Here is a 144,179-nt window from a genome sequence, read left to right on the forward strand (position 1 = left end):
ACGTGGTTGATTACGTTACTATTGATCATCTGTCCATCATCGTATCAAGCCTGCCCTGACAATTTGATTGGTCCGAACAGCTCTGGTTCGAGCACAGTTACTCCACGACGGATCAAGTCCAGACCGAACTTCCCGACCTCAAATGTTGTGGGGGGGGCTAAGTTCGGAACTGTTTAGCACATTTCTAGGTTTTTCACTTTTGCTGAAACAGTCACAGATAAAAAAATAAATAAAAATTCACAACAAATCTCTAACCAGTAAGGTTACTGACTGAGTTACATGGTGAGATTGTGCAGTAGCTCAACTAATTTCAACTTCACTAGGACTATTTAACTTCATTGCTCTAAAACTGCCATTCATGTTTATCCAGTGTCATTTTATCAGCTGAGAAGCAAAATAATGAGCCATGTTGCTTGTGTGAGTAACATTACTTCCTAACACACTGGTGTGCACTGGACCAACAGGTTTATGGGGCTCTGTTTATGCATGTTTCTGACAAGTCATCAGATGTAATCACAAATGTGGTTTGTTTCTGTGTCTTCTGTTAGGGTGGTGGATGGGTGAAACATCACAGGACATTTCCCCCAGGAGTTCATGTCCCATTCTGGTTCTGCGTGTCACTGAAACGTACATTTTATAACCCCACCCACCATCTTTTCCTAAACCTAACTGTCCTGTTCTTGTGCCACATGTCAGTCACTACGTCCCGATCCAGAGCGACTAAAGTGACATCAAGAGTCCCGACGCTAAAGGAGACGTTTAGCGTGAAAAAGAAACGCCAAAGGCACATGACCTAGTGTCTGTATTCTATGTGTTGGGAGAGTGAAAATGTGTAATAAAGGGGTTGCAGAAGTGACAAGTCATCCAACATAAGTTGTGTTCTGGTTTCAGAATGATGAAGACAGTAGGAGAACAGTTTATAAAATGGCTTAAACAATAGTGCAAATAGCTGCCATAAATGGAGCATGCCCCCGATTTAGGTTAAGTTTGGTTTTCTTTGTACTAGATGTTGTTATGTCCATGTTGGGTTTCCCTCTGTGCGTAATTTGGTTTGGCCAAGCCAGTATATACATCCCCTTTCGTCTCACTCACAGTTAGGTCAGTTTTTTGAGTTCATATCTTGTTTCGTTGTTGCTATTTTTGAGTAAAGTTAGATTGTGTTGACTTCTGTTATAGGCCTAGATATTAAGTTCTTGGTTTATATATTTTATATATATATATATATATATATATATATTTTAGCATTTTTTGGGGTAAAATAAAAACCCACTTTTCAACACAAACTCCTGTTCTCCTCATTGCCTTACTGCTTGGTTTCTGACACTGGCACACCAATGAACACCTGTTTACTGGGTAAAAGTCTTGTGTTTCCCCAGGACACGATCTCAGCTCCCCCGTTTAAAAGCCCTGTGTTTTAGGACCCAAACATCCCCAACCTTCTCCCTACAACAATCTACACGCTCTTATACTGCAGCAGTCAATGTGTATGGAGTTATATTACTGTCATTAGTCAAGAGATTATTTCAATTTGAGAGCATTTCTCACTGATATTACGTTCAGATTTCTTGCTCTCACACCCAAATAGTCACTGCTCGCACTCAAAACCTTGCTCTCACACTCAAATATTCACTGCTCATGCTTGGATTTGCTCTGCTTGTGCTCAAACTTTCTGCTTGGACTCAGATATGTTGTTGTTTGGACAGATTTCCTGCTCTCAGCTTTGAACTTTCTCCTCGCACTCAGGCTGATTCTGCTCGCTTGCAAAGTTTCTGCTCTCGGATTTCTCCTGCGCGCTTGGATTTTTTTGTGTTATAACCCTGCCAAAAGTCAACAACCAATAGAATGCCAGCTGTAGTGTTGACCAATGAAATGATCCCTGCCCCGTTGAGGGTGCGTTCACTTTACGTTAGAACGTCTGTTGAGGGCGGCTGCTCTGTAACCAAGTTTATATATCCCCGCGCCGTTTATAGCTTTATTATAAGTATATGTCAACAATGTGCACAGAATGGTCGACGCATTTTCACCTGCACCCATCAGGAAACGGGAGAGGGACGTATGAAGTTATGTCCACAACTACGAGGGTGAGTAATAACATAACTTAAGCACCTAGCTAGCTAGCTAGCATAATGGCGCTAGCATATAGCCTAGCTTGATGTCCATAAACAAATAGATTTTCCTTATTGTAGAAAATGTCAGTGATCAATGATAACCAAATTTATCTCTCATTTTCCTCCTCATAGCCACTGAAAACTGTCAAAAAATCTAACCCAAAGTCAAATTATTATGGACGTTATGTGACTGATAACTGACTGATATCTGATTGATCATTGTTTAGGTACATTAAACCACGTTAAGCTTTTTCACGTTAAGAGTTAGAATGTCCCGGCTGCAGTTGAGGGAAACTGTAGCCTTCACATAATAAATATGACTATGAAATAGAACATGAAATACATAAATGAGGCAATACATATATAGGCATTAGTCATTATAGTTCAATAGCCTAAATATATATATATATATATATATATATATATACTTATATTTATTTCCGGGGACTTTGATTTATTCCGTCTATTTATATGCACGTTATATTCAAACGAAGTTTGGTTATCTCACAGACTCAGACTAAAAGCAGCAGCAAGCCTGTCTGATATCAGTGCATCATAGCATATCACTGTAAGAAAATAAAATCTGAATAAATCACGAGCGCGGCAGATTCCCAGGTCCGCTAGAGCGGGTAACGCCAGCTCTGAAGACGGACCAGAGTCAGTCAGCACCGGGGAGCTAACCGCGGGGACCGAGGTCACAGGGCTGGTGGCTAGCTGCTAGCTAGCTGCAGCAGCTAATATTAGAATATTAGACCCAGCACCGGAGGTCTGATCCCCATGATCTGATCCCAAACCGCCGGTGACTCTCTGCCAGATCAGCAAGCTTACGGTAGCAACAGAAAGTTTTCTGGGATTGGTAACGTTACAGCCGTGAACTGAAATTCTGTTCCCTCAGCTGGTTCGACTCTCTTGGGGCGAAGTTGTCTGCGGCGGGTAGAGACAGAGAGTCAGAGGGAGGCAGAGAGAGAGGGTAATAAATAAATGTGACATTATGAAATAAAATTCCTTCCAAGCATTATCAAGAGTACAGGGTTCCAAACACTGGTAGGCTACGCTGGCGCTGTTGCCTTGGAAATGACAACATCCGGTCTCTGAATATGAAAAAAACCAAGCCTTTTTTCGTTTCTATTTTCGAGTGTTTTTTTTTGTTATGAAATAGAAAATGAAAATCACAGCATATTTTAAATTTCTCCCATCCCCTTTTGACCATGAAAAGGAAAAAACGCCTTGTATTTCAATTTCAAATTTTGTATTTTAAAACGAAAATCAAATAACAATTTGTTTTGTTTTTAATACCTGTTTATGAAATGAAAATCGAATGAACGAAAAAGTACACGGACCCAGTCTGTTAAGTACAATTTCACCACTAATAAAACAGATCTAGAAATGATATGCTTTATTTGCAACTTAAATATGTTATTTTTTTAATTAATACAAAGCAAACTGAGCAGAAAAGAACAAGTATTTTTGTTTGTTTGTTTCTCTTCTTCCAGGTGTGACTGAAGTACCCCTGTTGAGCTGCATCACAGCTGCACTATGTGCATGGACCAGTGTTGTTCCAGTCAGTACTCACCTGTGTGCAGAGGACAGGAAGCAGTGGCACAAATTAAGAAGGTTGGAAAGTCTGATAATAATGTAATTGTAAAAAAAATATAATATAATAGTAAAATCATATTACATACACTTATCGTTTGTGTTTCTTGCTTAAATTCACAGGGTGCACAACCAGGCCTGGGAGAGAAAATGTCCATTCAAATCAGAAGGGTAAGGTAAGGGATAGTAATGATGTTAAAAGCTATGTACACCTAATATATTATGTGTTGATGTCTATGAATTTGTCTTTAATAGGATCAGTGGAGAGTTCCTGGATCGGTCTGCCCCCTCAAATTGCCAGAGATCTACAAGGACTTCACCCGTTTCTGCACCATCACCTGCATAATCAAAGTGATAAAAGAGAAACAAACTATTGTTTTCTCTGTTGACATGAATAGGTGCCTGTAATGTTATATTCAAAATTCAATAAATGTTGATAAGTATCAATATTTCTTAAATCATTGTAGTTTTTCAGAGCAATAAGATACAGATTATTAAAACCATGTTTATATTTGCAACAAATTAAAACCCTGATCAAGGCAAATTGTTTTTTCATTTTCCATAACATTTATAAAAAAAAACAGTACAATTAAATTAACTGACACTTGGTAAATAGCTTTAATTTACCTTGTCAAAACAGTGAGTAATTCATAACAAATTGCACAATATTTGACACAAAACCTAAAAAGTGTATGGTTCATACTATGGTGAAGCAGTACACTTTGCCTGTAGGATTTACTGTAGCAGGAACATTGGTATTGGCAAACAGATGACCCAGGTTCAGGTGAGTTTGTGAGCAGGGTTATGAATAAAGATAAGCCTAGTGTTCATAAGAGGGATGATTCAGGTATTGCAATTAAAAATTTAGAATAATTCAATTAAATAGGAGGTATATACAACTAGTAGAAGATAAATTAACTACACAAGAGCAATTAAGGTAAAGTTATGAGGTAGTGGCAAGCTAAAGTGACGTATAGTCAATAGCATGGAGTCAAGTCAACAGTGTACACCAGAATAATATATACTGTGATTACGTAATGATACTGTTGTCTGTACTAATATAACAAAACAAAAAAATAATATAGTGTATGATGCAGTATGGAGAACAACCGAGTCCCATATGAACCCAAGAGACTTTTATTACAGCTGTTTAATGATGTTCACTACAAACAAAACTTGCAGATGGTTGTAGTCTGTAGTCAGCCGTACAGTAGGTAGATCTGGACCAGATGGTTGTAGTCTGTAGTCAGCCATACAGTAGGTAGATCTGGAGCAGATGGTTGTAGTCTGTAGTCAGTCATACAGTAGGTAGATCTGGACCAGATGGTTGTAGTCTGTAGTCAGTCATACAGTAGGTAGATCTGGACCAGATGGCTGTAGTCTGTAGTCAGCCATACAGTAGGTAGATCTGGAGTAGTAGGGTGAATTCTAGCTATCATGGGTTGGTGATATGACACACACAGATCAACAGGGGTCGAGCCCCTCAGCCCCACCTGGATGAAAAGAAAGTAAAACAAAATACTTGCTTTTTCAGTTCAGTTCGCTTTGTATTAATTAAACAAATAACTGCTATTTAAGGAGCAAATAAGAAACCATATCATTTCTAGATCTGTTTTTGTTATAGTGGTGAAATTGTACTTAATGTTACAACTTTTTAAACAGACTGATATGAATCCATCATTTTCAGACTAATGTTATATGAAGGAATGAAGACTAAATTCTGATGAACAACAACAGTGATGCAAAAACTGACACAAACAATCCAGTTTCTGGTGTTCTTTCAGTTATATTACAGTTTAGGTTTTACTACTGGCTCTAACATGAAATTAGCCAAATCCCAGGAACATGGTTAACCAAACGAGGAAAAAATACAAAGTGGGGTCATCACATATACACATACAGTCCGTCATATGTCGTTCAATCTAGCTATACAATAAAGAGCATCTATTTGTTTATGGCCATCAAGCTAGGCTATATGCTAGCGCCATATGCTAGCTAGCTAGCTAGGTGCTTAAGTTATGTTATTACTCACCCTCGTAGTTGTGGACATAACTTCATACGTCCCTCTTCAAAGCTTTCTCCCGTTTCCTGATGGGTGCAGGTGAAAATGCGTCGACCATTCTGTGCACATTGTTGACATATGCTTATAATAAAGCTATAAACGGCGCGGGGATATATAAACTTGGTTACAGAGCAGCCGCCCTCAACAGACGTTCTAACGTAAAGTGAACGCACCCTCAACGGGGCAGGGATCATTTCATTGGTCAACACTACAGCTGGCATTCTATTGGTTGTTGACTTTTGGCAGGGTTATAACACAAAAAAAAAGCCAAGCGCGAGAAATCCGAGAGCAGAAACTTTGCAAGCGAGCAGAATCAGCCTGAGTGCGAGGAGAAAGTTCAAAGCTGAGAGCAGGAAATCTGTCCAAACAACAACATATCCGAGTCCAAGCAGAAAGTTTGAGCACAAGTAGAGCAAATCCAAGCATGAGCAGTGAATATTTGAGTGTGAGAGCAAGGTTTTGAGTGCGAGCAGTGACTATTTGGGTGTGAGAGCAAGAAATCTGAACGTAATATCAGTGAGAAATGCTCTCAAATTGAAATAATGCGCTCTTGACTAATGACAGTAATATAACTCCATAAATGTGGTGCTGACGTTAATAAATCGTAGCTATATGTACAAATGGTTCATTTCAACAGTCTGCTGAGGTACACAGTAAAGGCTAAAAACATATCTGTTAAAAGAATGCTTTCAAGTTCAAGAAACAGTTCAAGAAAGTCTCATATTTTGTCATTTTAAATATATAGCTCATTTGGGGCTTGGAAGTACTACAACCTGAATATCTCAAGTTTTTCTTAAAAAAAAAAAAACTGACTAACTGATGTTGAAAACGTAAAGTATTTAATGAATGTTAGAGACAGACAATAGATTGAATAAGATTTATTTGTCTCATATATTAGCTTTTATCCAAAACGAGTTACAAAAAGTGCATTCAGCCACGTGGAAACAAACCCAAAAGAGTCATGCAACTACACCAACTGAAAGTGCTACATTGAGATACAATAAAAGATTTTAAAAAAAGAGTTTTCTGTTGCTTTTTATATTGTTGGATTTTCATGTTAAACCTGACCTGGTGTATTTCAAATAATGAGGTAAACATATTACACATATTATATTTTAAACCAAAACGTAATAGTGTAGACGTAGACTAAGCAACCATGGGGTCTTCGTTCTTTGTTTTTATGTAGCTGTCTGTGTTCTTGTTTTTAATTAGTTTAACTGCGTTAAGTGACCTGACTGACAAGAAAGGTGTCCATAAATAAAACATATTATTATGCCTTCAATGCATCAATTCTGCAATACGTATTAATTTTTGTATGACCTAAAACTTTTGTCTGATTTCTTCTTTGTTTCAGGTTTCCTCGTGGGCGGTTGTGTGTCGGATTATTTAGCAGCTGATGCTTCTTTGTCTTAGGATTCGAACCTGCAAGAAATAAAAAAATGTTGATGAAAAAAAGTGATGTAACTGGCTGAGAGTCTATTTATCAATCACCACACTGATCAATAATCATCTCATCCAGTTCTTTTGCACGTTGTGCAGCTGCTCATATACATTAACTGATCAATAAAAAAAAAACAGAGTTCCATTGTTTTTATTTCAGCCATAATGTATGTGCCTAAACCTCTGGATTCTCATCTGACGCATCCCTCTCCTCTGTTATGGTGTGGTGGCCATTTCAGTAGATTTGTGGAAACACAATAAGCATGGAAACTAAATGTACACTTCCTGCATTACTGCATTACTTCAAATACTAAGTTACTCCTCTAGTAAACTAGTATTCACATGAAATAAAACAATACAATATTGAGACCATTCAGCAAGGCACTCTGGGTAACATTCAACACACAAACTGGTTGCTGTGGACTCCTCCACTTCGCCATCTAAACAAAGTGGAATAAACGTAAGTCCAAATCTACACAAAACCCGCAATCCCCCCCCCCCCCCCCCCCCATCAATTAGTAAGCTGACATCAAATGTGGCATTTAGGAAACCTTTATTGCAACCTTGGCACGGTAAGATGTCCAGATAGTGCAACAGTCATTTTTGTTTTTTGTGTCCTGCTGCTCCCATCATCAGCCAGGAAATATTTTTGTTTTTACTAAAGCAGTGCCCCCAGCAAACTCATGGGTCAGACCCATCTGGTAGCAAAGGAGTGCCGAGACTAAGAGCTACATGGAAAAATATCAAACACCAAAACAAGCCACTTTGAAATTTTGCTGTTTCATGAATACAAAAGTTTTCATGAAAAATGTTGGATGACCCTCCCCTCAATAAAGAATAAAAAGACATGACCCTATGGTCCATTCCATAAATACCAAACGGTCCCTTAGTATATAAAGTCACTCACACAACCTAGCTCCACTGCCACTTGTTGATTGATTGATTGATTGACATTAACAGAAGAACAGATGCTGATCGAGTCACAGGGGGATCATCAAGAGGACATTGTGTTATTTTAGTCAGTCAGCCTGGTCTGTCAGAGGGTCAAGAGAGTGGAACTCATTCTCAGACCATATCAGACAATTAAACACATATAAGACTTTTACCAAGCAGCTAACATAATGGATGGTAAATACAGTACAGGCCAAAAGTTTGGACACACCTTCTCATTAAATGAGTTTCCTTTGTATTTTCATGACTATTTACATTGTAGATTCTCACTGAAGGCATCAAAACTATGAATGAACACATATGGAATTATAACAAAAAAGTGTGAAATAAGTGAAAACATGTCTTATATTTTAGATTCTTCAAAGTAGCCACCCTTTGCTTTTCTATTAATAAGGGAAAAACTTCCACTAATTAACCCTGACAAAGCACACCTGTGAAGTGAAAAACATTTCAGGTGACTACCTCATGAAGCTCATTGAGAGAACACCAAGGGTTTGCAGAGTTATCAAAAAAAAGCAAAGGGTGGCTACTTTGACGAATCTAAAATATAAGACATGTTTTCAGTTATTTCACACTTTTTTGTTAAGTACATAATTCCATATGTGTTCATTCATACTTTTGATGCCTTCAGTAAGAATCTACAATGTAAATAGTCATGAAAATCAAGAAACACATTGAATGAGAAGGTGTGTCCAAACTTTTGGCCTGTACTGTACATATACATGTCAGCACTAAAACTATTTATTTATGTATTCTGTTAGTTTGCAATCTCAACATGTATGTATTTTAGGTATTTTTTTCCCCCTCTTATTGCCCTACTGCTTTTATCGCTCTCAACATTGGTATCTTTTCTAATCTTTGTACTGTCTGCTCTGTTGTTTTACTTGTAAGCCATTCTGCTTTGTTGGTTGTTTTGTTGCTAATCTTTTTGCTTCTGTGCTGTCTTGTTTTGTGCTCTGCTTCAGGTGTATTTCTTTCTTGTTTGTCTGTATTTAACAGATAAAAAATAGTGGTATAGTAATACAATAGTAATACACGTATAATGATGATTTTATTGTTCCTTTCTTAAATAAAGACTCCTACTGCTTTGCTTTCACAATATAAATAGATGGTAGGGTTAACACTATTGGACACTTACTTGTAATACTTGTTCTTGTTGTTATTTCTATGAAAAAGAAAAGCTGCTGCTGCAACTCCAAGTACAACAGCAAGAATTCCAACAGCTCCAAGTATTTTGGTCCAGATGCTCATTTCGACTGAAACACATCACAAAAAGTTAGTTTTAGTTTAGTGTAGTTAGTTTATTTTGCACGTGTGACTACATATGTTCAGTAGAATGGTTGCAGACACATTCAAACTCATTCTCATGAATGGGTCATATGATATGGTATGGAAACTCATGTATAACAGTTTGAATAACATCCCACAAAATTAGGCAACCACCGGACGGTCACGTGAGGACGGGTACAGAGCTCTGTGAGCTGTCGCTTTTGTCAGCCGCCGTTACAGTTGAGTTTAGCTGACAAAAAGTCAGCGTCATGCAGGGACGACAGGTACATTTAGACACCAAAACAACAAGATCATGGTTTGGATTCAAACATTCCTTTTGTTTTCGCCCGGGAAGAAAACTCCTCTCCCTGCTTGAAAGTCCTGTGTTTTACAGCAGCAGTCGCTGTGGTGCTGACAGTAATAAATACGTGGAATACATACGCATTACAGAGCTTTATTTTTCGTAGCTACAGTACATGTATGAATGGTTGATGAGAACAGCCTGAGAGTAAACATAAAGAACAGTTAAATGTGCTGCTAAAACACATGAACAACTTAAGGAGGAATCTTACCAATAATAGCCACATAAATCTCAGCATGAGTCCTCCGGTTGGTTTCCTCCTGTGTGACCACACAGCGACAGCAGCTGGTCTTGGTCACAGTAGTCTGGAGGGTGATGTGGTATCTGTCTCCTCTTTCAGAGACCTGCGGTTCTTTAGCAGGAAGTTTGTTTCCATCTCTGTCCTGCCACTCTACTCTAGGTTTCGGAGCAGCACCTCGGACCTCACACTGCAGCAACACTCCATCATCTGTGGCATCAATAATGTTGATGTCTGGCTCTGGAGCAACTGTGAACGAAGGATAAACAATGACTAAAAAATAGTAACAGGATTATACATTAAGGAGGTACATTGTGATGTGAATCAGTTAAAAAACTATATGAATGTGTAAAAATGACAACCGGTTGAGATAAAAAATTATTCACGGTGCAATTTTTAAACGGCCTAGGGCGTAATCTCCTTTAGATATCACTTATTTGACTTCAGACGTCACTACTAACAATGCTTCCTGGCAAAGAATCTTATACCTTTGGAAAGCCTGATTATTTCCCCTTTAAATGGTGCCACATTTGTAAGCAACATGTATTTGTGGGATAAGCAGCAGAGCTGAGTATGTGGGTTGCGCCAATGAAATATTTGCCAATTCTTCTCTTACAATGCCTTTTCTTTGTTGACTTTTGTTTGGTGTTGTTTGGTGGATTGGTTTATTGAAGTCTAAAGTAACAACATATATTGGCAATTTCCCATTTCATTCATTTAACAAACAGGAGTTTCAGTCACCCGCGGCGCTACCATTGGGCCCGGGTGGGCCTGGGCCCACCCATTTTAGGTCCGGGCCCACCCATTTTGACCCAGGCCTATAGTGAGTAGCGAGTGATTTTCATTCTAGCAGTTCATCCAATAAGCAGCCCGAGGGAAGCTTTGAGTGAAAGCTTCTCAGCCAATCAGCGGCTTCAACCCCACGTGTGGCCTCTTAAGCCCCGCCCACAGGCTGCATCATCACCAGCAAGTGATCCAATGAAATGAATGACGTTGCGTGCAAGCTTTTCAAGCAAGCTCAAAAAAAAAAAAAAAAAAAAAAAAAAAAAAAAAAGACGGTAGCTATTAGCTAATATGAAACGCAAAGCAGCTCGTTTTCATTTAAATTCAGCAAGAAACGCTCCGAGGAGCAGGAGGAGGACATTTTAAGTAACGCGGTTACAAGTGACGAGTTACCATCCTGCTCGGCCGCCCTCTCCCCATCAAGTCCTCCCGTAGTCACCCCGCATCACACCAGCAAGGCAAGTAGGGTAACAGTTAGGCTAACGTTAACGTTAGTGTCTGGCTGTCTGTATGCAGGGGGAACCTGGTTTTTTATTGGCTTATTTTAACTGGCCCATCCAGTTTTCTGGAGGCCCACCTACAATCAATATCCTGGCGCCGCTAGTGGTGTCAGTAGAGTGTGGAAGATCCAGCCTGGCACCTCCTCCTCATGCTGGTCACCAGCTTGATCACACATTGCTTTGGGATGGCATCCCATTCTTCAACTATAGCACATGTAGCAAGCCAACCAACATGGTTGTATTGGTCTCTCTGGCACGAACAGCACGCCCAAGCTGATCCCACGAGTGTTCAATGGGGTTGAGGTCAGGTCAGGCCATTCCATTGAATGAACACATATGGAATTATGTACTTAACGAAAAAGTGTGAAATAACTGAAAACATGTCTTATATTTTAGATTCCTCAAAGTAGCCATCCTTTGCTTTTTTTGATAGTACTGCAAACACTTGGCGTTCTCTCAATGAGCTTCATGAGGTAGTCACCTGAAATGTTTTTCACTTCACAGGTGTGCCTTGTCAGGGTTAATTAGGGGAATTTGTTCCCTTATTAATGGGGTTGGGACCATCAGTTGTGTTGTGAATTCATATTATGGCCAGAACCAATCAGCTAAGTAAAGAGAAACGAGTGGCCATCATTACTTTAACAAATGAAGGTCAGTCAGTCCGGAAAATTGCGAAAACTTTGAATGTGTCCCCAAGTGCAGTCGCAAAAACCATCAAGCGCTACAACGAAACTGGCTCACAATAGGACCACCCCCGGAAAGGAAGACCAAGAGTCACCTCTGCTGCTGAGGATAAGTTAATCCGAGTCACCAGCCTCAGAAATCGCAGTTAACAGCAGCTCAGATTAGAGACCAGATGAATGCCACACAGAGTTCTAGCAGCAGACACATCTCTAGAACTGTTAAGAGGAGACTGCGCGAATCAGGCCTTCATGGTCAAATAGTTGCTAGGAAACCACTGCTAAGGAGAGGCCACAAGCAGAAGAAGGGCCAAGAAACACAAGGAATGGACATTAGACCAGTGGAAATCTGTGCTTTGTTCGGATGAGTCCAAATTTGAGATCTTTGGTTCCAAATTTGAGATCTTTTTTTGGTTTTTGGCCTATATATATATATATATATATATATATGATATGTGATATTTTGTGATAACATTCAGAATTTTCTCTGTCAGTACAATGTCTTCCTCTGATGTAGAAGTACACTATAGGTCAGTAGTGAGCTATACAGTGGAGTTGCATATTAAGTGGTTTGGGGTCCTTCTGTAAGTAATTGTGGGGTACTGTTTGGTTTTGGAGAATTCTACAAGCAGCACTACAACAGGCCAAGCAATCAGCCCATTCCAAACATTTTCAACGGGCACTGCACTAGTTATGAAAACACTAAATGAGGGGAAATATTTTTTAAAAGGACGCTGTTCATCCATGTCTCCAGGAGACATTGGAAAAGTATAGACACAGTTAGTGTTTTCTATTCAAGATTAGATACAAGATGACGCTAACAATGGTCGCCACAGTGATTCGGTGCTCATTGTGTTGTCTTGTTTTTGTTGAAAATACAGATTTGATGAGAGATGAGATCATGAACATCAGGGAAACAACACCAGCAGATTTATTTCCCATTTTTCTTGCATCTTCCATGAGTTTAATTGACATTCTGGTAAAAGGTGCCTTAACCGTGGCCCATGAAGTGAATCACAGGAGAAGGAGACGGGGTTGAAGGGCCGGTGTGCTTGTACATTTTCTCAAGATTTCAGACTCCACTACCTGGGATATTCCTCTCCATTGTGTGTTCACTGTGCAATAAACTGGACGAACTTCAGCTACTGTTGAGGAAAAACAGTGACTTTTTACATCTGCCATTTTGTGCTTCACAGAGACGTAGCTCTGTGATTCTATACCCGACTCAGCGCTACAGCTGGCTGGATTTCAGCTGTTCAGAGAGGACCAAATCAAAAATTTGAGGTATCTGTTTTACACTACAAGTGGCTGGTATAATGATCTTAACTGATCTTTTCTGGTCGGTGTTTACATTCCCCTGTAGGCCATGCAGGAAGCACAGCGCATGCTTGCTGATCAGATACTGTGAACGGAATAACCCAGATTCCCTGGTTATTGTCCTCAGTGACTTCATCAAAGGGAATATCAGTCATGAACTCCTCAAATACAGACAGAGTTTATTAAATGTCCAACCAGAGAGAATACTGTATATTGGATCACTATTACACATTACACAACAGTCAGGAATGCTTATCATACAGTCAACCACGCTGCACTGGGAAACTTAGACCATGCCATGGTCCACCTGATTCCCTCATACAGGCAGAAATAAAACTTTCTAAACCTGTTGTGAGGACATCTGAGAAGTGGATCAGTAAAGCTGTAGCAGATCTTCAGGCGTGTTTGGACTGTACAGACTGGGATGTTTTCAGAACTGCTAACAACATCTTGGACACAGAGGCACACAGAGGCTGTGAAATCACACACACCTCCTCCATCCTTACACCCCACCCTGAAACCTGCAGTTCTCAGACGCTGGCCTGTACTCCATTCCCCACACCAGACTCTATACCTTTGGAGACAGAGCCTTCAGTTTTGCAGCCCCACCCCTCTGGAACATCCCCCCCCCCCACCCTGCAGATATCCAAAATGCTACATCCCTGGACATTTTTAAAAAACACCACCTGTTTACCACAGCCTAAAACCTCCTTTAGCTTAGCCACAGTGATTATGTAAGGTGTCTTTGTGTTTCTTGAAAGGCGCTATATAAATAAAAGTTGACAACAATGACAAGCCCTGGTTTTAGGGAGGTCACGAGAACTGGTACTTCGTTACCAAGTTGGTAAATTCTGAAAATGTGATGGACACTCGTTTTTCTACAGTATTGTAGGTACCGAGGTACGCAATTCTTCCAGACCAGACAGGGGCAGTATACATCTACAAGAGTTCTAGTTTGTCGCTAAATGTTGGAGAAAAACAAAAAAAAGCAGACCTGTGCAGAAACACAGAGCATGTTGCTCACTGACGGCTTGACCCGACCGCAGTCAACCTCTGGATTTACCGTACATCTACAGCATCTTTCACGGCTTCACCAGGAACTCCCAAATGTAAAATAAATCAGTTTCTTCTCTGCCATTGTCTGTCACAGCCACACATAGCTACAATAGCTACTGACATTAGCTAACTTTAGCGCTTGTTTAGATGGACCACTATAACGTTAAGTTACCCGTGTGAAATATGAAAAACAACAACGGCAGAGAGAAACAGATGAAACTACACATGCTTGCTGTCTGGGAGTTCCAGGTAAACTCATGGAAGATGTTACCGTACGCTGGCTGTGTGGTGATGCTAGGCTTCATTCACCAGCTCCAGTCCTGCTGCCACACCTCACCACCCCCGTAGGTGTGGGGGCCTCGTCACTGCCCCCCCACACACTACAACAACCCTCAACATCCTGGTGGGGATAAGTCCACCTACAGGTGGGAAAGTGACCAGCTGTTGACCTGGTGCAGTAAGAATAACCTGGGGCTAAATGCTCTAAAGACAGTGGAGACGGTTGTGGGCTTAGGGTGACTCCACAGTCAACCCTGTGAGTCCTTTCGCTTCCTGGGATCCATCATCTCCCAGGACCGAGATACTGAACATCAGCTCCCTCATCAAAGAAGCCTAGCAGAGGATGTACTTCCTGTGGAAACTGTACACAGTCTTAAATTACTTAAACAGATATTTTGTATATTTTTGTGTCTGTACTTTTAGTACATTCTTTATTCTTATTAATGTTAATGCTTTTCTGTGTATGTATGCACCAATCATCAAGGCAAATTACATGAAGGGCAACTACTAGCAATAAATTCCTTTCTGATTTGAACTTTTGCTACCGGTTCATCAAATCTCTCTGTAAGTGATGCCAACGATATCGCTCTACACTGTCATTGTCATTATAGTTGTGGTGTGGACTCCATCCACTTGAGTTAGAATGATTTTTAAAACTATAGATTTATAGTTAACGCTATATTTATCGTTCTTGGTGTGGACGGTCCTTTACAGTGTACTTCTACATCAGAGGAAGACATTGTCCTACAACATTTACCTGACAAAGAACTTTCTGGGGTCCTCCCCAGAAAATTTTGAGCATTAAACACTTAATTTCCTGCATTCTGGTGAATTTTTATGCACCTATTTCTACCTTTTTCTGAATCAATATGCTGGAAATATCTTTATGTAAAGGGAAACAGATTACAATCCAAATATAAAAACATAATGGAAAATATTGCAGTAAGGCTCTCAGGCATTCTGTATTGCTTTCAACTATGTATTCTCCTTTGGAAGAATAAATAGTTGAAAGAAAAACCAAAGCACAAATAAAACATAAGAATATAATGAATCATGCTTCAATGTAATTTTTCCCATTACAGTCCCTTTGTCGTTGTAATTCTCCTTTATTGTCATATAACGCGCTGTATCTAAACGCCCTTGGTCGGGACGATTGGCGTCCCTTTTGACGCAGTTATGTTAAGGAAAAGCTTGTGGGTGGGCTTACGTTTCCGTGACGCGGGAATAACGGGACTGTTAAAGACACATGCGGGACACGAACTAGAGGTGTTTTTTAATCCAACCTCACTGTTACTCCACTCCATACCTCAGACCATTTTCATCTCTTACTCTCTCCCACTCTCCCAAGCTCACAACCATATCTCAAGACACCATACCTGTCCTCTGGCGGCATGTACTCTATCTACCCTCCCTCCATCTGACTCTTTCTTACTCATGCCTCCCAATGCTGCCACAGACACTCTTCTCTCTACTCTATCCTCCTCTCTTGACTCTCTCTGCCCTTTTACTTCACGACAGGCTCGCAAGTCCTCCCCAGCGCCATGGTTATCTGACTCAGTACGTGCTGAAAGATCAACTATACGTGCAGCGGAAAGGAAATGGTGGAAATCTAAACACCCGGATGATCTCCTTCGCTGCCTCTATTTCTGCAGCAAAACGCTTTTTCTATCAAACCAAAATTAAATCCTCTTTCTCAAACCCCTAAAAACATTTTTCCATCTTCTCTAACCTCCTAGATTCCCCCAGTCCACCTCCTCCCTCCTACTGACCCACTTTGTCAACTACTTTGTAAAAAAGATAGATGACATACGCTCTTCATTCTCCACCACTCCTTCTGAAATCATCTTACCATCCATCACATCCAGTAGTCTTTCCTCTTTCACCCCTCTATCTCCAAATCAAATTCTTACTTTGATTACCTCTGCCTGCCCGACCACCTGCCCCCTGGATCCTATCCCTTCTCACCTTCTCCAGTCCATTGCTCCTGACCTCCTTCCTTTCCCCACCCATCTCATTAACATCTCCTTGTCAACTGGCTATTTCCCCGATGCCCTCAAAGAGGCAAAAGTGACCCCACTACTCAAAAAACCAACACTCGACTCTGATGTAAATAACTATAAACCAGTCTCCCTTCTTCCATTTCTATCTAAAACTCTTGAGCTTGCCATTTATAATCAACTCTCTACCTATTTCCATCAGAACAACCTTCTTGATCCCCACCAGTCTGGCTTGAAGGCTGGTCACTCAACAGAAACTGCACTCCTTGCTGTCACTGAGAAACTTCACATCGCTAGAACGACCTCTCTCTCTTCCATCATCATCCTTCTGGATCTTTCTGCTGCCTTCAACACAGTGAACCACCAGATCCTCATTTCGACACTCCGGAATCTGGGTGTCTCAGGCTCTGCGCTCTCATTGCTCACATCTTACCTGTCAGACCGAACCTACCGGGTAACTTGTAGAGGATCTAGCTCAGAGCCTTGTCCACTCAAAACTGGGGTTCCTCAGGGATCAGTCCTGGGTCCCCTACTCTTTTCTCTGTACACCAACTCTCTTGGTTCTGTCATTCACTCGCACGGCTTTTCTTATCACAGCTATGCAGATGACACCCAACTAATTCTCTCCTTTCCTGAGTCTGAAACTCAAGTAGCAGCACGTATCTCAGCCTGTCTGACTGACATCTCTTCTTGGATGTCCACACATCATCTGAAACTCAACCTCGACAAGACTGAGCTCCTTTTCCTTCCAGGGAAGGGCTCTCCTACCCAAGACCTGACTATAACAATAGACAACACTGTGGTAGTCCCAACCCAGACTGCTAGAAACCTGGGTGTGACACTTGATGACCAACTCTCCTTCACTGCTAACATTGCTGCAATCACCCGATTGTGTAGATACATGCTGCATAACATCAGAAGGATACGTCCCCTTCTAACGCAGAAGGCGGCTCAGGTTCTGGTTCAGGCTCTAGTCATCTCACGTCTATACTACTGCAACTCCCTCCTGATTGGCCTGCCTGCATGTGCCATCCGACCCCTGCAGCTCATTCAGAATGCAGCAGCTCGGCTTGTCTTCAACCTCCCCAAGTTCTCCCACACTACACCGCTCCTCCGCTCTCTTCACTGGTTACCAGTTGCGGCCCGCATCTGCTTCAAGACACTAGTACTTACATACAGGGCCACGAACGGATCAGCCCCAGCTTACATCCGGGACATGGTCAAACCATACACCCCAACCCGCCCACTTCGCTCTGCATCAGCCAAACTGCTTGCTGCCCCCTCACAGCGAGGGACAACTAATCACTCAACAAAATCCCGACTGTTCACTGTCCTGGCTCCCAAATGGTGGAACGAGCTCCCCATCGACATCAGGATGGCCGAAAGCCTACACATCTTCCGCCGAAGGCTAAAAACACATCTCTTCCAACTACACCTCGGATAAAATTAAAAAAAAAAAAAAAAAAAACTTGCACTTACTCCTGTCTAGAGTTTGAACCTTCAGAGTTGAAAACACTTAATTGTAAGTGGCTTTGGATAAAAGCGTCAGCTAAATGACATGTAATGTGATGTAATGTGTTGAACGGACATGGACGATGCTGCATCAATAATCGACCAGGCCATAATCGATTATTTCTGTTTATAATTTATTGTAGGCCTAACAACATTTCTGTTTACATATTATGGTATGCTTTTCACATTCAAGAAGTGCCATGTGCTCAGTGCTGTATTTTTATTTATCCAATGTATTTATTATTAGAGCGCTGCAGAATGTTTTGTTTTTTAAGTTTGAAAAGCTATGAATTAAATACGGTTTTAATAGAAAAATGTATTTGACGTATCGTGATGAATCGAGATATTGAATCGAATTACTGACATGATTCATTCATTCAAACCTTTATTTAACCAGGATACAAAACTCCTTGAGATTACAAATCTCTTTTACAAGAGTGTCCTGGCAAGTGGCAGCAGCGTGGTTTCAAATAAATACAAAGACAATAACAAGTAAAAACATAGACACACTTTCATTCATCATATTCAAACAACAATATCATCATAAAAAAAAATGTGGGTCCTAAATCGATTTAAAAACAATGACAGACAGACTGCCTTTTTGCAAGGTCCTTTAAAAAGCCTTTAAAAGAATAAAGTGAGACCAACTCCTTCAACTGTACTTCATTCTGAAGCTGATTCCATGCAGATGGTGCTGCAAAATTAAAAGCCTTTTTGCCAAAGTCAGTGCCACTGACAATAAAAACAGATCCTGTGAACGCAAGTGATATGTCCCTGCAGACCTCGGGAGGATGTAAGCGTTCAGATAAGGAGGAAGTAGTCCTAGTACTGCTTTATAAATAAAAAGATGCCAGTGCATCCAACGCCTAATTGAGAGGGAGAACCACTCGACCCGAGAGTACAGCAAACAATGATGAGTATAAGATTTTAAATTTATGATGAATCTTAAAGGAACACGCCGACTTATTGGGAATTTAGCTTATTCACCGTAACCCCCAGAGTAAGACAAGTCGATACATACCCTTCTCATCTCCGTGCGTGCTGTAACTCTGTCTGACGGCTCCAGCATTAGCTTAGCCTAGCACAGATCCTGCAGGTAACTGGTTCCAACTAGCCTACTGCTCCAAATTGTGACAAAAGTGACAAAATAACGCCAACATGTTCCTATTTACATGTTGTGATTTGTATAGTCACAGCGTGTACAAAAAACAAGGTAACATGAGACAGCCGTCTTCTAACAGCAAACAAACTGGGAACTATATTCTCAGACAGGCTTGCTGCGAGCATATCTCTCCGCCCAAGTTCTATATTCTTCCGTCTGAGAATATAGTTCCCGGTTTGTTTACAGTTAGAAGACGGCTGTGTCTCATGTTACGTTGTTTTTTGTACACGCTGTGACTCTACAAATCACAACATGTAAATAGGAACATGTTGGAGTTATTTTGTCACTTATTGGGAGCAGTAGGATTACTGGAACCATTCACCTGATGTTCTGTGCTGGCCTGATGCCGCTGGAGCCGTCAGACAGCATTACAGCACGCACGGAGATGAGAAGGGTATGTATGGACTTGTCTAACTCTGGGGGTTATGATGAATAAGCTAAATTCCCAATAAGTCGGCATGTTCCTTTAAGGCTCCATGAAACACCTAACTTCAACTTCAACCAATCCTTGGACATGCTATGTAAAAGACAGTGATTGATAAATGGTAATGTCCAAGTATTTGTAATGTGACACTTCTTCAATTTCTGTACCTATAAGTGTACAAATGGTTGGGACATTGTTTTTAGATGATTTTCCCCTATTGAAAGTCATGACTTTAGTTTTTTTAGAGTTTCGAACCAATTTTAAAGTAGCCAGATTATGTTGCAAGATGTTAATGATAATCATAATGGAATGGAATCGGGAGATCAGTGAAGATTCACAGCTCTAACACGATCCCCGGTCTCCTGGGTGAAAGTCCTGTGTTTGAAACACTCTTGCAAAAACTATACACTAATTTATAAAAAACATATTTTATTACCATTTGACTTTCATATGACTTAATTCAGTTTGAACCAGTTACACACTGATTTTGCTAACCTAAACACTTTGGCAATTCTACTTCTAAGTGATTAGAGTACTGTAAATGAAGTACACAGAGAAAGTGCAAATATACAATAAGTTCACCAAACACTACGCAAGACCAATGCTGCAGACTGAGGAAAATATAATGTATATCTCTCCATATACCCAAATCAGTCAACATGTCGATATGGAGAATCAACAACAAAACATGTCCCAGTTTTCATGCTACTACAGTAGTGTGTGTAGCGTAAACCCTCGCGTGAATATGGCCCCCCTTCCTCCTTGTTGTTCTCGACCTTCAATCCTCAAATGTCACAGGGAGGGTTATCAAAAGTGCTGATATTGTGCATACAATGAGCAGCTGATTACTGTAACTGTAGACAGATTTTCTTTTACCTGTTTCCTTGTCAAAATGTCCTTGTGACAGATGCCACTGTATATCTACTGAGATTTGGCTGACTCTTAGTCCAGCCTCCCTCAGCGTCAATCTGTGGGTCACAACATGGTCCACTAGTGTTGTACAACTTTCATTTCATAAATGTGGTCCTCTTCTTCTTCGAGCATATTCTCCAGCTTCAGGTCTTCCTCTCCCTCTTCCTCTACCTCCACCTCGGCCTCTACCTCTGGCTTGGCCTCTTCCTCTTTCTCTACCTCCTTCTCCTCCTCTGTGGATTCCCACTCTCACTCTCAGTATTCTTCTGACTCCCTCCATTTGGGTTGAAGACAGGTGAACTTACCATTTTACACAATGCTTAAACCTGATTGGTGTGTCTACAATTAAGCAATCTGGTGGCTGTGTTTAACCAATTGGTTCGTGGGTGTGTTCATTTGAAAGCCTTTGCTTTGAAATTGCAAGGAAATGACATCATGATACATTTCTGTGTCAAATGCATACAAGTGTGTTTAGGGTGTGCTTATAGTTGTGCAAATCTAGGCTAGTGTTTTTCTCCTTGAGTGAAAGGTTTTGCTAATTGTGGGAAAGTTTTAATTTTAGTGTTTAAGCAATTGAAAAAAACTGTAAGCAATCATGTGTTTGTACACCTGATGGCTGTGTTTCTCAGATTGGCTCATAGGTGTGGTTTGACAGTCAGTGCTTTGGAATTGCTTTGGAAGGAAGTGCCATCATGGTATACTTTATATTATACTGTGTCTAATGTATACAAGTGTGTTTAGTGTTTTAAAAATCACTGTGTGTATTGTTTAGCAAAAAGCGTGAGGGTGACATTGGGCTTGTAGTGGTGCACATCTGGGCCAAATGTTTTGCTCCTTGAGTGTAAGGTTTTGATAATTGTGTAATACTTTTGATTTCAGTGTGTAAGCAATCGGCAAAAACTGTATGTCATATGAAATGTGTGTATTTTATATGGTAACAAACATGTTTTATAGTATAGTATAGTTTTTGCAAGAGTGTTTCATTTTGCAAAGAGTCTGAGGTGTTCTGCTGATTGTCTGTAGTATTTTGAAAAACTGGTCCCTGTTTTCAACATAGTGCTTAAGCAGTCGAAAAAAAAACAAAAAAACCTGTAACGAGTGTAATATTCAATATAGTCTTTTAAACAAATAATTTATAATTTCTCAAATTAGTTGAGCTAACTCTGTAGGTACATGTAGGCCTATACCTCTGATTGGGAATCACTGCAGTAGATTAGAACCAATCCAGTCATTTTTTGCCAAAAAGTGATTGCAGCTTCTACCTGGTCACTGTTGTTTCTGCCTCAAAAATGAATGAGGCTTATATCTGACAGATTATAGCCCCCCAGTAGTTTTTCTGTTGAAATGTCCTTAGGAGGGGCAATTTAAAAAAGAAAAAGTTGTGTCTGCGTAAAAATTAGTTTTTACACAATTTACTTGTTGAATTGATCTTTTAAAAGGGCATTTCAACCAGTCAAAAGTTCTGGGTGGGCTATAGGCTAATATAGTTTTCAAAGTGAGCTTTGGAATTGAAAAACTGGTCGATACAGTTTACAGGCTGCGACCGCTCCCACAGACGGCAATCAAGTTATAGTTATAGTCAAATTATGACATACTTTAAAAAGCACAGAGGTCACCTGTGAGGAATAGATCAATAACTTGTGCTGTTAATGGTTACATGTGTTACTGACGCTAAGATTAGTATAGTCCATAGGGCATGCTCTTGATCCTTAAAATTGACACAACACCGTCTGTCTGTCTGTCATAATAATAATAATAATAATATCTACAAAGTTAGTCATTCTTACCGTTTTCATCACAAAGTGTTATCCCGGTCAAACCCAGAAGACACAAACACAGCAGATCCAGAAGAAGCTTCATAGTTGTCCATTAATTATTGTAAAAATAAGGAGCTCTTACAAATCAGTGCACACAGTTTACTTTCATTTACCTACCTCTATGTGTCCCTCCCAGTGACTGTATCAGTAGTACTGAATGTTCCTTCATGTTTCCGCCCAGCAGCAGCAGGGAGACACGGAGCTCTGTCTCCATCTTGTGTCGTGTTACTGGAGTTACACCAGTCTTATCATCGGTCCTGTGTCTTGTAGACGGATAAAGACTTCAAAGATGAATTTCCAGGGTCGGATAAATTGGTTTAAATTGAAAAAACGGATTATCCGGTTTTTCATTTCAAACCAAAATGAAAAATCGAAACAATGACCTCCGTTTTCCCGTTTTATTTTATGTCCATAAAAACAAAAATGAACTGGAAAACTCGTTTTTAATCCGTGTATCATTCGTTCATTCCCCTGCTGCAGCCATACAGTCTTAGCTTCTTCTGAATGGAGTTCAGTGGTTAAATCTGACAGAAGAAAAAGGGATTTTATGAAAAAACTGAGAATGAAATCTCTATATTTGAAAACAATAAAAACAATAATTTAAATAGAAAAAGTGATTTTATGGGGAACAAATGGAAATAAAATCATGATATTCAGAAAATGAAAAAATAATTAAAGAAGGAAAATTTTCATGGATGTGTGTGTGTGTGTGTGTGTGTGTGTGTGTGTGTGTGTGTGTGTGTGTGTGTGTAGACCATGTAGCCAGTAATAGTTAATAGCCTAGATATTCATGTAGACCTTCTTCTATCAGTATGTCCAACAGTTTCCTATCACAATTAAAATTCCTATCAGGAAGCCTTTGGGAAAGTCTTTTTCTCCATCCTCACGCTTGAACAGCCAAAACGCTGATGTCTGTGGCAGAGGAGCCCTTTAGTGATTATAGCTACTGAGTCGCAACGCAGAACCTCTGTTGGGTTTTAGTTTGTTTTTTCAGACTAATTACGAGAATCTTGGGCTACTTTTGTTTGTGTTCAAATTAACTGGGGAAAACTCTTCACACTCCTCAAACATTATAAACCATTTCAGTTGTATTCTTTTCACAACATGTAGGGTTATAGCTGACATCACCGCAATTTAAACAACAATGTCATGTTCATAAGTTAAAAAAAAAATTGGAAATATTGCATACCTTTCTCTGTGATTGTCATCTTCGGTTGCGTTGAGTTTGTCTCTGTCAAACTTTTGAGGCATGCCAATAGTTATTATAGTGTTAAATGTGAGAGTGCCGTTGTGTGTCTGGTGTCATCAGTCTGACATGAAGAAGTCTCTTCAGCGCTGCCGAGGTAGGTCTGGCAACACAACACTGCAGGACAGTCTTCAGGTGAGTTCTGAATGGGCTAATACAACCTTTTTTTCTTTGGTTGGAGAAAGGCAATTTATAATCCAATACCAGCTGTGTTCAATCTGAGACAATTTAACAGCAACACAAAAAAAAACCATACAAAGCTTTTTTTAAATAACACAAGCCCAATTATGTTGTGTGTCACGGCGGGTGTGCGCAGGGAAACGAGGGAATTAAAGACCTGAATGTAAACGGAAAGGATTAAAAAAATAAATAAAGCTCAGGGGGATGAGTAGGCCTAAATCCAAACAGTCCAAACTAAAGCTGTCCACAAGAGGAGCAGGAAAAGTGAATGTGCAGGCAACTGCAGAGGAAAGTGGGAACACAGGAGGGGCAGTCAGGTAAGGAAAGTCTGAGGCCATCTGGTGGATGGATGGAGAATGGCAGTGAGAGGGCAATAGAATGTTCCTGTAGTACCAGAGACTAGTAGTCTATTTAGAGTTTAAAAGGTTTATTCCACCCAAATTCTACTTTCTGTCAAAGTACTTTTAAAGGTTTAATAATCATCTATACTTTTTTTATTGTACACAGTACAATTTACACAGGCCTGAAACACACACAGATGCTCAGGTCCTATACATGCACAAATTAAACCAGCAAACCTTTGGCTCTCAACCCAACTCCCTACAGACTGAGCTACTGCCATCCACTACCTATTTATTCATATCACCCAAATACTACTTTTGTCCAAGTTCTAAAGTTTTAAAGCTGTTTTTTTTAAAAGCTAGGGTCCTAGAAATGTGGTTTTAGGATTGCAGTCCTGAAAGTGCAGCCTCCGGTACTGCAGCTTTGTGGCTGGAGAGGAGGGATAGAGACAGACTGTGCAAATGTTTATCAAGTGTGCTTAAATATATTCAATGTATTTCTTTTGCAGGTGAAACAAATAAAAACAAAACAATGAAATAAATATTGTGTTGTTATTAGGCTCCAGTGACAAGTGATGCTGGTCTTTGGTCAGTTTGTTATCTACAGTATCTACAGATGTGATCTACAATATGAAGATGACTTTTCCTCAAGCAGGCCAATCATCATGGACATCAAAGGGTCTGTCACCGTTGACTTATTTAGCCTAAACTTAAATCTCAATTAATGTATTTTCTGTAGACTGCCTAAACCTCCAGCAGATGGTATTGCTGACTGGAACCATTCATGTTTACAACAATGAAGATAATAAAAACTAAATATTACCTCACTAATAACAGCCTAGCTGGCCATGTGTTATTGTTACATGCAACCAAACCTTTTTATAAATGGTTTATACCATTTTAAGACAGGAGAAAGAATCATACAAATCTCATCTAAAACTAAACTGCTAAGGTAGATTCATATCAGGTAGTAGGTGGATGTCCCACATCACTTAAACACAGCATATGCTGTTAGAACTCAATAGAAACTTGAAATGTAGACTTTTTTTACAAGATGGTCAAGATATTCACATTTTGTTAAATCAGATGAGCTATAGGATTGCTTATTGGTAAACCAATCACAGAATCAGCCATAATGTAAAACTGATTTGGGCTGAAAGAGTGTTATTATTACTGCCATCAAATCAAGAGGTCACTCTTGTCGAAAAAGGAACTGTGTTTTTCTAAAGATTCCAACTTCCTCTAGGGGCTGAACCCGGGCTGAACGTGGACAAGAGAGTTTACACTTGTCTGTGTCTTTGGCTGAAAGCAGAAAGCTGACTGCAGTTTGGGCTAGACGTTGGCCAGCTATACTGTAAATGCTGCTGCAGCACACATGCTGAAAGCTGTCTGCAGCTGATAGTCAGAGCAGGTGGCTGAGGTGGCTGGGCTAACTCAACTCATACTCACCACACACAAGGACAACACACACAAGGAGTGTATTATATGAGTAATTAGTGGCTTTAGATAGACGATTTCCTCTGGCAACAGTACAAAAGCCAATGGATGCTGACTCTTGTCACTCTGTCAAATGTTTTATCTAATGTTAACTTTTCCTCTGATTGCATTCCTGCAGATCAACTCTGAATAAGAGACAATCTTTTTTTTCAATTTCTAGTCCTGTGGTGTGCAAGATTTTAGACATTATTACTCAAGTACAAATTTGCAATATTGATCCTGAACTCAGAACACATATCACTTCACATCACATATGTTTTTTTTTTTTAAATCCAAGGCATCTAAATAGGGACACAAGGAAAATTATTACCCTCCGACCAATGAGACGATAATAAAAAAGAAAGGGATCCAGAGAGTGATACGTTTCCTAATAAACTAATCGTTTTAACTTTCTGGTCCTCCATGTACATTTTACATTCTTTAGCTTCGATTTGATATTAACCCAGCATCCAAGAGTGGAACAAATTTAAAGTCATAATTTTAAAAGAAAAATAAAGCATCTCTCTGCTGGTGAGTGGTGTCATGTCGCCCTCTAGTGGACACCAGCAGTAACTACAAGCAGAGCGCCAGAAAACAAACAATAATAATAATATTCATAATGCAGTTCAGTGGTTAAATTTGACAGAAGATAAAGGGATTTTATGAACAAATAACAATAAAATAGTAACATTCAAAGGAACATAGTGAGTGTAGAAAACGTGATTTCATGAAAAGAAAGAATAAAATATTAAAATTCAGAAAATAAAAAAATGTAATTTAAAAACAGAAAGTAATTATGAGAAAATCACGAATAAAATTGTAATATGCAGAAAATATTATTTTTTTTAAATGTGATTAAAAAGTTGTAATAATGTAATACAATTTCAAAAACCAAAAAGCATCTCTCTGCTGGTGAGTGGTGTCATGGCGCCCTCTGGTGGAAACCAGCAGGAACTACAAGCAGAGCAACAGAAAAATAATACATGCATTAAAACATGTTTACAGTTTTTATTATATTAATTTGAATATTTGAATCTTAAATACTGACCCCACTTTTTACATTGGTATTTATTTCATATCGGATATCGGATATCGTGTTTCAAAATAAATACATACAATTTAATTAAATTTACTTTAAAAAATGTCGTCAGTGTATGAGATAAAAACATTCAAACATTTCAATTAAAATAATAAAAACTGTAAACATGTTTTAATGTGTGTATTTGTTTTCTGGCGCTCTGCTTGTAGTTCCTCCTGGTGTCCACCAGAGGGCGCCATGACACCACTCACCAGCAGAGAGATGCTTCCTCTGAATGCAGCTCAGTGGTTACATTTGACAGAAGAAATGGGGATTTATGAAAAATATAACTATAAAATCGCAATATTCAGAAGATAAACGTGATTTTATGAAAAGAAAAAATTCTTAAAATAAAACTTAATTCAAGAAGAAGAAGTTATGATAAAATTTAGAATAAAATCGTAATATTCAGAAACAAGAGGGGATTTATGAGCAGAGCGCCAGAAAACTAACACAAATTACAACATGTTTACAGTTTTTATTGCAGTAATTGGAATGGTTTTATCTTATAAACTGACCCCAATTTATAAATTGAATTTTATAAAATGTTATGTTTGTATTGTGTAATACTATATTTCTTTATTTTAATAATTTTTATTTTTTTACCATATATATTATTTAAAATAATCCTTAATTGTATCTCCTGCTGATGTCCACCAGAGGGCGCCGCAAAACCACCCACCAGCAGAGAGCTGCTTTTTGATTGCATTATTATTATTGCACAACTTTTTTTTTCTCCATAAAATCTCTGTCTTAAAAAATATAAACATGTTAATAGAGATCGAGGACTTTGAATATGACCAGTAAACTGAGACGTATTATTTCCCCTGTATGTTCAGAGACAAATTCACCATTAGTAGCCTAAAGTAACATTGAGTAACCGAAGCTAACGGCTAACAGCTAACTGTCTGCTTCTGTGTTGTGGAACTTACAACAAGTCGGACAAATTATTCAATGAAGTTATATTTCTAATCAACCTCCTTTAGACTAGACGTCTTGGTCATTGTCAATTTCCCAATTCTACCGTATACATAAAGTTAGTTTGATATGTCATGTTTCCACACAGGTGGACTTCACACAATACTGCATTCAAAGATCCTGTCACTTTAAGGTTAGTCCTCTTCAGTGACTCCTCTATGTGCAAAACAAAATATAAAATATTTACAATCAAACATCAACAATGACAATAGTGATGAATTCGGCATGGATGTGCTCTTCATTTGTATTGATCAATAAAGTTATTACGTCATGTTTTTATACAAAAGTTGCCAGACATTGTAATTTATTCATTTAATCAAAGACAATGCACCATTTTACAGTAACCTTGTATGAGAACAAGGAGAGATGCATTGTACCAGGTTGTAGCACAAGTGCTATTTTCCGCCCGTAGTCTCCTCCACATCAAGACAAGGGTATTACATTTCATCTCTTTTTCCAAAGTATTTTCTTTAAAATAAAAACACTTTAATAATAATAAAATATTTTATACTTTTCGGTTACTGCTACTACCTTACTTATCAACCTGTGGGCTAAGAGTCATTCTTCCTTCTGTATTCTCAATCCATTTCAAAATCCTTCTTGGAGTACGCATACTTATGACAATATTATCCACCTTCATCAGCAGCAGCAGAATCTCACCATATCTTCAGTCAAACAGGAGTTTCATGTTCTAACAAGATAAATTATCACATTATAACATGAAAAGTATCATGTTACGTTATAATGTGATAAATATAAGCAGAAAATGTTCTTGTTATAACTTGACAAGTCTGTATGTTGTAAAAACATGAAAATATCTTGTTATAACGTGAAAAACATCAATTTATTACAATGAACTTTACAGGTAATAACGTGATAATGACGTTTTTCTTTTTCTCCCGTGACAGCACTACCCTTCAGTACCCAATCAGCTGAGACGTGTCTGTAAACTCGTGGTAATAAAAAGGCAGAGCGGCTCGCACACACAACACGATGTTCAACTCAGCCCCGTTTCAGTTTAAAAAAACATGTTGCATGTTTTGTCGGGGCTGAATGTGGCCCAGGTCCACAACAACAGCACTTCCTGAAAACATGTCTGTGATTTATTGATAGGGTCTCGAAATACAAATAATGTGATATATTAATATATGTGTGTAGAATCCTAACTGAGGACTGCTGTATGACTGCTAGAATGGGATAATGCCTTGCATTAAGTATTTAAAAAAAAAAACTTTCTTATGTATGTAATATGTACTTTATTTTATTTGTATTGATTGATGTATGTACCTTAATGTATTGTCAATAGAGCCTTGCTGCTTTGTATATTTGTTTTTGAGAAATGCAAAATCAATATTCCTACGAGCAGTTGTAATGTAATAAATTATTCTAAATGGTTAAAAAAAAAAACACTTCCTTGTTTCTAACTCACATGTAGCTGAACTAACCAATCAGACGCTAGCAGAACTTAGACTGTGGTTATAATGTGAGGAAAACCACAGAGATGGATTCATAACTGCGGATATAAATAATTAAACATGTAAATATGTCAATACAACCCAGTCTCACGTCAGTTCGTGATGGCATTACGAAATTAAATCTATTAGAACGTGATACCATTACGTAATTGTGAAGCTTTACGTGTAGGGGTCACGTTTTTTATACTAATGTATTTCAATGAGAAGCATCTTACGTAATCCCAGCACGAAACTTTCTGCCACTCGGCTGCAGCAGAGAAGCTGGATATATATATTATTGGTATTTTTGGCCCAATAATCGCTGTTTTAATCAACATTTATTCACCAGATCTTATCACGGTTTATATGTATTTCTTTTAATGTTATTATTTTGGTCTATTTCGGCCAGGGAAGCTGGATTGCTTTGTTGTTTATTGATATTTTTAAAACTATAACGCTACATCTTTCAACATGTATTTAGCTGTTATCACGGTATGCATTTCTTTATTTTAATAATATTATTTCGGTCTTATTACCGGTGAAATATTACAGTAAATAAGACAGAACAGTAAGCTACGATATGAGCCGAGCTGGGCGCATTCATAGCCGATGTCCCACAATGCAATGCGGGCATTCATTCTCAGAATCAGACGGCGATCAGCGGGGCTATAACCATAGACATATATTATGTCTATGGCTATAACGCCAGTATCGCTTCAATGTACGTAAGGGATAATGTAGAGCGTTGTTATAGCGACTACAACAACGACGGGGTGATCAGGACCCCGACGCCAATCTTCTTCTAGCGGATCGATTGATAGCTCTCCTCCGGAGGGAACAGAACTGCGTCCATGGCAACGCTCTGCTATGCATGGCAACGGTGTGTAATACTTAGCAACGGTCTGTTATCAAGAAAATAACAGACCGCATTCTACATTAGAATATAAGCAAGCCATGTAATAAATATATATAATCAGTAGTTTTGTCACCAGCAACAACACGTTGTTTTGTTCCAGTAAGTTATGCATCGTAAAAACGTTTAAAAGAAATCAGCTGAAGACTCCGGAAGTGACGTCGTAATTACCGCTCGGCGGATATAAAAGATACAAATACATAATATTCGTAATATTGATGTTTTTTCTAACGTTGTATTTGAGGAGTTAAACAATAAAGATATTAATAATAATAAAATACAGCTTCATGTATTTGTCTCATGTATTGTGTATTGTACATAGGGTTGGGCACCGAAACCCAAACAATACCCAACCCTAATTGTAATAAGTAATAAAGTTTTTATTGCAATAACAGCTTACCAATCATTGCTTCACACAGTCGAAGCTTACTAAAAGGGCGCTTGCTCTGCCTCCCTTTAAAACTAAAATTTGACCAGAGGTCATTTTTGCCCACACGGCGGAGCATTCTTCTGACGGCTGCATTCAGGTTTGCTCCGCCGAGTGAGCGCAGGTACATAGTCTGAAAGATATGAAGAGATCATTGTTAGCTGCCACCGCCCTGTTGTACGCCATCATCAGCCCAGTTGTGGGCACAATGATGAAGATGACTATATATGTATATAGTCAAAATGCATACCTTTGGAGAAAAGTATACCTTTTATACAATATACCTTTTATATTTCCCAGCCCTATAGTTCAATATGTGTGTGTTTATGAAATTGAATTGGTCACCATTTTTTGTTTTTTTGACTTGTCCTCAAGCTCCTTCTCCAATGTCTCCAGGTCCTCCAGGGTCTCGCAGGGACGGTCAATGATGTCCTCTGACTCACTCACAGGTGGCATATTTTGTTTTTGGTAATTTAGAATTTGTTGCTGTTGTTCAATAATTTGGTCCAATTTCATTAATACTTTCATCTGAAAGTCTAAACAAATAAGGAATGTATCACAATTTTATAAAGAAATAAAGAACTTGTGTACATGTTTATGTAAATACTATCTTAATGAAGCATATGCAATTAAAGGAACATTCCACCTTTTGGGAAATTGGCTAGGAGGTCTTCTAGATGAATTTAAATAACACTGGGGCACACTGCAAATAGGGTAATTTCCCAAAAAAGGTGGCATGTTCCCTAAAGACAGCTGACTGACTGACTGAGTATACCACAGTATTAAGACTTACTGTCATTTGCCACCTGTGTTGTATTGCGCTCAGCTTCAAATGAGAAAAGAAGACATATTTGTAATTGATGTTACAAATATTGAGACATTAATAAATGATATGGAAATGTATTAGTAATAATAATAACAACAATAATAATATACTGTTTTGTGACACCAATACAATAGTTGGGACAGGAAGGTGATAAAAGGAACAGTCATCCACAACTGGGAATGATCATCAAAATCTCAACAAAACAACTTTTGTGTAATATTTTTGTATATTCATAGCCTGTAATGTATTTTTTTTAAATTGGACTTACTAAGCACCATTCTCTCTGGCGTAGTATGTGAATTGCCTGTTGTAAAACAGAACTATTAGTGATTTCAATATTATTGAATTTTGGAATATTGGTTTGTTTGTTTGTTTTAACAGGATTATTTCACAACACTTTGCTTACCATTTGAAGGACCCGCCAAAGGAGATAGACCAGTCACTGCAATTTCAAGAAATGCATGCTTGTGAAATGCAGTTTTAACACTTAATATTCTTTTTTGTAATTTCAATATGTGTGTATTTTACTTACTCTGCACAAGGGTGTTTGTGAAGGACACAAGAGACCCTGGAGACTCTGGGCTTCCCAGCCCACTTTGTTTTGGGCCTAAAAACATGTCTTGCGAGTAGAGCTCATCTAGTGATCCAAAAAAAGGGAGACTCCATCAGCAAAGGTATGAGTACAGAAAAACAGCAGAACATTTAAGGGTTTCGTTTATGCCTTACCTGGAGTCTCTGAATCACTCTCATGGTTCACAACTGTTTTAGTGTTGTACTGAATTTTTTTAGTTAATAGAAGTTGTTTAGAAATAAATGGTAGTTTCCCCCTTAGAATTGTACTTACATTCTGGAGGAATTGGGAGGGTTTTGGTTGGGGCTGGCTCTGTTCCTTTTTTCTTTTTTTTTTGGGAAATTTCATCTGCAAAGTTAAGAAAAATTAGCTTGTTACCATCAAGAACAGTAGATCTGATAAAGTGGGTCTTCAAGGGTGATTTTGAGGTGGTTAGGTCAGAGCGGTCACGGTTCTAGAGGGAAGGGGCAGCAATGGATACTTACCGTCGGAGGACTCGCTATTGTAGCGAATTTCTGCCTCACTTTCTATGTTTGAGGTGAAAGTGGCCTCTTTTGCCTTCTCAGCCGCCCTGCTGTATGAATCTTAAAGGACAAAATGTGGGAAATCTTTCATGCAGTTTAGTAGCCTAATATGTTAAGTACAATATGTTTTGCCTCCATATAACCAGGTTTGCAATTCTTCAGCCTTAACACATGACTGATGTCTGCCATTAGTTGTTTTTATGTATTTTTTAATATATTTGTTTTACCTGTCCTAAGCCATATTTTTTTAAGAGGGAATTTCCTCCACCTCTCTTTGTCCTGCAGGACAGCCTTCATAACCTTTTTTGTGACCTCCTTGTGGGTCCAGTACGAAAATATTCCCTGAAAAGTAAAACATAAGTAAACATGTATTGCAGAAAACACAATTTTATCCAGGCATTAACATTAAAAGTACCTTTTTTCCCTCTCAACCCAGGTGCTGGGAACAGCAGCCATTGCACCATCCAGGAATTCTACAACCGTATATTTTTTATCAGTCATTTCTACAAAGGAAAGGAAGGAAAGGTAAGCATGATAAAGTAGAGTGTTATATTGCGTTGTTGAGCATGATGGCCCGTTCAATTGAAAGCCCACTCACCATGTCAAGGTACAGGCAGACATAAACTATACATTACACAAGGACATAGAAATGTCAGGGTTATTGACTGTTTCAGGTTAAATTCAGCATTAGGTTGGGTTAGATTGAACAAAACGATGTGAAAGAACATTACCGACAATGACACTGTCCTGTACACTGTCGTTTGACTCCATGACTGTCCTGTATACTGTCCTGTGACTCCATGACTGTCCTGTACACTGTCGTTTGACTCCATGACTGTCCTGTATACTGTCCTGTGACTCCATGACTGTCCTGTACACTGTCGTTTGACTCCATGACTGTCCTGTATACTGCCATGTGACTCCATGACTGTCCTGTACACTGTCGTTTGACTCCATGACTGTCCTGTACACTGTCGTTTGACTCCATGACTGTCCTGTACACTGTCGTTTGACTCCATGATTGTCCTGTATACTGCCATGTGACTCCATGACTGTCCTGTACACTGTCGTTTGACTCCATGACTGTCCTGTAAAATGTTTTATTCTTGGTCATATTTATAACTGATGTTCTTCTCATGCATATGCAGCTGCACAATCAGTAAGCAGAGGCAGGGTCCATCACAGGGGAAGCTGAGCCAGGGAGCCAAGCTGAGAAAGTAAGGACACACACACACACACAAATCTCTATTTTATGGGACTACATTGTAGTTTTTGAGTATAGTGGGGTGTGGTAACCAGTTCATGAGATGGAAATCTTTGTTCAATAACGGTACATGGATAAAGGACATTGGTGAAATGTTAAATGTGTGTATGATCTGTTTTCTTCACAGGCCCTTCAGCACCACCTTCCCTGTGTACACTGCAAATTGGCGTAGCTCTGTGGCTTTCCATCTGTCGATATCCTCCAGCTTTCGAGGTTTTCTGGCAAAGCAACTGGGCATTGACTTCCTCAATGACAACAACCTCTCGCTTACCTCATTTATTTGACCAGCTGACATGCGTATCCTCTGTGGTCCCTTTATCCAGACTTGTAGGAGTTTCTTCATGACTCATAAGCAGACTGGTCATTATATACATACACTTCTCTGATCACACTTGTCACAGCCATGATAACCTGTGTATTGTTTGATGCACTTCAATAACTTCTCTGGGGTAAAGCTGCAGCTGTTTTGTGAGTGTGTCCTTGAAATCAAAATGTATGTATTGCTGTAAGGCTGTCAGACGGTTCCAGTGGCATCAGGCCAGCACAGAACATGCAGGTGAATGGTTCCAGTAATCCTACTGCTCCCAATAAGTGACAAAATAACACCAACATGTTCCTATTTACATGTTGTGATTTGTATAGTCACAGCGTGTACAAAGAACAAGGTCACGACACGCAGCCATCTTCTAACCGTAAACAAACCGGGAACTATATTCTCAGGCGGAAGAATATAGTACTTGGGCGGAGTGATTTGCTTTGCAGCAAGCCTGTTTGAGAATATAGTTCTCAGTTTGATAAGGTTAGAAGATGGCTGTGTCTCATGTTACGTTGTTTTTTGTACACGCTGTGACTCTACAAATCACAACATGTAAATAGGAACATGTTGGTGTTATTTTGTCACAATTGGGAGCAGTAGGATTACTGGAACCATTCACCTGCATGTTCTGTGCTAGGCTAAGCTACCGGTGGAGCCATTAGACAGCTTTACAGCACGCACGGAGATACAGAAATAAAATTAAACTAATACATTTAAAAAATCCTTTTGTAAACCTAAGTGTCAGTGTCTCTATTCTTGTTTTCATAGTAGAATGAAGCACACAGAGAAGCAGTCACCATCAGCTAGTCTGTATTACAGCTTTTTTCTTTCCTCCCCACAATTGATTTAGCTTCTTCAGAGTATAAATTGATCCCATGTAGCTATACACCATGCCTAGATGGTTAAAACATGTTATTTTTGTTACATGACCATTTACATCTGTGTACTTTTGGGTCAGATATCAAGAAGTGAAAACACTCTTAAAGATTATACTTGTTACTGCAAATCGCACCTAACACATGTTAGGTGCGATTGCAGTAACGATATCCGTCTTCCTGTGTGCAGAATTGCGGAAATGTGTTTATAGCTTTAATTGACAACGAAACAAGTGCATATCAGGCAGACTGCATGCCGCAGCGCATTGAGCGCTCAGAACGCAACGATGGAAGATGTTAAAAAGAAGTTGGCCTCAGGAGATTTTAAAACCACTGAAAATGAAGGAAAGTCTACTGTGTGGAAGTATTTCCACATAGTTGTCTAGGCATATGTTAATTTTATTTCAATTATATGATTGGGCCTCTTGTATGCGCCTGTGTTAACGTCGCGCTTGTTGCCCCCCAGCGCTCACTGTGCTGATACGCTCATCTGTTGACATTTCCGAGTGCCTTACAGTTATTTCCACACAAAAAAATGTAGCCTACATGTGTCATTAGTATGAGAAAAAAATGAGATTTTAACGGTATCGGGCCGGGTCGGGCTCGGACATAAATGTCTTGATGCCTGTCGGGCTCGAGCCGGGTTCGGTCACGGTTCTGTCGGACGCGGGCCGGTATCGGACAGAAAAATTCGGCCCGATCCCACCCCTATAAGGGACCCTTTATTTTATAACCTTAAGAGAACCTTTAGGGAACGTTCAGAGAAGGTTAGCTGAAGATAAAAAAAATAACCTTAAGAGAACCTTTAGGGAACGTTCCCTAAAGGTTCTTTAAAAGTTCTACAAAACTAACCTTTACAGAACCTTTAGGGAACGTTCAGAGAAGGTTAGCTGAAGGTAAAAAAAAATAACCTTAATAGAACCTTTAGGGAATGTTCGCTAAAGGTTCTTTAAAAGTTCAACAAAAACAACTTTAAGAGAACGTTCCCTAAAGGTTCCCTGAAGGTTGCAAAATATTTTACCTTCAGAGAACCTTTAGGGAACGTTCCCTAAAGGGTATGTATTTGCTGGGCAGCTTCCCTGGCCGAAATAGACCAAAATAATAACATTAAAAGAAATACATATAAACCGTGATAAGATCTGGTGAATAAATGTTGATTAAAACAGCGATTATTGGGCTAAAAATACCAATAATATCAAAGCTGTATCCAGCTTCTCTGCTGCAGCCGAGTGGCAGAAAGTTTCGTGATGTGATTACGTAAGATGCTTCTCATTGAAATACATTAGTATAAAAAACGTGACCCCAACACGTAAATCTTCACAATTACGTAATGGTATCACATTCTAATAGATTTAATTTCGTAATGCCATCACGAACTGATGTGAGACTGGGTTGGTTTATCCCACACCAATTCTCTCTTTTGCAGCAGCAGCCGCTGTCTTGCTTTTTTAACGAAATACATGTTCGAACCATAGACTGTTAATATCTATGGTTCTAACTCGCTGTTTGTGCGCATGAGTATTTCCACCGACCCGTTTGTTTGTGGTTGTTACCATGGTGAATCGTAGAATCATGGCTCCATTCATACTGCCTGAGTGAACATACTCCGAGTTGATTGAACCAACTCAAATCAGCTGTTCTGGAACCGAAAACTCTGAGTTCCCCATCTCGGGGTAAATCAACTCAGAGATCAGGGTTAGACTCAGAGTTTGTTAAACCTCCTACCTGGAACGGACCCCACCACTTCCTGTCTGTGATTTATTGATAGGGTCTCGAAATACAAATAATGTGATACATTAATATATTTGTGTGTAGAATCTTAATTGAGGACTGCTATATGACTGCTAAATTGGGATAATGCCTTGCCTTAAGTATTTAAAAAAATATATATATTATGTATGTACTATGTACTTTATTTTATTTGTATTGATTGATGTATGTACCTTAATGTATTGTCAATAGAGCCTTGCCACTTTGATTAGGTTTGTTTTTGAGAAATGCAAAATCAATATTCCTACGGGAAGTTGTAATGTTATGAATTGTTCTAAAAAAAAACACTTCCTTGTTTCTCACTCACATGTAGCTGAATTAACCAATCAGACGCTAGCAGAACTTAGACTGAGGTTATAATGTGAGGAAAACCGCAGAGATGGATTCATAACTGCTGAAATAAACATGTAGATATGTCAATAATATAATAACTGTGTAAACATAAATATACAAATAGTTAACTGTGTAAACATTTTAATACATTGTTAGTAAAAAAAACATTCTCTGCGCCATTTCAATATCAAGTACAAACAATTTGATTGGAGATTATTGTAGTTCAGTATGAAGGTCTTGGTTCAGCCAGGACTGCACTTTATTTTTAGTAACTTAGTAGCATGTATATGAATATCTAAATGGAAGTTTATTAAAAAGATGTAAACAGTGCAGTGTGTCCAAAGTGTCTTGTGTTTCAGGTGAGGGCTGGTGAAGCAAATCACTTTTTATGCAAGTTTCAACTAAAAAAACCGCAAAGAATAATGTCAATATTGACGTTTTATTTAAGATTTTGAATAGTATAATTTGAATACATTTAAATTTAAATGATAAAAGGCACTTTATTATCGATTAACAACATAGATAGTGCAAGAACACAAGTACAGAGAGGCTTTTTTCTTCGGTGTTTCTGCTTTTAAAAGATAGTGATAGAGACAGACAGGAAAGACAGGAGATGACCTGCAGCAAAGGTCCCTGTGGTGGACTCAAACCATAGTCACCGTGGTGAGGACTCTACCCGATGACCCCCCAGGGCACTTTATTCACTTTCTCACTGAGTTAGATAAGAAGATCAATACCACATCTCAGCCTTTACTATTCTTCTAAATACACAAGCAAGAAACGGTTGTCTGGAACAGGAATACTGTACAAGTCTTACAAACAGTTACACAATCAAGTAGAACTGCAAGACTAAATCAATGAGCCTATTAATTGTGATACAACACAAGTATAAAATAACTGAAAACTAAATAAATGTTTCCAGCAACACAGACATTACCAATGCCTTTCTACACTAATGTATCAAGTTCATCTGACTCTGGAGTTGAACCTGCAGGAAAAAAAGACAAAACAATATTAGAGAAATTAAATTAAAATTTCTTGATCTTTTTCAGGCTGCACAATCACAGTTTTACTGCTAACACATCATTTATTTTTGGTGACTGATCTACACAGATCTGCCCCAAGATTTATTCTTTTCTGTTTGGAAATAAAGTTCATGTTAATGCACAAACATGAACCAGAATAGCAGGTGCACTTAGAGATGCCTACTGCTTTGTGTGTGTGACTGCGTGATTAGAATAGAGTCCTACATCAAATATATTCAATCATTTTAAGACTAGAATAAAATGATCTTGAGTACATTATAACATCCTGTCGTATGAATTGAAGCAGTCCCATCTTTTCACTCTCAGCTTCACACATATGGCTGTAAAACTAGAGGCCAGAGTTCAAACACACATTAAAAACTATGTATAAATGTGGCCAATTAGCTCAGTTGGTAGAGAAGGCGCACATGTAGAGGTTTAATCATCGATGCAGAAGGTCCAGGGTTTGAATCTGACCTGTGACAGTTTTCCTCCTTGTCTTCCCCCCCTTTCATATCTCAGCTTTCCCATCAAATAAAGGCAGAAATGCCCAAAAAATCTTGAAAAAAAAAAAAAAACTATGGATAAAAGTTTACATTTTGGCTTGTTATTTTTGAAAACAAAAACAAAACATCAGGCAGCGTGCACACTCAGATTTAATCTACTACAGACTGCTGATATGTCATTAAGAAATGTGACGCAACCCTGCAGCTTCCTGCTACGTCCATCCATGCTCTGCTGGGCCACGCTACATCCTGTAACACCCTGCAGCGCCCTGATATGACATGAACTACGACGACTACCATCTGAAGTCACTGTTCCATTATTAATATGACTATTATCGCCACTGTTCATCACACCTTCAACCGGCACCTTCAGACACCCCCTACCAAGAGCCTGGGTCTGTCCCAGGTTTCTTCCTAAAAGGGAGTTTTTCCTCGCCGCTGTCGCACTGCTTGCTCTTGGGGGAATTACTGGAATTATTGGGGCTTTGTAAATTATAGAGTGATCTAGACCTACTCTATCTGTAAAGTGTCTCGAGATAACTCGTGTTATGATTTGATACTATAAATAAAATTGAATTGAAGTGAAATTGAGTTGAAACTGACACCATCGAAGAGTTCAAAGTTTTCATCATGTTTGTTGAGATGCAGCAGCTAGATAACAAGGTGGAGACCAGGCTCCAGTCCTTAAATGAGAGGACATCTTTAACTGGTTACTCAAAGTACTCACCAACAACAAGAAGCTCAATGTAGAACATTTGAGGTTTCTCAAGATGGCGATAAATAATACATCTGTATTTTCCACTGTCAGCCCTCCTTGTATTTCTGATGGTTATGGAGGCGTTGCCTTGTTTCAGTTCATCTGGAAAATGTGAGACTCGACCTTTGAACTGCTCACTCTGACCTGGACACTCGTCACTGTAAAGATCACCTTTATCATACAGGAACACCTCCTGATCATCATAAGGTTTCTTCCAGTTAAACTGTGTTGCCCGAATGTCCTTGTTGGGCGAGAGGGAAAAGGGTAAAGTAACATCACTGCCTTCTCTCACTGTGATGAGTTTTGGCTCTGAAAGACATCAACATATATTAATCAGTATGTTTACATGCAGATTCATCAGTTAGTAATTATTAAGGCAGAAAAAAATTGTAGCAGAATTATTTCACAAAGGCAGTTTTACAAGCAATTTAGTTTGTAGTTTAACTTCTCCTACATAATTATATCTGCATATTTTGAACATAACCAACATATTTGAAATATGTTTAAGTTTGTACTGCATTCATATAATTTACATACCCTTCATTATATATATTCAACAATTTTAAGAATAGAATAAAATGATCTTGAGTACATTATAACATCCTGTCGTATGAATTGAAGCAGTCCCATCTTTTCACTCTCAGCCTCTATGTCTGTAAAACTAGAGGCCAGAGTTCAAACAAACATTTAAAACTATGCATAAAAGTAAAGTTAACTTTTTGTTGGTTACTTTTGAAAACAAAACCAAAATGCAGATGCATCTCTCAGTAACATCAGGCAGTGTGCACACTCAGATTTAATCTACTACAGACTGCTGATATTTCATTAAGAAATGTGAAACTGACACCATCGATGAGTTCAAAGTTTTCATCATGTTTGTTCAGATGCAGCAGCTAGATAACAAGGTGGAGACCAGGCTCCAGTCCTTAAATGAGAGGACATCTTTAACTGGTTACTCAAAGTACTCACCAACATCAAGCTTAATGTGGAATGTTTGAGGTTTCTGAATTGATGCAAAACTACATCTGTAGACTCCACTGTCAGCCCTCCTTGTATTTCCGATGATTATGGAGGCGTTGCCTTGTTTCAGTTCATCTGGAAAATATGAGACTCGACCTTTGAACTGCTCACTCTGACCTGGACACTTCTCACTGTAAAGATCACCATTATCATACAGGAACACCTCCAGATCATCATAAGGTTTCTGGGAAACGTTCTTCCAGATAAACCGTGTTAACCGATCTGATCTAGCATCTACCCAGATTCTGAGCTCGGGGGTTTCCGGTTTCCTCCCTCACCCAAAAACTTTAAAAAACCTGAGGTCATCTGTGAGGAATATATACTATTTACTACAATAGTATTGGCCTAGTTGAGAGTGACAGATAAAGATTATTAGGAACACCTGTAGATTTCTTGTTAATGCAATTATTTAATCAACCAATCACATGGCAGCTGCTTCAATGCATTTAGGGGTGTGGTCCAGGTCTAGACAATCTCCTGAACTCCAAACTGAATGTCAGAATGGGAAAGAAAGGTGATCTAAGCAACTTTGAGCGTGGGATGGTTGTTGGTGCCAGACGGGCTGGTCTGAGTATTTCACAATCTGCTCAGTTACTGGGATTTTCACTCACAACCATTTCTAGGGTTTACAAAGAATGGTCTGAAAAAGGAAAAACATCCAGTATGCTGCAGTCCTGGGGGCGAAAATGCCTTGTTGATGCTAGAGGTCAGAGGAGAATGGGCCGACTGATTCCAGCTGATAGAAGATCAACTTTGACTGAAATAACCAGAGGTGTCAAAAGTATTCACATTCATTACTTAAGTAGAAGCACTAGCGGCGCCAGGATTTTGATTGTAGGTGGGCATCCAGAAAACTGGATGGACCAGTTAAAATAAGCCAAAAAAAACAGGTTTCCCCTGCATACAGACAACCAGACACTAACGTTAATGTTAGCCTACTTGCCTTGCTGGTGTGAGGGCGTTGCTACGGGAGGACTTGATGGGGAGAGGGCGGCCGAGCACGATGGTAACTCGTCACTTGTAACCGCGTTACTTAAAATGGCGGGAGTTTCCTCCTCCTGCTCCTCAGAGCATTTCTTGCTGAATTTAAATGAAAACAAGCTGCTTTGCTTTGCTTTGCATTTCAAATGTCATTCATTTCATTGGATCACTTGCTTGTCACAATGCAGCCTGCGGGCAGGCTTAAGAGTCCACACGTGGGGTAGAAGCCGCTGATTGGCTGAGAAGCTTTCACTCAAAGCTTTCCTCGGGCTGCTTATTGGATGAACTGCTAGAATTAAAATCACTCACTACTCACTATTGGCCTGGGTCAAAATGGGTGGGCCCGGACCTAAAATGGGTGGGCCCAGGCCCACCCGGGCCCAATGGTAGCGCCACGGGTGAGTAGAAGTATAGATACTAGGGTTTGAAAAGACTTCTGTAGAAGTATCAACTCAAGCTTTTTACTCAAGTAAAAGTATAAAAGTACTTTCAAAACTACTTAAAGTATCAAAGTAAAAATAATGCAAGGGGGAAAAAATGCCATTAAGGACAAAAGCTTAGGCCGCCCCACAGGGGCCTATAGACTAACCCACCTCCACAAAAAAAGGAAGCACCTTGTTCAATTGTATTAGTCTGTTCAAAAATATAAAATAATAAAAAGTTGATCTAAAAAAAAAAAAAAAAAAAAAGGAGCACAAGGTGACATTAAGTAACGGCTTGTGTATTGCTAAGGCGACAGGGTCAAAATTAAATTATTTATTAAAAATGTAATAACAATAACTTATAACAATAACTTATTTCAGGCTGAGTCTGTGTTGTTTTTCAGACAACGGCAGCTACAGTCTGGTGTTAGAATCCTCTCCAGTGAAATACAGACACTTTTACACCGTTTAGCTGCCAGCATTTTAACTGTGTTTACTCCAGCTACTAGCTAACGGTAGGCTAACGTTACCTGCTGTCATAGACTGTATATTATTAATTAATTCATATTTACAGTCTATGCCTGCTGTCGAGTGTACTGTTAACTAGGGCTGGGCGATATGGACCAAAAGTCATATCCCGATATATTTTGGCTGAATATCGATATACGATATATATCCCGATATTTTTTTCCGCAAAGTGAGAGCAAATGTTCAGTCAAAGCCAAAATCAAATATGACATGTCACAAGTAGTTTCATAGAGACAGTTGCAAAATCAAATAAATAATAAACCGGTTTCTTCACCTGGTTCATGATTAAATGCTCAGCTGTTCAAATAACAATAAAATGTAAACCTAAATACTGTATAACAGGAGTACCTTTTTTGAAATCAAAGCTCCATATTTGTGATTCGTTCCAAAGGTCAATTAAGCTTTTGATATTAATATAATCTACTTTGTTCAAAATGTAATGCCTCATGCCTGTAAGCCTAGGTTTATAGTCCCATTCTTCCACTTGATACTGCTTCCACTTAAGTAAACTAAAAGATGAACTATCGACTACAAAACAAAGAAACTAATTAATGTGTTAATACAAAGAATATTTATTATGATCGGTTCACAGATCTGAGTCCAAACGGAAACTTCACCCTTCTGAACTAAGAGTTTCTGCTTCAAGGTGAAGTTTAAAACAGACTGAAATGTCCAGGCTCATTCCTCCACTATTTATTTCTGTATGTATTTATGCGTTACATGTCATTTTAACGGGCACTGAGCTCCAGATCCTGCAGCTGCAGACGGTCTCTGCTGCCCGCTGTAGCTTCTCTCCGTCCGCCTGCCGCCGCAAACTTATTGGAACTTTCCGCCCGATATCGACATACAGGTCGTCCTGGACTACGTGTAAGATCCTACCGATCACCACTCTGTCTTTGGCTGGTCCGATTTGGATCAGCGGGGACCCCGCAGCAGCGAGGCAAAGCTGTGTTTTTCCCGGGAAGAGACGCTGCGGCCGGCCACGGAGCTCTCCGCCTCCGCTGCCGCCGGAGCTCAGATTGCTGGTCGAAGGCGGCATACATAATCATAAAACACATTGTCACCTGTTAAATGTTATTCATTGCTGTTTGTTCTTTTCATTTCCTCTATCAAACATAATTAAGCAGTACAAAAGTCCGGCATCTTTAGCGTTGATCTGAATGCTTCGCACCCCTGTTCCAAGATGGCAGCGGTTTTGACGTATGTTTAGAACCTCAAGGCGACATCTGTGTATATATCTATGGGAGCAAGGATCACATTTGAACTATATCGATATATGCGATATGGTCTAATTCCATATCTCATTTAAAAATATATCGATATATTTTTAATATCGATATATCGCCCAGCCCTACTGTTAACTAGCGTCCAATGCGGCGATGTTTCAGTTCCCTCTAACGTCCGTTTTCAGACCATCAGAGAGAAGCGCAGGCATCTAAGTGGCACCTAAATAAGGCACCGAAATCCGCGTTGCTATTTGGTCCGGTAGATAACGGTCGTTAAAGCACCGGTGCCGTATTAGCACCGGGTCTGTGCAGGTGAGATGGATCGCGTACAAACTAATAGGGTGTCGGAATGGTATATGTTTATTATACTTCTCATCCAACTCCAATCAAATTCACTCTATCCGGATGGTGCGATTTATCTGGATAGGTTTTTTTTTTTTGTTTTTTTTTGAACGATGACAAGCCAAAATGAAAACAAGCCAAACTGAAATAGGAGTAACGAGGCTATTTTTAAAATGTAAGGAGTAGAAAGTACAGATAATTGCGTGAAAATGTAAGGAGTAGAAGTAAAAAGTATGCTGTAAAATAATTACTCCAGTAAAGTATAGAAACCCAAAATTTCTACTTTAGTAAGGTAACTAAGTATTTGTACTTCGTTACTTGACACCTCTGCAAATAACCACAAGTTACAACCGAGGTATGCAGTAAAGCATTTGTGAAACCACAACACAAACAACCTTGAGGCGGATGGGCTACACCAGCACAAGACCCCACTGGGTACCACTCATCTCCACTAAAAATAGGAAAATGAGGCTACAATTTGCACAAGCTCACCAAAATTGGACAGTTGAAGACTGTAAAAATGTTGCCTGGTCTGATGAGTCTCAATTTCTGTTGAGACATTCAGATGGTAGAGTCAGAATTTGCCGTAAACAGAATGAGAACATGGATCCGTCATGCCTTGTTACCACTGGGCTGGTGGTGGTGGGGGTGTAATGGTGTGGGGAATTAGAGTCCGGATCAGGCCGAATTCTTCTGTCCAAGCCTGGCCCGTGTCCGACAGAGCCGTGACCGAACGCGTCCCGAGCCCGACACGCATTAAGAAATTTGTGTCCGAGCCTGACCCGAGCCCGACACAGTTAAAATCAATGCTTAATTTGTAAAGTGGGAGGTCCTGGAGCGCAGAGGGGGGGGCGGATCCAGCGACTCAAAACCGGGGTTGGAAGTAACGGAACAAAAAAATTTAAATTACACTGCCTACGTAGCTTCTCTGACTAAAAACACCTCAACAACGCTGTGTGCACATCAGGGCAATGTTTATTTTTATTTCAGAACATGCACTGCATCGGTGTGAAATGTAAAAAAATAAAATACACTGCAACAATCGTTTTCACAAGCAGCAATTATCCATCGGACTATTAAATTAAAAAACCCACCGTGGTCTCCACATTCTTGATAGGCAGAAATGGTTTTTGCTTGTTTGGGATCCGACTGGCCAGCGTATTTGAACAAGTTAACCAAACTTTGCTGTCTTTTTGAAATTTTTTCCCCTGAGTTAAATGAGGCTAAAACAGCAATCTCAACCAGCACAAGCACTTGTGTCACTAGAAGTGCAGCGCCACGCTGTTGAAGTGTCTCCCCTCCCTCCTTCCCTCTCCCCATGGGCATCAGTTTGGTTTGAAATGTGCTGGGGACAGAGACTCATCAGGAATTACATTTCCAGAAGTGCTGGGTACAATGACGCATTATTTTTTTTTCTCATTTGCGCCGGTCATATTTTGAAAGACACTGTCCTGTAGCTTACTATTGAATAAAAACATGGTTTAATGTACGTAAAAAATGATCAATGATTGTTAAATTTATCTCTAATATTTCTCCTCATAACCACTGAAAACTGTCAAAAAATCTAACCCAAAGTCCAATTAGTCGGCTATGGACGTTATCTGAAAGCGTTTCTACTTCAGTAGAGCCCAGGAAAAAGCTTAACATGGTTTAATGTACCTAAACAACGATCAATCATCATTCTCTCTCATATTGCTCATCGTAACCACTGAAAACTGTAAAAAAACAAAAATCGAACCCAAACTCCAATTATTATGGACGTTATCTGACATCTGACGCGTTTCTGCTTCACATGTTCAGCAGGGCAGCGGAGCAGCTGTGGGTTGACTCCCCACGGTTCTCATGAAAAAGCTCAACGTGGTTTAATATAGGCCTACCTAAACAACGATCAATCATCACCACATTTCTGGTTAGTTTTTTGACAGTTTTCAGTGGTTATGAAGAGCAATATGAGAGAGAAATTTGGTAATCATTGATCATTGTTTAGGTACAAGCTTTTTCCTCGCCATAGGCGCCAATGAAGAAGAAAACGCTTTGTGAGATAACTTATATAATCATTGGATTTCGGTTTTGTTCTTTTGACAGGCTTAAGTGTTAATTACAAGATATGGCCATGAGAAATTTGGGAATCATTGATCGTTGTTTAGGTACATTAAACCACGTTAAGTTTTGTGTGTGTGTGTGTCTGTGCCTGCCCTGTGGGGACAGAAATTGTTGTGGATTTTTTGTCATCTGTCGCTCAAGAATTATATGTTATGGACTTTTTTTTTAACTAAATTGAGCTTGAGGTTTTCAAAAAAAGTGGTGGATACAAAATGACTCATCACGAAATCTGGTAGGTACGCATACCCACCGTCCCCACCGAAATCGACGGCTATGGCTCTCCCCCCTCCGTCTACCCTGAAAATTCACCTCAAAACACATCGAAAATGCAAACACAAGATTTTTGTGGAACTTCAGTGGGAAATAAAGACTAACAAAACGGATAACAACATTGAACACTTTTTCATTTAGGCGATACATTTTTCCTGGTGACACAGGAGGTGCCGGATCCAATAAAAAAGGTTCCGGATCCAACGTCGTTGACGTTGAACATGTTCAGGCTCAAATTAAGCCCTGGTTAAAATCACAATTTTTTTTCCTCATACTAATGACACATGTAGGCTACGTTTTTGTGTGGAAAGCTTTTATTAAGCAACTGTAGGAAGGCATTCAGAAATGTCAACAGATGAGGCCTCAGCGCACACGGCGCAAGAAGCGCACGTTAATAAGCTGTTAAAATGTTCAATGTGTTAACCTTTCCTGATAGCTTCTTTTCCGACTGTGGTCAGAAAACACCACAGTCTCACTCCCTACTCGTCAAATGTATGATGCATGGTCAAGGACCCCTGGCGTTAAGTTTCAACGAAATAGGGGTAACCGTTGCGTTATTTTTCAACGAGGGGGTCCGTCAGACATTCATGTTAATCCCTCACTGTGGGATATCGACGAAAGAAAAAACACGCCCCCCATTAACTTGAAATCTGTGACAGTTTTTTATTGGTATTTTTAAACCAATAACCGTTGTTTTATTCACGAGATATTATCATGGTTTATATGTATTTCTTTTAATATTATTTCGGTCTATTTCGGCCAGGGAAGCTGGGTTGCTTTTTTGTTTATTTATTTTTAAAACTATAATGCTACATCTATCAACATTTATTTAGATGTTATCATGGTATTCATTTCTTTATTTTAATAATATTATTTCGGTCTTATTACCGGCGAAATATTACAGTATATGCTGTAATACAGAACATTACAATATGATCCGAGCAGGACGCATTCAAAGCCGATATCCCCCAATGCAATGCGGCTATTCATTTCAAAGAATCGGGCAGCGATCAGCGGGTCTTTAACGCCAGTATCGCTTCAATATACATATATACAGTCAGTGGTTTAGTCACCAACAACAACACGTTGCTCAGCTTTGTTCCAGTAAGTTATTTACCATAATAATGTTTAAACAAATCCGCGGAATATTCCGGAAGTGATTAAAATAGCCCCACATCATCACATACCCTTCACCATACCTAGAGATTGCCATGGTTTTATCTCGGTTAGCCTAATAGCTGGTTTGAGTTGCATTGAGAGATGATTTTATGGAAGGTACCCCATGCCAATCTCTAGGTATGGTGAAGGGTATGTGATGATGTGGGGCTATTTTAACTCCAAAGGCCAAGGGAACTTTATCAGGATGCATAGTATCCTGGATCCATGAAATAACTGGCCTTTAAAAATGCCTGCCTCTATGGGAATTTAACATAGGGGTGTATTCACTTTTTTTGCCAGCGGTTTAGACATTAATGGCTGTGTGTTGAGTTATTTTGAGGAGACAGCACATTTACACTGTTATACAAGCTGTGCACTTCATACTTCACATTGTAGCAAAGTGTAATTTCTTCAGTGTTGTCTTCAGTGTTGCCATTAAAAGATATAATGAAATATTTACTAAATTTTGTGAGAGGTGTACTCACTTTGTGAGATACAGTATATGACCTTCCTTTCAGCATCAAGGATGATGAGCACGATCGTCGGGCAGCAAAACATCAAAAAAGGCCCAAATGTTTTCCCCAGGTGCCACTGAGTTCAACTGACTCATGGTTAATTCCGGAAACAAGTTCAGACTACAGAAACTTGTAAAGGAACAGCTGAAAAGACAAGTGGGTCAGGTGCAGGGTGACATCATATACTGCGAGGGAGAAACTTAAACCAATTGTGTGCTAATGGGGACTATTTCTTCAGACATCCAGAAGCAGATACAATGCTGCTCTCTGCCTATAAGATGAGAACCAGTAAATACACTGGACCTGTTGTTCTAGACTGCAAGGACACAGATGTGTATGTCCAAGCAGTTTACTGCGATATGCTGAGAGTACAGATGTGAGCTGCGGGCATGTCAGAGTTAGCCTGGCTCTGCCCTTCTACGTACTTCCGCTCAATTTTAATTTTCCTTCAGCACTCCGTCTGGGTTTGCAGTATAGTCTTGGGTTTTCTCTGGCAAAATATTTGCCGGTCCAATCATCGAACAGAGGAAGTAGCTGAGAACGATGGCATTGAGGATGTGCGAGCGAAGCCATTCAGTCCGCTGTGGCAGCAATGCTGCCAAATATCCAGAAGTTAAAGCCAGAGCAAGAACAATCTTTGCTGAGTTTTGTTGGTGGCCATGATGTTGTGGCCCTCCTCCCCACGGGATTCGGGAAAAGTTTGATTTTTCAGCTCGCTCCGTTAGTGGTGAAGGAGTTGCCTACGGCTAATGCTAGCGATGCTAATGCTAAATATAAGCCAATAGTTGTTTTTGGTATACCCTCTTGTTGCACATGTGCATGGCATACGTCACAATCAAACGTTAGCAATTGGTTGGTTATAGCACATCCAGAGTGCCTCTGGGCAGATCCAATAGTTTTAACACTTGTCAATGGAGAATGGCCAGACTCTCTGTACAAATGAAATGTACCAGAGTCTGTTAGGACCACGCTAGGCCAGAGTTTCCAAATAGCACACAGTGAAGAATAAGTGTACAATCCGTCTCCCACCTGATGATGACTCTTTGAATCTTCATATGGAAAGAATTACCTTACATATTGCCAGTCCAATACAACCTGCAAGAGAATCCTTCTCCCATTGGTCACGGCTGGGAACTAGTGAATGGAAAGTGTCAACCAGTGCGTCACACCCTGCCCCCCTTGCCCCAGCAGCTCACGCCTCATGACTGCTCAGATGAGAGTAGCAGTGATGATGAGAGGAGTCAGTGTGGAGATTCAGGGGCCGTCCACACGGAAACGTTTTTTTGTGCAAACGCACATGTTTTGCATCGTTTGGGCCGAAGACGCACCGCCTGAAAACGCACTTTTTTGAAACCAGGTCTCAGGGTGAAAAAATCCGAAAACGGCTCTCGTTTGGCTTCGTATGGATGGTGAATACGGATCCGTATCGATGATGTCATCGCCACACCCCTCTTTTACACCCTCTCCCACAGCCGGTGAGGCACACAACTGCGGTGAAGCTAAGCGAGCATGTGCCATCTCCATGGTCAAACCAGCACACTTCATCCAAATACTGTGTCTCTGCTCCCTGACCCTTCCCTCTGGATTCTACACAAGATATATTGCTAACGTTATGTAGTCAACGTTAAACATCGCTAAAGTAGCTGACCCCTCCAGCAGCGAAGTAACGTTAACGTTAGCTGCTATGGCTATCTGTTTATAAAGTGGAAGTAGACAACTTATCAACTAGCTAGCTAATCTGTCTGCTTTTAAACTCCTTGAACGGATTATAGTACCTTTTACCACGGCTTATTGTAGAAAGGCTACTGCAAGAAAAAAGTATGGATTATTAAAAAGACATCATTCATGGATCATTGATGTTTGTTTGACTGCCGATGTTAGAGCTAGCTAACGTTAGCGCGCTAACGTTAGCTGGCTACTAGCGCGCTGCAATCTTGCAAAATAAAAAGCAATCCAACAGCACATTATACAATATAAACAAAGGCCTTTATAAAATGAGCAGTGGTGAAAGTTATTATAGTCCACAGATGTATTAAGAGAAAATGATAATCTAGAGCTAGTCATGTTATGATGGGAAGTGAAGTGACTATGCTCTTCTTCTCCGTTTTTTGGTGAATTTCTGTAGCAGAAACAGCGCCACCTATAGGCCTGGCATATGAAGTAGCGTGTTGAGTCATTTACAAGTGGATTCGTTTGGACGCAACTATTCTTGAAACGAATCCAGGGAAGACGGGTAAAAAAAAGATCGTTTTGGTACGTGTGGACGTGGCCTCAACAGATTAAGATTTAGGGCCCTATTTTAACGATCTGAAACAAAAGTATCAAAAGTGAAACGCAAGTAGCTTTGTTGGTGGATCTCGGGCACAGTTGCTATTTTACAGGCGGGATAAATGACTCTTGCGCCCGATGCAAATCTAAAATGGGTTGGTCTGAAGTAGCTAGGTGTGGTTTGGCCGTAACGTGCAATAAACCAATCAGAGCGTCATCTCACATTCCCTTTAAGAGCAGGCGTGCTTGTTCCATGGCGGATTGCTATTATGACGGTGGATTTTCCTGGCGCACGCCAGTGGGAGCTGTCCTGGATGCGGCAAAGTAATAAATGTCCATCTTGACCGGGTGGCGATGTTGCTGCGGCTTCTCGGGCGCATCTCCTCAAGTCTGGAAAGGATTGCTGCAGCTTTGGAGTGTGGGCCTCCAAACACACCACCTGCTCCTGTTGTTCCTCTTCTTCCTCCCTCCACTCCATCTCCGTCCACCCGCTCCACCAGGAGCGCATTGCCACTCCCGGACCAGATCCCGCCGGAGTGTCCAATTCCGCCATAGTTCAACATCACGTCTAACACTAACACACTAATCTCACGATACGATACGATACACGATATTCAGCTCACAATACGATATATATCACGATATTCAGCCAACGATACGATTCGATATATTTCGATACACTTACATCATTTTCTGAAAGATTTAAAGGGGACCGAGTGATTTTGGTGACATCTTGTGAGTGTTCCATTTACTTGGATTTAATTAATTGAACTGAAAACATCAATTACATAATATATGTCTCTGACTGGACAGAGAGTCTACAGCAGAGATCATCAACTACATTTTTTTTCAGAATTGTTCTAAGCACTCTGGCAGCCAGACTTTCAAATAAAGAAAATAAAATGAATTTATACCTAATACGCCTATTCTTGTTCGAAATTTTCACTTTCTTACTGAATTAATGCTACTATTTTTTATTTTTATGTATTAGTGTGAGCAAACTCCTAAAAAAACATGGAAACTCCATAATGATAACTGGCTCTTTAACTAGAAAAAGATCTCAGACTAGGAGGCAGTTCACTGAGGAGTGATGGTTAAAGTCTGTGATTATGGAAACATGGTTGTAGTATGCAGCATCCTGATTGGTGGAAAATGCTTGCAGAAAGAAACTGCTGTTGTCAGGTAAACATGTCACTGTCAAAGACGCTGAAGCGAAAAGATGAAGTGGAAAAGCCAAAAGCCCAGCTTTAATGATGAATGGACTGATAAGCAGGCTATGCACTCGTCATATAGGCCTCATTTGCAATGAAACAATGTTGTTGCAAAATAATACAACCAGCATCATCATCATCACTCGAACATAACGATCGCGTCATTCACGTGCATATAGCTCCAGATTGTCTGCTCTAGCGGAGAGTTTGGTTTGTTCAGCCAGCAGTGAGGTTTACAAGAATTTGTCAAAATTTCCAGATTCCCGGCAAACTAAGATAAACAGTTAGACTAAAAACCAACAGCTTTTGTTTTAGCTTGTTTGTAAAAATTCGCTATTTGCAGAGTAGAGCTGTGTTTACGTAAAACAGCGCGGTGGACCGAGCAGATTGAAATATCGCTTTCTATATGTTTAAACCGGTCTACACAGGTGAGTGCACTGATAAGTATTGACTTTCTACTCACGAACGTTTAATTGTAGCCTATTTTCAGAAAAGAGACCAGCGTGAGTTCATCTGCCCCAGCGGCCGTTGGTAACTCTGTATCGTTCCCAGTCAGGTGCTGCGTGTTTTAACCTTTACACACACACACACACACACACACACACATCTCGGCTCAGCTGTGTGTGTGTTTTAACGCACACACATCTCGGCTCATGCTGTGTGTGTGTTTTAGCGCCATTATTCTGCGGGCCAGACTAAAAGCTTTGGCGGCAGGCCGCCAGTTGACGTTGGCTGCTCTACAGCGACACTAGTGGCTGGCTGACCAAATCGCTCTACCTGCAACGTGATCGGGGGTAAACACGGGGGATTTGAATGGGACTTATGTACTCGCGGCATAAAAATCGATACTTTCTTGGGGGAAAAAATATTGATTTATATTGCAGAATCGATAAAATTGCTCAGCCTTACAACAAGCCACAAAGAATGCTGCGACTTTTTGAGGACTGTACTGTAAAGTGCCTCCTGATCTATCCAAACATCGGAAGCGCATTTTCAGTAATATTTTTCCTTGTAATTATGTATGATTTGCAAAAATGGGAACTGCTGAGTCCGTGTAGATGAGAGAAGCAAAGTGTATGCGCATTGTGCACACGCTACATTATGGCCAAGCATGCGCCCCTAAAATAGCATCTGAATAACGCACTACTGACTTTAGACTAGCGCCACTGACTTTAGACCAGGTTTTTCCTGGTCTGTAGCAGAATTGTTTTCTGAAACTGCAAAATAGCACCAGGGAACGTTTGCACCTGAACACGCCTCCTCTTTTCGCTGAACCGTCCCCGGGAGCACAAATACATTCCCTAATTTACCGACGTGCGTTTTTGGAGGGAAAAGTCCGCTGTGCATTGGGTGCAAAATAGGAATGATACATGCGTCGGTGTAGAAAGGCAATTGCACTGAGTGCAAGATAGGGCCCGGAGAGTCTTTAGTTAAAAAAAAAAAAAATAAGAAATAAATCATTTATTTATTATTAATTTATTTTCAATTGTTAAATTGTTTTAAATTGTTTAACATTGTTCTAGAATTGTTCGGAGAACTGAAACATAACATAATTCCAAGAAATTATTATGAAGTATGCCAAAGTAACAGGAGGTTTTATGTTATTTCCTTTTTTATGTTCATTGTATTTATGTGGGTGATTTTATTCATGTTCATTAAAGCCAACATTGCTAGTCCTGGCACTTACAGCTGCACAGTGCTGTACAGGTAAAGCTGCTTACGCATATAGCCGACGGCTGACCGTTGACAGAAAAGCCAGTCGAAATGATCAGTCTCTTCGTGTTGGTCCAAAAAGTGCCACAGAACAGACCAAAAAGACGAGACAAGACGTAATACATCTCTATAACAGCAGGTCGGAGCTAATCTGTAATGTCGCCCAAGTAATGAAAACCGGCAGCTGATTGGACGAATGCGTCACATGGGTTTGTTTTCTCCGGAAATTCAAAGCCAGACTGTCATGGCGGCCGTTCAGAATACAATCTCATATTGTACTAAAATAGTTCACCTGAAACGTGTTTCTGAAAACATTTGAAGAGAGAAATAGGCTCTCTGTGTTTGTGTGTGTGTGTGTGTGTGTGTGTGTGTGTGTGTGTGTGTGTGTGTGTGTGTGTGTGTGTATGTGCAGTTGCTGAATCGGTCTTCATTTCAGATCAACAAAGGTCAGTTTAAAAGTTACCTCAACCTGCTCCCCATTTCCGAGTGAGTCCCGACTGTCCTGCCTCCGACTGAACATGTCAGGTCGGCCAAAATTAACGCCGACAGCCCCCCCAGGACTGACGACGGCACGGGACACACCGAACAGACTCAAGTCACTGACCTTGCCAGACTGTCCAACGACCGATAATCGGCCGTATGTGTCAGCACCTTAAGACCAAAGTAATAGCATTTACGTCTTCCACGGCATTCTGCTTTGCATCCATATTTGGTCAGTTGCTGACAGCTCTCTACAATTGTTGATAGCTCTGTCCAGAAGATCTGCCATTGATCACCTTTCTTGGTCCATCCCCACTCAGAAGGACTCAGTATTTCTGGCTGGCATACAGTTGCTTGACTCCAGATTTAGCCTGCCTGGTAGGCTGAATACTTTACATGCTGCAGCAATGCTGCTTGAGTAGGAGGAATGGCTTCATATGGCCTTTGCTTTCTGGCAAACAAGTCCAACCTGGTTTCATCTACTCCTCCTGCTTCGCTGGATCTGTCATACATCATGACCACAAACTTTTCTAAAATCTTCAGGTCGCTGTCATTAGTGTTGGGTGGTATACCAATTTGTACCGTATACCGGTATTCATTTCCCATATGATATGAATTTTTTATATACCGTAATACCAATGCATTGCCGCAGAGAGCGGTACAGTCAAAGTAATCTGCGAGTGAATTGAGAACGGGACCCCTGTTAACTCACTCATGGTAGTAACTTTTATAACACAACAATTAATAACCCACAACTAACTCTCTTTAACAGGATAAAACACCATAACACACAACTATTTGTGACTTAAACTACTTCTAACACTAATAATTTTACATTTACAAATTTACACGGCCAAACAGCATGCTGGGTATCATTATAGCTGCTAGCTAGCTAGGTAGTATAATAGTCCATTAAGCTGGGAGAGGCTCCAGTTGCTACTACACATTCAAGAACCAAGAAGAAAGTTGGAGGATGAAGAAAAACTGGAGATACGCCAGAACAACGTGTGCTCAAGAGAGGAGTCGTCTGTTGTTTCCAAGTTTTTTGTTTCTGAAAAATCAGACATAATTTAGCCACTGTGGTTACCCGTCGCTCTAACCTTACTTGGTTACTCGGCCGTGCAAATGTTAAAGACATGTCACTTCAAGCATGCAGCGGAGCAACATTATGAACGCAATCCCCGCTTGACCGTTGAGAAAGACGTCCTCCTTCAGCACCTTTTTCTTCAAAGAACTGACAGAGACTCGTTCCTGATGGAAGAAGTTCATGCAGTTATTCTTGATTGGCTCATAAAGTTTGGGTTCTTCTTATTCAAGTCCTTTTATGAACTGTTGGAACCAGGTTTTGCATATCTCATAGTGCATATGAATCAATGCAACTGCACTTGGGTTTGCAATATCCTTTGTGTCTAGTGAAAACAGATCCTGGCTCTCTTCCTTGAAAGGATTGCCCATATCTTTCATGACACTGTTGCTTGTGGATTTTATCAAGAAACAACACTTGAGCTTGTTTGGTCTGCTCATGGTGGCTGGTTTGTTCTGTGCCTTCTTTGGCTCCAGATGCTGCATTATACTGCAAAACCAAGCAGCTGATTTTAGAACCAGATACCATCCACCTTCCTAGGGCTGACGGATCTTCAGTCAGACCTATTGCACCCCCACTTCCCTTTATTACAGCATTGGCCGTGTTTACATTCGCGTTGGGTAGAATATACACTGCCGTGACGATCACTACTGTTAGCTCTCTAGGTAGAAAAAAAAGGCAGACATATTATCGAGGTCAGGGGAACAGTGTTTATCTAAAATTGTCCCATTATTACACCAGTTCTCATGCATACATACATAGCCCCCCTCTTCTGCTCTTACCGAAGTCCTCAGTCCTGTCCCAGCGGAGCAGAGCGCAACCTGCTAGCTGCATGCTAGCATCGGGTATCCCCAGGTGAAGCCAGGTTTCAGTGATAATCAAAACACAACAGTCACGAACATAGCGATTTCCAGCGAGTTGTAATTGCAAGTCGTCCATTTTATGTAACAGGGATCTGGCATTGGAGAGATACAGGCTCAGCAGATGTGGCTTCTGTGGTTGTTTTCTTAGCCTTAGCATAACCAGCGGTCTTGCTATGTCGTCTAGGATGTTGTGCATATAATGAAAGACACTCGAAATAGATATCTGGTGCTAGTCACCGATGTCCAAAAGGTTCTGGCGGGTGTAGCGGATGTTCGCAGAAAACAAGCAAGAAAGAAGTACAAAACCGTGGATTGTTGTGGATAGCATGCAGCTAGCAGGTCACACTCTGCACCCTTGTGAATTGAATTACATTATTTTACATTTAGAAAGTAGGCTACATGCTTTAAAACACTTTAACTTGGAAAACATTACTCTTTTTTCAAATATCCCACAAAGTCACCTGAAATTCCTTAAAATTTCATAATTTTATGATTTACATCAACATCATTAGATCTCAACATTAGTTAACTAATGATATAAATAGTTTATGATGTTGAATATGGGCTCATTGTAATTCTTGACCATCAAAACATAGGAGTAAATATCACTTCTCGTGATTTATCATGTTTGGTTCAAGAGATATGTTATATATATATATATATATATGACAGAATTTGGTTATGGCCGAATCCAAAATGGCCACCACAGCTGTCTAGAAGCCTTCATTTATGTTGTGTGTGGTATCATTGTAATTGTTGACCATCAAAACATAGGGCTAGACATCATCCTTTACGCAATTGAATGTTTTGTTCGGGAGATATCATTCAAAATACATAATTTGGCTATGGCGGAAAGTAAAATGGCCGCCGCGGCTGACATGATGTTTTTTTGCGATGGCTAACGTACTTTTTTGAAAGAGCACTATCCACTGAGTGTTTGAATTTTGGTGCTTGTATCCACAAGTGAACGATTTCCCTAAAAAATGGCACTTATCTGCTCCACTAAATTACCATTGTGGCAGTAGTTGAAAGTTTGGATCCTTTAGTTATCCAGACCAAAACCCTAAACTCACCTACAGCATCTTTAGCTAGTGCTGTTACACAACACAAAATCCCAAGGGGTAATTTTTAGGGCCTGAGCACCGACAGCGGCGAAGGCCCTATTGAAACTGAAGGAATAATTATTTTGTTTGGTATTTGTGCTGCTGTCACTCCAAGGCACTGCGTGTGAAACAATCTTGTGCAGGTTCCACACTGAATCCACAACATATTGTATATTAAAGGTTTTTCACCAAAATATTCCCCAAAATGATGTGCATATTTTTTTTAAGTAAGTGCTTTAGTACTACCAGCAGGGTGCTTTGTATGTGTAGAGAGATTTGGGAAGCACTATAATCAATAAGAGTGAAGCTATTGACTTATTTTTCCAATATAAATATAGTATAAATAGGCTGAGCCAGCTGTCCAAAAATGTGTGTGTGTAGTATGTTGATAGGGAGGCCATAGCTGTGTGGAGTGATTTTGGAAGAGCCAGACTCAATAGCATTGACGATATTGAATTTTTCCCCAATAAAAATATATTATAAATAGGCTGAGCCAGATTTTCAAAACTTAGCGGGTGTAGTATGTTCAGAGGGAGGCCATAGATGTGTGGAGGGATTTTGGAAGAGCTAGACTCAATAGCATTGACGGTATTGACATTTTTCACAATACAAATTCATTAAAAATAGGCTGAGCCAGATTATCAAAACTTAGCGGGTGTAGTTTCAGAGGGAGACACTACATGGGTGGAGTGATTTTGGAAGAGCTAGACTCAATAGCATTGACGGTATTGAATTTTTCCCCAATAAAAATGTATTATAAATAGGCTGAGCCAGATTTTCAAAATTTTGCGGGTGTAGTAAGTTCAGAGGGAGGCCATAGATGTGTGGAGGGATTTTGGAAGAGCTAGGCTCAATGACATTGACGGTATCGAATTTTTTCCAATAATAATTCTTTAAAAATAGGCAGAGCCTGCTTTCCCAACATAAGAAGGTGTAGTATGTTGGTAAGGAGCCCACAGATGTGTGGAGTGATTTTGGAAGCACTAGGCTCAATAACAGTGAAGCTATTGCATTTTTCTACAATAAAAAATACTAAAAAAATAAACTGAGCTTGCTTTACCAACATAAGAAGGTGAAGTATGTTGTTTGGGAGGCCCCATATGTGTGGAGTAAATTTGGAAGCACTAGGCTCAGTAACAGTGAAGCTATTGGATGTTATCCCCAATAAACATTATTTAAAAATAATCTGAGCCTGCTTTCCCAACATAAGAAGGTGTAGTATGTTGGTAAGGAGCCCCCAGATGTGTGTAGTAAATTTGGAAGCACTAGGCTCAAACACTATGAAGCTATTGCATTTTTCTACAATAACAAATATAAAAAAAATAACCTGAGCCTGCTTTACCAACATAAGAAGGTGTAGTATGTTGTTTGGGAGGCCCCAGATGTGTGGAGTAAATTTGGAAGTACTAGGCTCAGTAACATTGAAGCTATTGGATGTTATCCCCAATAAAAATTATTTAAAAATACACTGAGCCTGCTTTCCGAACATAAGAAGGTGTAGTGTAGGGAGGCCCTAGATATGTGGAGTGATTTTGGAAGAGCTAGACTCAATAACATTGACGGTGTTGAATTTTTGGCAATAAAAATTCACCAAATATAGGCTGAGGCATATTTTAAAAAAATAGTCTGTGTAGTATGTTCAGATGGAGGCCATAGATGTGTGGAGTGAGGTTGGAAGAGCTAGGCTCAATAACAGTGAAGCTGTTGAATTTTATCTTTGTATCCACTTTCGGTTTTGCACTTTGCAGACGGTCCCTAGACGCTCGGCTGAAAGCACAACGTTCACAGGGATGCATCGTATTCATCCACATAAGTAGACGGTTCTTTCGGATGAAAAAGATTGTAGCTTGTTGTCTACCTTCCTACGGTTAGATAGAGCTGCCTATTGTGTAACACGTTTCATCTAATTTTTATTGAACCGCAAACACGCAAATCTGCGAATTTCTGTCTAACTTTACCGAAGTAATTTACGATATAGGGCTCTCACAAACTTTCCCCACATTTTTGTGAGGGGCACCCCGGCTAATTTTTTTCTTTAATCTTTATAGAGGACAAGTCCAGTGAGAAACGAACCTTCGCTCTCCACGGTCACGGAACTGCTATAGATGACCCAGCTAGTAGGGTGGTCAGACTAGCCACCATGCTTACAGCAGGGGTGTGACCTGTATGTAATGAACATTTAGAAGATTAACTTTCTTACCATGTCCAAGTGTTAGTCCAGACAAAGTCAGCAGGCATAATAAAATCGGCAGCTTCGGAAAGCTTAGACCAGACATGCTTCCCTGTCCAAACCGTCTCTGCCCCGACGTAACGTTAACTTTACTAACAAAACGAAGCAGCAAAAAGTGGATCTCTCCCTTTTCTCGTAATACATCCATCATCTTTCAGCCCCAGCACAGACCACACCAGGCGGTTCAGGAAGTGTGTTAAGAGAGAACACTTCAACGGGCTCTGACACTTCCGTTGCGTGAGTTGCACTTGAACGCACCTTAAGTTTGTACAGCTGACTGACAGCACATATGCTCCATCTGCGCCTGCGTATAAATGAGAAACCGAAACTGAAAACCTTTTCATTGTTTAAGCCTAATGGAGAAAGTAAATCTAGGATTGATTACTGGTTGGTAAGCGATCACTTTCTGACATATGTTAAAAAAACTCATATTTCTGAAGCACCCCTATCTGACCATTGTTTCATAGATATTATTTTAGAACTCACAGTGAGGGAAACCAGAAACAAAAGATATAGGAAGTTTAATTCTATGTTACAAAATGAGGATTATTGCATCAAAGTAAGGGAAATCATAAGAGATAATGAAAAGGATGATTCAATTGAAGATTACATTGGTAGGTGGGAATTTACTAAATTTAAAATTAGGGAATTTACAATACATTTATTGGAAGGAATTAAATAGGGAAAAAAGACAATATGAAAGTAATTTGTTGCGGGAAATTAATCAGTGTTGTCAGAATTTGGACTTAAATTATCAAGGAAAAAACAAGTTAATGGAGTTACAAATCTGGTGAGATGAGCTTTATCTTGAAAGAGCACAGAGGGCCTTTATTATGTCAAGAGCGAAATGGATCGAGGCAGGTGAAAAGAACTTCTCATATTTTAGTAGTTTACTCAATTACTAGTTCAATTATAATTGGGGTAGAAAGCAAATATTTTGGAAGTATAAATAAGGAAGTTTTCTCATTTTACTCCAAATCCTGGTGTAGAGGCTGATTATTTGATTGATAAAATTAAGAATGCTATCCCATGCATTGATGATCCTTTTAAAGATATTTGCGAGTCAGATCTGAGAATCGATGGATTCAGTTATTCTCAAAATGAAGTTGAACAACTAATTACTATCAATTGTTTTGGAATGATGTGAGAAATTTACTATTTAAAGCGTTACGGGAATGTAAAGAAAAAGTTTACAGTTTAAATACTTTGATTCCTAAATCCGGTAAAGACAAGAGAATGTTACTGTTAAAAAACATGTATCAGTCACAATGTGTAGCTTAGTAGGTGGCTGTGATGAAGTGGTACTATTCAATATGGCTGTAGATGCGAGGAAAGAAACGTGATAACTATCATTGGGTATTTCCTAAACTAAGCCAGGTAACCAGTTGTTTTAGATCAGCTCAGAACAAAATGTTACCTGGTTACTGACGTAGTTGATAAATAGGTGACAGGAAGTGATGTAATGTAGAGCTTCGGTAGCTCACTGCGTAGAGCTGCAAACTTGTTAGGGCCCGAGCGCCGACAGCCGCGAAGGCCCTATTGAAACTGAAGGAATTATTGTTTTTCCCGTCAAATGAATTGCCTTTTTGGGGGGCTTAACATATTCAAAAACTCACCAAATTTGGCGGTCGCATCAAGTCTGGTGAAAATGTACGTATTTTAAGGGTTTCGGGAATAGGCGCACAAAAATGGCTTGCTAGCGCCCCCTAGAAAGTTAAAAAGATTTAGCCCCTGCAGCGTGTTTAACTTATACTCACAGAACTTGGTACACATGTGTAACATGTCAAGATGTACAAAAAACTTAGAGCCATACCCTGAACCCAACAGGAAGTCCACCATTTTGATTTCAAAGCTCGAAATTAGTGCAATTTTGGCCATTTCCACATGTCGTACTTTAAGAAACTCCTTCTAGAGATTTCTTCCGATCAACTTCAAACTCGGTCTGTGCCATCTTAAGATGCTAAAGATGAAAAGTTGTTAAAAGAAAAACATTTCGTCATAGGGTGTGGCCGTGGCAGGGCGGCCATTTTGTGCGTTTTGCCGCCGAAACAGGAAGTGGGTGTAACTCGAGTGTACGTTGTCCAACTGGCTGGAAACTTTTCAGGATTCATAAGAGTCCAACCCTGAGGACAAATAAAGGCCGATATTTACTTAAAGTCATAGCGCCCCCTAGTGGCAACTTTACCAAACTCCTCCTGGAGATTTCATCTGATTCATCGAAGTCAACCGACTTCAAACTTGGTCTGTACCATCCCAACACCTTAAAGATGAAAAGTTAATAAAAGAAAAACTTTTCGTCAGACGGTGTGGGCGTGGCGCCATTTTGAGTGTTTAGCGATGAACAAAGAAGTTGTTGTAACTTGAGTGTACGTTGTCGTATCTGCCCGAAATTTCTCACGATTAACAAGGGTCCAGGCCTGAGGACACCTACAGGCCAAAATTTACTTTTGGTCATAGCGCCCCCCGCTGGCAACAGGAAATCTGCCTTATATGACAAACATCATGAGATTTACATGAAACTCAGAATCTGTGGTCTACATGTGATACTGAGCCGCCCCCTATAATATGACCACACCCACTTACCCAGTCCACGCCCCCTTTTATAATGGTGACACTCTTATGTGAGGTATCAATGAAGTCAGCAGAGACTTCTTATTTTATTGGTAGAGGTTTGGCCCGCCCCCTATACTTTGGCCACGCCCCCTTTCACAGCTAATGAACCGTATGACGTAGAGTCTTGTGTGAGCTATCGTTGAACTCGGCGGGGAGTTCCCTTTTCACTGTTGACGATTTGCTGTGTCAGAGTGCTGCGCAAATGCACGGTAGCAAGGAGCGGCGTCCGCTAGTAACCCCGACGCGCGCAGAGGCGCGAGGGCCCATCCATCGCTGCTCGCAACTTTAATTATCTTTTATATTTTTGTTTATTATTTATTCTTTTTAGATCTATTTTTTCTTTTTTGTAGGTGGCTGTGATGTGGTGCTTACTTAGACAAACATTTTGCGGCAGTAGATTTGGGAAACCATGAAAATCGCCAGGAATATGTTTGTGATTGTGTGACAAATCTAGTGACAGAGAAAGGCCGGCAATGGCAGCTGTTAGGTAAACACAACATACAGAAACCAGTTAGTGTGGAAACCAGTAGGGACGCAACACCGGCTTTTGGATAGCTAGCAGGCTAAGCTAGTTGGTAGCGTTTGTAATACATCCATGGTTTAATGATGGATAACGTTAGGTAATGTATAAGCTAGCATTTCAGTTTGTTTAAGGACTGACTTTTGTAACAGTGCAGTAAACAGTATATGATGTCTTGTCTGTTGTCGCGATTCCGTTTCTGTGGAGATTTGGGCTGCCTCGACTGGGTACTTGCCGAAATCAGCACATTAGCGAAGCGTGTGAGTAATTATATAGGTCAATAAAGTGTTTTTGTGTGAGTTTATAGTGTTTTTATACTAATACTTGTGTTTTTCTGCCCCACTAATGTAACAGTCAAGTCTCAAAATGATACTCCTCTGTGCTCAAGTATTAAAGGATTTGCTCGGGGATGGCATTGATGTAAGAGTTCTAACACTTTCCACATACGGTAATCACTTACGATATAATCACAATTCACTCACACTAATCAGAGCTTTCTTCTCTTTTATCTTATTATGACAAGGTTACAAAGCTAACTGCAGATGCAAAGTATTTTAAGTCTCCCACATACTGCAGATATTTTACAAAAGTTAAAGTAAAACACCACAGTTTAGAAATATATTACAAATAAAGGGCCTGCAATAGAAAAGGAGTCTTAATTAAAATCACAGTATTAAGTAGTAAATAATATGTGTAAACTGACCTTAAGTAGTTAAATCTATAAGGGCCGTTACAGAGTCAACGCATCGGTACGCATACGTGTCCACAAGGCTACGCATCGCTACGCTTCGGCCGCCATTATGCGTCGATGCGTAGCAAAATATGTCGTCCCAAGTTTTTGATACGCGACGCCCCGATTCGCACAATACTATGCGTTGTCGGTGGGGGCGACACTGCAAATATTGTACATACAAATATTTAATCAACTTAAATTCATCAAGCATAGGACTACTGAGTCACATTTTTCGGTATGTATCAACGTTGTGTGTGTGTGTGTGTGTGTGTGTGTAGCCTATGCTGTGTGCCCTCCTCAAGAGGCTGAAATAGCCTACAGCAGGAGAGAGAGATAGACACAAATGTATTTATATATTTTAAAAACCTGCTAAACCATGTTTAAGCGACCTTTTATCAATGTATTGGTCAGTGTTACCCAATCGTAAAACACTGCTGGAGGGGAAACAGCCAGCATCTGATAAAAAGAAGTCAGCCAGCTGCTCCCTGACAAGTGCCACTCTCCGTGAGGGTCTGGCACTGCCGACCCGAACACCGTGGAGGCTCTGCCGACCCAACCCCGTGGAGCACTCTGCTAGCCCCTGTTGCGTGGGCGGTGTATTGCATTTCACGAATCACCCGTGACGCTTGCGTCTGCTTGCGTCCGCTGTTTCGACTATGAAAGGGAGCGCGTCGCTCGTGTTTCTTGTTCGCGTTGCTCGCGTTGACTCTGTAAAGGCCCTAAAAGTGCATCATGTTTGAAGCTCATCATATGTTGTGTGTGTAAAATCTTTCTCTAACTAGTAACTGTAGTGGAGTAGAAAGTAGTGCAGAGTATTTGCCTCTGAAATGTAGTTAGTTGCAGTGGCGGCTTGTTGAAGGGCGCATCAAATTCCAGAAATATAAATGTGAAAATAAAAATGAAATAAAAATAAAAAATAAAATAGTTTACTCATACGATGTGACGGCTGGTAGTAAGAGCCTCAGCCTTTAATGGCTTTAATTGATGTATTTGTTTACAAACACAAGACACGTTCACAACCAAAATCCTAACTTTGTTTTGTTTTTTTGTGGAGAAGGCAATAACATTTTTATTTATGCAAGGTCCTAAATAGGCTTAGGTATTTATGTCATTATTTATTTATCCATGAATTCATACTCAAAATGTATTAATCTTCGACTTTCATGGCTAATATCTGTGAAACAGTTTGTGACCCAATGCTATCCTTAACATTCACCACCAGATGTCTTCATAGAGTACTGAAGCTTCCAGTACTCAACTATGGAGCTAGAACAGTGACAGTAACATGTGGTATTGGAAATAAAAATTGGCATTCAAACAACAAATACTGGCAGTGAAAAATGTTTAACTAAAATATAAAACACAAACATCAAAAAGTAATAATCTCACTATGCTATTATTTTATTTCACTTTGACATTTGTTTGCATTATGATAGGTTTTTCAATGTCAATCTACATTTTTTCTCGATGTCTGAAACTGTCACTGAAAAACAGTGACAGTTTTTTTTTATTTTATTTTTTTACGCTGTCAGGATTTTTACAATGACCGAGGACGAAGCTACACACGGGGCTTCACCCGCTCTTGTTAGGCAAAATGGAGTGGGCTGGCTGGATGTGATGTTAGCAATGCTTTTTTTTGCTTTCCATCCATCCATCCATCCATCTTCGTCCGCTTATCCGGTGTCGGGTCGCGGGGGGAGCAGCTCCAGCAGGGGACCCCAAACTTCCCTTTCCCGAGCAACATTAACCAGCTCCGACTGGGGGATCCCAAGGCGTTCCCAGGCCAGGTTGGAGATATAATCCCTCCACCTAGTCCTGGGTCTTCCCCGAGGCCTCCTCCCAGCTGGACGTGCCTGGAACACCTCCCTAGGGAGGCGCCCAGGGGGCATCCTTACCAGATGCCCGAACCACCTCAACTGGCTCCTTTCGACGCAAAGGAGCAGCGGCTCTCCCGAGCTCCTCACGGATGACTGAGCTTCTCACCCTATCTCTAAGGGAGACGCCAGCCACCCTCCTGAGGAAACCCATTTCGGCCGCTTGTACCCTGGATCTCGTTCTTTCGGTCATGACCCAGCCTTCATGACCATAGGTGAGGGTAGGAACGAAAACTGACTGGTAGATCGAGAGCTTTGCCTTCTGGCTAAGCTCTCTTTTCGTCACAACGGTGCGATAGATTGAATGCAATACCGCACCCGCTGCGCCGATTCTCCGACCAATCTCCCGCTCCGTTGTCCCCTCACTCGCGAACACAACCCCAAGGTACTTGAACTCCTTCACTTGGGGTAAGGACTCATTCCCTACCCGGAGAAGGCATTCCATCAGTTTCCTGCTGAGAACCATGGCCTCAGATTTAGAGGTGCTGATCCTCATCCCAACCGCTTCACACTCGGTTGCGAACCGATCCAGTGAGTGCTGAAGGTCGCAGGCCGATGAGGCCATCAGGACCACATCATCTGCAAAGAGCAGCAATGAGATCCCCAGCCCACCAAACTGCAACCCCTCCCCACCCCGACTACACCTCGATATCCTGTCCATAAATATTACAAACAGGATTGGTGACAAAGCGCAGCCCTGGCGGAGGCCAACCCTCACCTGAAACGAGTCCGACTTACTACCGAGAACCCGGACACAGCTCTCACTTTGGTCATACAGAGATTGGATGGCTCTGAGTAGAGACCCCCTCACCCCATACTCCCGCAGCACCTCCCACAGTATCTCCCGGGGGACCCGGTCATACGCCTTCTCCAAATCCACAAAACACATGTAGACCGGTTGGGCATACTCCCAGACTCCCTCCAGGATCCTTGCGAGTGAAGAGCTGGTCCGTTGTTCCACGACCAGGACGGAATCCGCATTGTTCCTCCTCAACCCGAGGTTCGACTATCGGCCGAACCCTCCTTTCCAGCACCTTGGAGTAGACTTTACCAGGGAGGCTGAGAAGTGTGATACCCCTATAATTGGCACACACCCTCTGGTCCCCCTTTTTAAAAAGGGGAACCACCACCCCAGTCTGCCACTCCTTTGGCACCGTCCCAGACTTCCACGCAATGTTGAAGAGGCGTGTCAACCAGGACAGCCCCTCCACACCCAGAGCCTTGAGCATTTCTGGACGGATCTCATCAATCCCCGGGGCTTTGCCACTGTGTAGTTGTTTGACTACATCAATACCAGACTTCCGCCTGGGAAATCGACGACAATCCCCCATCATCCTCCAGCTCTGCCTCTAACATAGAGGGCGTATTAGTCGGATTCAGGAGTTCCTCAAAGTACTCCTTCCACCGCCCTATTACCTCCTCAGTTGAGGTCAACAGTGTCCCATCCTTACTGTACACAGCTTGGATGGTTCCCCGCTTCCCCCTCCTGAGGTGGCGAACAGTTTTCCAGAAGCACTTTGGTGCCGACCGAAAGTCCTTCTCCATGTCTTCTCCAAACTTCTCCCACACCCGCTGCTTTGCCTCTTTCACGGCAGAGGCTGCAGCCCTTCGGGCCCTTCGGTACCCTGCAACTGCCTCCGGAGTCCTCTGGGATAACATATCCCGGAAAGACTCCTTCTTCAGTCGGACGGCTTCCCTGACCACCGGTGTCCACCACGGTGTTCGTGGGTTACCGCCCCTTGAGGCACCTAAGACCCTAAGACCACAGCTCCTCGCCGCAGCTTCAGCAATGGAAACTTTGAACATTGTCCACTCGGGTTCAATGCCCCCAGCCTCCACAGGGATGCACGAAAAGCTCCGCCGGAGGTGTGAGTTGAAAGTCTGTTGAACAGGGGCCTCCTCCAGACGTTCCCAATTTACCCGCACTACACGTTTGGGCTTACCAGGTCTGTCCAGAGTTTTCCCCCACCCTCTGACCCAACTCATCACCAGATGGTGATCGGTTGACAGCTCTGCCCCTCAGATACGGCCTCAGATCAGATGAAACGATTATGAAATCGATCATTGACCTTCGGCCTAGGGTGCTCTGGTACCAGGTACACTTATGAGCATCCCTATGTTCGAACATGGTGTTCGTTATAGACAATCCATGACTAGCACAGAAGTCCAACAACAAACAACCACTCTGGTTTAGATCAGGGAGGCCGTTCCTCCCTATCACGCCTCTCCAGGTGTCTCCATCATTGCCCACGTGTGCGTTGAAGTCCCCCAGCAGAACAATGGAGTCCCCCACTGGAGCCCCATGCAGGACTCCAGTCAAGGTCTCCAAGAAGGCCGAATACTCCGAACTCCTGTTTGGTGCATATGCACAAACAACAGTCAGAGTTTTCCCCCCCACAACCCGCAGGCGTAGGGAGGCGACCCTCTCGTCCACCGGGGTAAACTCCAACACAGCGGCGCTCAGCCGGGGGCTTGTGAGTATCCCCACACCCGCCCGGCGCCTCACACCCTGGGCAACTCCGGAGAAGAAAAGAGTCCAACCCCTATCCTGGCCGGGCTCCGTGGCAAACCCGGCCACCAGGCGCTCGCCGACGAGCCCGCCGTCTGGGCCTGGCTCCAGACGGGGGCCCCGGGCTTCCTCCGGGCAGGGTAACTTCACCTCTACTTAGCTTTTTCATTGGGGTTTTTGAACCATTCTTTGTCTGGCCCCTCACCTGAGACCACTTTGCCTTGGGAGACCCTACCAGGAGCACAAAGCTCCAGACAACACAGCCCTCAGGTTCACAGAGACACACAAACCTCTCCACCACGATAAGGTGATGGTTCATTTGCTTTCCCTGTCTTTTATTTCAAAGTGTCGGCACTGAGGTTTTGTGGACAACAACGGGGGTAAGAGACCTAAAACATATCTGATGCAAAATGCAAACGTCTTGATAATAGCATGAAGCTAACGTTTTTTTTGGCAGTTAGCATTGCTGAACAACTAGATAAACGCTACAGGATTGGCATTAGAAGGGTGAACGAAGAGGTGACAAAAAAATCAACACATAGGCTACTGTCCAGGATAATAGACTGTGAAATGTTGTGGAGCCTTTGAGTTGGCTTTACGTGGCCATGACGAGAGTGAGAGCTCAGATAACCCGGGATATTTTGTGGTTTGGTGGATTTTGTTGCCTCTCTTGATGGAGCTTTGAAAGAGCACCTTGACAGCGCCACTGTATTTAAGGGAACGTCAAAAACTATAAAGAACGAGCTTCTGGACTGTATGTTGTCTGTTACAAGAGAAAAAAAAATCACTGAAGTCCAGACAAGTGAAGTGAAGAAACAGCTCAGTCTCATCTACAGCAAGGAAGAGTTCAAAGCCTGCTCTGGTGCTGTGGAGCTATTCCAGCTGTTTATGGAGAATAATCTCAAAGAAGTCTTTTCCAAACTGTAACGCTCATGAAAGTTGTCATAACCACACCCATGACCACGGCTGAAGCAGAGAGGTGCTTCGCAACCTTGAAAAGAATTAAAAATATTTCTCAGAAGGACCATGACCCAGGAGAGGCTGAATGCACTGGCCATGCTGTCCATGGAAAAGAGACTTGTTACTGAGATGACTGACTTTAATCAGAGAGTCACTGAGAAATTTGCTGGCCAGAAGGAAAGGAGAGCTAAATGTATGTTCAAGTAGTTAACATGCTTTTTCGTAGTGGATTGGAGGATATAGTTATACTAAAAATAACTTTATTAGCATGTTGAACGATGTTGTAACCTCATAATGTTACCCACAAAGCATTAGCATCAACATTAGCTACTTGTCAACCAGCACATTGTAGTAACGTTAAGCTGGTATCGATATTGAACTTTCAAAATAAATAAGGTCTCTGTTGTATTATTGTGAAAAAAAGTGGGATGTAATTAATCACAAAATGATACTGTACGGCAAAAAAAGCAGTATTACGTTTTTTTCATCTTCATCATCTTGGTGCCAGTGTTCTGACGGAAGTTAGAGTAACTAGAGGGTGAAAGGTTATATGACGCCACTGACTAAAGGAAACGTCCCGTGTCTGAAAATAAAATAACAGATTTCTCTGGGTTTGACATTTGGTGGAAACACAACTCATAAAAATATATAACATAGGTATGGTCGTTGTTAGACATTTTAAAGCAGAAATGTTACATATTGTACCTTTAAAATTCGCTTGACAATTAGATGGAAACATTGCTACTGAGAGAAAGATGAGATCTGCTTATCAAACAGGTCCCCCCTGTTTAATCAGAGTTTTTGTAAAGGGTGAAAAAAGGAAACTTTTACTGAAAAATCATGGACAATATATTTCACAGGCCTACTCATTTTTTGAGAAATAATATTTTTTTTATATTCATAATAAATACATTATAAAACTGCTGCATTTCACATGCTGCATTGGAGTTTAAGAAGGACATTATGCAATGCTATAAGGCTAGCTGCCCATGTGCCATAAAGACATGATACATGCTTTTTATCAAAAAATCTTCTCTAACAAAAAACACACATTCCAAGTTAAAAAAATATTTACACACAAGTAATAAAATAATTAAGGCAACATATGTTACAAAGTGAATACAATTTTGCTGTAGATTTCATTATCAAGTCATTGATATCTGTAAGAGAGTTCTTCATTCAGAATTAAGAATAAAATCACTCTCTAGTTGACAACTTATTCAGACTTCTGAACTTTAAAAACAATTCTAGAGGAAGAGAAAATCGTATCAACCATAATTGCCTCATTTCACAAGCGTCCTTTGAGGTTTAGAATAATTGAATGAATGACATTTTGATCATGGCGTCATGTATATAACTATGGCCAGTCTGCATGGACCGACAAGACACCGTAAATCCAGACAACAAAGAGCAGAGTGCAGCGTAGACATTTCAAACATCAGAAAGTACAAAAATAGAAAATCAGCGTAAGTACTAAACTCCTAGTTTAACTACACGTTACATTACATAAACTTTATAGATTTTAATGTAAGCTGGAAAGCTGATCTGAGATCTCACAGGTCACCTGATTATTGAGACTTCGGTTCTGTTTTTCCTTTAAGCCTCAGAGCTTTAGGAACTAAATCATTTTAATAATGATATTTAAATAGAACTTTTCATGTAACAGATGTTACAAAATGCTTCACAAAACCAAAAAACTGATGAGGATCAACATATAAAAAAAAAAAAAATCAAATATCTTTAATTTGATCAGGTGTGTTTCTTTTTTCTTAATTTTTTTCTTATTATCGCTTTAACGTTTCATTCTGTTTTGAGCTTCTGTGTAGCTTCTCTCTATTCACAATTTGAGATGGAAAATACAAACTTTTGATATAATTGATTGTCTGTTACATTCAAACTGTTGCCAAATGAGTTGCTACAATTAAATAATTAAGATCAGTGGTCGAATGTAACAAAGTACAAATACTTTGTTACTGTACTTGAGTACATTTTTCACATATCTGTACTTTACTTAAGTAGAATCAATAGTCACATACTTTTGACTTTTACTTTGTTACATTTTGCAGGTATTATCTATACTTTCTACTCCACTACATTTCTACACCGTTCGGTTACGTTTTTGTGACATTTTCTGATCAGTTGTTTTCCCCAAGCCAAAACGTCTTCCTGTCCGTCACACACAGATCCTTCATCGGCTTCCAAGCCGCAGCGCCGCTGACCCTCGGTAATACAGCCTCCGGTAAAAATGAAAATGTTTGTTTTTTATTATTCCCGTTTTTAAATCACAGTTGCGATCTATTTCTCTCCACAGCGTCATTTACTTCTCCACCAGGCTGTGTAAGACGCGTTCATATCTTATTTATTTGGCTGGATCTCTTCACATCGCCTCCCCTTTTTCGCTGCTTCACACACTTTATTTGCTTACGCTCCCATGGTTAAAGGAAATAAAAATTAAAATACATCCATGAATAAAACCGATTCTAACAACATTTTTCTGTTTTATGCTGGTTAGGATAGGAACTTTTTTTGAAGCCAGGCCTTGTTTGTAGTAATGGACAGTATGGTTACTGTCGAATAAAACCAAACCGCTTTTTAAATGGTAATATGCAAATAAGATTAAGAGAATAAATCGTTATGCAAGTACTTTTACTTTTAAAACTTAAAGTACATTTAAAGTCAGGTACTTTTTACTTCTACTTAAAGCGTAACTCTCGCCAAAATGCAACATAGGGTCTTTTTGTGAATGTACCCGAGTCAAAATTTTGTTTAAAAGCATATTTAGGACGGAAGCGCCACTTTTAAGATGTACCGTATTTTTGTTTTTCGGTCAAATAGCCTTTTGAATGAGAGTAAGTATCACCACGGTCTCATTGAGAACATTGTTTGTGTACACAGAGTTTACTAAAAAGGTTTTGAACAACTCACCGTAGCTCTGGTTGTTTCCGGCCGCTACCACCTCGGCAGTCAAAACGAGTCGATATCAAAACAAGTAGCCACAGATTTAGTTTATCCCGTGTACATCGGTGTAGTTAAGGTGTAGAGCCCCTGGTGATACTTGGAGCAAAGTCTCATATTGTATCGAGCCTTCTTAGTGTTTTAAAAATAGCGAATTTGAGGCTAGCATAAAAGTGCCCCTAGCACTCCCATTCAAAAGGCCATTTGACTGAAAAACGAGAATACGGTAAATCTTAAAAGTGGCGCTTCCGTCCTAACTCTGCTTTTAAAAAAAGGTTTGCCTCGGATACATACACAAAAACACCCTAGGTTGCATTTTGGCGAGAGTTACACTTTAAGTAAATATGTCTGTGGTTATTTGTACTTTTACTTAAAGGTACTCCAAGCGATGTCACGCATTTTTTAGGCTACAATATTTTTTGTCACATACAGCAAACATCTCCTCACTATCCACTAGCTGCCTGTCCCCTGAACACACTGGAAAAAAACACGCTCTCTGTAGACAACCCACAAACGGCAACAAAAACAAACTGGCCACTGGGGGGGGTTAGTGCGCTGAAGCACAGAAGGGAGGGAACGGATGAGGAGGAGGGAGGAGCGAGCTAGTCTTGGTTTTGTTTGAAAATACTTTGAACGTCAATAAGAACTAACATCACTCAACATCACTTAGAGCACCTTTAAGTACTGAGATTCAGTACTTCCTCCACCTCTGACTGACCGCTGAAGACTATCAGCTCCACAAAACTCTCACTTTATTTCTCAGTATTTCTATGCTCAGAAGATAGTGGCGTCCGGTGACGTTTGGTAGCAGAAACCCAAGCGAAGATAATCACTTCTGAAGAGTCCATGTTACTTTAATCATCCGTGGCTGGTAGGCGGGCGCGTGATCACCGAAGCCTTGTATCAGCGACGGTTTAGTATAAAGAAGAATTCTTCATGGGGGCGACAGAAACTACGCAATATAGCTTTAAAGCTGGATTTCTGAAGCTGCTGCTTCTATTCTGTGTGCTGGCTTACCCCCCAGGCTATGCAAAACTTTCTGTCTGAAGAAGATTTATTTATTTATATTAGGACAATGCACATTAATCAACATTTCTGTAAATGCGCCAGTGTTAGCCAGTCAGCTAATTTTCAACTGTAGTCCTAGTTGCATGCATGTCTTTATGGTGGGAAGAAACCGGAGCACCCGGAGGAAACCCACGCAAGCACGGGGAGAACATGCAAACTCCACACAGAAAGGCCGGGACGACCTGGGTTTGAACCCAGAACCTTCTTGCTGTGAGGCAGAAGTGCTAACCACTGAGCCACCGTGCTGCCTAAGGAGGTGTTCCTGTATGATGGAGGCATTCATTATAACAACAGTCGCCCGGGTCAGAGTGAAGAGTTCAAAGGTCGAGTCTCTCATTTTAAAGATGAACTGAAACACGGCAACGCCTCCATAATCATCAGAAATACAAAGATATCTGACAGTGGAGTCTACACCTATGTTTTTCCCCATTTTCACACACGTCACCCACCCCAGCTCCACTAAAGTCTCTCTGTATTTCTCAGTATGGCTATGTGCGTGATCACGGAAGGCTTGTATCATGTGGACCAGTGATGCCACGTAACAGGTTACTTGTAACGCGTTACTCTAATCTGAACACTTTTTTCACGAACGAGTAATCTAACGCGTTACTATTTCCAAACCAGTAATCAGATTAAAGTTACTTATCCAAGTCACTGTGCGTTACTATTTGTCATTTTCCTTAGTAAAAATATATATTTTTGCTTTCTTCTTGCGTCACGTATGCGACAAGTCACGTTTTCAGCATGAGGACAGTTCACATGTACCACGCAGAGACACAAACGTAAACAACAATGGAGGGAGGAGAGAGATGGAAATACAGTCACTATTTAGAGTTTGTGTCCGCTAAAGACGGCAATATTAAGGTTGGTTGTACACTATGTGCTGGTGGCGACTACGTCAAATTTGAAGAACCATTTGGAGTCGCAGCACTACAGTCAAACCTACACAGCAAGTCCCAGCAGGTGGAGCGAAGCAGAGAGCAGGAGGCCCCCCACCACCCAAACAACAAAAGCTGGACTTCGGTGCAAAACCAGTAAGTGGGGGAGAGTTGAAGAAGTTGGTCGTGCAGTATGTTGTAGCGGAAATGCTGCCCTTAAACATGGCTGACTCGCTCTCTTTGGTGCCATAATAAACCAGATCCCTACTACTGGCCACGCTGAGCTGCCTCACAGTAAACCGGTTGTCATGGTTATGTTGAGGCTGTGGGGGTGTTGTCGGCAGCTGCTGCATGTAACTAATAAAGTAACTTGTAATCTAACTTTGTTACTTTTAAAATCAAGTAATCTGTAAAGTAACTAAACTACTTTTAAAATCAAGTAATCTGTAAAGTAACTAAGTTACTTTTTCAAAGTAACTGTGGCAACACTGATGTGGACGCGCCGACAGTTTTGTTGTCATTACTTAGAATTTGTCATGGGGGCGACAGAAACTACGCACTAAAGCTTTAAACATTTTGGGGATTAAGTGGCCTTCCTGAAGGATCTTCAGATGATCTGATGCCCTGGTTCCTTCTAATGAGAACCTGCAGCAAAGAAATGAATACATTTCCTAAGGTCACCTTTTATATTATACAGACATGATTTTGGTGGCCAAAACAAATAGATTTACATTTCATTCAAAGTCTGTTATAAAACGTGTATCTCAAATTAACCAATCTGATTGGTTCATAGCCGTGATAATAACCATATACCTCAGCAATTATGTCCATAATTCCATTGCACAATAAGTATCACTCCGCGTCTGATAAAAAAAAAGGTTAGACCCCACACACACACACACACACACACACACACAATTTTATTATTATTTTCAACAGGTCAGTTTAACCTGCTCCAACTGGCTGGCTTTACAGCAGTAGGGACAGTTTGTGATCGACCCAGCTGTTTTCTCGTCTCCAGTTTTAAACTCCATAGTGTAACTACACGTTACATTACATAAACATTATAGATTTTAATGTAAGCTGGAGAGCTGATCTGAGATCTGTCGGTCTCACAGGTCACCTGATCATTTAGGGAATCGGTTCTGTCCTTTTTCCTTTAAGCCTCGGAGCTTTACGAACTTAATATTTATAATAATAATGATATTTACATAGAACTTATCATGTAACAGATGAACAATCATGATTACTTACAGCGACATTATAAAATAAAAACCATGAAATGAATACGATCTTTGTAAAATCGTTGTTGATGAGTGGTGTTGACTCGTTGGTCCTTTAGGAAGATGTAAATTGTTATGTTGTTGATTTTTCTTCTATATTTAAATTATATTGTAATTAGAGCTGGGCGATATGGAGAAAATCAAATATCACAATATTTTGGACCAAATACCTCGATATTGATACTGCAACGATATTAGGGTTGACTATTGGTGCTTTCACAAAATATTTACACAATGAGATTTTAGATAAATAATCATCAGTAATGTGGATATAATGACTAAGTGAGTAAAGGCGAATAATAGAACAGTTACAACAGTCTGTTAAGTTCAGAAAATGACATCACTTTACTCTAATGCAGCCTTTGAAACCAGGAAAAGACAACACTTATGCCATATTACGATATTACGCTTTCCAAAATCTAAGACGATATCTAGTCTCATATCATGATATTGATATAATATTGATATATTGCCTAGCTCTAATTGTAATATTTATTACTTTTACATATGTCCATATTATTACATTGAATGTTTAAAACAAACAGGACTACTGTTAACGCGGTGACGATTCACAAATCAAGCTCAGGCTCGTTCACGGGAGGAGTACTCACAGTGAGGAAGGAGGCATTTCATTGGTTCTTTACTAGCGTCTGCTCTAAAGCCTGTCAACGTCCCACCAGTCATAGTTTATGGGGGTATTTTTTTAAATGTGAACAGCTGTAACACGCTGCACAAGAAACACACACACACTTCACGGCACTTCTGCGTGTGGTGTGTTTCCGCTGTTAGACAAACAACCCCATCACATTTGCGTGTATATCTACGCCGTTAAATGCGGGACGCCTGTTGGGGTTAGGAAAAAAACAATGGGAGATGGTTGCCTTTACGTGGGGACAACAGAGAATGGGAACGTGACACGCGGGACATGATCCCCGCTCTCCTGGGTGACAGTCTATGGAGCTAAATCAGGGCCAAATGTTTTGCTCCTTGAGTGTAAGGTTTTGATAATTGTGTAATACTTTTGATTTCAGTGTGTAAGCAATCAGCAAAAACTGTATGTCATATGAAATGTGTGTGTTCCATATGGTAACAAACATGTTTTATAGTATAGTATAGTTTTTGCAAGAGTGTTTCATTTTGCAAAGGGTCTGATGTGTTCTGCTGATTGTCTGTAGTATTTTGAAAAACCGGTCCCTGTTTTCAACATAGTGCTTAAGCAGTCGAAAAATAACAACCCTGTAACAGGTGTTACAGTTGACTTAATGTCAATATTCAATACAGTCTTTTAAACAAATAATTTATAATTTCTCTAATTAGTTGAGCTAACTCTGTAGGTACATGTAGGCCTATACCTCTGGTTGGGAATCACCGCAGTAGATTAGAACCAATCCAGTCATTTTTTCTGTTTGCCAAAAAGTGATTGCAGCTTCTACCTGGTCACTGAAAGGTGGTTTCTGCCTCAAAAATGAATGAGGTTTATATCTGATAGATTATAGCCCCCCAGTAGTTTTTCTGTTGAAATACCCTTAGGAGGGGCAATACAACCCATAAAAGGCACTTTTGCACTTGCACAAAAGTGTGGACCCACCATGTTTTTGAAAAGTTGTTTCTGCATAAAAATGAGTCGGTTCTTATTCATCAGGCTGATATCTGACAGATTATACCCCACCCAGAACTTTTTACTTGTTGAATTGATCTTTTAAAAGGGCATTTCAACAAGTAAAGAGTTCTGGGTGGGCTATAGGCTAATATAGTTTTCAAAGTGAGCTTTGGAATTGAAAAACTGGTCGATACAGTTTACAGGCTGCGACCGCCCCCAAAGACGGCAATCAAGTTTTTGGCACAACATCAGTTTCCAGATCAATAACCTGTGTTGTGAATGGTTACATGTGTTACTGATGCTAATAATTAGTATAGTCCATAGAGCGTGCTCTTGATCCTTAAAATTGACACAACACCAGGTTCTGTCTGTCTGTCTGTCATAATAATAATAATAATAATATCTACAAAGTTAGTCATTCTTACCGTTTTCATCACAAAGTGTTTTCCCGGTCAAACCCAGAAGACACAAACACAGCAGATCCAGAAGAAGCTTCATAGTTGTCCATTAATTATTGTAAAAATAAGGAGCTCTTACAAATCACTGCACACAGTTTACTTTCAATTACCTACCTCTATGTGTCCCTCCCAGTGACTGTATCAGTAGTACTGAATGTTCCTTCATGTTTCCGCCCAGCAGCAGCAGGGAGACACGGAGCTCTGTCTCCATCTTGTGTCGTGTTACTGGAGTTACACCAGTCTTATCATCGGTCCTGTGTCTTGTAGACGGATAAAGACTTCAAAGATGAATTTCCAGGGTCGGATAAATTGGTTTAAATTAAAAAAATGGATTATCCGTGAAAAAAACGAAAAATCTAAACAATGACCTCCGTTTTCCCGTTTTATTTTATGTCCATAAAAACAAAAATGAACTGGAAAACTCGTTTTTATTCCATGTATCATGCGTTCATTCCCATGCTGCAGCCATACAGTCTTAGCTTCTTCTGAATGGAGTTCAGTGGTTAAATCTGACAGAAGAAAAAGGGATTTTATGAAAAAATTGAGAATGAAATCTTTATATTTGAAAAAAATAAAAACAATAATTTAAATAGAAAAAGGGATTTTATGGGCAACAAATGAAAATAAAATCGTGATATTCAGAAAATGAAAAAATAATTAAAGAAGGAAAATTATTTTCATGGTTGTGTGCGTGTGTGTGTGTGTGTGTGTGTGTGTGTGTGTGTGTGTACACCATGTAGCCAGTAATAGTCAATAGCCTAGATATTCATGTAGACCTTCTTCTATCAGTATGTCCAACAGTTTACTATCACAATTAAAATGCCTATTAAAATTAAAAAGCCTTTGGGACAATCTTTAACTCCTTTTACTTGAACAGCCAAAACGCTGTCTGTGGCAGAGGAGCCCTTTAGTGACAACCCAGTTTATAACAGACACACAGACAGACGTTCCTGTAATATATGGACATAGAAAAGAAAGACACCGAAGAAATTGGACTCTAAAATCTAGAAACTATAAAGATAATTAAGTGATAAATTCCATGCACATTGTAAACATGAATGTAACTGAGTATATTCATCAGTTATTTCCAGCAAGCTAAATATAAGGTCAAAAACCATTGAGGTGTCCTCTCCCTGTTGTTTCATGAATGTACAGTAGCCTACAGCACTATATAATTACTGATCCAGTGAACTAAGTCTATAATTGCACAATTAGGATATGCTCTTAAAATTGTACAATCCTCCCAAATTATAGTCCCAGTTTACTGGACATCACACATTGTGTGCTAAGAATGCCAAATTCAATGCACATGGAAGAGGAACAAACACAATCCTTTATTGTTAAACAATACAAAAAAATGAATCTACTAAAATAATTTAAGGTGCCGTGGTCCACTATAGAAACACAGCATTTTATGTATTGCCCTTAGTAACAGACTTCATTTAAAACACATTTGAAATGTTATCAGCCTTTTCTAATTATCTCAACAACTGTGCAGTAATATATTCATCAAACTTCTAACAACAATATGTGAACAGCTGTTTTCATAAAGCAATATAACAGTAACAATGACACAATGTCACATGAATAATTCTAAAAAATAATGGTCACAACTGTAAATAATAACAGTGCTTTACTGAACAGCAATGTGCACCTGTTGTATCTTAATGCAGGCTGATAATAATAAGGTAAAACCACTGCTAAGTGAACAGAAAAGCCTTCAGGATTAATAAATCCTGGCTGTTAGCCTGGTCTGGAGCAGGCTAGCTGCACAGAATACATCTCCATAGTAATGTAGGTGCCTCTGCTTTTGTGAAACCAAGTCAAGGCTAAATTGAGCCAGGATAACTGGGAAATCACAGCTTCATCCGCTATCTAGGTTTTGTGAAACAGCCCTCTGAAAACATGCTGACCAAACAACCCAGCCAACACGTACATGTGGGCCCCATATGGGTTACAAAGGGGCTGCATGGGTACCAAGTGGGCATGGGCTTGAAATGGACAAATTGTCTGGGCACCATATGGGATATGAGCGGGCAAAGTGGCATGGGATGGAAGTAGGCGAGTTGTGTGGGCCCCATATGGGTTACCTAACATGAGCCCCACATGGAAAGCCCATGTGGGCCAACTCTAGGGGCCCCATAGAGGATATAAGTGGGCAGGGTGGGCATGAGGTGGAACTGGGTATCATTTCTTGGGCCCCATATGGTTCCTTCAACATGGGAAGCCCATGTGGGCTGACCATGTGGGCCCTGTAAGGGATAAGATTGGGCTAAGTGGGCATTGGCTGGAAGTAGGCAAGTTATGTGGACCCCATGTGGGTTCTGTAACATGTGCCCCACATGGGCTTCCCATGTGGGCCTACTATATGGGCCCCACAAGGGACCTAATTGGGCAAAATCGGCATGGGGTGGAACTTGGTAATAATATTTGGGGCCCATGTTGTTCCAGTAACATGGGCCCCACATGGTAAGCCCATGTGGGCCTACTCTATGGGCCCCACAAGGGACCTAATTGGGCAAAGTCGGCATGGGGTGGACTTTGGTAATACTATTTTGGGCCCATGTTGCTTTAGTAATTTTATTTTTTGTATTTTCTACAGTTATGCTCACCCCAAATTTGAGCATGTCCGGAGGCGGCTTGTGGTTGGACAGGCTTGTAAGGAGAGCTGGCTCTGTTGCTGGCACAGGCCTGATCAAATTGTAGACAGATTGCTGTTGAATGGTTTGAGAATTTTAGTGCTCTCTTACCTTTGACACATCTATCACACATTGCGGGGGAAAAAAAACACACAAAATAAGTAAGCAGCTGCAGTTCTGTGGGGCGGAATGGAATGGAATGGCCAGGCAGGTCTACAACAGCATATCCCTAAGCCACTGGATAGCCTATACATTTTCAAAGTAATAATTGTATTACCTTACTAAGAGAAGAATAAAAAAAAAAAAAAAAAAAAAAGAATAATATATATATAATTTATATATATATTTATTTATACATATTATATGGAAAAAAATAATATTAATAAAGTCTATTTTTTTATAATGTTTTTTTTATTATTTTTCAGGGGACAAGGTTATTGCTTTAAATTTTACTATGTTTCTTAAAAACATTTCAGAAGATCCAAGATCAGCCCCCTGTCATTTTTTGTGAATTATTAATCTGTTGTTGTTTTTGTTGTTGTTGACGACATGTGCTGGCATATTCATTGCTCCATAGTTTATGAGCAGAAACATTGTTTTTGACAAAGGCAGACGCTGGCCAGGCTTTTCAAAATTAAGAGTTTAGTTTATACGCATGCGTATTGCAACATACTGTAACGGTCACACTGCGCGCTTTTATTTTGAATGTCTACGGATCAGCGCCGAGAGCAGCAGAGTAGAGCAGCAGCAGCGGCGTTCTTTCAACACCGGTGAGTAACATACCTGTCTCTCTATTATGTAAAATTCTTGTATAAGGCCATCATTACTATCAAAGTGTTGTGAACTAAGACACTGGGGAATTTGCAAAAATGCTTGTTTGAACTCAGCTAACGCTAATGTTGAGTGTTTTAGCTAACTTAAGCTAATGTTAGTAGTTAGGCCTAATCAACCTAATTAGCCAACATAACCTTACTGGTTTTATACAGCCCCTCTCGAAATCAAAGGCAGAATAAACAATTTCGAGGTAGTACAATTTCGAGGCAGTATTTCAAACAATTTCGAATACAAAAATGCAAGCTGAATTAGCTCAGCAGCCACATCTGGCGGCTCTTTTGTTGCCTCTGCTGCTTTTTTCCTTTTAGTCTTGTGTGAATTAGTTAAAAGACATTTGGTAATATTGTATTAAACAAGCTGTGTAAGCAGTGATGACGCTAGTATTACATTACATTAATTGTTTAAACGTTTCAGCTGCAGTTGTATGATTCTAGGCTGAAAATGCTGTCTTTCTCAGTGCAAACACAAGAAGCTCCATTTTATTAATGGGATTTTGTTTGTGTACTTCATAATGTGTGTTGCGGGTCCGCTGTGGAGCAATGACAGTGTCTCCACAAAAGTTATGCAATCAACAGCGCTGCTGCAAATAATCCTCAAACGCAATACATTCACTTTTGTGTGTGTGTTTGATGTGCATGAAACAAAGTTGAGATTTACCAAACATATATTTCTTCAAAATCGCTCATTTGCTTATTCAAGTTAATATAAGATGGTGTGGTAATGGCAGTAAAATGGTCAGAAATGTTAAATTTCTCCACAAAATCGCTTTTCTCATGATTTATAGATAAGGCCATTATGAATTGGGTCACAATGGTTTGTTATTTTTGTTAAAATTGGGTCCCCGGGAAAAAGGTTTGAGAAAGAATGATATAATGGATAGTTCTGACAATTTAACTAGACTGACATCTATCAGCCATGCTGGCCCTTTGTTAAAACTAATCGTTTAGTTTAGTTCAAGTCCAGAAGCATTATTCTGCAATAGTACATCAGACCCATCAGTATCCTAGCTCTTATTTATGAGAGTGCCATTAATTAACAGCTTAATGTAGCTGCCAAGGAGTTTAATTATAGTCTTATCAGTTAATATGTGTGAATGCACCTGACATAATTACTAAGAAAAAATATGACCAATCCAAACAAAATAAGAACTCTCCCATTGTTCTATTTCTAGGCTGGCTATATAGTTTTCATCTACAAGTGTGTTAAAATTGTGAATTTAACCTGAGATTTGGTGGGTGAATGTTAACCACACCTGTGCAAAAACATGAATTATAAAAAGTGCCTCCTGTTGACTTCTCTCAACCATTGTCTTCCTGTCACATTTAGATTTGTCCAGATCACAGTTGTTTCAAACACTGTTGGAAAGTGTGCTTCTTTGCCACGTAAGTAATTTTAATGTAATAGTTTGCCATATATGCATGAAGTAGGCCTATCTGTTGGCAGTTCATGCTCACAAGATTCACTTAGGTCACCTATTTTATTTATTTTTTTCATGTCTGCATTTTACAGTTCGCACACATCTATTTTTAGTCTCAAATACGAGTGAAACACCTGCACAACAAAAGCGCATAGTGTAATTTTTTTCCTCTCATTTTCGGGGCGACAGAGTACTTTAATCCCTGCAGATGGAATGCTCTTTAACAAATGATTTTCATTAGTTGAAGAACTTCTCTGCATTTACTTACCATAAAGTTGAAAAGACACAAGTCCTTAAACTTCTTTTTCCCGTGACGGCCAAACATGTATATTCTAATGCCAGCTCGTTTGACATGTATTCAGAATGTATTCAGTTCTGATATTATTGCTTTAGCCTACAAAATAAAAAATATGTATTACATTACAGTAAATTACACAAAGGCTACAACTTCAAACGTTTAGTTGACTTTTTGGCTGAATTTTTAAATCTTTGAAGCTTATTGTCTTGGCAGTTAATGTAAGCCTTTTTTTCTCCTTTTGGCTCTCATCCATAGGTTGCCATGGTGGCAGATATAGGGGGCACAAATGTAGATGATGCAACGAGGCGAATGATGAAATACATTCTGTCAAACGAGCTGGCATTGGACTATAACATGTTTGGCCGTCACGGGAAAAAGAAGTTTAAGGACTTGTGTCTTTTCAACTTTATGGTAAGTAAATGCAGAGAAGTTCTTCAACTAATGAAAATCATTTGTTAAAGAGCATTCCATCTGCAGGGATTAAAGTATGAGAGGAAAAAAATTACAATGTGCGCTTTTGTTGTGCAGGTGTTTCACTCGTATTTGAGACTAAAAATAGATGTGTGCGAACTGTAAAATACAGACATGAAAATCACTCCCCTTTCGGCGAAATTTGCCGTTTTGAAACCAAAATAGGTGACCTACGTGAATCGTGTAGCTTTGATGAGAAATGTTTAATGGGGGAGGGGGTGTATAAGTACTCGGGCCTGGTGCCCGATTTCTGGCGTATGACTATTTTAGAAAAATAAATAAATTAAAAAGTCCACATGGGATTTGTTTTGATGTGCTGGATTTAACCATACTGTCTATGGATTTAACCAATCATCGAACTTCCACCAACCAATGAAACAAGTTCTGCCAACCAATGAAACGAGTTCTAGCAAATCAGATGCAAAGTAGGGCGGGTCTTTGCCGAAATGTTAACGCGGCTAAAATAAATGGAGGCCAAGTTTATCATACTTGGAGCATGTAGATACCATTGAGGTAGATAGAGGCAGCTTTAGTTGAGAAAGTAGTTAAAACAAATGGTGCTGGGCATGAATAGAGGACAAGAAGAAAAGGGTGGAGACGGGAAGCCGTTTAGCACTTGGTGTCTCAAACTGAGGGAGCCGGGCGCTTCTGCAGCGCATGTTTTGGACGGCAGCAGCGGTAAGACAGGGCTTGTTAGCATGCTAGTCACTAGATGCTAGTCACTAAGCTTCGGTCCGTGCTCTCTGTCATACGAGCCCGTTACCGGCAGCGACCGCTACCGTTAAGACTGCGACTGTTCCTTTACTGACCGACCGTGATACAAACAATACGTGCGTGCACGTTCATAGCGGAGCACGATTTGTAAAAGCTATGTGAAGCCCAAACTGCCTTGACAAAGCTGTCTGTTTTGGAATCAGCATGGTAGGTATTTAAACATAACGGCCATGTCCCAGAGTCTAGACAGCTAGCTATATGAAAAGATAAACAATGCAACGTTTTTAATAAATGTAAATAAAGCAGCTATATATCAACATGGACAAAATCTTGAATGTACTAATTCGTTGGTTTGATGATGACCTGGCCAAAGTAGTAAAGTTTAGTTTTCCCTATGATTCATTGTAGGATTATATTATTGCAATATGTAAATCTACATTGACTCTTAATTTAACATATGGTTGGAAGAAGTAAAAATTGATCCAAAACGTTTTAGTCTTTAAACATTATGACTTTTATTATTGTTTTGCCAGTCATATTAACTTTAATGAGTGCATATTGAAATATTACACTGTTGTTTGGCAAAAAATGCATCTCAAAATGCATCAGATTGATGCTTTAAAATCTGGAATATTTAAAATTTTCTTCCGGGGGAGCATGCCCCCCCCAGAGGGGTAATATCCTTCTCACCTTTTTCACCCCTGACCCGTTTTCATGCCTGCATAAGACTTCCAACTTTCAGACAGGTTGCTCACATCACATTTACGTCGTGTCTCTCAGTTGGAGGCTGCTCAGCCAGCACCGGAAAAGTGCTTCTAATATCCTTCGCTGGTCTCCGTCCAGAGCAACGGGTTCTGTTGGTCTATTCTTATATATACTGTCTATGAGGTGAACCTGTCTCCACTTTTGCTACGCCCACCGGCCTGTTTTCAGAAAAGTGCAGGAATACGACGTGATGCGAGTTGCGACACAGTACATGTGAGTCTCACAAGAAACGTGACACAAAAAGAGATCTATGGAAGCATTCCTACTAAACCCCGAGATGACCGTTGACCACACTGCAGTGATTTCAGTCACAGAGTGGTGAAAGTAACGGTTTCTCAGATCCTTTTTAGGCTACTTAAGCAGGGTTCAAAATTAACTTTTTCTCCCACCAGCCAAATGGCTAGTGAATGTTCAAATTTGACGAGCCACTCATAGATTACCATTGTTTTTTTGACATATGAGTGAAGCAAATCTACCGGCCACTTACATATTTTACCAGCATTTTGCTAGTAGATGGTGCTAATTTTGAACCGTATTCTTAAGTAAAAGCAGAAAAATACTGCTGTCTGAAAATACTCAATTAAGTAAACGTCCTGAATTCAAAATGTTACAAGAGTAAAAATACATTAGTATAGCAGCAAAATGTACATAAGGTAACAATTTTTCCATATAATATGTATAACAACAAGTAAAATTACTCATTGGGCAGCAGTGTTATATTATTAAAGTATATTTTATTTTTTGCTTGTGTCACTAACAAACATGAGAGATTTGAATGTTCTTCATTAGTGTTGGGCCCTTTATATATACTTTGGGTAAGTTATTAACTACTGCATCATACCATTGTATCAAAAGTTTTTTAAATAATAATACACTATTTATATAGCACATTTCAAGTGCATAGAAAATCTTAAAAAAGAAAAGGAAAGAGCAGAGAATTTAAACAAAAGAATAGAATATTAAAATATATTTTATGTCAAATCTTCATCTGAAAAGTAACTAAAGCTGTCAAATAAATGTAGTGGAGTAGAAAGTACAACATTTCCGCCTGAGATTTAGTGGAGTGGAAAAATAAAGTAACATCACATAGGAATACTCAAGTAAAGTACAAGTATCTCATAATTGTTGTTAAGTAAAGTAAGTTTAAGTAAACTTAAATTTAACCTGTAGCCTAACCTGCACAGTCTATTGTGTGCTACTGAATCAACCGGAGGACAAAGCACAGAGATGCTACCTGCTGAGGGGCAGAATAGAAATGTTATTTTTTTAAGTTGGATAGACATTGGATAGACTATATCATAATGTTAGATTCCCTCTCAGCAGTTAGTAGATGGTTTATTTTTTATAAAAGTCTTAAGCTTAATAGATTGAAAACTTTACATAAAAGCAAACTGACAATAGAAAAGCTGTTCAAAATCACTCTTTTCCTTTAAAAATGCTCTTGGTCTAAAGCAGGGGTTCTCAACCTTTTGCAAGCTGGGCCCCCCCAAAGCTGATTCATTGCAGTTGGGCCCCCCCCCAATTTCTTGGCGAAATGTCTGATAAACGTAGCCTCAAATCATCCTCGATTTGTGCACGATTGCGGTATTTTGTTTTGAGTGCGGTCATTTCTGAGAATCCTGCCTCACACAAATATGCCGACGTGAAAGGGAGGAGAATCTTCAAGGTGACGTCACAGAGTTGAGAGTATTCCTGCATCAATGCTGCCCAGAATGACGAAAGAGGGCAGGAGGTCAGTGGCATAACTAGCCAACACCGGGCCCCTAAGCAGAATTATCAAGGCGGCCCCCCCTACTACAGCACGTGATGACGGCGCAATGTCCCCGAGTAGGCTACCATGAATAGGACAGGAAAGGATCATAGAGACACAGCATGTAAGAGATGGGATGACTGACAAAATCAGGAGTAGCCTACGCGCACCACAACAACAAAAAAACACTGGTGAATGTTGACCATAACACATGAAAAAACACACAAGGGCAGTCCATACAGGATTTCACTGCCATAAAGATGCAGAAGACAGTGAACATTGCAAAAAAAGTTGACTTTTTTTTATAGTTCTTTAAAAATAAAAAGGAAACTTGTTTTGGGGAGAATAATAATTAGTACTATTAATTAATTACTCTGGGCTGAGATTTCCTAGGAACCTTAAAAGGCTCTGGATGCTGCAAATGTTGGTATAATAGGAAAATGGCTGGTGGATTTAAGACAAAAAATAATAATTTATTGAATGAATCAAATATGAACATATCTGTCACCGTCAGTGGCTTGTTGATCACATTGTTAGTTAATGTCCTATCCTGGCCACACACACACACACACACACACGCATTCATACGGTTTGATAAAGTACTTATTGGACTTTAACTTATCATTGCACTTACAATAACGAGCATAGCTGTCCTCAATTTAGCTCATCTGCGTTTTTTCCTGCATCCACCGTGTGTGATTGTGTGTGTGTGTGTGTGTGTGTGTGTGTGTGTGTGTGTGTGTGCGTGTGCGTGCGCGCGTCAGTCGCGGGGGAAATGGAGCAGCAGCCCCGCCCGCTGCAGAGAGCACACAGTACTGAAACAGCAGCCGCTTCAGTGACTATATAATGAGAAATCGTTACAGCGTACATTGATGTTAAAATGTACACACGTTGGCAGTAGAGTCTGAAATGTTTTGCGCGGTCTTTCGCTGTACGTTTTGTTGGTAAATGTGAGATGTTCGAGTCACACACACGATCGTCTTCATAACAGAAACAAGGAAATTAATTTGACCCGTTCTCACTCCCGCTTGGTCAGTGGCTGTTCTCTCATTGCTGACAGGTGCTCAGACGCTGATTGAAATCGAGAGAAGTCGTGTGATAAAGTCTGCAAGGCTGGGGAACATGTCGCTGTCCCCTCCATGCTATAAGTCAAGTTTTTGTGTGAAGGCGTCCACTCTGTCTGCACGGAGCAACATCAGAGTTTCTATGAGGAGCGGTGTGTGTCTCCTCTCTGGTCCGACTGCAGGCTGGGACTGGTGTGCGAGGCTACTGAGAGACTGACCGCCTGGGAGGGCTTTTGGACGGGGGAGGGGCTCACGGCAGCACCCGCTGCTCGTTGAGCACAGTAACTGCAGAGTGATACGTGCTTTAGAGTCTCCAAACACAAAAGTCTCCAATAACACCAGTAAAAGTCGCTAGAGTAGTTTTTGACAAAAAAGTCGCCAGGAGGATGATTTGTTTGTGTGTTATAGTCCAACCACTTGCATTTCAACATGGGGGAAATTTTGTTTCTGAGTTCTTTTTTTTCTTTTTTCTCCCATCCTGTACCCTACTCGCGCCCCCCCGGGAGAGTGTCCGCGCCCCCCCAGGGGGGCGGGCCCCACCGATTGAGAACCACTGCCGTAGACTACCTTTAAGTCATTTAGGTTTCATTCAGACCAGCAGCATGTTTTAATGTCGTGATGACCGAAACTAAAGAAGGAAAAACAAAGACAATACACTCAACATGTCATATATTCTACTATATTTGATACATTTCACGGTTCATGACTTACAATCATTATCTCCGCTCCAAGTTTGAACTCATCTAAACAGCTGACTGGAGTTGTTTTACAGCAACCTTTCTCCCGTCCCTGCACTATTCTGGGCTCTATGAAAACAAATGCACTTCCTAGTTGAGCAACTTTTCCGACACACTCTCACGTTACATGCTGTAGATCTTTTTAAATGAACACAGCAGCTACCGCGAGGCCAAATGTTAGACCTTCAGCATGTACACCCCGATGCCCTACCTGATACTGCAGACAGGTAAGAGAGAGAGAGAGAGAGAGAGAGAGAGAGAGAGAGAGAGAGAGAGAGAGATTACTACTTTTGCAATGGGAATACAATTCAAAAATTGTAAACAACAAATCATGGCTCTTACATGCATTGATCAGAGGTCAGCTAAAGACGAAAAACATCTTTTAATTGAAATCTTTAACTTTTAACAACTAACCCCTGACAGACAACAACCAGCATCTGCAGCAGTGTAGCTTGAAGCTGAAGTTCTCAAACTGGGGTCCAGGGACTCCAAAGGGTCCTTAATGGGTGTCCAGAGGGTCTCCTACAAAATAAAAGCTCATCTCACTGCAACACATTAAACACTCTGCACTGTTTACATCTTTTTAATACTAAGTCACTAAAAATAAAGTACAGTAGATACAATTTGAAAGCAACTTTGGTCATTGCTCTATATTCATCCAGGTTTAGGACTTTGGACTGGCCTTTAGACTTTTAGACAACACACTCACTTCTCCACTGTTTATCTGCATGTCCAGTATGTTGCAAACACACACACACGTTCTCCAAAACCTGGAGGAATAAATATAGAGCAGCAGAGTGGTGTCTAGATTTTTCAGGTCGGGACTGCGGTCTTACCGGGGATTTCCACTGGATGCGTAACGGCTGAGGACCGGCTCCGCTGCGTGTCTGCTGCGTGCTCCGCCGTCCGTCAATACCCACCGGGTCCGGGTCGCGAATTCACGTAGAATAGAACCACCAAACCAACAACAGTTAGTTTCCATCCAGAGGACTAGAGGGGAAACAGTTCTGTGCTGTGTTTTCAAGGTGTAGTGCAGGGAAATATGATCCGCAGGGAGCACGGTGTATTTTATTTTGAAAATTAACCGGATATTTATTCTGTTTCTGTGCTCGACTTCCTGTCGAGCACAGAAACTTTTTTAGTCTCCTGCCGTGTGCTGAATTGCTGCGGAGCTCTCCGTCGTCCGTCAAAAACAGAAGCTCTGCGTATCTGCTGCGGAGGGCTGCGGACTGACGGAACTGGGACGGAGTCGGGACGCAGACGTGGAAATACACAGATTGACTTTAATGGAAACCTAATGACTCCGTCGACGTTCCGGAGACGTTCCGCATCCAGTGGAAATTGCCGGTAGGAAACTGACCCAAGAAAGTCAAATCACTTTTATTCCTTTTACGCAAGTTTCAGCTGAAAAAACCCACGGTCACACTGTAAAGAATAATCTCAATATTTACTTTTAATTCAAGATTTTCAATAGTAAAGTTTGAATACATTTAAATTGAAATTACATAAAGGTACTATATTATCGCTTAACAAAATAAACAGTGCAAGAAAAGAGTAAGGTGTACTGTACAGACTTTGTCTTGTCATATAAAAGTAAAGATACATTGGAGCTAATAATTTATTTTTTGGCATTTCTATGACAAATGACATGCAGCAAAGGGCCCTGTGGTGGACCAAACCAAAGTCACCGTGGTGATGACTCAGCCTAAAGTAGCAGCTCTACCTGGTGACCCCCCAGGGCACTTTATTCACTTTCTTACTGAGTTAATAAGAAGATCAATACCACATCTCAGCCTTAAAAAGGACATATTATTAATTTTAATGTTTTTTTTTCATCTACAATGTTATAATGTCAGAGTTTCATGTTAAACGTGGCCAAAACTTCAAATAACAAGAAACATAAAAAAATCCCTGTGAGCTAAAACATTCAGATTTCCAACCGGTTGTGTAGCATTTGGTTTAGAAGCCTCTATTGGTGATTTAAATAATCAAAGTCCTGCTATATACTCTGTTACAGTAGCTCAAGCTTCAACTAGTGAAACAAGTACAAACGCAAAATACAAGTATGAACCTGAAAATGCTATATAAGAGTTGGCCTTTAACCATTCTTTTAAATACAGAAGCAACCAATGGTTGTTTAAAGAAAGAATAATAATAAAAAAAAATAATAAAACAAAATATAAAATGGTAAACAATATTTAAAAAATAAATAAAGTGACCTTTTTTTGCACATCATCACAGCAATTTGGTCTGACTACAAAAATACAAGACTTATAAGAGCATCATCATGTTGACTTGGTCCTCTCTGCTCTACACACCTCTGGAACAGGAATACTGTACAAGTCTTACAAACAGTTACACAATCAACTATACTGCAAGACTAAATCAATGAGCCTATTAATTATGATATAACACAAGCATAAAATAACTGAAAACTAAATAAATGTTTCCAGCAACACAGACATTATCAATGCCTTTCTATCATTAATAGATGAAGTTCAGTTCCATCCATTCCATTCATTAATGGACGATGTTCATCTGACTCTGGAGTTGAAGCTGCAATAAAAAAGACAAAACAATATTAAAGAAATTAAATGAAACTTTCTTGATCATATTCAGGCTGCACAATCACAGTTTTACCGCTAATACATCATTTATTGTTGGTGTCTGATCTACACAGATCTGCCCCAAAATGCACTCTTTTCTGTTTGGAAATAAAGTTCATGTTAATGCACAAACATGAACCAGAATAGCAGGTGCACTTAGAGACGCCTACTGCTTTGTGTGTGTCGCTGTGTGATAAGAATGAAGTCCTACATCAAATCTATTCAATCATTTTAAGACTAGAATAAAATGATCTTGAGTACATTATAACATCCTGTCGTATGAATTTAAGCAGTCCCATCTTTTCACTCTGGGCTTCACACATATGGCTGTAAAACTAGAGGCCAGAGTTCAAACTAACATTAAAAACTATGCATAAAAGTTAACTTTTGGGCTGGTTACTTTTGAAAACAAAAAACAGCAACATCAGGCAGTGTGTACACTCAGATTTAATCTACTACAGACTGCTGATATTTCATTAAGAAATGTGAAACTGACACCATCGATGAGTTCAAAGTTTTCATCATGTTTGTTGAGATGCAGCAGCTAGATAACAAGGTGGAGACCAGGCTCCAGTCCTTAAATGAGAGGACTTCTTTAACTGGTTCATCAAAGTACTCACCAACATCAAGCTTAATGTAGAATATTTGAGGTTTCTGAATGAATGGAAAACTACATTTGTATTCTCCACTGTCAGCCCTCTTCGTATTTCTGATGGTTATGGAGGCGTTGCCTTGTTCCAGTTCATCTGGAAAATATGAGACTCGACCTTTGAACTGCTCACTCTGACCTGGACACTCGTCACTGTAAACATCACCATTATCATACAGGAACACATTCCAAACATCATCAGTTTTCTGGGAAACTTTCTTCCAGAGAAACTGTGTTAACTGAATGTTCTCCTTGGTGCTGAGGGAACAGGGTAAAGTAACATCACTGCCTTCTCTCACTGTGATGACTTTTGGCTCTGGAAGATAAAAACATGTATTAATCAGTATGTTTACATGCAGAGTCATCAGTTAGTAATTATTAAGGCAGAAAAATAATTTAAGCAGAATTATTCCACAAAGGCCGTTTTACAAGCAGTTTAGTTTGTAGTCTAATTTCTCCTCTAACATAATTATATCTGCATATTTTTTTAAACATAACCAAAATATTTGAACTATTGTACTGCATTATATAATTTACATACCCTTCATTACATATATTCAATCATTTTAAGACTACAATAAAATGATCTTGAGTACATTATAACATCCTGTCGTATGAATTGAAGCAGTCCCATCTTTTCACTCTCAGCCTCTATAGCTGTAAAACTAGAGGCCAGAGTTCAAACTAACATTAAAAACTATGCATAAAAGTAAAGTTAACTTCTTGGCTCGTTACTTTCAAAAACAAAATCAAAATGCAGATGCATCTCTCAGCAACATCAGGCAGTGTGCACACTCAGATTTAATCTACTACAGACTGCTGATATTTCATTAAGAAATGTGAAACTGACACCATCGATGAGTTCAAAGTTTTCATCATGTTTGTTGAGATGCAGCAGCTAGATAACAAGGTGGAGACCAGGCTCCAGTCCTTAAATGAGAGGACTTCTTTAACTGGTTCATCAAAGTACTCACCAACATCAAGCTTAATGTAGAATATTTGAGGTTTCTGAATTGATGGAAAACTACATCTGTATTCTCCACTGTCAGCCCTCGTGGTATTTCTGATGATTATGGAGGCGTTGCCTTGTTCCAGTTCATCTGGAAAATATGAGACTCGACCTTTGAACTGCTCACTCTGACCTGGACGCTCGTCACTGTAAAGATCACCATTATCATACAGGAACACCTTCTGACCCTCATCAGCTTTCTGGGAAACTTTCTTCCAGAGAAACTGTGTTAACTGAATGTTCTCCTTGGTCCAGAGGGAACAGGGTAAAGTAACATCACTGCCTTCTCTCACTGTGATGACTTTTGGCCCTGGAAGATAAAAACATGTATTAATCAGTATGTTTACATGCAGAGTCATCAGTCAGTAATTATTAAGGCAGAAAAATAATTTAAGCAGAATTATTCCACAAAGGCCGTTTTACAAGCAGTTTAGTTTGTAGTCTAATTTCTCCTCTAACATAATTGTATCTGCATAATTTTTTAAACATAACCAAAATATTTGAACTATTGTACTGCATTATATAATTTACATACCCTTAATTACATATATTCAATAATTTTAAGACTAGAATAAAATGATCTTGAGTACATTATAATATCCTGTCATATGAATTGAAGCAGTCCCATCTTTTCACTCTCGGCTTCACACATATGGCTGTAAAACTAGAGGCCAGAGTTCAAACTAACATTAAAAACTATGCATAAAAGTAAAGTTAACTTCTTGGCTCGTTACTTTCAAAAACAAAATCAAAATGCAGATGCATCTCTCAGTAACATCAGGCAGTGTTAACACTCAGATTTAATCTACTACAGACTGCTGATATTTCATTAAGAAATGTGAAACTGACACCATCGATGAGTTCAAAGTTTTCATCATGTTTGTTGAGATGCAGCAGCTAGATAACAAGGTGGAGACCAGGCTCCAGTCCTTAAATGAGAGGACTTCTTTAACTGGTTCATCAAAGTACTCACCAACATGAAGCTTAATGTAGAATTTTTGAGGTTTCTCAATTAATGGAAACATACATCTGTATTCTCCACTGTCAGCCCTCGTGGTATTTCTGATGGTTATGGAGGCGTTGCCTTGTTCCAGTTCATCTGGAAAATGTGAGACTCGACCTTTGAACTTCCAACTTGGATGCTCATCACTGTAAAGATCATCTTTATCATACAGGAACACCATCTGATCATCATCAGTTTTACGCCAGACAAACCGTGTTGACCGAATGTCCTCCTTGGTGATGAGTGAACAGGGTAAAGTAACATCACTGCCTTCTTCCACTATGGTGACTTTTGGCCCTGGAAGATAAAAATATGTATTAATCAATATGTTTACATGCAGAGTCATCAATTAGTAATTATTAAGGCAGAGACAAAATTGTAAGCATAAGTATTCCACAAAGGCAGTTTTACCAGCAGTCTTATTTCTCCTGTAACATATTAATTTCTGCATTTTGTTAATAGATGACCAACATATTTAAGTTGTTAAATAACAGGACATCTTTAACTGTAATGAAAGTACTCACCAACAACAAGCTTAATGTGGAATTTTTTATGTTTCTGAATTAATGGAAAACTACATCTGTAGACTCCACTGTCAGGCATCGTCGTATTTCTGATGATTATGGAGGCGTTGCCTTGTTTCAGTTCATCTTCAACATGTGAGACTCGACCTTTGAACTGCTCACTCTGACCTGGCTGCTCGCCTTTATCGTACAGGAACACCTCCATCTGACTTTCATCATTCGGAGACATTTTCTTCCAGTTAAACTGTGTTGACCGAATGTCCTTGGGCCGGAAGGAACAAGGTAAAGTAACATCACTGCCTTCTTCCACTTTGATGACTTCTGGCCCTGAAAGATAAAAAAAAATGTAATAACACTTTTTTGTACATACCCTTCAGTAAATATATTCATTCATTTTAAGAAGAATAAAATGATCTTGAGTACATTATAACATCCTGTCGTATGAATTTAAGCAGTCCCATCTTTTCACTCTCGGCTTCACACGTATAGCTGTAAAACTAGAGGCCAGAGTTCAAACAAACATTTATAACTATGCATAAGAAACAAAAACAAAATGCAGATGCATCTCTCAGCAACATCAGACAGTGTGCACACTCAGATTTAATCTACTACAGACTGCTGATATTTCATTAAGAAATGTGAAACTGACACCATCGATGAGTTCAAAGTTTTCATCATGTTTGTTCAGATGCAGCATCTAGATAACAAGGTGGAGACCAGGCTCCAGTCCTTAAATGAGAGGACTTCTTTAACTGTTAGTAAAAGTACTCACCAACAACAACAAGCTTAATGTTGAACATTTGATGTTTCTGAATTAATGGAAAACGACATCTGTACTGTCCACTGTCAGCCCTCGTGGTATTTCTGATGGTTATGGAGGCGTTGCCTTGTTTCAGTTTATCTGGAAAATGTGAGACTCGACCTTTGAACTGCTCACTCTGATCTGGAAGCTCGTCACTGTAAAGATCACCTTTATCATACTGGAACACCTTCTGACCATCATCAGTTTTCTGCCAGATAAACCACATTGACCGAAGGTCCTCCTTGGGCCAGAGGGAACAGGGTAAAGTAACATCACTGCCTTCTTTCACTGTGATGACTGTTAGCCGTGGAAAATAAACACATGTATTAATCAATATGTTTACATGCAGAGTCAGTTAGTAATTATTAAGGCAGAAAAAAAAATATGAGCAGATTTAAATTCCACAAAGGCAGTTTTACCAGCAGTTTAGTTTTTTCTTCACTTTAATTATTTCGGCATATTTTTTTATGCACGACAAACATATTTTAACCGTTCAAGCTTGTAGTGTATTACATTATTTACACACCCTACATCAAATATAATGAATAATTTTAAGAATAATCAATTAAGAATAAAATCCACTACATTATAACATCCTATAACAGTTTTATTAAAGTGGCCATATTTTGCTCATTTTCAGGTTCATAACTGTATTTTAAGGTTGTACCAGAATAGGTTTACATGGTTTAATTTTCAAAAAACACCATATTTTTGTTGTACTGCACAGCTCTCTCTCACTGCTGCAGCTCCTCTTTTCACATGGTCTCTGTTTTAGCTACAGAGTGAGACCTCTTTTCATCTTCTTCTTCTGTACTCTCTTTGATTGCACTCGCACATGCTCAGTAGCTCAGATGTAGATCATGTCAGCTAGCTGGCTCCATAGACAGTAAAAGAAAACCTGTTTCTCCAACTTTGGTCAGTTACAAGGCAGGATTAGCTGGGAGACTTCTTCTAAACGAGGGCACACATGTAAGTAGTTCTTTTGTAGCTTATGGTGAACTTGTGTGTGTTGTAGCAGTGCTTTGCTATTGAGAACAAGGTAGCATGCTAGCGTTAGCCGCTTGTGGTTAGCCAGCTCGTTTCGGCTTGTGACGTCACAATCCGTGCAGATTTTGACCAGCTCACCCGGAGACTGAAGGCAGGACACATTCAGAAACCGTATCTCACTCAAAACAGCATGGATGGATTTTTTTTCAAAGTTTGTATGTGTGTGGAAGCACCAGAGACACAAAATAACACCCCAAATCATAGAAAAAGGGATTTTTTCATTATATGTGCACTTTAAAGAAAATCTGACTCGATCCTACTCTGGTGTCAATACCAACACAATGATTAATGACTGAAGATAAAACAACTGCAAGACTCTAAACATGGGATTCATATAAATAATCTGTTGTGTTGTCTGCTCATCATGAATATGTTTATACAATTCATTATTTGAACTTACCTTTATTACGATTTAATGTGATGTAACCCTTGTATACAAGCACAGCTAGAACACCAGCAACAAGAAGAAGAAGAAGAAGAAATAAACCAACAATTAATCCAATCCAAGACTCTGAAACAGAAGACAAAAAGTTAAAGACCCAGAATGTAACACAGATCATATACAGCAGATTGGACATCACAGTCTACACAAAGAGAACAACTGAAGGTTGGAATGTTCCTGAAACCTGAAATCTAAAAATCTGCAGCTAAAAACAGCGGTGGGATGAATGCATAGGCGTAATTTACCAGAACGTAGAAAATGAAGTGTGTGATATGCTCAAAATGTATTTTATTATTTTCATTACTATTTTTCAAACACTAAACGTGGTACCCGCACAAGACCAATGGACCACAACCCGAGGGGGTGAGGACCGCAGACAAATATACGCCCCCTCCGCGTTAGAAGCCTGGGTGATAGCCTCGCTCCTTGGGAGTGTTCCCTATAGCAGTGGTTCCCAACCTGGGGTCCGGGCACCCCCAGGGGGGGCGGCAAAGATCACAGGGGGGGCGCGAGTCTTTATCTGGTTTGAGGTTGAAGTAAAAAAAAATGTTTTGCACATGTTAAACAAATTATAATACCCTAGAATATCTAATGTATACAAAAGTCTGTATGAAAACTATATATTTTGTTGTATCCTCAATTTTCCTGCCCCACGGCATCACTATTTTATGAATGAAACATGCCTGAGAAACAGTGCTGATAACTCCTCTGTATCAAAAAAGAAAGAGAGGCTCTATCTCGAGAGTTACCTCAACTTCGGTTTTGGGTGGGGGGCGGGCTCAGCTTTTCTTAGACATGAGTAGGGGGGGCGCCAAGGAAAAAAGGTTGGGAACCACTGCCCTATAGTGTACAAACAGGTGCTGTGTCTGCTTTATGTCCGCCGTACATAAAACATACTGTGATAACGCACGCACCGGACACAGTGAAAAGCTTCGTCCGCGTCATTGTCATGAGGCGGGGGGAAAAAAACCCTTGAGGGAAAACAACCTCGTCTGAAAGGAATTTGTTAGAATTGTCAGTGTGAATGAGGGGTTTGGCTGTAAGGTGGCTGCGCTCCCGTCCCCTCTAATGGAGAGGCAGAACGGCGAGACTGACAGCACACATAAGTCGCTCACTCTCTTGGCTGACGTCAGGGCAAGGAGAAGGTTTTAGTGACAGCAACCTGAGAGAGGCTTGTGTCAGAGGCTCGAAAGGAGACTTCCCCAGGGCTGGGTCCCATTGGGGTGTGAGAGAGCGGGTTTCTGTCGCCTGACCCCCTTCAAAAAGCGCTTCACCAGGGCGTGCACAAAAAGCGTCCTCTCTCCATAGCCTTCATGGCAGGATGAGATGGCTGCCCCATAGGCTTTGACTGTAGACGGAGCCAAATCATTATCACCTTGCCCAGGGGAACCAAGGGTTGACAGGGTCCGGGGGTTTCCCCAATATGCCAGATCTGACTGAAGAGAAGGAGGGATGGTCAGCATTCGCCACTTGTGGCCCAGGGGAACAACCACATAACCCACGGGCATCAAGCCCAGAAGACGCATCACAGACAGCGCTGACACCGTCGCGTGTGGTGTGGTGCACGACAGCAGAGAGATCAGTGCGTCTCGCCTGGCTGACAGCCTGGCTCTCCTGACAATCAAGTTCATGTCCACGCCCAGGTAAACTATCGATTGTCCGGGGACCAGTGAGCTTTTCTGCCAGTTTATGGCGAAGCCCAGTGTTTGCAGGTGCCGCAGAACTTCCTTTTCCCGAGAGGGAGCCAGAATGAGCAAATCGTCCAAATAAAAGAGGCCTTTTCTCCACAACGGCTGAAGTGCCGTCTCCGTGCATAGGTTCTACTCCAGGGGAGGGACTGAAGGGAAGCCCGCTTCTGTGTCGCCTTGAACCCGAGTGAATGGGGTGTAGCGAGAGATGGGAGCCTTCAGTTTCCTGGGCTGGGTGAGAGCCTCCTCCACAAACAAAGGAGGGTGGCTCCTGAGCGTAAACATCCCCACTCATCCCCGCTGGAAGCTCAGCCGGGAGCGCTATGCCTCTCTGGTCTGCCGCCTTTTTGATGATCTCTGGCAGATCCAAGAAGAGAGCCTTAGCGGTGGAGGGTGGAGGCAGAGGGCAAGGCCACTGAAACGGTGCCCCTGGCCGTTCCGGCGAAGGGGGGGGCCGCAATGGGAGGGGCACAGCTAGTGACGGAAGCGTTATCCGAGGGAATCAAGCCATCGGATTCTTCCTCGTCGAAAAATCCTTCCAGGGTGTTGACAGATTCCCGTCTGTCTGCCCAGCTGCCATCCCCTTCCCCGCTAGCCTGAACCAGAAAAGCTTCCTCAGTACTGTCAGCTGTAATTTGAACTGTCCCAGCATTCAGACTCAGCACCATGGGGGCCAGAGCCTTCAGCTGCTCTGCCCCACGTCTTCCTCCTCACATTCATCAACTGGACTCTCTTCATCAATTCAAATCACAACTTAAAACGCATAACCTAGATAACTTCCACCATGTCCACTTTAATTTTATTGATTTAAATGTTTATAATTGCCACCTTAATTTTACTATATTTCTTGTACATTAAATAAGGTTTTTATTTATGTTTATTAAAGGTCCAATGTGTAGGAATTTCTCCCATCTAGCGTTGAGATCATATATCGCAATCAACTCTCTCTCGCCACGCAGTTCAAAGTACATATTACAGCTACGGTAGCCTTCATGCTTCAAAAAGCGAAGGTGTACAAAAGGCCATGTCTTTCTCTATCACTCTGCTGTCAATCAGCCGTGGTTGTTGGAGGGCATGTCGGAGAGTGGCGTAGGCACGCGCTTCACATCATGAACAGACACGCCAGCATGAAAGGAGAGAGAAAGAAAAGGAGACTGCGGAGGATAATTAACTAGTTGGGATTTGGTGTGCAGCTCCAATGTTCACTCTTGTTTTCTGATGACGCCGATCTCTTGCTCTTTTCAATATCCGTTTTCTTATTCTGGGCGAAGAAGAAGACTCCTGAAATTTGGATTTTGAATATGTGTGGTCCTCCATGTTTCCTTCTTCAAACTTTCCGCGGCCAGGAAGCTACGATACCCATTAGCAGCAGCTGTGAGTCGAAAATGCGAAAGGTGGAGCAGTATGTCCTGTATGTACTGCAGCAAACAATGTATAAGTTATTCAAGTGGTGAATATGTGGTGGTATAGACTGGTGCAGGTACCTCAGGCTACATCTACACTACTACCTTTTGGTTTAAAAACAAATATCTTTTTGCTACATTTACGCCTCACGTTTACATTCCTCGTTTTCGAGCCCCTAAAATGGAGACATTCTGCTGTCCCCGTTTTGTTTGAAAACTCCGGGGTTGCTTTGTAGTCTGGGCGGGCACAAACGGAGACCTTTGGAAAAAAACGACGTCAGTCAGTCTTTTCGTTGTCAGACGTGTTAAAATGATAAGAGATTAGTTCTGCTACTGGAACTGAAACTCACACACATTTCCACCTATAAAAAAACACATTAACACAATTTAACACAATTTAAATATTAAAATATCACAAGGAAGAATCTCACCACTGATATACACAGAGGTCTCAGCATAAATCTGATGTTGGATTTCCTCCTGTGTGGCTACACAGCGATAGGTGCCGGTCTTGGTCACAGTAGTTTGGAGGGTGATGTAGAAGCTGCCTTCTCTTTCTAAGTCCTGTGTTACTTCAGCATGAAGGATGTTTCCATCACTGTCCTGCAGCTCTACTTTAGGTTTGGGATTGCCATGAACTTCACACTGCAGCAGTGCCGAGTCTGCTGTTGCATCAAGTATTGTAACAAATGGTTTTAAAGCTGCACCTGTGAACATGAAACAGATAAACAGATTATATAAGGCAATCACAGTATTCAAATGTAAGACTGGGATGTGTTTTTCATCCCTTCCCTGCTTTAACATGTTTATAACAGTGTGAGAGAAAAGCACAGGGAGAAACAGAAAAGAACAATTTAAGCCTTAAAGTGATGGTTCGGAGTAATTTCACCCTAGGGTCCTTTGCACCATGACCTTGAGCCAAACACCCCCCCAGAAGCTTTTTTCACCTCATTACTATTTCATTACTAAATTCACTTATGATACTTTTTTATGCGAGAAATCAACTATGTAGAAATCAAATATGGGCCGTTTTACAAAATTTGATGGTTAATTACAAATTTGGTATGACTGTCGGACTTGAGAAGCTACAGAATCTGCCGTGACAGCCGGCGGCTGCCTGCCGGGTTTGCTGCCTTCACGGTCGGCCTCTCCACCTTCACAGACCTGCTGTGAGCTGGAGCTCTGTCAGGATCTCAGACACGAGCTTAGCTGCAAGCTGCGCTGTGTACTTTACAAAGAAGAACGTTTTTCAAGGATATTGAAAATGAAACACGGTCGTAAATAGAGTGTTCCAGGCTGTACAACGGAATACTGGCCCAGAGAAAGGTGTTTAGAACGAGTAGATATCAGACAATGGAGCAGGACTTGTGGATCTAAGGCAGCGGTGCAGAGGACGTGTCTGCAGGGCTTCACTCTCCACTGAATGTCCCCGCGCTGACTAGCTACAGGGTGGGTTGTGATTCCTTGGTGGAGTTTTTTTATGTCCTAACGGTAACGATATAACAACACTAGTTGTAAAGAAAGTATCAAAACTTTGCATTGGTGCGCGTCACACTGGAGGATGAAACTGTAACGAAACTGTCTATCTGGTGCTTTGTACAGTAATATTTGTTGATGAGTTTATTTGTTGGAGCAGAAATGAAGTTTGATATTTTCTCTCGGCTGTTTTAGCCGCGCTGCAGCCGCTGCTCGCACTGCTTGCGCCCGGGCATGTCTGGGCATGTCTGTACTTTTGGAAGTCTATACTTTAACAGACAGTGTGTCTGTGTGTGTAAATGTGTGTGTGTGTGTGTGTGTGTGTGTGTGTGTGTGTGTGTGTGTGTGTGTGCGTGTGTGGGGGGGGCAGCTCTGTGTCTCTCTGTGCAACCAATCAGCGTGCAGCTCATCTAAATATTCATATATACCTATGTATACCTTATATGGTAGAAAACCTCTCGTTCATTGTAAAGCCAATTCACAGGGTTGCATTAGGGAGCATAGAACAGCACCCAGGCCATTTTCAGCCCAACCAATGTTACATACCCTATTAAGAGACCTTCAGGAACAGTGTGAAATACCCTATCAGGGCTCGACATTAAGGCTTGTCCGCTTGTCCGGGACAAGAGGATTTTTTGTAGGACAAGTGGAAGAGAAATTTACTTGCCCTACTGGACAAGTTAAAACTCAAACAAAATACCATGTTACTTCACGTTAATGTGCCACTCATTTTGTCTGTTACAGAATTGAAACAAATACATATGTTAACCCACAATCCCGGGCAGCGGGTCGGCGGGCCGCTAACGTTAGACCCAGCCCGCTGTTCAGCTCATTCTCTGTAAGCGAAGCACCATGAAAGCACGGCGAGCTAGCCGGTGTTAGTTGGCTAACATGAGCTTGCTAACTCCACCTTAACGTTACCTCCTCGCCACATCGTTCACAGAAAACAAGCTGAAAACAGAAGTCACTCGTGGCGATAGCAATGTGCTTTGTGTGGATGAAGCATTATACATTATGTGCCACTCATTCCGTTTGTTACAGATTTGACTTTACCGATTTGAAACAAATACATTAACTAACGTTAGACCCAGCAGCAGCGGGTGAGCGGACCGCTGACGTTAGACCCAGCCCACTGTTCAGCTCCTTCTCTGTAAGCAATACAGCATGAAAGCACCGCGAAACCAGCAAGCCAGGCAGCCGGTGTTAGTTAGCTAACGTTAGCATTCTAACTCTGCTTTAACGTTACACCGTCCCCACATTGTTCACAGAAGACGAGCCGAATAAAGCTGTCACTCGTGGCGATAGAAGTGTGCTTTGTGCGGATGAAGCATGAAGTTAATTTGACTCTTGACGCCTCGCTGCTCCGCTACTCGCTGTAAAACCTCAGCTCTGCGACTTGCAGGATTAAATATCAGGTAATAATCAACTGTAAAATAGCTACACCTTTTAAAGGATCCCTTGGTAACTTTCTGCCGGGTAGCAAGTGAAATTGTAGAAAGAAAAAAAAACACGTTATGTCTACAAAATTATTTTAGATATAGTATAAGTTCAAGTCAATATTCAATATATTCAATATTGAATTAGTATCTCAATATATTGATTCAGTATCTCAGAATATAAACAAAGAATATCAAAGTAATGACAAACTATAAAATAATGACTTAATCTCAATATATTGGCTTAGTATTGTAATATATTGACTTAGTAACTCAACATTGTTTCAGTATCTCAATATATTGACTTAGTAACTCAGAATATTGACTAAGAATCTCAAAGCAATATGAGAACATTTAAAATATTGACTTACAATCTCAATATATTCACTCAATATCTCAATATATTGACATAGTAACTTAGAATATTGACTAGGAATCACCAGCGTGCAAAGTATAACTTTGTATTATGAGTCTGGAGATCCTTTTTTTCTTGTTGAAGGGGAAATCTATTCTTGGGACATGTTTGTTTCTACTGTTTAAACTGAATTTTATTAATGTTGATAGAGTTTGGATGCTTTCAACGGTTTGTTCAAATTCTGCATTAGCAAAACACAAAAAAATGTATAAAATGATAAATCTTTACCCGGACAAGTGACTTTTGTGCATGGACAAGTGAAATGTAAATGTACTTGTCCTTGCCTATAATCATTATATCACCCCTTTAAATTGTTCACTTTCTTGTGTGTAAAAAACATTTCCCCGGTAAAAGACAAGCGTTGTTGGTACTACAGAAGGCATGTTGGGTGGGTGAAATTAGAAAGCTAATGTAAGCCAAGGAGCAGCAGCCAAGTAGGGTTCGGTTTGGTGGAAAAAAATTCTAAGGTTTGGCAGAAACCGATCCCCGTCAAAAAGACCAATATTCAGCTGAATCCAAACGTGAACACTGGATTCGGTGCTTCCCTACTTTTAAGTCATGTCCAACACATAGAAGAATGATCTCAGCTTCATGGGTTTTCATGCTGAATGACTTATTTACAAGAAACGTCTGAGCACATCTCTGGTAAGCAGATGATCTAAAGTGATGCTTTAGCATCATTCTTTGTAGAGAAACTTAGTTTTACAGATCTGTCAATTAAATTAACTAATCAATTAGTCAACAAAATCATGAGTGTTAGATAGCGAGCGACATCATTAAGACCATAGTCTGGATCAACAGAAGTACATTTCCAGGATGAAACCTGACATCTGGCACCTGGCTCACACGCCAGATGTCAGGCTTTGGCTGTCGCCTTCCGCCCTCTGTGTGTTGCCGCTCTTTCAGGGATTGAAGAATATGTTTACGGCATTTCCTCTCTAACTGGGACGTTTTAGGACCGATTGGTGGGGTTGCTGTGGATGAAGTACACACGGAGATACACTGGTAAGACCTAATGAGGTTTAACCATGTATCAGCTAATTTAAATAGCTCACGTTACTGTATTGTGTCACCAGTTAACTTAATTTAATATGCTATGTGGCGTTTTCTTTCGTGGGGTGCAAATGTTCCACCAAAACAAGTTCCTTTCAGAAATTATTTTGCAGAGCCACATCTGATCTGTCTGACACCATCTAAAAGGCAAATCAAAACGTATGTTAGAGTGCTTGTGTGATATTATCACACTAAATCTGATTCATACGTAGACCTGACTGGTTTTGGGTTAGGGTTAGGTCGAAGTGTGCTTGAAACAAATTAGGTCGTATATAGACTGTTGAAAGTACTCACCAACAACAACAATAAGCTCAATGTTGAATATTTGAGGTGGCTGAAGACGAGGAAAATAACAGGTGTAGTCTCCACTGTCAGTCACCTTTGTATTTCTGATGATTATGGAGGCGTTGCCGTGATTCAGTTCATCTTGAAAATGAAAGACTCGACCTTTGAACTCTTCACTCTGACCTGGACGACCGTTGTTGTAATGAATGCCTGCGTCATACATGAACACCTCCTTCATACCATCATCTTTCTGAGCAACTTTCCTCCAGTCAAAGAGTTTAAACTCAATGTTCTCCTTGGTGCTGAGAGAACAGGGTAACATTGCATCAGCCCCTTCTTCCACTTTGATGACTGCTGGCTCTGAAAGATAAAATGATGATTTATCACTATGTTTACACATGTCACCAGCATTATTCCACAAGTTTTGAAAAGAGTTTAGTTAGTAATTTATCCTCCTCCACAATTATTTTTAATACATGTACTTAATTTATAGAACTATATATTTAAAATTGGATTTTATTACGTATTTTGCACGATTAAATGATCAGCCGATTAATCATTAGTTGAGTGACAGAACTATTTTGATCGTCTCAGTCATTTTAGTAAAAACATGTCATGTTTCTAGCTTCTTGAGTACTTTAACTTTTACTTTAATTACCTTTTATTTTACTTTTACTCAAGTAACATTTTCAAAGTAGGACCTGTAACAGAGGATTTTCACAGTGTGGTATTAGTACTTTTACTAAAGGATCTGAACACTGGTATGTTGTATGGATCAACTGATTCTGACTTTATGTGTGCGACACCCTCCTGATGTAAAACATTTCTTCATTTAGAGTTATAAAGAGTTTTTGAGGAAGTGGAATCACGGGAAAAAAAGATACAAATCTTCTGCAATAACAGATTTTACCCTGTCATAGTTGAATAACGACAGTTCGCTGGTTAAATAGGACATACATAGAAGCTCAAAATCCCATTGACACCCCTCTCATATTTTGAAACTGCCGCTAAAAACAGGCGAATCTCAACAAAGCTAGAAGTTGACGTAAGCATCCCAGGACCTGTACCTTTGTCATGCCCATGGATGTATTAAAGGTCCCATGGAATGAAAATTTCACTTTATGAGTTTTTCTTAACATTAATATGAGTTCCCCCAGCCTGCCTATGGTCACCCAGTGGCTAGAAATGGTGATAGGTGTAAACCGAACCCTGGGTATCCTCCTCTGACTTTGAGAAAATGAAAGCTCAGATGAGCTGTTCTGGAAGGTTACCTCCCCTTTCCCTGCTTTGGCCGCCCAGATAATTTGGCCAACCCATGAGAGGGAGACATCATGGCTTTCAAATGAGAAAAGTGGCAGTTGGTCAAGGCCACACCCCCACTCTCCACCTTGCCCCTCCCTCTCTCCTCCTCAATAGCTAAAGACACAGAAATGGCACATCCTAAGGAAAGCTCATTGTGGGACTGGCTCTAGTGACTAATTCTGCACCAAGGCTGAATTTCGGGAAAGAGACTTCAGATACAGTATTAGGGGACCACTAAGGTCTATATAAAAGAGACTTCAGATACAGTATTAGAGGACCACTAAGGTCTATATAAAAGCATCCAAAGAGCACCATGTCATCGGACCTTTAAGAGAACAGTCACGCCCCAACATTTACATAGGCTACACAACTGACCTGAGATCAGGTAGTCTTCTGAATCTAGGTCGCGCAGATCTCTGCTATTCCGACTGTGTGTCGGAGTTCAGCGGCCGGTGCTGCCTGGGTTGCTACATAGGCGCCATGCCTGTCCTCAGTCACAGACCCCGGCCTGCTGTGAGCTTGATTGAGCTCCGTCACGGCCGGCATCCCACGGTGCTCAATACCCGCGCAAACTCACCTTTTCTGGGTGACTTGACTACCAAACGCTGCTGCCCTGACAGAGCTCCAGGGCCTGCAGCTCACTGTTCTCACTCCCCTCTTCCTGCTAAATGGCTGGTGTGTGTGACTGAGAGCGGGGTCAGCAAGTTTGTTACGCTCGCAATCTCTTACCGCAGGTTCCAATTAATCTTATAATGGATATGTGTGTTGAGTTATGTAAACAAACGATTGACTATAGTTATGCCGAAAGTGTAGCTAGCTAGCCACAATCGTTTCCCATTGTATTGAATGGGACACATAGCTAGCTAGCTGCTCCTCCTAACAAGACCCCTCACGTTCATAAAAATTCAAATCAGACTGTTAGCTTTTTGTAAGACCTTGGGGTAGCTGTGATATAAGTGCCTTTACGAAATTCAAACTGTAAATATATTATAGTTATGCCGGCAGCCGGCCGCAGAGTCCCGGTAGTGCAGTACCAATGTTACATACCCCATTAGGAGACCTTAAGTAACAGTGTGAAATACCCTATATAATCATTCTATCACCCCTTTAAACGTACAATATGTAACTTTCTGCCGCTAGGGGTCTCTCAACCAAAACAATGGACGGTAAAACTGGACTTTTGATGACGTTGTGAAGTTGCGTGGAATTATGGGAGTTTTTAGTGTTAAACACTTTCGCTGCCGGTTAGAATGCATCAGTTCACGGACGAGTTTACCCATTCAAGTTTATTCATGTTACGTTTATTCATGTTATTCTAATAAAATAGCTGCAGTTTCCCCAACATAATTAAATTTTTCTTGATTAGATTTTTATTTGTAGCTGACCAGTTAGCTAGTGAGCCAGCAAGCTAACAGTAGCCAGCAGCTAAAACACAAAATATTTCACATATCAATGTCACCTTTTGGATGGTTTCAACACTGGGGAGGACGGGGTTTGTTGTAACGCTAGCAAGCAAGAGACGGGTGTGGGTGGGGATTGTCGGGGAAATCTCCGCGATAGCGAGCCAGGACGTTCGATGCCTGTTGTGCAGCAGCAGAACATCTCCCAGCTGCCTGGAATTATCTCCCCTTCACTTTTCAGTAATCTTAACCTTTCGTTTTGGGGCTTAACCCACCTTTTGTCGGGTTAATTTAGCTAAACCCAAAAACTAACGGCATGCCAAAACGAACTTTAAAATGCACCGAGGTCATCTGTGAGGAACAATCAGATCAATAACCTGTGCAGTGAAGGGTTAGGTGAAAATAACTTATTTCTCCCTCCACCTGCCTCTCAAAAGTTGAGCCCTAAACTTCTAAAGCCTGGTTCACACTACAGGAGTTTTAAAATCCTAACAGATTTTGAAATCTGGTTGCAGCACACACTTGAGGAGAATCTTTGCAGATTTTCTTCCCACAAATCTTAAACATGCTCACACTACAAGATTTGAAAATAGTGGGGCATCACACACTACAAGATATTCTTAAGATTATCTTGCCAGATTCAACACATCACGTGACGCGATCTCACGGGGAAGCGCATGTAAACAAAATGGATACTGTGTCACGGCAACTTGCTGTAGTAATACTTATCCTTTGTACCAATAAAAAACAAAAGAAAATAAAACGAGCGTTGAAGATAATATTATTCAAACAAACTACCGTATTTTCTGGACTATAAGTCGCATTTTCCTACTTTGGCTGGTACTGCTACTTATAATCAGGTGCGACTTATTATCAAAATATATATAATTTAATATGTTTTTAAATGTTAATTCATACTGAAAACATTACCGTCTACAGCCGCGAGAGGGCGCTCTAGGCTTGTACAACAATATGCTCCTCCTAAAGACAACTGAGAAAGTAAAGAGATAAACTGCAGGTAATAAAATATGCAGCCGAAAACGGTAATCGAGCAGCAGAAAGAAAGTTTGAAATGAGGGAGAAACTTGTGAGGGAGACTGGCGAAAAGGTGACTCTTACTGCAATGAAGAAATCAAAGAAAGCTAATCGGCTAATCGCGGGCTGAAAGCTAGACGGCCAGAGCTGGAGGAACGAGTCCACAGGTGGGGGCTTGAACACCGTGCTGCAGGGAGGGGCTGGTCAACGGTGTAGTTACGTCTCCACGCCCTGCTAGTTGTTCTGTGTGACTTATACTCCGGAGCGACTTATAGTCCGAAAAATACGGTATGTGCAATACATCTTTTGTTAGACCTGAATGTAGCAGATGATCACGGACCTAGATCTAATGTTTACATTTGCTAGCTAGTGCGCTAGCAACTTTGTACACTCACCCGGTAGGTCCAGATCTTTAGCGATCTCTCCCTAGCTCTTCTCTTTATCATCCCGATTATGATACTCTTTTGATGATACATTAAACAGGCACTCGTGCTGTTGCCACATCTCCACCATCCTTTCTTCCAACTCAGTTGTCCACTGGACCCGTACAACAGCTGCTTTCGCGGACATTTTCAAAAGTTTCCGTCACTTTTGTCTCCTTGCAGACCTGTCTCTCATTGGCTATTGTGGAAGTACTGACGTAATCATAGTCGTTTCACAACCGATTATAATCCTAGATATCAAACTTGTTTGATATTATCGGGGTGGCCCCGATGTGTCTGCGAGCAGATCGGGAGGTGCAAGATTCGATCTGTGAACGCCTCACATTACCAGATAATCTGCGGCGAACATCGGAACCGATCAAGTTCCTCGACAAGATTTTTTCTCAGATTCTCCGAAGGGGTAAATCGGGCATAAATCGGCCTAAAACTCCTGTAATGTGAGCCAGGCTTAAGTTAGTAGAATAATTCTTACCGTTTTCATCACAAAGTGTTTTCCCGGTCAAACACAAAAGACACAAACACAGCAGATCCAGAAGAAGCTCCATAGTTGTCCATTGACTCATTGGATCAGTTACTGTAACAAAGTCAGAGTTGGTTTTGATTTATACTTTCATTTTCATCTCACCTATATACAGGTGTCGCACCCAAGGCCTTCACAATAAAAGTGCCCAAAACACTCAAATCATTATTAATTATTGTCCCTGTCATTATTACAATTATGCTAGTACTAGCAGGAGTATAATTTTAATATCCCAAGCTTTATTATCGTCTCATGTGATATATGGTATTTCTTTTCTCCATCTTCTACTTCTACTGTTGTATCATCTCACTCAATGTGTTTCTGTCTCTGGAAAGGACTTTGTTCATGTGGCTTGGAAAGTGGAAATCTTGCATACAGTTACACTAACTACTTTCTTTTGTCTAAAATAAACTGTTGTGATGCAACAGTTTATTTGTCTTTATATGTCTTCTGAATATAAGCTATAAGCTATAAACCTACATATGTGCCAAACAGTTCACTGTCAAAAACACAAGTTTTAATGGAGACGTGAGTTTGCTGAGCCAGTTTAAAAGGTGGAACACAATGCAGATTAAAGTTGGTTTTAGGACAGCAGAGATGGCACGTTGTTGGAAATGGAAGCTAAAACAATTTATAATAATAATAAATAATAATAATTTAAATAACAACTTACCCCTAATAAACAACAACCAGCGACTGCAGCAGTGTAGCTTGAAGCTGAAGTTCTCAAACTGGGGTCCAGGGACACCAAAGTGTCCTTAAGGGGTGTTGAGGGGGTCTCCTCCAAAATAAAAGCGCAATCTCACTGCAATACGTTGAACACTTGGCACTGTTTACACACACACGCACACACACACACCCTCTTTGTATGTGTACAACACCTGGTAGAAGAAAGCTGATCTGTCGCTACACGCCCACTACAATTCCTGTTTATCTGTAAGGTAAGAACCAGACGAGGCCGGTTTAACAATGACACTGATGCATTCCGTGCAAGTCCAACCGAACCGTGTCCTGACCCATCACCACCGATACATGCAGAGCTGCTAAGTACAGTACTAGTGTATACACCTATTTTCCACCACTGCCCATTAAGCATATGCAGTATTGGAAATGTCACTGTCTTTTAAAGAGATGTAGCAATAGCTCAACACATTTTAACTTCACATATTTGTGTTTAGGAGGAAAATAACAACAGAATCAAAGTCAAGGGGCGTTTCTGACTTTTGACCTATTATTTTCAAGCTCAGAAGTCAGACAACTTCTGAGTAAATCAAGCTCAAAATCCAACATGGCTGCACCATTCATCAAGTGAAAGCTGTAGTAACATACAGTTTATTTGCTGTCTCACTAAATCAGTGGTACACACAGTCCTGCCAATCTTCTATTTGTGGACATGTTACGCTGTTTGTATTCACAAAAAAACACAGTATTGGTTGTTATCAACTAGCATTGCTGACAATGGCTAACCTGGCTAGAGCTAATGAAAACAATGACAACACGACTTGTAAATGGAATGCATTCAACTCAGGTGTGACACCATCCCCAGCCATAATCAAAACTGGTACTACTGGTCGGTGGTGTCTCTCCATAACACAACACAAGATCACACCTGTTACACAAGCAGCAATTAAGACTCAGTTCCTTTCTCACATTTTGTTCTAAAATAAGGTCCCATGGTGGTCCACCAGAAGGGAAGGGACTTTGCCTCTCTTTTATGACCTATCTGGGGTTGCTGTCTTATCGAGGGGAGTGCAGGGTTAGGTGGGGTCAGTATAAAGCTCCCACCATCAGCATCATCATCATCATCATCATTAACCTTTAGTTTATTTAGTTCTCGGATGTACAATTGAGGGCAAGCCCTCATTTTCAATGTAGCCGAGATTACACCAAATAAAATTTAGACTACAATTACACTAAAATTTAGAACAAAATACACCAAGAGTGCAACAAGTTTCAAATACAGTGACTGGAATAGAAATAAGGACTCTTATGTGAAATCAAATTAATAAAAGAAGAATCAAAATAAAATCAAGGACATTTAAGTTACTTGACAAGACAATTACACCCAGAAACAGTACCATTTAACACCATCGCTCTAAAACTACCATACATTTTATCCAGCGTCTTTTTATCAGCTGAGAAGCAAAATAATTAACTCTGTTGCTTGTGTGAGTAACAATAAATCCTGGTACTGAACACACAGGTATGCACTGGGCTAACAGGTTTATAGGGCTCTGTTTATGCATGTTTCTGATATGTCATCAGATGTTATTAGAAATGTGGTTTGTTTCCGTGTCTACTGCTCTTCTCTGGAAAGGAATCAAAGGGGTTGCGGGAATGAGTCATCCTTAAAGCGCCCATATTATGCTCATTTTCAGGTTCATAATTGTATTTTAAGGTTGTACCAGAATAGGTTTACATGGTTTAATTTTCAAAAAACACCATATTTTTGTTGTACTGCACAGCTCTCTCTCACTGCTGCAAATCCTCTTTTCACCTGGTTTCTGTTTTAGCTACAGAGTGAGACCTCTTTTCATCTTCTTCTTCACTACTATCTTTGATTAGTAGCTCAGATGTAGAGCATGTCAGCTAGCTAACTCTAGTGACAGTAAAAGAAAGGCTGTTTCTCCAACTTTGGTCAGTTACAAGGCAGGATAAGCTGGGAGACTTCTAAATGAGGGCGCACATGTAAGTAGTTCTGTTGTAGATTATGGTGAACGTGTGTGTGTTGTAGCAGTGCTTTGCTATTGAGCACGATGTAGCATGCTAGCGTTAGCATGCCAACGCTAGCATGCTACATCGTGCGAGCTAATGGTTGTGGTCAGCCAGCTCATTTCGGACTGTGACGTCACAGTCCGAGCCGATTAAGAACAGCTCACCAGGAGACTGAAGGCAGGACACATTCAGAAAACGTATCTTACTCAAAACAGCATGGATGGATTTTTTTCAAAGTGTGTGGAAGCACCAGAGACCCAAAAGAACACCCCAAATGATTTTTTCATAATATGGGCACTTTAAAGCTACATTGTGTAAGAATTTCTCCCATCTAGCGGTGAAATTGTATATGACAACCAACTGAATATTATTTTCTAGCCCCTCCCATTCCGTGCGTGTTTTAACTCCTACGGTGGCTGTATTTTACCAAGAAGGACGACTTTGTCCGTGAGTGCTCCTTCCAGTGTAATAATAGTTTTACTTATTTTGGTACCATTGCATTGCTAACATCAGCTATCAGGTTCCCAAACATATGCAAGCTAATGTTATTAAAGTATCAGTGCTTGTTATTCTTATAATATTGTTATTCTGTACATTGTATGAGATTAATAGTGTAAGGCGATGTTTACAGCGTAGGAGAGAAGCAACGTCATCACTGATGCAAGGAAGGAAGGAAAAGTATCCTAGATGTTGTTCTAGCGAAAGCACAACCATGCTATACGATGTAAAGCAACTATAAAACTTTGAATTTACACAAATAGACAGGATTACCTTTTCAGAAGAAAGCAGGCAACTTAAAATCCTTGCTCCTTATGAGCTCTTTCCATCTTGAAAAAGCCACTCCAATATTAAACTTGGTCTTGTTGCTTTGCCTGTCACGTTGTTGTTTTAATCCTCTTTTTAACTTCCTTGGCAACTCCGTTACATGTTCTCGAGGCTTTCTGCCCATTTAAAAGTCTTAATTTTTTTTTGCATCTTGTCTAAAAAGGATGTCGCCACACATTCACCTCCTCACCTACAGTAATAATTAAACAGAATCTAAAGTTGATCAAAAATCACCTCCAATAGCTCCCAAATCATGAGGAAAAAAGAGACTGTTCAGTTCTTTAATGTCCCACTTCAGCTTTATGGAAATACTAAATCTCTGACGTACCATTTAAAGATTTACCTGATGCCAACAGTCAGATCATTGGACAAATGTACAGATGAAGCCATCTTAAATTCCCCTCCCAGACAGAAGCCGGCCAGCTGCCAGCTGGTTGTGTTATGGTTTTAGTGTTTTGCTTTGCATTTTTTTCTGTTACCTGTTGGTTCATTTCTGTTGTCTGGTTCCGGTTTTGTAGGTTTCTGTTTAGTTTTCTCCCCGTTTGTTGTGTTTATCCCCTCTTGACTGTGTCCTGTGTTGTGTCACGTTTGTGTTTAGTTGTCCTCCTGTTTTCTGTCTGTGTTCCTGTTTCCTGTTTTATTTTGATAGTCTGCTTTCTGTCTTGTCATGTCTAGCTTTGTTTTCTGTTTCCCGCCTTTGTTAATTATCCTGCCCCGCCCTGATGTGCTTCACCTGTTGTCTCACCTGTGTTTGCTTTACCCATCACCTCATGTATTTAGCCTCTGTGTTCCCCTTTTCTTGTGTCAGATTGTTTTGTGTCAGTACCTGTTTTAGTTTGTAGCCATGTCCTTGTGTTTTCTCCCTGTACCTTGTGTCTGTGCCTGCGTCAGTGTTCTCCTGCCTATGTTTTTCCCGTCAGTTCCTTTTTGTGAGTTTTCCAGTCTTTGTACTGCCGCTTTTTGTTTATATTAAATCCTCCACTGCAATCGTCCTTCTGCCTGCCTACTCTCTCTGCATTTTGGGTCCTCTACTTCCCTCACCCGTAACAGGTTGCCTTCCAATCTCCAGCCTACTTCCAGTCACCCCCTCCTCCTGTATCCTGACAGAGTGTGTGTAAATCCCACTGTAACCACATCCATTCATTCAGTTGCAGGGTTTCACCATGGACAAGGAGTAGTGAGTGACCTAATCCACCATTTATTGTACATGAAATGAAGCTTTACTACACTGAAGCTATCCCCCAGAGACATGAAGCAAATCAAGTTCATTCCAAGTCAATGATGTTTATTATGCAGTAGTTATAGCTTACTGTAGTAATTGTTCTCTAGTCTCTCTAGTCTAGCTATTTTTTTAGTTAGTCTATGTAGTTATTGTAATTTAACCCTACATAAGGCCTACATTTGTTTATTTTACCTGTGCACGGTTTAAATGTTGCTCATTTCAAAGGTTAGCTATTTAAACATGTTCCTATTGGCAATTTTACATACATTATTGTCAAATTAAATGATGAAATAAAAGGATGTTTTGTCATCTTTACTATGCAACATTTAGGGGGGAATGTTTCTTGCATGTTACTCAATAAGAGTGTCCGTATCCTTTTATTTAGCTGACGGGCCAGTCGGTACGGGATCTGTTCTGCCTGTACGATCCGATATGCGCATGCTCCTAAATACGCAGTAGAAAACGTGACGGTTTCCCTACACTATTTGTATCACGCATGCGTTAAAACACTTGATGGCCAGACGGCTAAACTGGTGGCATATTTTTGTGGGCTACATTTTTACATTTTACATTTTTACGTTATTCATTATGCAGTTCACGGCGGGTCTGTTTTATAAAGATATTTAAATTAAGTACTTATTGTCACTGATCCAAAACCGCATATCAACGTCTGTGTACTACACCTTGGTGACATTGTTATTTTTGTGACATGTAGTGTGGGGATGTTGTGATGTTTTTAAATGTAGCTTACGCTATGCAATTGTTGCCAATCCAAAATAATAAAGGAGTTGTTACATGAACATACACCATTTTGGTTACATATGGAACAAATCTGAGTCTTTCTGTCACTGCAGACCTTCAATTTCCTCCACACTCCCCTAAACAGGATTATCTTCTGCGAGGGAGGGAGCGGGAATTTAAGATGGCTTCATCTGTAGTCATCATTCCTAAAAGTACAGAGTTTACAATACAGCCACTCTAAGTTTTATAGAGCAGTTATACTGGATCTTATTTCCTTGTGTCTGAGACAAAAACACCCCTTTCCTGGGTGAAAGTCTTGTGTTATCCCGGGATGTGAACTCCTCTCCACTGTTTGAAAGATCTGTGTTTTAGGAGGCAAACATCCACCCAGACCTCCTCCCTACAGCAACAGTCAATGTGCTGCTGACAGTAATAAATACGTGGAATACATGTGAATTCCAGTGCATTACTTTTCGTAGCTACAGTATATGAATAGTTAATGAGAGCAACCTGCTGAGGTACTGAGTAAAGGCCTAAAAACATATCTGTTAAAAGAAGGCTTTCAAGTTCAACAATGTCCCACATTTTGTCATTGCATGTAGCTTACTTGGAGCTCTGAAAACAAAAAAATAAATAGGTGATGAATGTTAGAGACAGACTTTAGATTACATTTATCTCATTTATTAGCTTTTATCCAAAACGACTTACAGAAAGTGCATTCAACCACGTGAATACAACCCCAAAAAGTGCGAGAGTCATGCAACTACAGTACATCAACTGAAAGTGCTACATTTAGAAACAATAAAAACTTTTTTTTAAAAGTTGCTTTATGTGACCCATGGCGTCTCCTGTTACTTCTTTCTACATTTCACTTTTCTTTCTTTAACCTTTATCTACGGCTTCCTGAGATAGATTTGTGATTTCTGATATTGGGCTATATAAATAAAATTGACTAAACTACATGTGACCTGGCACCAGATGGCAGTATATAAAAAAATGACATTTACTGAAAAAGGTCAAATGGCTCCTACAATATACAAAAATAATATAATATGCATTTACTTTGTAATTTTCTTGTTTACATTAAAATAAATTTGTTGATAATCTCCTCGAGCATGTTCTAGTTAAAAGTTATTGGTTTTCATATTGCATAAGAATAATCTTTCACAAAATTCATTACTGATCAATTACTTATATTTGTGCAATTTCATTTGCACAAATGAAATTGAAAGACTTTTTTGTGCCAATATTTATGAACAGTGTATTATGTCCGACTATTCTTGTAACTTAAAGAAACTGACGATCTGACATTCACGCCCACCTCTGCTGTGATTGGCCAGCTGTGCAGAGGTGTTTCATTTCAACTTCTCTCTCATTTGTTACGCAACTTTTAATGTGAACAACCTAGTTCGGTGTAACATTATTCCTATATTTATTATTCCCCTCTCTATGACGGAAAGGCTGAAGACTTTTGTTTGATGGTGCCTTTAAATAAAAAAAATCAAACCATTAAAATTCATTAAACAATTGCCTTGTTGCTGAAATGTGCTATGTAAATAAAGCTGCCGATTGCCACAATAGAAATAGAAGGTTAGGCTAGGGTTAGCACTATTGGAAACTTACTTGTATTACTTCTTTTTGTTATTTCTATTTTCATGTAAAAGATAAATAACTGCAAGTACAGCAAGAGTTCCAGCTCCATATAGCTCCATATAGGTCCATATGCTCGTGTTGTTGTCTGAAACACATCACAAAAAGTTTAGTTTAGTAAGTTCATTTTAAACAAGTTAAAAAAAAGTAAAACAATGTAAATGTACACTCAGAATGTAACTACATATGTTCAGTAGATTGGTTATAGACTATTAACTAATTCTCATGAATGGGTTCATATGATATTCTACAAAAATTGGAATTGGAATTGGAAATTGATTTATTTGAAACAGGGACAATGCACAAATAAACATTAAACTTGTTAAACAAGAGAATATGTCTTGGGCCAGGTTATAGCAACAATTGCTAATTTCCACCTGTAGTCCCTGGGCAGGTATGACAAATTTAAAACAAAACAAAACAATTTACAATTTTAAATAGAAATATCACAAAACTATATATAAATGACATGATGTGCATAGTAATTAAGAACAAACAGTTTAGTAAAAACAGTTGCTCACTCTCTCTTTCTCTCCCCTCCCAGCACACACACTGAAAAAATTCAGCAGCAATTTAGGCACATTAGAGTACATTCAACTCCAGATATTCATTCATACAAGGATAATAAAATGTATGCACAACAACTCGTATAATATCCTACGAAATCATGTGACTGCCGGCCGGTCATGTGACACCGGATACAGAGCTCCGTGAGTCAGTTGTTTCAGCGGCTGTTGGTGGCTAGTTGAGTTTAGCTGACAAAAAGTCAGCGTCATGCAGCGAAGGCAATTAAGTTTAAACACCAAAACGACTAGTTAAGTTTAAAAAAAAGATCATGGTTTGGAATCAAACACTCCCAGAACACACGTTTCCTGGGTGTAAATCTTTTGTTTATCCCCGGGAAGAGAACTCTGCTCCCCTCCTTGAAAGTCCTGTGTTTTACAGCAGCAGTCACTGTGGTGCTGACAGTAATAAATATGTGGAATACATACGCCTTACAGAGCTTTACTTTTTGCAGCGATAGGTCTACAAATGGTTGATGAGAACAGCCTGAGAGTAAACATAAAGAACAGTTAAATGTGCTGCTAAAACACATGAACAACTCAAGGAGGAATCTTACCAATAATAGCCACATAAATGTCAGCATGAGTCCTCCGGTTGGTTTCCTCCTGTGTGACCACACAGCGACAGCAGCTGGTCTTGGTCACAGTAGTCTGGAGGGTGATGTGGTATCTGTCTCCTCTTTCAGAGACCTGCGGGTCTTCAGCAGGAAGTTTGTTTCCATCTCTGTCCTGCCACTCTACTCTAGGTTTGGGAGCAGCACCTCGAACCTCACACTGCAGCAACACTCCATCATCTGTGGCATCAATAATGTTGATGTCTGGCTCTGGAGCAACTGGGAACACAGGATAACCAATGACTACAGAATAATTACATTTAGGCTAATTTTCTTTATAACTGTTGAATGAAAGCATTCACCAACAACAAGCTTAAGGTGGAACATTTGATGAAGACGTGGGAAATGACAGGTGTAGTCTCCACTGTCAGCCTCCTTCATATTTCTGATGATTATGGAGGCGTTGCCATGTTTCAGTTCATCTTCAAAATGTGAGACTCGACCTTTGAACTCTTCACTTTGACCTGGACGACCGTTGTTGTAATGAAAGCCTTTTTCATACATGAACACCTCCTTCAGACCATCATCTTTCTGAGCAACTTTCCTCCAGTCAAACACTTTTGACTCAATGTCCTCCTTGGTGCTGAGAGAACAGGGTAACACAACATCTGTCCCTTCTTTCACTGTAATATATTTTGGCTCTGGAAGATAAAAACATATGTATTAATCCATATGTTTATCTGCAGATTAATTCATTATTAGGGCAGAAATAAAAACATTTGAACACGTCACCAGAATCATTCTACCAGACCAGTTAAAAAAAGTAATTTGTAGTGTAACTTATAAGATTCATTAACTGTATTTTAAAATTGTAGTTTATTATGTAATTTACACAATTAGTCATAAGACCAGTAATACAGTAGTATCCAAAATTAGTACAGATAGCCATGCAAGCAACGAAACACAGCCAAGAATCACTGATTATAGCCTCTTTTTTATATATGCAAACATGCAGAGCAGCAATAAGACAAAACAACAACAATCATGATGGAGAAGAACAACCCGATCAATAAACTGTGCAGAGAAGGGTTACTTGTGTTGTTGACACTAACAATTAGGTTAGTCTCTACTGCTGATGATTCAGCTAATTACTAGTGACTGGCCCTGTCTGACTGTCTGAAGCAAGATAATAAAAAATTAATCTAGGCTACAAAGTTAGTCATTCTTACTGTTTTCATCACAAAGTCTTTTCCCGGTCAAACACAGAAGACACAAACACAGCAGATCCAGAAGAAGCTCCATAGTTGTTGTTTAATCAGGTTATAGGAACAAAGATGGAGTTGCTCTGACTAATAACAGCACACAGTTTTAGTACAGATGTAATCACTCCTCAGCTCAGCTCAGCTCCTTTCTGCCCATAGACTCTTATATAACAGTCTGTGTGTCTGCTCCAGCAGCATCTGGAAGAGTTCTCTGTGACGTGTTCCTGGAGTTACAGAAGTCTTATCATTGGTCCTGTGTCTTGTTGTGTTTATGTGTTCTTCATGTCTTTGTCTCTGCATCATTTTAATAGGTTATTAAGGACAAAGATTTAATTGCACAAGATGAATTTAGTTCAGTATGTATAGGTCTCCGTGTCCCTTTGAGATCTGTGTCCCCCTACCTGAACCAAGCCTATATATCATTTTTTATCCAAAGGTAAGATTAAGAAGACGTAAATAGCATGTTCAAAGTGTTGTCTAAGTGTTTCAGTTTTGAGGGGGGTTGAAAGTGTTAGGATAATTTACCAAATAATGACAGAATCTCTGGAATCTACTTCAAAAGCTTGTTTTACTTGCACATCAAATGTTTTACTTGTTTTACTGCACAAGCAGAGTCAGTTCACAGCACTCAGTGTAAGCACCGAAACATGACTGACTAGTGATCTCAACAGAGGCTCTTTTAAGGAGCAGGGAGTCAAGTTATACATTTCACACAATCAGTAACTTTCTTCTTCATCTCTGGTCAAGCTCGACATTTCCTCCCCATTATGCACCCTCATCGGTGCATTCTGTGCTCCTTGCAAGATGACTCAGCTTCATGATTAACACATGAAAGACTAAACTTGGTAAACTCACCCCATCTGGCTGCAATTTGATTTCACCCTGCAGCTCAGGCTGGAAAACTGTACATTTTTCCATCCTGCTTCCGTTACAAATCTGCGGGGACCAATCACAAACTAGCGTGCTATTGGCGGGTTTAACACAATGACGATAGAGAAGCGACGGCAGGCTGCTTTTTGTTTACATTCCACAAGGCGACCACCGAAGCGCAGCAACCCGTACGTCACCCAGATCGTTGGTCTGATTGGTTGAAGGACTATCCAATTACTTACAGAGTCATTTGAACTATGCCTGTTGATCACGCCTCTTGTGTAGAGAAAAAACAGAGCAGACTCCCCAGACTAATGTTCAATCTTAAAAGATTGAGCTTGGTCTGGTGATAACCAGACTAATGAAAGACAGAAATACTAAAACAGCAGTTATGAAGCAGAACAGTTTTCTAGTAAGCATAATTTTCCTATCGTGAAGTTAAATCATGGTATTCCTTTTATGCTTAAGTTTCAGCTGAAAAACAGTCACATTGCGAAGAATGATGTCAATATTAAAGCGCTCATATTATGCTCATTTTCAGGTTCATAACTGTATTTTAAGGTTGTACCAGAATAGGTTTACATGGTTTAATTTTCAAAAAACAACATATTTTTGTTGTACTGCACAGCTCTCTCTCACTGCTGCAGATCCTCTTTTCACCTGGTTTCTGTTTTAGCTACAGAGTGAGACCTCTTTTCTTCAAGAGTAATGAGCAGATGATGAGGGCAAATTCTATGGCCAGAAAGTTTCAGCAGAATAATTTGTATGATTTCTGGAAGGAAGTAAAGGTCATCAATAATAGCAAGATGCCTTTGCCATCCAGTATTGATGGGAACTCTGGGGATGAAAATGTTGTGGAGCTGTGGGGGAAACATTTTAGAGAGATTTTTAACTGTGTTGAGAGTGCTGAATATCATGTTGATGATGTCATTAATAATGATGGTGTGGTTATTAGACCTGATGAAGTATGCCATGCTATTGAGAAATTGGCAGTGAACAAAGCGTGTGGTCTTGACCAAATAACAGCTGAACACCTGAAGTATGCAAGCCATAGAATCTCAGTGTTACTTGCTATATGTTTTTCTGGATTATTAGCGCATGGCATATTACCTGACTCTATGTTACCTGTACTGTTAGTGCCAGTTATTAAGGACAAAACCTGTAAGGTATCTAGCATAGAAAACTACAGGCCAATCGCTCTGGCGAGTATACTCTCTAAAGTATTAGAAAAAAATTTATTTGATAGACTACAAGAATATATAACAACCACTGACAATCAATTTGGTTTTAAAAAGAAACATGGCACAGACTTGTGTATATGCACTGAAAGAACTTGTTTCCAAGTACAAAAGCCATGGATCAACAATGTTTTTATGTTTCCTTGATGCATCCAATGCTTTTGACCGTGTTAATCACGGTAAACTGTTTATTAAATTACGAGAGCGAGGGGTCCCACCATACCTAATACGTATCTTGCATTATTGGTACTCCCATCAAACAATGCAAGCTAGATGGGGCAAGATTACATCAGATCCTTTCCCAGTTACCAACGGGTTTAGACAAGGTGGAATATTGTTGCCTGTTCTTTTTAATCTGTATATGGATGATCTTTCTAGGACATTAGAAGTGTGTAAAACTGGTTGTATGGTGGGAGATAGGCGTATTAATCATCTGATGTATGCAGATGATTTAATTGTTATGTCTCCTTATAGTGTAGGCCTACAACAATTGCTTAGTGTCTGTTCAAACTATGGACTACAGTATGACATCAAATTCAATGCAAAAAAGAGTGTTGTAATGATTGTCAGAACTAAGGAGGACAGGAAGCTATGCTTTCCGTCTTTTTATTTGACAGGGCAAGAGCTAAACGTAGTTACTAAAACAAAATACTTGGGCCACATTATTAGGGATGATTTTTGTGATGATGATGACATACAGCGCCAGTGTTGTAAATTATATGGACAGGCAAATATGTTGGCACGTAAATTTCATATGTGTACTGAAGAAGTTAAAATGTCTCTTTTTAGAGCATACTGTACACCACTTTATACAGCTCACCTATGGTGCAGCTATAGTAAAGCAAAGATAAATAAGATAAAGGTGGCATACAATGATGCATTTAGAATTTTGTTGAAGTATCCAAGATGGACCAGTGCTAGTCATTTGTTTGTGAGGAGTAATGTTCCCAGCTTCCATGCTGTGCTGAGGAATTTTATGTAGAAATGTAGGTGCCGATTAACAGAGTCAAAGAATACAATTTTAACTGCCTTAACTAACCCTGCATTTAGTGATACCAGATTTACTTCCAAAATCTGGAAACACTGGCACACACATTTGCATATGTTCTAAGTATTGTGTATAACTATCTTTGTGTCTGTATATGTATGTATGTATGTATGTATGTAGGTATGTATGTTTTGTATGTTTTGTATGTTCCCTCTATGTACTATGTGATAGACAGTATGTATGTATGTTTTTATGTTTGAGTGTACCCTTCTGTCTGTAATATGTTGTGTGTACTTTTATATCTGGACCTTGAGTCTGTAAATAAAGTTATATTAATATTAATTAATTCTTCTTCTTCTGTACTATCTTTGATTGCACTCGCACATGCTCAGTAGCTCAGATGTAGATCGTGTCAGTTAGCTAACTCTAGAGACAGTAAAAGAGAGCCTGTTTCTCCAACTTTGGTCAGTTACAAGGCAGGATTAGCAGGGAGACTTCTAAATGAGGGCGCACATGTAAGTAGTTCTTTTGTAGATAATGGTGAACTAGCATGCTAACGCTAACGCTACGAGCTAACTGTTGTGGTCAGCCAGCTCATTTCGGACTGTGACGTCACAGTCCGAACCGATTTTGAACAGCTCACTAGGAGACTGAAGGCAGGACACATTCAGAAACCGTATCTCACTCAGAACAGCATGGATAGATTTTTTTTAGAGTTTGTGTGTGTGTGGAAGCACCAGAGACACAAAAGAACACCCCAAATCCCAGAAAAAGTGTTTTTTTCATAATATGGGCACTTTAAAGGTACTCTAAGCAATGTCACTTGTTTTTTAGACTACACATTTTTTTGTCACATACAGCAAACATCAAAAAAAATGCGGTCTCTGTAGACAGCCCAGGGTCCACAAACGCCAACAAAAACAAAGTTTCACAACAGCAGATTTTATAAATCCAGGATAACCGATAAAGTGAGGCTTGACCTAGTCTAATCCATGCATCCTGGCTTGGTGTTTCACGACGGCCAAGCCAGGCTGAGGAGGAGAGACTAGGTCGAGCCAGGCTGAGGAGGAGAGACTAGACCGAGCCAGGCTGAGGAGGAGAGACTAGGCCGAGTCAGGCTGAGGAGGAGAGACTAGGTCGAGCCAGGCTGAGGAGGAGAGACTAGGTCGAGCCAGGCTGAGGAGGAGCGACTAGGTCGAGCCAGGCTGAGGAGGAGAGACTAGGCCGAGTCAGGCTGAGGAGGAGAGACTAGGTCGAGCCAGGCTGAGGAGGAGAGACTAGGTCGAGCCAGGCTGAGGAGGAGCGACTAGGTCGAGCCAGGCTGAGGAGGAGCGACTAGGCCGAGCCAGGCTGAGGAGGAGAGACTAGGCCGAGCCAGGCTGAGGAGGAGAGACTAGGCCGAGCCAGGCTGAGGAGGAGCGACTAGGTCGAGCCAGGCTGAGGAGGTGAGACTAGGTCGAGCCAGGCTGAGGACGAGCGACTAGGTCGAGCCAGGCTGAGGAGGAGAGAGTAGGTCGAGCCAGGCTGAGGACGAGCGACTACGTCGAGCCAGGCTGAGGAGGTGAGACTAGGTCGAGCCAGGCTGAGGAGGTGACTAGGTCGAGCCAGGCTGAGGAGGAGAGACTAGGCCGAGTCAGGCTGAGGAGGAGAGACTAGGTCGAGCCAGGCTGAGGAGGAGAGACTAGGTCGAGCCAGGCTGAGGAGGAGAGACTAGGTCGAGCCAGGCTGAGGAGGAGAGACTAGGCAGTGCCAGGCTGAGGAGGAGAGACGAGGTCGAGTCAGACTGAGGAGGAGAGACTAGGTCGAGCCAGGCTGAGGAGGAGAGACTAGGCCGAGCCAGGCTGAGGAGGAGAGACTAGGCCGAGCCAGGCTGAGGAGGAGAGACTAGGTCGAGCCAGGCTGAGGAGGAGAGACTAGGCCGAGCCAGGCTGAGGAGGAGAGACTAGGTCGAGGAACACGGAACGCGCTCCAACACGGATTTGATAATGGATAAGGAGGAAAGAGGAGCGGATAGAGAGCGAAAAAGAAACGTTGGGGACGCTAGGAGTGCAGGACGGAGCACAAATAGACGGGCAGGACAGCGGAGCCGGAGCCGGAGGACAGCTGTGGATGTTGGCACAACACCAACGCGCCGATCCTCCAAACATCTCTCTCTATCCGCTCCTCTTCCCTCCTTATCCATTATCAAATCCATTATCAAAATGCAGCTCCATGTGTTGGAGCACGTTGCGTGTTCCTCCAGCATCTCTCCTGATGAGATCTGCCTCAGGTGCGCTGGGAGGAGTCTTCAGTTCTGTGCCAGGCAAACCAAAACACCACACTATATACAACATAAGAAAACTCTGGCAGCCTGGCTCCACTTTGTGACATATATACATGTAAAAAGTATAAATATAGGCTATAAAATATGAAGAAGAATTATCTCGTGGCCACAAGATACATATCTTGAGGCCTCTAGATACGATCTCGTGGCCACGAGATAGTTATAATTAATTTTTTTTGTGGGACCAGGGGGGCTCCGTATCTCTCTCCCCCGCCTGTGCCTGCTGCGCTTTGGGCGTGTGTGTGTGTGTGCGTGTGTGTGTGTGTGTGTGTGTGTGTGTGTGTGTGTGTGTGTGTGTGTGAGACAGACCTCCTGCTTACATTGGGTTCTCCGAGCAACGAGCTAGCAACCCCGGCAGACGCTAGCTGGCTGTCGCGTCACTGTATGGAGCTTCTCAACTCCGATAACTTTGAAGCAAATTGTCAATTCGGCAATGATTTTCACAAGATTGCCTATATTCGAAATCTAAACATTTCATTTCTCGCCTAAAACGTTCTCAGAAGTGAATTTAGTGATGAATAAGATGGTGAAAATTGTTAAAATTGTAGGCTACTGTTGTTGGTCTGCCAAAGAAGTCCCATTCACCTTGTTCTAAATGTGAGAGATAGCCACGCCCCCTGATTTGCATATACAAAATTGAAATAAATAGAGAATTAAATAAATAAATGTGGCATTAGGAAAATAAAAGTCTCTTCAAATAAATAAATGTGGCATTAGGAAAATAAAAGTCTCTTGAAATAAATAAATGTGGCATTAGGAAAATAAAAGTCTCTTGAAATAAATAAATGTGGCATTAGGAAAATAAAAGTCTCTTGAAATAAATAAATGTGGCATTAAGAAAATAAAAGTCTCTTGAAATAAATAAATAAGGACTTATGAAATAAAAGTCTCTTGCAATAAATAAATAGAGACTTATGAAATAAAAGTACCATGAAATCATTAAATTTATTTAATTATTTATGTATTTATTGCCTCATTTATTTATTTCATGATGTATATCAAAGGCATATTTATTCATGTATTTATGTATTTATTCATTTATTTATGTATTCATTTATTTATTTAATTGTGAATAAAACGACATTCCATATAATATATTCATCAAACTTCTAACAACAATATGAACAGCAGTCTTCATACAGCAATATAACAGTAAAAATGACTGTCACATGAGAATACGCATTGTACATACTTTATATAGAGTGAGCAGCAGCTTCTTGTGGAAGTATGATGACGTGAAACACATTATTTGAATAAAAAGAATATAACACGGCCGCTGTAACGAAACAGCGAGAGAAAGCGTAGCAGACGATCACGGACCGACTGAATGCGTAATTGTAGCCTAAATATCTACATTAACTGACCACTGCTCTGAATGGAAACCGTCATAATCCTACCATTCAATGATTAGGCTACTAATCATTTGCACAAATTAACAATTGTACTCTTTGCCTTAAAAGTAAGCAGAAGATAACTCAGGAAATTTACCATGAAGATCCATTTTCTATAACGCTAGAATATGATGCGTAAATATCTCTTTCACTCTGTTCCTCCCTCTCTCTCACTGGCTAAAATATTAATTTCCTAAGTCATATTAACTTCCAATACTCGCTTTTAATGCAAAGTGTACAGGTGTTCGTTTTTGCAAATGACAAGTGACACATTGAATGGTTTCATTTAAGAGCAGTAGTTCATAAATGTATATTTTTAGACTATCATTTAGTCGGTCCGCTATTTTCTGTCACGCTTTTTCTCTTTTTCGCGTTTTTTTATTTTTTATAGAGGACGAGTTTCCTTCTCTACATATTATATGCCTTGCTCCCTGGTATATATGGACATAGAAAATAAAGACACTGAAGAAATTGCACTGTAAAATCTAGAAACTATAAAGATAATAAAGTGATAAATTCCATGCACACTATAAACATGAAAGGAACAGAGTATATTCATCAGTTATTTCACCCCAGGCAAAATATAAGGTCAAAAACCATTGAGGTGTCCTCTCCCTGTTGTTACATGAATGTACAGTAGCCTACATCACTAGATAGTTACTGATCCAGTGAACTAAGTCTATAATTTGGGAGGATTGTACAGTTAGGATATGTTCTTAAAATTGTACAATCCTCCCAAATTATAGTCCCAGTTTACTGGACAACACAAATTGTGTGCTAAGAATGCCAAATACAATGCACATGGAAGCAGAACAAACATGATCCTTATTGTTAAAGAAAAAAATAAGAAATTATAAACTAAAATAATTTAAGGTGCATTGGGGAACTATAGAAATGTACAGCATTGTATGTATTGCCCTTAGTAACAGACTTCCTTTAAAACTCATTTGAAATTTTATCAGCCTTTTCTAATTATCTCAACAACTGCCATAATATATTCATATAACTTCTTACAACAATATGAACAGCAGTCTTCATACAGCAATATAACAGTAACAATGACAAATTTATAATTATAAAAAAAAAATAATGGTCAACAACTTTAAATAATAACAGTACTCAAATGAACAGCAATATGCACCTGTTGTATTTTAATCCAGGCTGATAACAAAAGGGTAAAACCACTGCTGAGTGAACAGAAAAGGTTCCAGGATTAAATAAATCCTGGCTGTTAGCCTGGTCAGGACCAGGCTAGCTGCACAGAATAAGTCTCCATGGTGATTTATGTGCCTCTGCTTTCGTGAAACCGAGTCAAGGCTTAATTCATCCAGGATAACCAGGAAATCCCGGTTTAATCCCTTATCTTGGTTTTGTGAAACAGGCCCCAGGTCAGGACAGGCTAGCTGTTAGCCTGGCTGTTAGCCTGGTCAGGAGCAGGCTAGCTGCACAGAAAAAATCTCCATGGTGATTTATATGCCTCCGCTTTTGTGAAACTGAGTCAAGGCTAAATTCATCCAGGATAACTGGGAAATCCTGGCTTATATCCATTATCTTGGTTTTGTGAAACAGGCCCCAGGGGCCTATTGCACAAAAGTAGAATAAAGAAATCCAGGATAAATGAAAAAGTGCAGCTTGACTTAGTGTGATCCACTCATCGCGGCTTAATCGGTTGCACGCTTGCCGAGCCAGGATAAGTAGGTGAAGCTATGTCAAGCCAGGTGTACATAGCTGGGATAAGTGCACGTTCACGGATTTCTTAAATAGACCACGGTATCGATCACAGATTTACTGATGCAGAAATTGAAAAGACGTGTGCAGCAGCAGCTTCTAATGGAAATTTACGAGGAGGTGAAACATATAATATGCAAAAAGGGAATTACGACTGTTATCAAACGGAAAAAAAAGCCCGACAGACAATAGCGGACCGACTGAATACGTATGGATTTAAAAAAATCTACTTAGTCACTCCACATTTTAATTGCTTTAATATGCTTGTTTTATGTGTTGGTTTTATTGCTGTATCTGTTTTTATGTGCTAAATGTGCTGGTTTTAGTGTAAAGTGTCTGTAAAGCACTATATAAATAAATTTTAAAAAAAATCTTGTTCCTGGGAAATTTATAAGAACTAGGCTTAATTTCAAAGCTTATTCATAATGCGAGAATATGTTTTAAAACTATATGCACAGATCTCCATAAGCTATGTCTAATTCTAAATATCTTTCTACAATAAATGTTCATACAGAACAAGCAAGACTGGACAAAAACTAGAAAAAGAAGTGACTTCAATACACGCTGTAGGCTAAGCATATCTGTAAAACAATGTACAATATTATCCATGTTTTTTTTTCTCAGTCCCAAGCTCCGAGATGACGAGTGACAGCACCAAAATAAAATGATTAAGAAGCTTTGTGGCATTCCAACACATTCTCACTCCCATTTGGTAAAAAAGGGCGTTTGATCAGGTGCCATTGTCGTCGTTATTGATGCTAAAAGTCTCTTTTAGAGTCCGCTGCACGGTGTGGGAGGATCCCCCTCCCTCCCCCCGCCCATTTCCTCCGTATCGTCCCACTTTGTACCATTACCATCTCAACAACTGCAGTAGTAGGATTTAAATCAAACTCGTGACAGCAATAGTGACAAGTAATGCATGTTAATAAAAGCAGAACATATTCAGAAGACAACGGAATAACTGTTAAACACGTTTATTTCGGATCAGAGCGTCAGCTGATTTAACACATCAGACTCCAAGATTAATCTTAGCCTGCCTGTTAGCCTGCTCTGGACCAGGCTAGCTGCAAAGAATAAATCGCCATGGTTACTTGGCTGGGTTTAATTCAACCTGCTTTTGTGCAACCAAGTCAAAGCTAAATTCATCCAGGATAACCTGAATATCCCGGCTTAATCCCTTATCCTGGTTTTGTGCAATACCCCTCCGGCCCACAAAAACATACACAAACAGTGTTCCAGCGTTTAGCTAATAACCGACAAGAAGAATTTTGGGGGGGATGATTGGGGGTGGGGGTTATTGCGCTGAAGCACGGAAGGGAGGGGGAGGAGACGGGATGAGGAGGAGGGAGGGGCGAGCTAGTCTCAGTTTGTTTGAAAATACTTTGAACGTCAACAAGAAGTAATGTCACCCAACATCGCTTAGAGCCCCTTTAACTTTTTTTTTTAAGATTATTTTTTTGGGCATTTTAAGCCTTTATTTATATAGGACAGCTGAAGACATGAAAGGGGAGAGAGAGGGGGAACGACACGCAGCAAAGGGCCCCAGGGCAGAGTTGAACCTGCGGCTGCTGCGTCGAGGAGCAAACCTCCACACATGGGCGCCCGATATTTTATTTAAGATTTTCAATAGTAAAGTTCAAAGGGCTGCAACTAACGATTATTGTCATTGTCAATATATCTGTAGATTATCAGAAAATGGTGAAAAATGTGGATCAGTGTTTCCCAAAGCCCGAGAGGATGTCCTCAAATGTTTCGTTTTGTCCACAACTCAAAAATATTCAGTTTACTGTCACAGAGGAGAGAAGAAACTAGAACAATTTGTTTTCATGAAAAATTACTAAAACCGATTCATTGATTATCAAAATAGAAAACGATTAATTTAACAGTTTACAACTAATCGATAGATTGATTAATCTTTCCAGCTCTAAATTAAAATGACAGAAGGCACTACAGAACTGCATTATTGATTAACAACATAAACAGTGCAAGAACATAGTAAAAGTGTACTGTACATACTTGTCTTATTAAAGGAAAAAAAAACATAAGCTATTCATTTCTTTTTTTTAAGATAGTTTTTTGGCATTCCTGCTTTTAACAGCTCGTGATAGAGAAGACAGGTGAGAGAGGGGATGAGATGCAGCAAAGGGCCCTGCCCCGGACTCAAACCTGAGTGGCTGCCGTGAGGACTCAGCCTAAAGTACACGCTGCACGCAGCCCTAGCTCCTGCTTTCTTTGCAGATGAGGATTTCACATTATAACATTTGATAAGCTTATAAAAAAACATAGACTACCGGTCAAAAGTTTGGGGTCACTTGGGGTCACCACTCAGAGATCAGTTGCATTGATTTTTTAACCAGGCCAGCAGGTTTCAGATGACATTATGTTCTTACATAATTGCAAAAGGGTTCTCCAATGTTTTCTCAGTTAACCTTTTAAAATGATATCAGATTAGTATTAGTACAGAACAGAATGTGCCTTTGGAACATTGGATGAATAGTTGCTGATAATGGCCAATGGAGATATTGCATTAAAGATCAGATCAGCCACTTCTTTCTACAACAGTCGAGAACCCTTTTGCAATTATGTAAGCGCATAATGTAATCTGAAAACTGCTGATGGCATGGTTGTTGGTGCCAGACGGGCTGGTCTGAGTATTTCACAATCTGCTCAGTTACTGGGATTTTAACGCACAACCATTTCCAGGGTTTACAAAGAATGGTCTGAAAAAGGAAAAACATCCAGGATGCTGCAGTCCTGGGGGGCCACAATGCCTTGTTGATGCTAGAGGTCAGAGGAGAATGGGCCGACTGATTCCAGCTGATAGAAGATCAACTTTGACTCAAATAACCACTCGTTACAACCGAGGTATGCAGCAAAGCATTTGTGTAACCACAACACGAACAACCTTGAGGCGGATGGGGTATACCAGCAGAAGACCCCATCAGGTACCACTCATCTCCACTAAAAATAGGAACATGAGGTGACAATTTGCACGAGCGAACCAAAATTGGACAGTTGAAGACTCGAAAAATGTTGCCTGGTCTGATGAGTCACAATTTCTGTTGAGACATTCAGATGGTAGAGTCAGAATTTGGCGTAAACAGAATGAGAACATGGATCCGTCATGCCTTGTTACCACTGGGCTGGTGGTGGTGGTGGGGGTGTAATGGTGTGGGGGGTCCCTTTCACCTTCAGAACTGCCTTAATTATTTGTGTCATTGATTCAACAAGGTGCTGGACACATTCTTTAGAAATGTTGGCCCATATTGACAGGATAGGGTCAAACACGGTATTAGTATGGTGTTCCTAATAATCCTTTAGGTGAGTGTGTATATAACTGTCACTATTAAGGTTGGTTTGTTCAGCAATCATATACAGTATACTAGGCTTATTCTACATTTGGTGAAGCTGAATTTTTCAATCAATTATTATAAAATGAACTGTTAGCAAATGATTTAAACCTTTTTATTCAATAATTTGATCTGCAGATATATTTGTTTTAAGACAAAATATTTTGTATTTTCTCAAATTAGTTGTGCTACTCCTAAATCTTCTTCATGAGGTTAATATCTGACGGATTAAAACCCACCCAGAACGATTTACCTGTGATTATATGAAAAAAGTTGTAATTATATTAACAATTTTCACAAAAATGTCTCTGTTGGTGAGTGGTGTCATGGCGCCCTCTGGTGGACACCAGCAGGAACTACAAGCAGAGCGCCAGAAAACAAATACACACATTAAAACATGTTTACAGTTTTTATTATTTTAATTTAAATGTTTTCAAAATAAAAGGGATATCGGGTTACAAAATAAATACATAGAATTTATTGAAATTTTATTAAAAAAGTATTGTCAGTATATGAGATAAAAACATTCAAATTAAAATAATAAAAATGAAAACTTTCAAAGTACAACACAACATATTCAAGAAAAAAAGTAAAAGCGATGACGGTAAGAATATAAAACATATACTTAGTGTACAGTATAACAATACAATATAATTTACATTGTTACCAAAAATATACAATAAGAGGGAAGGAATAGTGCAATGTCAGTCAATAGTCTGAGATTAGATGATTTAAATATGAGTACAGTGCAAGGCAGATCAATGCAATGGTAATATATTAATAATTATATTGTAATTGTAGGGTTGAAATAGACATGAGGTAGATGAGCAGGACAGTGTTGATTGACTTTGTTCAGTGTAAGGGGGGGTGGGGTGGGCTATTTCTGAGTGTTCAACAGAGAGACTGCTTGGGGAAAGAAACTGTCTTTGTATCGGCTGGTTTTTGGCGAACAGTGCCCTGTATCTCCTACCAGAGGAAAGGAGGGTGAACAGTTTGTGACCAGGATGTGAGGGGTCTGAGATTTGTGCTGAACTTTTCCTGACCCTGGACCGGTATGTGCTTTGGGTCATTGTCATGTTGGAAGACCCAGCCTCGACCCATCTTCAATGCTCTGAGGGAAGGAGGTTGTTCCCCAAAATCTCGCAATACATGGCCCCGGTCATCCTCTCCTTAATACAGTGCACTCGCCCTGTCCCATGTGCAGAAAAACACCCCCAAAGCATGATGCAACCACCCCTATGCTTCACAGTAGGGATGGTGTTCTTGGGATGGTACTCATCATTCTTCTTCCTCCAAACACGGTTAGTGGAATTATGCCCAAAAAGTTCTAATCTGGTCTCATCTGACCACATGACTTTCTCCCATGACTCCTCTGGATCATCCAAATGGTCATTGGCAAACTTAAGACGGCCTTGACATGTGCTGGTTTAAAGGAGAATTCCGGCCAATTTTTACGTTAATTTTGATCGCTATAGCTACGCGAGTACTTTCGATAGAAAAAACCCCGACCCGAATCAGTGCAGGTAACACGGAGAAGCTGCAGCTACGTACTACAAGTGTCCCCTGAGCTAAAACGGCAGTGCTCGGGGCAAGTTTTAGAGTGCCTTTGTGCCTCTTAACAGACACAATATGCAATTAATATGTCTGTGCCACATGAACAGGGCCCTTACGTGTCAACAAGATGCGTTTTCAACTCAGAAATTGTTTAAATTCACCTACCCTGGTCCCTGTCTCGATCCTGCCAGTAGCTAGCTTGCCCTGCTAGCTGATAGGAGTTAGCTGCTAGCTGCCGTTTGGTGAGTGTATTCAGACAGGCTTCTGTGATAATCATTCCAAAAACAATCCACGGAGCGGTGGTGGTGTGGCTATGTCCTCCAGAGGACAGGTCATGTCATGTCTTGAAGTGTATTCCCCCCTAAAAAAAACAATAGTGCGGTAGTAGCTGTTAGTTGCTAGCTGCCCTCCGGTGAGTGTGTACAGCCAGGCATCTGTGATAATCATCCCAATAAAAATCCACTTATCCAAGGTAATGGAGCCTTTTATACATTGTCGTGTTTCTTTGGAACTAAACAACGGACAAATAGAGTCTTCAAACATTTCTGATGTAAAGTTATTTGCAGTCAAGTGACGAAAAAAAAAAAGGCGGTCAGCGGAATGCTAACAGGAGGTGATGGCCAGTTAGCAACAAAATGGCGACATAGATGGCTCGAGTTCTGAAGCGAAGCTTACCCCCTTGGTTCCCTCCGGAGGAGAGCTATCAATAAATCCGCTAGAAGAAGATTGGCGTCGGGGTCCTGATCACCCCGTCGTTGTTGTAGTCGCTATAACAACGCTCTACATTATCCCTTACGTACATTGAAGCGATACTGGCGTTATAGACCCGCTGATCGCCGTCTGATTCTGTGAATGAATGCCCGCATTGCATCGTGGGACATCGGCTTTGAATGCGCCCAGCTCGGCTCATATCGTAGCTTACTGTTCTGTCTTATTTACTGTAATATTTCACCGGTAATAAGACCGAAATAATATTATTAAAATAAAGAAATGCATAGCATGATAACAGCTAAATACATGTTTAAAGATGTAGCGTTATAGTTTTAAAAATATCAATAAACAACAAAGCAATCCAGCTTCCCTGGCCGAAATAGACCGAAATAATAACATTAAAAGAAATACATATAAACCGTGATAAGATCTGGTGAATAAATGTTGATTAAAACAGCGATTATTGGGCTAAAAATACCAATAATATCAAAGCTGTATCCAGCTTCTCTGCTGCAGCCAAGTTGCAGAAAAGATGCGTCTCACTGAAATACATTACTATAAAAAACGTGACCCCAACACGTAAATCTTCACAATTACGTAATGGTATCACGTTCTAATAGATTTCATTTCGTAATGCCATCCACGAACTGACGTGAGACTGGGTTGCATCATCACAGCAAACTTTGTAATTTGGTTTGAATACAAAAATACAAGACTTATAAGAGCATCATCATGATGACCTGGTCCTCTCTGCTCTACACACCTCTGGAACAGGAATACTGTACAAGTCTTACAAACAGTTACACAATCAACTAGAACTGCAAGACTAAATCAATGAGTCTATTCATTGTGATATAACACAAGCATAAATAACTGAAAACTAAATAAATGTTTCCAGCATCACAGACATTATCAAAGCCTTTCTACACTAATGTATCATGTTCATCTGGCTCTGGAGTTGAACCTGCAGGAAAAAAGACAAAACAATATTAAAGAAATTAATTGAAACTTTCTTGTTCATATTCAGGCTGCACAATCACAGTTTTACTGCTAACACATCATTTATTTTTGGTGTCTGATCTACACAGATCTGTCCCAAAATGCATTCTTTTCTGTTTGGAAATAAAGTCAATATTAATGCACAAACATGAACCACAATAGCAGGTGCACACATCAAATCTATTTATCTATCCTGTCGTATGAATTTAAGCAGTCCCATCTTTTCACTGCTTCACACATATGGCTGTAAAACTAGAGGTCAGAATTAAAAAAAACATTAAAAACAATGCATAAAGGTAAGTTAACTTTTTGGCTTGTTACTTTCAAAAACAAAACCAAAATGCAGATGCATCTCTCAGTAACATCAGGCAGTGTGCACACTCAGATTTAATCTACTACAGACTGCTGATATTTCATTAAGAAATGTGAAACTGACACCATCGATGAGTTCAAAGTTTTCATCATGTTTGTTCAGATGCAGCAGCTAGATAACAAGGTGGAGACCAGGCTCCAGTCCTTAAATGAGAGGACATCTTTAACTGGTTCATCAAAGTACTCACCATCAACAAGAAGCTCAATGTAGAATATTTGAGGTTTCTGAATTAATGGAACAATACATCTGTAGTCTCCACTATCAGCCCTCGTGGTATTTCTGATGATTATGGAGGCGTTGCCTTGTTTCAGTTCATCTGGAAAATGTGAGACTCGACCTTTGAACTGCTCACTCTGATCTGGACACTCGTCACTGTAAAGATCACCTTTATCATACAGGAACACTTTATGACCATCATCAGGGTTCTGAGAAATTTTCTGCCAGATAAACTGTGTTGACCGAAGGTCCTCCTTGGGCCAGAGGGAACAGGGTAAAATAACATCACTGCCTTCTTCCACTTTGATGACTTTTGGCCCTGGAAGATAAAAACATGTATTAATCAGTATGCTAACTAAGAGTCATCAATTAGTAATTATTAAGACAGAAATTTGAAGAATTATTCCACAAAAGTAGTTTTACAAGCAGTTTAGTTTGTAGTCTAATTTCTCCTCCAATAACATGATTATTTCTGCATATTTTATATACACTAAAATAAACTAAACTATGTTTAAGCTTGTATTATACAATAAGTAGATCCAACCAGACAATATAATTGGTCAACTAGATATTTAGATTGTGCTCAAATCAGCATGACAGCACACCCAGAGCTATTTGCACACACCTGGCGCATCACTTAAAATATCACTCCACCGTTTCTCTGTCAAAAGAGTTGAATTAAAAAACTGTTTTAAAACATTTGTATTCATGCAAGTAATGCAGGAACCACAGTGGAACACACAAAAGCTCTCCAACTAGTATATAAAGTTATTCATCGGATTAAATGACTTATTTGTTACAACTCTCCAAAGTTAACTTTCACTGGAAATGTTTTGGATCAACTATGATGTGACGGCACTATCTAGAAATTATAAAATTAAAGTTAATTAAAGTTATTTTATTAAAGTTATATTAAAGTTAAATGAGATTTTTGCAGACATACAGAAGCTATATCGGTCGATGGAATAATTATTTTTTTCAGCAGATATCTTAGTTAGAACTAGCAAAGCAGTTTGGTGTTTATAAGTGTGGTATTTATTCAGTTTGGGAAGTCCATCGATGTCTACAAAGCTAATGTTAGCTTAAGTTGACTGGCTGATTAAACATGGAGGAACTAGAAATCCCCTCTGTTGCTTTTTTCTCAAGGGTTTGATTTACCGTCATCATTGGCCCTTCAGTGATTCAGCTAGGACAATAATCACACTAAATTGTAAAGGTACTTTATTGTCACATCCACATTCTGTACATGTAGCGAAATTCATTCTCTGCATTTAACCCATCCCTCAAGTTAGCCATTTACAGCGCCCGGGGACCAACTCCAGATCTGAGCCAGTGCCTTGATCAAGGGCACTGACTGGAGAACCTAGCACATGTTTTTGGTGGTGGGGGAAACCAGAGCACCCAGAGGAAACCCACGTAAACATGGGGATAACAAACTCCACACAGAAAGGCCCGGAACGAGCTGGGTTCGAACCCAGAACCTTTTTGCTGTTAGGCCACAGTGCTAACCATTGGGCCACCATGCTCAAAATCAAACCCTCTCGTGTAATATTGCTTAAGTGTATTAAATAATTTACATACCCTACATTAAATATATAAAACCATTAAGAATAATTAATAAGGAATCAAATAAAATCATCTCCAATATATTTTAACATCCTATAACAGTAAATATTAAAGACTCTGGAGTAAATACCAATAGAATGATTAATTACTGAAGATAAAACAACTGCATAAACTGAACAAGACTCCAACAAATGTGTGGTATTGTCTGCTCATATAGTTTGTTAATACAATATATTATTTAAACTTACGTCTATTAAGTTGTATAACATTTTGTAGGATGTAACCCTTGTATACAAGCACAGCTAGAACACCAGCAGCAACAACAACAAGAGCAACAAGAACTAAAACAACAATCCATCCATTGGAGGACTCTGAAACTGAAGACAAAAAGTTAATGTAACACAGATCATATACAGCAGATTGGATATCAGACAACACAAACACAAAACAAAATTTATTTGCAGTTTAAAACCTTAGTGGGATGAATGTCACCAGGAAAAGTGATGTTAGCTCTGATCTTATGGACAGTTTCCAGGAATGTTTTAGGTTTAGAGTAATGTGTATTCATGCAGTTTAGAGTGAAATGGAAATCTGTTGCCTTACAAGTAGGGCTGAACAATTAATTGCATTTGCAATATATATCGCGATATGTTAAAACGCGATTTCCTCATTGCAAAGGCTTTGGTCACGTGACTCGCAAGACAAAATCAGTCTGTTTCTGACTTTCATATGAATGTTTACACCAGGCTTGGTCAGTGCTCAATATACTACTGTGATTGAAGTAGTTAAATAAAAGATGTCATTCATATAAATTCATGCATCACCTAATTTCATCATCACATACAGACCTGGCCTCCAAGAAACAGTTTGTTTAATCTATCTAATCGTGTGTTGTTCATACTATACAATGATTTATTGCTAGTCTTTGTTGAATAATACAGAAGACAAAGAGCATAAAAATATTTGCATATTAAATCGCAATCGCAATATTGGTGAAAGAAATCGCAATTAGATTATTTCCAAAATCTTTCAGCCCTACTCACAAGTTGTTTTCTGTAGAGAACATGTAGTAGTTAGTTTTTTATATTTGTATTAAGTAATGATCCTAAAGGGTAAATTTAGACTGAACATAATGTAAAGTTTTGTCAATATTTAATCTGTGAATTTGACTGTTTTACAGTTTGTCATAATTTCAGAAGTGAGGGGGACAGATTGTTCAGGAGGAGGATTTCCAAATCGTGGATTCCAAGTAGCTTTTCATAGACATGAGTAGGGGGGGCGCCAAGGAATACAGGTTGGGAACCACTGATCTAGGCAGTGTGTGTTTAGGATCTTAAAATGAAAAAAAGAAAAACTTCAATTCTTTCTGATATTTCCCTTCAGGCAATCTTATTCTTCCTCTGATCTCTGTAGATTAATAAAGTGGAGTCTTAGAGTGAAGTTTTTACTTAGTTTGAAATGTTTTAAATTTGTTGTTGTTCTCCCAGTTTCTGCTGCACAGATTAGTTTTGTGTGTCTGAACACAAAATTTTAATTTAAAATCTTGTAAATTAATGCAAATACAAACAAAACAATTTAAATATTAAAAAATCAAAGGGAAAATCTCACCACTGATATGGGCAGAGGTCTCAGCATAAATCTGATGTTTGATTTCCTCCTGTGTTGCTACACAGCGATAGGTGTCGGTCTTGGTCACTTTAGTTTGGAGGGTGATGTTGAAGATGCCTTCTCTTTCAGAGACCTGTGTTATTTTAGCATGAAGAATGTTTCCATCACTGTCATGCCACTTTACTTCAGGTTTAGGATTGCCATGAACTTCACACTGCAGCACCTGGGCCTGTTGATCAAGTATTGTGACTTTTGGTTTTGAAGCTGCACCTGTGAACATAAAAATAAACAGATTATATAAGAGAACTAGAAAATTTCACAACACATTTTGACAGTGTGCCGACTAAATGGTGCACATCCCAATAACACTGGCTAAGTATTAATAGCAGTAGCTGTTAGAGCCTAATGATAACTAAATATATTGGGAATAGTTGTAAAAGGCAGTGTGTGGGTGATCATGTTATTCAGAGGCCACACACACACACACACACACACACACACACACACACACACACACACACACACACACACACACACACACACACACACACACACACACACACACACGTCAGTGAGCGAGAGAAAATACAAGCAAAGGCCAACATCACAACATGCATACAGTTAATATGTTAATATGCTGATCTACCTTAAATCTGCTGGTTGGCATGCCCTGTCAAGAAGACACAACCTCCTACATTAAAGATGGCTCCATAATAGGAGTAGTAGTAGTAGTAAAGGATGTAGTAGTGGATAACACACATGCACCTCTGTGGCAGTATTTGTTTCTATGGTGACTGGGTCACAATGAGAGAGTAAAGAAGGGACAGGTAGACTCCGTATTTTACAGGATTAAAAGGACATTTTTTGCCGATTACACATCTCTTTAATTAAAAAAAACGTAATTCCAGTCGCAAAAGATTATCATCACTAGAGAGATTAGAGTCTGCCGAACGTGTTAATGTTTGTGGTTGGTGTCAAATATATGCGAAACAGAGCAGGTTATGAAAAGGGAACCTTCTGCCCCTGTCTTAGTTTGTATGGATAATTGGACGATACATAAACTCTGATTACATAAAAAACGTGCTTAGTATCAGAATGCATAGCCGAGTTTCCTTCTTCACATATGTGTTTTGGGTTTATTAAGAGACAGTCTAGTCACAGTACCAGAAGGCTGTGAAGGTGGCAAAGATGCAACATCTTTCTTCCGTAATAGCTAGCAGTTGCTATGAACCCAGAGTGTTATTTAATACTATTAAATCTGTTGTGAATCCATGCACCTCTGATCCGACAGAGGTTTCAACTAGTACCTGTGAGAAGTTTCTCTTTTATTTTATTGACAAAGTTGCATCTGTCAGGCAATGTGCCAGTGTTAGTTTTAATGTGTTTGTACCTGCTGCTCCTATGCATTCTGCTGTGTTTGAGGAATTTCAGCCAGTTTCTCTGACATTGCTTTCTGAGATCGTACAACACATGAAACCTACCCACTGTCCGTTAGACATTGTTCCCGCCAGGATAGTGAAGGAGGTTTTTAATGACACCATTGGGCCGAGTCTACTCACTTTTTTTAATTCTTGTCTTAGTTTAGGTTCTGTCCCGGCTGCCTTTAAACATGCTGTGGTCAGGCCCCTACTTAAAAAGCCTAATCTTGACCTTACAGTGTTGTCCAATTTTAGACCAGTCTCCCATCTGCCTTTTCTGTCAAAGGTTTTGGAAAAAGTTGTTTTTATACAAGCCTTTTTGCAACTGAACTCTGTGTTTGAAAAATTTCAATCTGGTTTTAGTTCACGTCACAGCACTGAGTCTGCACTGCTTAGAGTGCACAATGATATTGCCCTGTCCGTAGATGCCGGAAATCCTACTGTTTTAGTGCTATTGGACCTCACAGCGGCGTTTGATACGGTAGACCATGCAGTCCTCCTCTCTCGCCTTGATCAGTACGTAGGCATCCGAGGCTCTGCACTTCAATGGTTTAGCTCCTATTTGGCAAATAGGAGCTTTTCTGTTATGATTGGTGACTGTTCCTCGTCAACCACTCCTCTCTCTTGTGGGGTACCCCAGGGTTCAATTCTTGGCCCAATCCTGTTTTCTTTATATATATTGCCATTAGGGGCTATAATAGGAAAGCACAACTTATCTTTTCACTGTTATGCAGATGATTTGCAAATTTATTTGCCTATCAAACCGAATGACCGTGTCGCATTAGACTCCCTGCTTAGTTGTATCAATGATATTAAGTTGTGGCTATCACAAAACTTTCTAAACTTGAACGAAGATAAAACGGAGTGTATCATCTTCAGTACTTCAGGCACGACAAACGGTCAACGACAAACTGGCTTTATATTTTAAGCCAGCTGTCAGAAATTTGGGGGTTACTTTTGAATGGAACATGAAATTTGACAAACAAATCAGCAATGCTGTTAGAATGAGCTTTTTCCAGCTCCGTCTACTAGCTAAAGTTAAGCCATTCCTTAACAGGCATGATCTAGAAAAAGCGATCCATGCTTTTATTAGTTCAAGGTTGGATTACTGTAATGCTCTCTATGTTGGTTTGAATCAAACCTCCATCTCACGTCTTCAACTTGTGCAAAATGCTGCTGCTCGCTTTTTAACAAATACATCTAGACGTGCACACATCACTCCCGTTCTTTACACCCTACATTGGCTCCCTGTGCGTTTTAGAATAGATTTTAAGATTTTATTTTTTGTTTTTAAGGCCCTTTATGGCCTAGCCCCGGAATACCTATCCGAGATTTTAACCCTGCGTGAGCACAGCCGGTCTTTGCGGTCTTCTAACCAACTGGTTTTAGAAGTGCCGAGGTCAAGGTACAAACGATGGGGTGATCAGGCTTTTGCGGTTGCTGCCCCGAGACTCTGGAACAAGTTACCCCCTGATATTCGCACAATTACAGATGTTCATTACCTGTTTAGAATGGCTTTTAATGCAAGATACTGTTTTCTACGTTCTTGTTATTGCAAGATATGTTGTCTATTCTTAGTTCCAATGTGAGGCACTTTGGATACCTGCTGGTTGTTTTAAAGCACTATACAAATAAATTTTGATTGATTGATTGATTTCACTGGACAAAACACAAGTTATGTGCTGAGAATGTCAAATTAAATGCACATGGAAGAGTAAGATATGTATGGTCCTTTATTGTTAAAGAATAGAAATAGAAACAAATCAACTACTAAAATGTCTTGGTTAGAACCACTAACAGACATGTGTAACACTATTATTGACCTTCAATCACTGCCTTCATTTAAAACATGTTTTATCAGCTTTTTCTTATCATCTCAACAACTGCCATAGTCTATTCACCAAACTTCTAACAACAATATGAAAAGCAGTTTCTATAAATGAAATACAACAGCAATAATTACTGTCACATGAATAAATATAAAAAATAATCGTCACAATGTTAAAATAATAACAGTTAACCCCTTAACTGACAGGGACAGCAGATGTAAAATAGTTATTAGCTAACTCTGGTGCAATTACTCCTAATTGTGCATTGTTCCTGTAAAAATAAACAATAAAATGAAATTAAAATGAACAGCAATATGTACCTGTGTTATTTTAATGCATGGTCATATAAATAAGGTAAAACCCACTGCTGAGTGAACAGAAAAGGCCCCAGGATTAATAAATGCTGGCTGTTAGCCTGGTGACTAAATCTGCATGGTAATTTATGTGCCTCTGCTTTCATGAAACTGAGTCAAGGCAGAGGCCTGTACTACGAATCAAAATCAACATGCCCTGGATTTATTTCAGTTACCCGGCTTCACATAACCTATCAACCGCGGTCCCGCATAAGCTGTGTCACGACAGTGGTTATCAACTAATTCAATCAACCCAGGGTTTCCCAATCCAGCGACGCACGCGATCACATAAAAGAGGCGGTGTTTGCAAAGCATGACCAATCGCAAACATCTACCAGAGCCGCATATTTTACATAAGAAGATCAAACTATAATTCAACATAAATATGAAGAACACAGACGCGGTTTTGCAGGCAAAACACAATACAGTCACTGCTTCCTAAAACAGGACGAAAGCTGGCAAAAAAATAGCCGAGGCTGTAGATTCATAAATCACAATATAAAAACATAATTCAAACCGATGTGCGCACTGGCAACGCGCGGCTCAAGAAGCCTATACGTAATTCACTCCGCTGAAAATATATATCTTTCATAAAAATACCAATCAGGGAATGTTAATGGGGTTGTAGCTCTCTAAATGTTTTAACTTTTCTGAGCGCACCTCACTCTCTCCGCGCAGAGAACTCCATCTGATCTTCTAAAAACTGTGACGGCCTTATCAATCGAGTATTGATTGGTCAGTAGGCGGTGCTTTTACACTGGTTGATCTTTGATCTCCAACATAACCTGCTCCCAAGCAGGTTACGTGTTCAGCATAAGTTTCCACAGCGATTGAACCCGGTAACAAGTGATCCACCATCTTGATACAGAAAACCCTGGGTTGAACCTGAAGTTACCTCGATAACGCCAAATCTTGCTTTGTAGTACAGGCCTCTGGATAACTGGGACATCCCAGCTTAATCTGTGATCTAGGTTTTGTGAAATAGCCCTCAGGACTTACCTGGGATGTTTTCCTCTGATCTGTCTTTTAAGACACCATCTAAAAGGCAAAAGAAAACTTATGTTAAAGTGCTTGTGTGGATGGGTTAAGATCAGAGTGTGCGTGAAACAAATAAGGTCATATATAGACTGCTGGAGTTTCAGAACATGAGTCTTCACATTGAACTGTTTAATAAAAGTACTCACCAACAACAAGGTTAATGGTGTATATTTCACGTGGCTGAAGATTTGGAAAATCACAGGTGTAGACTCCACTGTCAGTCACCTTTGTATTTCTAAAGATTATGGAGGCGTTGCCGTGTTTCAGTTCATCTGGAAAATATGAGACTTGACCTGGAAAGCAGTTTTTGTTATCATTGCTGCCTCCATTATAAAAGAACAAATCCTTCTGACAATCATCTTTCTGAGCAACTTTCTTCCAGTCAAACTGTTTTGAAGTGATGTTCTCCTTGGTGCTGAGAGAGCAGGGTAACACAACATCACTGTCTTCTTTCACTGTGATGTATTTTGGCTCTTAAAGACAAAAAAATTATTAATCAGTATGGTTAAACACAGAGCTATCAATAAATAATTATTAAAGCAGAAAAAAAACATTTCATACAGCAGTTTAGTTTGTAGTCTAATTATTTCAGTACTCACCAACAACAAGCTCAATGTTGAATATTTGAGGTGGCTGAAGACGAGGAAAATCACAGGTGTAGTCTCCACTGTCAGATATCTTTGTATTTCTGATGATTATGGAGGCGTTGGCGTGTTTCAGTTCATCTTGAAAATGTGAGACTCGACCTTTGAACTCTTCACTCTGACCTGGGCGACCGTTGTTGTAATGAATGCCTGCGTTATACAGGAACACCTCCTTCAGATCTTCATCATTCTGAGCTACTTTCCTCCAGTCAAAGAGTTTAGACTCAATGTTCTCCTTGGTGCTGAGAGAACAGGGTAACACAACATCAGTCCCTCCTTCCACTGTGATGATTTTTGGTCCTGGAAGATAAAATTATGTATTATCAATATGTTTACATACTGAGTAACGCGTGTCACAAGAAGTATTCTACAACAGTTGTTAAAAAAGTAGTTTTAGTTTGTAGTCTAATTTCTCCTCCACCACAAGTGTTTTGAAGACATCTACTGACTTTTTTTAACGATATTTAAAATGTAACTTTATTATGTATTTTACACACACAGTTGTACTATAAAGGTACTTTATTTGTCACATAAACGTAGTGAAATTCATTCTCTGCATTAACCCATCCCTCCGGGGACCAACTCCAGATCTGAGCCAGTGCCTTGATCAAGGGCACTGACTGGAGAACCTAGTACATGTTTTTGATGGGGGAAACCGGAGCACCCGGATTTCTGCATGTATACTATATTATACAGGTAACCTTAACTGGTCGTTAACATTACCTGTATAATATAGTAAAGCTGAAATAATCAGCAGATAAATCAATTGAGTGACAGAACTATTTGGATAATTTCCAGCTTCTTGAATGTGAAGATGTAAAAGGTTAGATACTAAACTGCATTTCATTGTACTGGTACTCAATGACAACACAGGCCAATATTCAAACTCTTCAATTTTGTTTGTGAATATGCTTTTAAGAACCTTTTCTTTTACTTTTATTCAAGTAACATTTTCAATGCAGGACTTCTGCTTGTAATAGAGTATTTTCACAGTGTGGTATTAGTACTTTTACTAAAGGATCTGAACACTGGTATGTTGTATGGATCAACTGATTCTGACTTTATGTCTGTGACATCCTCCTGATGAAAAACATTTCTTCATTTAGAGTTATCATAAAGAGTTTTTGAGGAAGTGGAATGACGTGAAAAAAAGATACAAATCTTCTATAATAACAATGGTGGAATGTAATCAAGTACATTTACTTAAGTTGAAATTATTAGACCATTAAACACACAACTGTTTGGATCCTTTACACTTTCAAAATGGAAGGATATTTCTGCATCAAATACTTTTACCTTAAATACTTTAAGTACATTTTCCTGATGATATTTACATACTTTTATTAAAGTAATATAATAATAATAATAATAATAATAATAATAATAATAATAATAATAATAATAATACATTGTATTTGTATTGCACTTTACACATGAAGGAAACATCTCAAAGTGCTACAGGTGCACAGATAAAAACAGTAAACATTAAAACAGTTAAAAACAGCAAGAAAACAATAATTATATTAAGAAAATGCAATACAAAATAAGTGAGTCTTTAATTTATTTTTAAAAACCTCTATAGACTGTGGTTCCCTCAGGTTGTTTGGGAGGGCATTCCACAGTCGAGGCGCGGCCTGGAAGGCCCCATCTCCCATAGTGCGGAGTTTGGACTTGGGGACCTGGAGTTTGTGGCTGTCAGAGGAACATAGATGTCTGGTCGGGTTATGTCTATTGGTAAGTTCTTTAAGGTACAGAGGTGCGCTGCCGTAGATACACTGATAGGTCAGGAGACAGATCTTGTACTCAATCCTGAACCTAACAGGAAGCCAGTGAAGTTTATGGAGGATGGGTGTGATGTGCTCGAATTTGCACACCCTCATCAGGACCCTGGCTGCGCAATTCTGGATGTACTTCAATCTCTGCAGGCTCTTGCCAGGGATCCCGATGAGGAGGGCATTGCAGTGGTCAAGTCTGGAGGAGACAAGGGCAAGGACCAGCTTCTCTGCATCAGAAAGAGAGAGGAAGGGGCGGAGTTTTGAGATGTTCCGGAGGTGAAAGAATGCAGTCTTACAGATGAATTGGATGTGGGTGTTAAATGATAGGTGGGGGTCAAATCGAACCCCCAGGTTTATTATAGGGGATGTAAGAGGAATGTCATGGCCAGCAAATGAGTAAACGGTCAGAGTGGAGGATCGGAGTTGGTGTGGGGTCCCAATGAGGAGTCCTTCAGTTTTAGAGCTGTTTAACTGAAGGAAGTTGTCAGTCATCCATGCCCCTACCTCCTCCAGGCAGGCATTCAGAGTGGTGAGTGATAATGCGGAAGATGTGGGGTCCAACCTGACATAGAGCTGAGTATCATCAGCATAGCAGTGGAAAGCAACTCCTTGCCTGCTGATGATATTGCTCAGGGGGAGCATATAGATGCAAAAAAGGGTGGGGCCAAGGACCGAACCCTGAGGCACTCCACATGTAACTGTGTGGGGCCTTGACCTGGCTCCCCCCAGGGCAACATACTCAACTCTATCAGTCAGTGAGGACCGAAACCACTGAATTGCTGTGTGTGAAATTCCAATGAAGTGTTGCAGATGGTGGAGGAGGATGGCGTGATCAACAGTGTTGAAGGCAGCTGAGAGGTCCAAGAGCAGGAGGAGGGATGGAGAGCCCTGGTCAGCAGCCACAAGCAAATCGTTTGTGACCCTGACCAGGGCTGTCTCTGTACTATGGGCGGGTCGGAAACCAGACTGTAATTTTTCATCAAGACTATGTGAATGAAGGTGGTTGTGGATTTGAGTGACAATGACTTTTTCAATGACTTTGGAGAGAAATGGAAGGTTAGAGATGGGCCGGTAATTTGATAGAATATCTGGATCAATAGAGGGTTTCTTAAGCCGAGGGTTGATGGGTGCAGTTTTCAGAGAGATTGGAAGATGACCA

At 40.1% G+C, this 144,179-nt stretch overlaps 3 protein-coding genes across 4 annotated transcripts; all 3 read right to left on the reverse strand.

The window, feature by feature from the left end:
• Positions 1–6,946: 6,946 nt before the first annotated feature.
• Positions 6,947–22,661, reverse strand: LOC114554970 (selection and upkeep of intraepithelial T-cells protein 2). 2 transcript variants are annotated; one of them, XM_028577083.1, is made up of 4 exons: positions 22,579–22,661; positions 9,996–10,271; positions 9,293–9,410; positions 6,947–7,185 (listed from the first exon to the last, which is right to left on the reverse strand). In XM_028577083.1, exons 1-4 carry the CDS (start codon positions 22,628–22,630, stop codon positions 7,173–7,175), a joined length of 459 nt encoding a protein of 152 aa, XP_028432884.1. In that variant the 5' UTR covers positions 22,631–22,661; the 3' UTR covers positions 6,947–7,172. The 2 variants fall into 2 exon arrangements, with proteins under 2 accessions (XP_028432884.1, XP_028432883.1); XM_028577082.1 differs by lacking the exon at positions 22,579–22,661 and adding an exon at positions 22,432–22,530.
• A 14,873-nt stretch (positions 22,662–37,534) lies between these two features.
• LOC114554975 (uncharacterized) lies at positions 37,535–117,190 on the reverse strand. The gene is made up of 16 exons (XM_028577089.1): positions 117,016–117,190; positions 116,149–116,487; positions 115,790–116,056; positions 114,702–114,757; positions 108,190–108,247; positions 102,826–103,176; positions 98,583–98,858; positions 95,019–95,129; positions 93,542–93,868; positions 92,917–93,096; positions 92,216–92,362; positions 91,376–91,552; positions 90,373–90,549; positions 40,291–40,614; positions 39,292–39,630; positions 37,535–38,021 (listed from the first exon to the last, which is right to left on the reverse strand). The coding sequence occupies exons 1-16, from the start codon at positions 117,086–117,088 to the stop codon at positions 37,981–37,983; spliced, it is 3,243 nt and encodes a 1,080-aa protein (XP_028432890.1). The 5' UTR covers positions 117,089–117,190; the 3' UTR covers positions 37,535–37,980.
• Positions 117,191–131,873: 14,683 nt separating this feature from the next.
• Positions 131,874–143,662, reverse strand: LOC114554976 (uncharacterized). The gene is made up of 9 exons (XM_028577090.1): positions 142,820–143,662; positions 142,259–142,325; positions 141,201–141,545; positions 140,748–141,074; positions 140,563–140,601; positions 136,187–136,233; positions 135,964–136,096; positions 134,604–134,732; positions 131,874–133,108 (listed from the first exon to the last, which is right to left on the reverse strand). The coding sequence occupies exons 1-9, from the start codon at positions 143,660–143,662 to the stop codon at positions 132,672–132,674; spliced, it is 2,367 nt and encodes a 788-aa protein (XP_028432891.1). The 3' UTR covers positions 131,874–132,671.
• Between the last annotated feature and the right edge of the window lie 517 nt (positions 143,663–144,179).

This window comes from Perca flavescens, chromosome 4 (genome assembly GCF_004354835.1).
Source record: "Perca flavescens isolate YP-PL-M2 chromosome 4, PFLA_1.0, whole genome shotgun sequence".
Lineage (NCBI taxonomy): Eukaryota > Metazoa > Chordata > Actinopteri > Perciformes > Percidae > Perca > Perca flavescens.

What these genes read in the sequence shown, in the direction of transcription:
- LOC114554970 (XM_028577082.1), bottom strand. Translation starts at nt 22,504, where the DNA reads ATGAAGCTTCTTCTGGATCTGCTGTGTTTGTGTCTTCTGGGTTTGACC. An exon ending in AACACTTTGTGATGAAAACG is followed by an intron (nt 10,272 to 22,431) that starts GTAAGAATGACT and finishes CTTCGTTCACAG; the next exon opens with TTGCTCCAGAGCCAGACATC. An exon ending in GATTTATGTGGCTATTATTG is followed by an intron (nt 9,411 to 9,995) that starts GTAAGATTCCTC and finishes GATGTGTTTCAG; the next exon opens with TCGAAATGAGCATCTGGACC.
- LOC114554975 (XM_028577089.1), bottom strand. Translation starts at nt 117,088, where the DNA reads ATGGAGCTTCTTCTGGATCTGCTGTGTTTGTGTCTTCTGTGTTTGACC. An exon ending in CCACCTTAAGCTTGTTGTTG is followed by an intron (nt 116,057 to 116,148) that starts GTGAATGCTTTC and finishes CAGTTGCTCCAG; the next exon opens with AGCCAGACATCAACATTATT. An exon ending in CATTTATGTGGCTATTATTG is followed by an intron (nt 114,758 to 115,789) that starts GTAAGATTCCTC and finishes GATGTGTTTCAG; the next exon opens with ACAACAACACGAGCATATGG.
- LOC114554976 (XM_028577090.1), bottom strand. Translation starts at nt 143,662, where the DNA reads ATGCTCCCCCTGAGCAATATCATCAGCAGGCAAGGAGTTGCTTTCCAC. An exon ending in CAACATTGAGCTTGTTGTTG is followed by an intron (nt 141,075 to 141,200) that starts GTGAGTACTGAA and finishes TTTGTCTTTAAG; the next exon opens with AGCCAAAATACATCACAGTG. An exon ending in ATCAGAGGAAAACATCCCAG is followed by an intron (nt 136,234 to 140,562) that starts GTAAGTCCTGAG and finishes TTATGTTCACAG; the next exon opens with GTGCAGCTTCAAAACCAAAA.